The following is a 144,179-nucleotide window of genomic DNA, read 5'->3' as shown; positions in this document are numbered from 1 at the left end:
CAGAACGGTACGATGGCCAGAACGGTACGATGGCCAGAACGGTACGATGGCCAGAACGGTACGATGGCCAGAACGGTACTACTAAGACTCTACGATAAACAGACCCATTCTCAATTCTCAGTTACGAATAAAAAATAAATAAACGTAAGAATCTTTAAAACTTGTGACCTAATCTTATAATATACTGTACATAGTAAGATGATAAGACATTACTAACACTAAACACACTATTACTCGTCTCTAACCTAACCTAACCTAAGCACAGTACTATCTCTCGTCTCTAACCTAACCTAACCAAACCTAAGCACAGTACTATCTCATGTCTCTCACCTAACCTAACCTAAGCACAGTACTATCTCTCGTATCTGCCATAATCTATTCAGTATAACAAAAGTAGAGTTTGTTTACTTACACTACTCCTAGGGGCCAAACATTATACTCGAGGAATATAACCGTGGTATGTTTACTCTCTTCAAGGTATACTGTTTTCGTGGTAATATATTCAATATACCTGAGGGTTATACTTAATCTAGGTGGAAGTATACTCCTTATGTTTTGGTTTTCTTTTGTTTTTTTGAGACGACGAAGAGGAGAGTTGTAGGTCAAGTATTTAAACATGTATTGAACTCTCTCTCTCTCTCTCTCTCTCTCTCTCTCTCTCTCTCTCTCATATACCCTTGTTCTACTCATACTATACCCAACAAGTCTTCTATTTCTCTCATAATTTATTCAATATATCCAGTAGAAGATATAACCAGGGCCGTGTTCCCTCTAGTTGGTGTACCATACGAGGCCCGAGGGCGTGATATATAATTTATAAGAGGTGTGTGTGTGTGTGTGTGTGTGTGTGTGTGTGTGTGTGTGTGTGTTCCAGCCTCTCTCCCTGCAACTGTACTGGCTCTTGTGTTGTTCTATTGTGTTTGTGTGTGTGTCTTCTGTTGGACATACATACATACATACATACATACATACATACATACATACAATCTACACCCACGCACTACACTATTAATACACACTCACAAATATATACATTACCAATACATCCAACATACATCATTCATTATAAATAAAGACAAAATGAGAGCACCAGATGTTTCCTATATACATCCTCCACTACCGTCCTGGGAAAAATAATTGGTATCTAGTTTCACAGAGCAGAGAATATGTCTTGAATATTGTGAAGACCTTGTGAGCTTGATATTTTTCTCCCCAGGACGAACAAGGGAGACCATATTTTCCATTAGTGGGGGAAATATATATATATAAAAAACTATATATAATAGTTCCCTCCAAATAAAACATATATATATATATATATATATATATATATGTATATATATATATATATATATATATATATATATATATATATATATATATATATATATATATATATATATATATATATATATATATATATATATACCTGTATTTTATCATCTATCTTTGTGTGTTTGTTTGTTTGTATTTGTTTATCTCTCTCTCTCTCTCCCTCTGTGTGTGTGTGTGTGTGTGTGTGTGTGCGTGTGTGCGTGTGTGCGTGTGTGTGTGTGTGTGAGGCAGTAGGAAGGTCGTTCTTGACATTTTCAACAAAGGTGACTCGATAGTCCCAGGGGCCGTCCGTCTGTCTCTCGCTGTACCATGAATGTCACTGTTGGCTGGTGTTTACTAGACAGGAGACAGACAGACAGACAGAGAGACGAGCGGGAGAAAGACAGAAAGACGAGCGGGAGAAAGACAGATAGACAGATTGAGAGACAGATCGACAGATTGAGAGACAGACAGACAGACTGACAGACAGAGAGAAAGATAGAGAGAGTTTAAATTTATGTGCACTATACCCGTTTCTTCTCCACTTATTTCCCAACTTTCTTTAAACACTTTCTTCCCATTTCTCTACACTTCTTTCCCGCCCTACACCCCACGACCTCTACCACTCCCTACCTCCCTTGCACACCACCCTCTCCATACCTTCTACCACTCCCTACACCCTACCACCCTCTACACCCCTCTCCATACACCCCCCACACCTACACCCCACCCCCTACCAACCCTTACACCCCCTACACCTACACCCTCGACCACCCCTACCCCCCCTTAGGCTATTCAGGTAAAGACTCCAACTTTCCCTTACGACCAACGAAGCTTAAACATAAAAGCTCTTTTTTTTTCTCTACCTTAGTCTAATCCTTAGTTATTAACGGCGGTGTTCATCCTATAATCTGTACTTCACCCCCGGAGTTCAAACCCTGGCCTGCTATTGGTCGGTCAAGTACCCTCATCTACTCTGCTATTGGTGGATCAAGTACACTCATCTACTCTGGTATTGGTCGATCAATTACTCTCTTCTGCTCTGGTATTGGTCAGTCAAGCGTTCTCAACTGGTCTTCTATTGGTCGATCAAGTACTCTTATCTATACAGCTACTGGTAGACCAAAATATACTCTCTCTCTCTCTCTCTCTCTCTCTCTCTCTCTCTCTCTCTCTCTCTCTCTCTCTCCTTCCTTCCCTCTCTCTCTCCTTCCATCCTTCCCTCTCTCTCTCCTTCGCTCTCCCTCTCTCTCACTATCTCCTTCCCTCTCCCTCTCCCTTTCTCTCACTCTCTCACCTAACCAGTAGCTCCAAATTCTACCAAAACAAGCTAAAAAAAAAATCTCCCTCATTTGCATATTGAAGTTTAAAATCCACGAGAAAAAGACAATAAAAGAAAAAGTGTGAATCATAAATAATTTTTTTGGGGAGGGACGAGAGTTAAGGTGTATTTTTTCCTCCCCACACACAATATTTTCCCTCATATACATGTACCATTTTTTCTTCCCTCGGGACACATTTTCTTCCCTACCCACAATATTGTTCTCCCTCAACATAATATTTACCTCCTTACCCACAATATTTTCTTCCCTACCCACAATATTGTTCTCCCTCAACATAATATTTACCTCCTTACCCACAATATTTTCTTCCCTACCCACAATATTGTTCTCCCTCAACATAATATTTACCTCCTTACCCACAATATTTTCTTCCTTGCCCACAATATTTTCCTCCCTATCCACTATATTTTCCTCGCAACACACAATATTTTTCCTCCCACATAGTATGTAAAGAGGCCGGTCTATTATGAGTAAACTTTGGCATAGTGGCCAAGTTTTTCATTTTTTACATATTAAAGTAAGTACCTTCCCTCCCTCCTTCTACCTTCCCTCCCTCCTTCTACCTTCCCTCCCTCCCTTCTTCCCTCTCCTTCATCCCTCCCTCTCTCCCCCCATCCCTCTGCCCAACGTCTCACACTCTCACTTTCCCTACCTCCAACTTTTACTTCCTTATTCTCTCCCTGCCTCACTCTCCCTCACTCCCCCTACCTCTCACTCTCTCTCTCACCCCCTCACACTCTCCCTCACTCCCCTAACCTCTCACTCTCCCTCACTGGTCTGACCTCAAAATAAACTCGGATCGTACTAAGATGGCGGGAACAACCAACATGTTTTAAGTCATTCTGGTCTTTAACCTTGAAAAATCACCGCACCAATTTTCCCTGAACTAAAAATGTCTGAATGTCTGTAACTAACTCACTCAAGCGACCATACCAAGATGAATTAAAGATTTGTACAGTTTGTGGACGAAATTCTCTGGACATTTTGTAATTCCGTCATGTGATAAAAAACAGTAGTACTGATGTGAGATATTGTGAGTGTTCAGGGAATTTTGTCCATAACTGTTCATTAGTATTTCTTTCCCTTCGTATGTTGAAAAGTGTCTAACTAACGCTCTCGTAATTAACAAATCAAAGATAGTTTTTCAGATTCGTAATTATAAATTCTCCCCCTAAATTGTATTATGATTATTATTATTATTATTATTATTATTATTATTATTATTAGTAGTAGTAGTAGTAGTAGTAGTAGTAGTAGTTGTAGTAGTAGTTGTAGTAGTAGTAGTAGTAGTAGTAGCACATTTAAAAGACTTACGATATACTCCCAATAACACAAGATACCTTACGTGACGTCAATGCTAATTCAGTTTGGACGGGAAAATGGCGGAGTTATCATAAATTGCTCGGGAGTAATTAAATATTTTTCTTCCCTAACTACTAACAACTATCCTGACTCAAACTTGTTATTTATGACCTCATTAACAACACAAAATTTTACCGTTATATAAATTGTCTTGATAATTCACCTTGATATACCAGATCCTGTAGCAAGCGATCTCTGCACTGCCATTGCCGCCCTTGCAAGAAAGCTTGCATCCTCTTGCTGCCATCACCTCCAGGCTCTGACGGCCTGCCGCCTTATTCCTCTGGAAAAGAAACCAGGATGTAGACCTATAGGCGTGGGGGAAGTGCTGAGGCGGATCATCGGAAAGTGCATAATGGAGGTGGTAAAGGACGCTGTCAGGGCAGCAGCAGGGAACCTACAAGTGTGTGCTGGCCACCAGGCTGGTGGGGAGGCGGCCATTCACGCCATGAGATTGATATTTGAGCAGCGTGATTGTGAGGCCGTTCTCCTGGTGGATGCTTCAAACGCATTCAACATACTTAACCGCAAGGCTGCACTGCACAACATCAAGATCAAGTGTCCTAGCTTTGCGATGTATGTTGAAAATTCGTATAGGAATCCATCAGACCTCTACATAGTAAACAACAAGGCTCTACGAGGTGATACCATCCTACAGTCGACCGAGGGAACAACACAGGGGGACCCCGTTGCAATGGCAATGTATGCAATAGGCCTATCAGTGCTCCAACAAGAAATAAAGTATGAAACAACTGGGGTCAAACAAGTGGCATATGCTGATGACCTCACAGGAGCAGGAAAAGTGGAGGACATCAAAAAGTGGTGGGACCTGGTAACATCGCGAGGTCCACAAATAGGGTACCACCCAAACGCCAGCAAATCCTTCCTCATCGTGAAGCCAGATCATTATGATCGGGCTGTGGAGGTTTTCGGCGAAAGTGAGGTCAAAATAACTAAGGACGGCCAAAGACATCTAGGCGCAGTAATTGGCACTACGGACTTCAAGACCCAGTACGTAGCGGGAAAGGTGAATGAGTGGGTTAGCGAAATCCATGCTCTATCGGAGATTGCTAACACAGAGCCACATGCGGCCTTTGCAGCATTCACCCATGGAGTCAAGCATCGTTGGAACTACCTGATGCATACCATCCCTGAGATCGGACCCCTCCTCCACCCTCTGGAAGAAGCTATCAGTGTCAAGTTCATTCCCAAACTAGTGAAACACCCTGACTTAACCCCAGCAGAAAGAGCACTTCTTGTACTTCCACCAAGACTGGGAGGGATGGGACTAACTAATCCAGAGGAGATTGTTGCCACTGAACATCAAAATTCACTTAAGTTCACGGCAGCCCTCACGGACCACATAATAGCCCAGAATGCAACAGGGGAAGTGGATACCAGCAAAGTAAATAAGATTCGTAGGTCCATTACGACAGATCGACAGCACTACCAAAATGAAAAGTTGCAGCAACGATTGCTGCAGGTTCCAGAAAATTTGAAGAAAAAAAGTAGCTATAGCGCAGGAGGTGGGCGCCTCGAACTGGTTAACTACGTTACCGATAAGGGCAAATGGTTTCAGTCTTAATAAACAAGAATTTACATATGCCATTGCTCTAAGGTACGGTTGGCCAGTAGAAGGTTTGCCCTCCCAATGCCTGTGTGGCTCTTCCTATGATGGCGATTACGCCATGGTCTGCAAGAAGGGGGGCTTCATATGCATGAGGCATGACGAGGTAAGGGATCTCACAGCAAATATGTTGAAGGAAATCTGCCGGGACGTCATGGTAGAACCGACCCTCCTTCCATTGGATGGCGAGATCTTCCAACACAGGACTTCAAACACATCTAACGAAGCCCGTGTGGACGTCAGTGCTCGAGGATTCTGGATGCGGGGACAGCGAGCTTTCTCGACATCAGGATTTTTGATCCCATGGCCACTTGTCACCGTAACCTAGCTCTCGATGCTGCACATAGGAGGAACGAGAACGACAAGAGAAGGGCATATGGGGAGAGAATTAAAAACGTTGATCAAGGCAGCTTCACTCCTCTAGTGTTCACAACCTCTGGTGGGATGGGCCCAAGTGCAAGATGTTTCTACGCCAGACTCGCGGAGTTGATCTCCGAACAGAAGCAGCAGCCCAGAAGTTATGTTACAGCCTGGATGAGATGTCGACTGTCTTTCTCTCTCCTTCGGTCGGCTTTGCTTTGCCTCAGGGAACGAGAGCTTCTGCCCCTACTCCGACAACTGCTGCAGATATTGACTATGAGGCTACAGTCACTGAATGCCGCATAGATCTGCGGCTCAACTAATTTAACACAGATAGGATAGCTTCTTATGTATTAGGATATTTAATATTAAGGTAAATAAATGGTGGCGAAGGTGTGGCTATTGGGGGAGGCTGGAGGCCACGTTAAAAAAAAAAAGTAGTAGTAGTAGTAGTAGTAGTAGTAGTAGTAGTAGTAATAATAATAATAATAATAATAATAATAATAATAATAATAATAATAATAATAATAATAATAATAATAATAATAATAATAAACAAGAACACTAACAATAACAACAATATTAACAAGAAAAATACATTCACCACGTCTTATATTAGATAAAAAAATACACCAAAATAAGTACAGATACAGTCACAGTTACAGAGACGTCACGATAATACAGTACACAACCACTGCTCAGGATCAAGGAAGATTTAAGACGTCACATCACCCTGTACACAAGGTCAGTGACGCCACGTGTTTGTTTCCCTCGCATTAAAATGATTTATCATGTATCTGGTATAAGTGATTGTATTATCCCTCGCTAGTTCCTTATATTTTATTATGTTTTAATGTTAGGTATGAAATGTTTTGTTTTGATTTTATTCGAGGGAAAAAAGTTACTTTCTTTGACCAGAGGATAAGTAAGCCTAAACTAAAACTCTCTCCTTCTCTCTATTTATCCCTCTCTCTCGCTCTTCATTTACCTTCTCACTCTCTCTCTCTCTTATTCACTCATCACCTCACCACCAACCTACTGAACCAATTTCATAAAGCTAATATACAGAATTTCACGCCAGTAATAATTTACCCTTCCTCGCCCTACAGACCTCACTCACTCACTCTGAAATTGGTCCAGTCAACAACATTCCTTCAAGTTCATTCGATTTCAAGCAGGAGGAGGAGGGGGGAAGGAGGTGGTGGTGGAGGAGGAGGTGGTGGTGGTGGTGGAGGAGGAGGTGGCGGTGGAGGAGGAGGTGGTAGAGGTGGAGTGAGGAGGACGATAGAGAGGGAAGAGAAGGGAGATGGAGGATAAGATGGAAGAGGAGGAGAAGAAGAAGAAGACGGTGGTGGTAGAGTAAGTGGAGGAGCAAGAGGGGGAGGAGAACAAGGAGGAGGAGGAGGAGGAGGAGGAGTAGGATAAACCCTCTTAAAACTGGTTTAATTTCTCATCTGGAGAGGCGGAAGACCGAAAAATTCCGAGGCCATGGCCGGGGTCTCAGCCTGGCCTCTTTATACAATATTGGAATTCCTTCGCTGGCCGACCCCAACGTCCAGCTTCTCTAAACCTTCCATCTCTCCCCAGCTGCTGCTGTGGTGGTGGTGGTGATGGTCCAGTGTTAATTCCACCACTATTACCACCAGCAATACCACTACCACCACCTCTACCACCAATAGCACTACCACCACCACACCACCACCACTACCATCACCATCAACCACCACCACCACCATCAACCACCACCATACCACCACCACCACCACTACCACCACCATCACCACCACCATCACCTACCATCCACCACCACCATCACCACCACTACCATCACCAATACCACCACCACCACCACTACCACCACCACCACTCACCACACCACCACCACCACCACCACCACCACCACCACCACCATCACCACCACTACCATCACCACCACCACCACTACCACCACTACCACCACCATCACCACCATCACATCACCACCTACCACCACCATCACCACCACTACCATCACCATCACCATCACCACCACCACCACCACTAGGACGGCTGAGAACATATTAAGTTTTCAGTGACAGCGCCACTGCACTTACCACCACCACCCCCACTACTCCCACCACCCACCAATTCCCCCACACCCACCTCACGCCACTACCCCAAACTCTCCTTTTCATGCTCTTATTTCTACTATTCTCATTCTCTTATTTTCCATTTCCTTTTCTTATTTTTATTTTATTTATATCTTTCCAGCGTTTTACAGTGTTTATATTCAGGCAATAATTTCTACTTCAGATACTGTTATTGGATATTCTCCTTTGTGTCTCTTTTATCACGTTGTTTGCCTCTTCCTTTCTTTGGGTTCTCTTATTTCCTCGTTCCTATTTTCTGACTTAGTTTTCGTTATTTCCTTTTTTTCTTATTATTTGATTTTGCGGTGTTTATTTTATATTCTCCTTTGTCGTTCTTTTTACATCTTTAAATCATTTTCTTCCTTTATTTTCCATACTATGATATTTTGAACACTTACTTTCTGTATCCTAAGCTAAATTAACCTAAATTATCCCAACAAGACCTAACCTAACCCAACTTAATTTAACAAAACCTTATTTAGCCTTAACCTAACCCAACCTAACCAAACCAAACCAGAACTAGTGTTAATTTAGCTCAGAGTAAAAGTGTTTTGCTGGAATCTTGTAAAAAAAAGTAAAATATTGGGTGAAATTTTTTCCAATATTTTTTTGTGGAGAGAATTTTGACGAACATTTTATTCTATATCTTCGATGGTATTTTGTCCCGTGTGAGAAAAGAATACGGGGGATTTTGTTTTCGGGGCTTTTCTACAACAAAAGATATCCTATTATTATTTCCGTGCCAGTGGTAATTTTTACTCGGATGGGTTTCTGTCCAGTTGAATTCTGCCCGTACAACACTTTCCTATTTCTGTCTCACCTCCATATAGGGGATGGTGAGGCCTACAAATTCTCCTTCAGCTATTCCGAGGAGATCTCAGAAGCCGTTTGTGGTTCCCCGAGAAATTTATGACCCACTGGTGTAGGGAGAAATATTGGAGCTGAAATGATCTGTAACTATTTTGCGAGGCTCCGTGTATCGATTCCTCTCAACTCACCTCCTCTTGTTGAACCTCTATTTATGGCCCAGATCCTCATTTCTATTATCATTAAACTTAGTGTCAATATGGCGTTTTTTGCTTTGTTACCATATAGAAGCCTAATTAATATGATAACAAATACAACAACGACGAAATGCTTTACTCACTGACGCTTCATTCATTCATTCATTATTTAACGATATTTATTGAAGGTTTAAGAAATTATAGACGACGTAAACTGGAGAGACTATCAACTAACACTTCACGCCAGCTATTGAGAAGTGAAGAAAGTAAATAACACGCACTTATTTTTTTAAATTAAAATTATTGGATTTTGAAGAGCTGCCAATGTCAATATGTATAACCCGACTTTTAATGCATATTCTCAAATTAATGTTAAAGACAAGTATATACACATGATCATACATACTATCTATACATATCTGAATACAATTTACATACCCCCTGTACATACATACATACACACATATACAAGCAGTGGGAAGGATTTACACGAATCATAAACTATATGTAAAGGTTTGTGAAAAGATTATAAGCTATTAGTGATATTTAACAAGAATTAAGCTCACAAACAGCATCATAAACAGGGGATAAAAGGCTTAAATACGTATCACAGTTGGCGAGGGAATGTCCTGTGTGTTGTTGATGGTGAACCTCAGCCTTGATGCCACAAAACAGGAGTGATGAGAGATAGATGGACAGATAGAGAGTAAATGTAAGACAGATAGATAGATCGATAGATATTCAGTCAAATCATCACAAAAGTTCACACTGACTCAGTATGCACTATACTGTATATAGACAATGCAGGTATACAAACAATGTATCAAGATTGCAGGTATACAAATAATATACACAGACACTTTAGGTAAACATATATGGAATAATTTTGTTCATTTAATTTTGTTTTAAAAAGCATCGTTTGCTTGATAGTAATGTAATTGGTTGAGTCAAGTAGTACAGGAAGGTTAAACACTGAAACCTTTGACTGTACTGTACTGAGGTAAGGATAGCAAGGGAGGCGAAGACAAACCCCAAAGGATTCTACCAAATGTATCAAACTAAAACACGAGAAAAGATTGGACCAATACTGTCAGACACCGGCGAGCTCACTGATAACGACAGAGAAATGAGCAATAATTTGAATCAATATTTTTCAACAGTTTTCACCACCGAAAATTTAAACATGATACCCGAGGCACCGACTCTATTCAGAGATAGTGAAGAAAACAAATTAAGTGAGATAGTAGTGACTAGTAACGATGTTAGTAAGCAAATGGACAAACTAAAGCCTAATAAGTCACCTGGTCCCGATGAGATATTTGCCAGAGTATTAAAGGAATGTAAGGAAGAGCTTAGTATGCCCTTAGCAAAGTTGTTTAACATGTCCTTAAAAACAGGTGTAGTACCAGAATCCTGGAGGATAGCGAATGTAATACCGATTTTCAAGAAGGGGGATAGATCACTATCCTCTAACTACCGCCCAATCAGTCTAACATCAATAGTAGGCAAATTACTGGAAGCAATCATCTCAAACTCTATTCGAAATCACCTGGAGAAGCACAGATTGATCAATGATTCCCAGCATGGCTTCACAAGCGGACGCTCTTGCCTAACTAATCTATTAACATTCTTTTCATCAGTTTTCGAATCGGTGGACGAGGGGCACAATTATGATGTGGTATATCTCGACTTTAGCAAAGCCTTCGACATAGTCCCCCACGAAAGACTAATTAGAAAGGTAGAAGCACATGGCATCAAAGGTGACATCCTCAAATGGATTAGGGCGTGGTTACAGGACAGGAAACAGCGAGTGAGCATTAACGGCACTAAGTCCCATTGGAGCAACGTCACAAGTGGTGTTCCCCAAGGCTCAGTACTTGGACCATTATTATTTATTATATACATAAACGACATAGATATCGGCATAGACAGCAACATAACTAAATTTGCTGATGACACTAAAATAGGACGTGTTATTAAATCTGACGAGGACTCGGCAAAACTACAGGAAGATCTAAACAAATTTTTCGAATGGTCTGAAAAATGGCAGATGAAATTCAACGTCGACAAATGTAAAGTTCTCAGTATAGGAGATGTAAACAGGGAAACCAGATACCAGATGAACAACGATGCCATTGAGAAATCCGACTGCGAGAGAGATTTAGGAGTAATGATAAGTAGGAACCTTAAACCAAGTAAACAATGTGTTTTTGCTCGTAACAAGGCTAATAAAGTACTTGGGTTCATTATAATCTGTGTGGCATACCATCCGCCTCGATCACCCACCAGAGACACTCTTATCAATCATCTCATCACCACCTCAGACCACCTCAGAGTTAGGTACCCATGTGCCAAGTTAGTATTATGTGGGGATTTAAATGAAATTGACACCACTGATATCCAGGACCAGCTATCACTATCACAAGTTGTGACCTTCCCCACACACGGTCAAAACACCCTTGACCTTATCTTAACTGACTTAGCGGACCAGTACCAACCTCCTCAACCACTGCCTCCTATCGGGTGTAGCACACACTTATCAGTGCTCTGGTCCCCTGCTGCCACTCCCACTCAAGTACAGAGACCCTACATCAAGACCTACAGGCCGATTACTGACTCTGCAGTGCGCCTCTTTGGGCAGTGGATAGTTCACTATCCCTGGACTGAAGTACTTAGCGTGGATGACGTGGAAACCAAATGGATAAATTATACCAACACCACCACGGAAGCTCACCACCACTTCTTCCCCGAGAAGTCCGTCAGATCTCACCCAGCTGACTTGTCCTGGATCACACCTCGGATCAAAAGACAATGCAACAGAGAGACAGAGCCTTTCATCTCAATGACCACATCCGCTACAGGTCACTTCGCAACAGAGTCATCCGCGAAATACGCACTGCAAAGAAGTCCCACTACCCAACCAAATTACAACACCTGAAGCAGACCAACATCAGTCAATGGTATGGTAAGCTTAAAGAACTCTGTGGACTAAACAATATGACACACCCCCTCCCCTTCCTTAGCCACCTCACTAATGTTGACGCAGCTGAGCAAACAAATAACCATTTCGCTACTATATGCCAGACGCTCCCACGGCTTGACACAACCACTCTCCCTGCTTACCTACCAGCCCCCCTTCCCACTGACTTAGTAGAGGAATTTGACGTAGCAAAACGCCTGGACAAACTAAAATTAAAACGCTCTACCACCCCCATTGACTTACCAATGAAACTATTCAAGGAGTTCTCCCCGGAGCTTGCTAAACCCCTCTGCTCCATCATCAATGCTTCTCTCAGTCAAGCCAGATGCCCAGCTGACTGGAAGACCTCTTATGTATCACCAGTGCCCAAGTCAACCAGCCCACAATCCTTAAATCAGCTACGACCTATTGCAATCACCCCAATACCCAGCCTAATCTGTGAAAGTTTTGTGTTTGACTGGGCTTATGCTGATATTGCAGGAGTCGTAGACCCTCAGCAATTTGGCAACATGAAAACTTCCTCCACCACTCACTGTCTTGTCAGCTTTCTCGATTACATATACCGCCATCTCGAGAAACGAAAAACGTCTGTAGCTGTCGCCTTCATTGATTTCACTAAAGCGTTCGACCTAGTCGACCACAATATAATCATAAACAAAGCTATTGACCTCGGGCTTCGGAGAAGTCTCATACCATGGCTTACAGACTTCCTCAGTGACCGACGCCAAGCTGTACGCTTCCGAGGGGCTGTCTCCACCTTTCAGTCACTCACCTGTGGCGTCCCCCAAGGCACCAAGATGGGACCACTCTGCTTCCTTATGCTCATCAATGATGCCCTAAGAGAAACCCCTGCTCGCTGGAAATATGTCGACGACTCCACCATTGGGATCAGCGTCAACAATTCTGCTCCCAACTATACCGCCCTTCAGGATTTATTGAACAGTCTCCAAAACTGGGCCACCAACAACCATGTCACCATCAACCATACCAAGACCATGGTTATGCACATCAACCTCTCCTCCGACATTGTCCCACCTCCTTCCATTACCCTAGGTCCGAACACACTCCAGGTTGTAGATTCCACGAAGCTCCTCGGCGTCACCATAGACAACAAACTAAATTGGAAACCACACGTCAGTGAAGTTGTCAAATCCTCCAGTTTCCGTCTCCACCTCCTCCGCCGACTCAAGTCCCTCGGAGTTCCTGCACACGAGCTCCTCAGTGTATACACAACATTCATACTTCCCAAGCTCACCCATGCCTCCCCCACCTGGTCTTCCTCCCTAAATGCCACACAACGTAAACACCTAGAAAAAGTGCAAAAGAGGGCATGCAAGATTATTCTCTCCCCTTCCTACTCCACATATCAAGAAGCGCTCAACACACTGACCCTTTCGACTCTCACTGACCATCACCACGGCCTCATCTGCAAATTTGGTAAGAAGCTTCTACACCATCCCCGACACCGGCCCCTACTACCACCTGAGATCCCCTGTCCGAGAATTGCTGTTCGACACCACAACCGCATCCAGCCCATACGTGCACGAACTGATCGCTATAAGAACAGCCCAGTCCCAACCATTGTAAAATTATCAATAACATGTAATAAATCAGTGTATTCACTCCCAGTAAACACTGCTCCCTACACTGTCACTATGTTGAAATGAACTGTAGTTTGAGCTGATCCCCATCTAAGTTATTATATGTCTTATTTGTGTCACTTATGTCACTTGTATACTATTTGTAATTCGTAACCCATTCCCCAAATATGTAACTGTATATTTTCAGCCTTCTGGCTGCCAAGCTCTTTCAATAAACCGTTAATTATTATTATTATTATTATTATTATTAGTTACAAGACTAGCGAGGTTGTAGTGGACGTCTCCTCTACAAACTAACTGCGTAGCTGCACACCACCTGCTATCACATTCCAATGTGCCGCCTTCCCTAGCAACCAACCAGATGTTACCGTATCTTAGCAACGAAACTATTCACCGGCTACTTCTCGGGTTTTCCCACCATGACTCATGGCGGCTGCTGCGGGGTATATAAGCTCTGTCTCTCCCTTGAGATTCAGTCTGAACAATCTTCTTGAACAAGCAACACCTCCTCCTCTGCCGCTGCCTGGCGACCCTCGCCTCTCCTCCGCCTGCCTGGCGGTCCTCGCTCCCGCCAGCGAGCATGCCCTTCTCTGAGCTTCCTCACCAACCAACTCTCATTCTGCCCATTTTCCTGAACAAGCAACATCTCCTCCAGCAAGCTCCACGCTGTTAACATTTCATTCAACCAGGAGGCCAGCAACAGACAACATTAATATCTCGATACCCCTACAATGGTGACTCCCGGAGATTAGCACTCACACAGGATGGAGGAGACACTGATCACGCTCCCAGTCTTCAAGCAGACACCGGCTCCTCTTCCTGCCCCACGCACCACATTCTGACGACCCCAGCACACCCGTCCTGCCTCAGACGCCGACCCCGGCCCAGCAGTACCTGCCGTGAGGGAAGCACACAACATCCATCGCCTCCACACCCCCTCTTTTCTCCCTCAGGTACTCCCTGCTAATGTCCTGCACCCTGCTGCTGTCGTGGACCCAGCTGCTGTCACGAGCCCTAATCCGCTTCTGCTGACCCAGCCCCTGCTCCTGATCCAGGCCCACACACACCCCAGCAGGCACATCTGACGACCCTGTACCTGTCGTGAGGGAAGCACAACATCCATCGCCTCCACACACCCTTTTTCTCCCTTCTCCCACAGATAGTGTGTATCTAGACAGTTGTATTTCAGCGATCGGCTCATCACGCCATCGCCGTTGTCTCACATGAGGCATGCACCGCCCGGTCTTCCTCACATGTGCTAAGCAACTCTACAATCAACAAGTCTCCTACACCGCCTGGAGGGGAGGGGGAGTATTGTAGTGGACGTCTCCTCTACAAACTAACTGCGTAGCTGCACACCACCTGCTATCACATTCCAATGTGCCGCCTTCCCTAGCAACCAACCAGATGTTACCGTATCTTAGCAACGAAACTATTCACCGGCTACTTCTCGGGTTTTCCCACCATGACTCATGGCGGCTGCTGCGGGGTATATAAGCTCTGTCTCTCCCTTGAGATTCAGTCTGACCAATCTTCTTGAACAAGCAACACCTCCTCCTCTGCCGCTGCCTGGCGACCCTCGCCTCTCCTCCGCCTGCCTGGCGGTCCTCGCTCCCGCCAGCGAGCATGTCCTTCTCTGAGCTTCCTCACCAACCAACTCTCATTCTGCCCATTTTCCTGAACAAGCAACATCTCCTCCAGCAAGCTCCACGCTGTTAACATTTCATTCAACCAGGAGGCCAGCAACAGGCAACACCTTCTCTAACGAAGCTCCTGCACATCTACCTCCTTCAACACGATACTCCCGAACGTCTTCTACTGAGCTGCTCCCCACCACACGGCATCTCCAGCACCAGACTGTCTATCATATAACTTATATATATATTATATAAGTAAACCACATTAGAGTTTCCTTCCATCCTGAGTGCTAGACAACTTTAATATCTCGATACCCCTACAATGGAGGTGCTGTGTGGTGAGGGGCTGCTTGGTAGAGACGTGCGGTGAGTAGCTTGTTGAAGGAGGTAGATGTGCAGGAGCTTCGTTAGAGAAGGTGTTGCCTGTTGCTGGCCATTGTAGTGGACGTCTCCTCTACAAGGTCATCCTAAAACTGTATCTTACTCTTGTGAGACCACACCTGGATTACGCAGTTCAGTTCTGGTCACCGTATTACAGAATGGATATAGAATCCTTGGAAAGAATTCAGAGGAGAATGACAAGACTAATCCCGGGCATTAGGAACCTTGAGTATAGAGACAGGTTAAAGCATCTTAATTTGCACTCCCTCGAGAGACGTAGAGCGAGGGGCGACCTGATAGAGGTGTATAAGTGGAAGGCAGGGCTAAACAAAGGGGACATTACAAAGGTACTCAAACTATCCAACCAGGAGCGAACTCGAAACAATGGTTTTAAATTAGATAAATTTAGATTTAGGCGTGAAATCGGTAAACACTGGTTTGGAAACAGAGTCGTGGATGAATGGAACAAGTTACCAAATATCATCATTAACTCGAATACGCTGAATAGCTTCAAACATAGGTTGGATGCTTATATGAGCAATAGGGGTTGGGTGTAAACGGGACTGCCCAGTATGGGCCAATAGGCCCGCTGCAGTTTCCTCCATTCTTATGTTCTTATGTTCTTATGTACTGTACTGCCTGCTGGTTAACACTCTAGAGAACACGACCGAAATTAATGCACACTCGCCAGGGTTTAAGTAGTCATCCTCTTACACTCTAAGCTCTTCATATTTTCTATTTATTTTTTATATATATATTAAGCCCTTTATGGTTCTACGTGCCCATATAGCCTCCGTACATTAGTTGTAAAACCCGTACGATATCCCCCCCCCCAAGTTCTGAGTTGCTGATTTTGATAATTAACGAAATGCAACGAAAAGTTTTAATTTCTAATATAAATAAAGATTAGTCAATAAATGATTTAGGAAATTAAAACAATCTAAATATTTATTGTATTCTAAATGTTTTTCTGTGTTTTATTTGCTTCCTAGGGCTTAAAAAAATATATATAAAAAGTTAAAAATAACTAAATAAATAAATCAATAAATGTTAAAATGTCAAAATATCGTTACAAAAATAGAGAGGAAAGTTGGAAAGGTTTCAATAAGCCGAACAATTCCGAAAGTCACACTGGCTTGCCACCAATTAGTACGACTTAGAGAGGTTCAACTGCATCACTCTCTTACAAGCCTTTCCCGCCCGCTGTAATGATGGGTGATGACAGCAACCTCAGCACCCACAACCATCTCTCGGTCTCTCTCTCTCTCTCTGACAGTAGTACCACAGCTGGTCCCTTAACCATTGGAAAATACTAATTGTTATGCATTTTGTAGGGGTTTAAATCAGGGTAATGGCTTAATTTTGAAATTTCCACCGCCTATGACCAGTACATCATCCCTCTTATTTGTTTTTCATTTCACCACTTATCAGCCGTTCGGGCGGTTGGTCCCTCTATCGTCTATCCAGTGTTAGTACAGGAGACGGGAGACCACGAAACCTGTGATGTTTGGTAGTGAGGGTCACACAGGTTAACACCCTTCTCACATATGTCCGGTGCTCAGCGGGACTCCAACCCTTGACATAATTATGACACACTCGTTACCACACATTAAAAAAATATATTTACCAGAATTCCAATTTCCTGGTGCGAAAACAAAAGCTAAACATTGTCAGTTTAAAAGGAATTTAAGATAATAAATAAATAAATAAATAAATATATATATATATATATATATATATATATATATATATATATATATATATATATATATATATATATATATATATATATATATATATATATATATATATATATATATATATATATATATATATATTGGTGAATTCCATGTCATGCTAGTATAAAAAATAGATGTGTTTAACTGGGTTTGGTCTAATTGTAATCTAACAACGGAACGGTAAAAAAAATATTCCAAAACTTACGTAAAGCGAGTAATTGTCAGGTGTAAACGAGTGAACTTAATTAAAGGGTCATTAACGAGACTAATTAATTACCTGAATTGACTGCATGTTCGAGAGAGAGAGAGAGAGAGAGAGAGAGAGAGAGAGAGAGAGAGAGAGAGAGAGAGAGAGAGAGAGAAGTGGTATTGTACAAGTATTTTCACACTAGGACATATTATGGTGAACGGCTAAAGAACAACAACCAACTTGTTAACCTGGATTTTGGCAAGACTGGTGAATCAGAAATATCTATACGGCATTGTCAATTCATTACTCTGTTCACCTTATCCACCTAATGTTCTCAATTCCATAGTTTGAGCTGGTAAACTGTTCACAAAGATCTACCACCCTCTGTCTGAATAAGTATATCTTTATATTCGCTCTACTTGATAACTTGGCGAGCTTGAAGTTACAGTAATGTCCACTCGTGTTGGTAGTGTGTAACATCACGAAAAATGGCCCGATTCATGTCTTCTATTTTCAGAATCAGGAATACAGGGTTATTTCACCAATATGCTTAGTAATTGAAATATTTACTAAAGTGTCAATGTAAATTAAACAAAAAAAGTAAGCATTCAATGTATTATATTCAATTACCTACAGTTGATCATGTGAACTTGGTATAAACAAGTATATAAATCTGTCTGCGATCTTTTCCAAACAGATAATATATACCAGATTATTGTTGGTATTATTTCTGGATGTAGAATACACAGCGTACGTATAAAAATTACTATAATGGTAGGGTTTTAACATTTCTTTAACCTCCCAAAGGCTGGGTTTACGTTTTCTCTAACGGATATTAATTTGTTCGAACTTCTTTGAAGATAAAATATACGATTTTTTAAATTAAATTTGTTTGATTTAATCTTAAAATAAACATTAAAATAATTATTATTCTTTTATATGTGTATTTAAACTTTAATAACAATGTTTAACTTGCGTGATAAATGTAATGGAATGAAAGCAGCTGAACAACATTGAGGGACTCGGACGCGGGAGGTCGTAGTGGTGCCGGGGTGACTGTTTACAAGCGACCCACGATGGCAACAGAACGATACAGTTTCTCTCTCACCACTTTTAGGTAAATATCACTCACTATTATATTAAAATGTTAGTGATGTATCCATATATAAATACTGAAGTACCTCAAGAAAAGGGACATTGTATTTTAAGCTGGTTAATGGCTAGACGGCAGTAGTTAGCCGGGGTTGTCATTCCTTCATTCATGACTGGCATGTTTTGAGGGAGTCAGGAGGTATTCGATATAAAGTATTAATTTACCGTGTTTCTTATAGGCTTGTGAATTTGAGTGAATAAGGCTTGGAAACCGTAGGAAATTTCGAAGTGATTTATATAGTTATTTTGGTTAGGTTGCTTCATCATAGAGTACTCTGGCTCGAGGGTCTGGGTGAACTAACTACAGAAAATTATTTTATAGAAGAACAACTTTTTCATTTAATATCCTCCATTAATGACGAATAGTTGCAATTTTCATATTGTTTTGGTGAATTTACAATATCTTTGTTTTAATACTTAAAAAAAAAGTAGTATGTGCTGTAAAAAAAAAAAATTCTTTGAAAACCTCTTATATCAACCAAAACCATAATGAGAACTAAACATATATACATGTATAAGCTTAACCTGTCCACAACTACCCTGAGATTGTCATGGCATGGTGAGGTTAAGTTCAGTTTAGGTTTGGTTCTGTTAAATTGGGTTTGGTTAGGACAGGTTAGGCTTGGTCAGGTCTGATACTCTTTAACACTATTACCAGATTTACAATTTGAGTAATGGGTAATTATTTACAACTTCACAGCTGCTGATTTTTCATAAAAACCGAATTTAAAAAAATGAGATCTCACTGTTTTATAGTGGACACTGTCATAGTTATGGAAAATGTGTTCAAAATTGGTTATTTTTAAATTAAATCTAAACTAACCTTAGTCGAGAAGAAAAACAAGTGGCAGAAGCATTATTGGAAGACCACCAACCTAATCAAAGAAACCTACTAACTTCCGAGCTGTGAGGCTCAACCCTCCGGACCCCCCAGCATATTAAACAGAAAGAACTTACTATTATATGGTGTAATTTTACGTTTTTTGTGTATGTGAGAACAGCCACCTGACCCGTGTGTCTCATGAACATACACTGGCGATTGACTGTGTACTGCCGCATCATACCAAGAAAGACAAAATAGTGCTCACTTTGTTGCCTAATTCTTTACCAGACGAAGCAATTTCCATAAAAATGCTTATTATATCAGAACTCACTGATGAAAATATAGTAAGAATATAAACATCAAAACAAATAACGCGTCAGTTGTGAAGTCCCTCAGTTTAGCCGAGTACAGTAATGTTATTTTAGCAAATTTTTCCTCCTGAACATAAATCCACGTTAATGCACTATAACGCCACATTTTCTGTTTACATGACAAGTGTTCCCAACAACTGCTACATTATTATTGTGTAGTACTTTGTTTATAATATAAAATTATTTTTGATTGTTCATAAATACAGGTACAGTATATATTATGCAGGATTAAGCAGTTACTTTTTCTTTTCAGCCCTTCTGGGAAATTGGTGCAGATAGAATATGCACTTGCAGCAGTGGCTGCTGGTGCTCCAGCAGTGGGCATCAAAGCAAAGGATGGTGTCGTATTGGCCACAGAGAAGAAGCACAAGTCTATCTTGGTAGAGGAACACTCCATCATCAAGGTGGAGATGATCACCGACCACATAGGCATGGTGTACAGTGGTGCGTAATATTCCACTGAATATCTCAAGCCTTGTGACATCCATGTTTACCCAATACGTTACACATGACCCATACAACCTTGCCTTCCAGTCATTAAGGATTCACTCCCACAGTTTTTCCTGGTTCATGCTCCTCTAGCCTGTAACTAATTCATGGTCAACTTTTCTTCAGTCATGCTTATACTGGTCATTTTTCCCCCTATAAATATTTTAAAGCAAATGGTCCATAACTAATCATATGTTTAGTTATGTACAATTTAGTGGCTCTGAACCCAACTACTTTACACCAGATTCCCTCTTTTTAATCACATGCAGTTTCATGTGGCTTTTAATCCATCTATCTCATGTGTTCCTTCTTGATTCATACAGTTGTTTAATTGACCTTTAATTTGTAGGAATGGGTCCCGATTATCGCCTTCTGGTTCGTCAAGCCCGAAAAGTTGCACAGCAGTATTTCCGTACGTACCTGGAACCTATCCCAACCACTCAGTTGGTTCAGCGTCTAGCAGCTATCATGCAAGAATATACACAGTCTGGGTAGGTAAAAACTTTGCCCTCTTTATTATCTAACGCTCATCTTTCGTAGAAATTGGCACAAGGCCTCGTTACATATCTCAATTGCTGCACAGTTAAATTTTTAGGTATCGATTAGGCTTCACACTTTCTTTACCTTGTTGTGGTTTACTTCTTGTACTTTCCTCATATGTTTTTGCTTTGTTCACTGATATATATACTTCTTTTCACACATTTTTAAATGTTTAACATTTAAAATAAAACCAAAACCATGCTTTAGGGCTTTTAAGTACAGGTTTCCTTCCCTTTACAGAAGCCATAATATAGTATAACTAAAGATGAGTTGCTGCAGGGAAAAAACTTGATCCCCAAGACATGATAAAACCATCATTCTGAAGTACAGTACACCAGATATTCCCATCAAATGTTACTTATTTTGTATTGTAGGAAATTAAAATGTAAGAAATTACTACAGTACTAAATAATCATTAGTTTTCTTTCTCTCTTTGATGTAGCTTATAACATTTGGTGTGCCTCATACACTTGGGACCAATGTGTATTTAATAAGGAACTATCATTCTTGCAGAGGAGTGCGACCATTTGGGGTGAGTCTGCTTATCTGTGGGTGGGACACCGACAGACCATACCTCTTCCAGTGTGATCCATCAGGTGCTTATTTCCCTTGGAAAGCTACTGCCATGGGCAAGAACTTCATAAATGGAAAAACTTTCCTTGAAAAGAGGTAAGAACTTTTGCTTTGTTATTGAAAAAAATATCAAGACTTAGATTTAATGACATCAGACGGATGTCTAGAAAAGATTTTATTATTTTTTATAAAATGGAAAACCACAAAAGTGAAATTGAAATCAAGAATGAATTGTATGGTTAGAAGTTGGCTGTGCTGGACTAACAGAAAAGAAGTATATACAGTATGAAAATTAAATACAAGATGTGAGAGATAAAAGGAGAAGTACTGTACTGTGATATTGTAAAGACAGTACAAAAATTTTTAAGGATTGCTAAATACGAGTGGAATAAAGATTGAGAGAAGGGTTTTAACAAAGCTTTAAAAAATTAAAATTTGTCTAGGAAGTGTACATAATCAGAGGGAGAACAAATGGAAATATTAATTAAGAATAAAAAGGTTGAGAAATAAGGGAGGATATTTTGAGAACAGTAATTGCTAAATGTAACAGGTGAGAGGAATGCTGTTATCTTATATAGGATGCCAAGGAATGAAGAGAGGAACATATTGATAACTAAGGAAAAGGTGAGACAGGTTTTAAGAAACCTTAGGAATATGGAGGAATGGATGGAACCCCTGTGGAAGTGTTAAGGATGGGAGGTGAAAAAAAAAGATAGAATGAATGAATGACAAGAACACCTATCACCCTTTCCTAAAGTCTAACCAAAACTGCATCAGTGAAGCAATGACTTTTCCAAATATTGCTTCAAGTTTAAGTGCCTTAAATGTTTAAAATTTCAGTCTTTGAAAGCAACCTTTTTTATCTTCACTATAAGTTTAGGGTCCACATTTATCTCAGTTGGCTGTATCACAGCAGTTGTTAGGACACATGTCTGTGATATAGGAAGGGCTTATTGTGATTCCCTCACCCCATCCTCCTGCTCCCTCTTGATCTTCTCTTCTTCCTACATTCTTTTATGGACTTTGATTTCCCATTCTCTCGGTATGTTTGTCTGACTCTGGTCAGCACCTTATTCCTCACTTCTTACATCCCTCATCTCTCTGACATCCATATTTCTTGTTCTTTGCACCCTATGCACACCACATATTGCTATCATATCATATCTGTTTAATTTGTTTCTTCCTCTTGCATCCAGAAACCTCACTCCATTCCTATATACACACAGTAATGAGAGGGCATCAGTTCCCCTATATAGTTGTGATTGAAAGACTTCTTTCTCCACCTCATTTACTCAGAATATGGATTCATTAAGTTTAATTTGATTTGAGTCTCTGAGTGCTGGTCGGCTTTATCATCACTTAACTGCTATTCTTTAGGTACAATGAAGATCTTGAACTGGATGATGCTGTACACACTGCCATTTTGACCCTGAAGGAGAGCTTTGAAGGTCAAATGAGCAGTGACAATATCGAGATCGGCATTTGCAACTCCAGGGGATTCCGTAGACTGACTCCGGCAGAGGTGCAAGATTATTTAGCAAATATTGCTTAAATGTAGTGTACATCAGTAACATCATCCTGGAACTTTGCTGAATTTATATTGCAGAGTTAATGCCATGGTACTTGTTGACACACACAAGGCTGGTATGCTATAAATTTTATAACATGTTAGTTGAAAAAAGGGCACATTTTTGTGTTGTATGTGGTGGCATTTGTGCAAAGATCATAATTTTTGCAAACCTCTCATTGTGGTACGCAGTTGTGGCCAGTCTTTCTCATGTAATATTTGTTGACATGGTTGTAACGGTTTATCACAGAAATGTTTGTGTAATTTATGAAGGACAGCAGATTCGTTTCTCATAGACTTATGGTCATTAATATTGTTTTACTAAGGAATTTTCATAATGAATAAATACATTGTGTAATACAAATGAATGCTTGTGATTTCTTCCTAATTGATTCTTGTAATATTTGGTTAGTATTACATTACAGTACAACATTCAAGTGGCCTTTGTTCACATCCAAAATATTCTATAAGTGACCAGATCCTCTGTTCACTACAGTAAACCCTCACTTTACGCGGTTAATGTAACCCGGAGGGTCCCACGTAAAGTGAGAAACGCGTAAAGTGAATAACATAACATATGGGATTAATTGAAATGGAGTCCGGGCCGATCCCCAAACTCCACTTTTTGACGACACACAACTATGTTGTAGTAAAAATTTTATCTTAACTTTATGATGGTATGAAAAAACAAGTAATATAGAAGAGGTTAGGTTAGGAAAGATAAAGGTTAGGTTAGAAAACTAAAAATTAGGTGTAACACTTACGGTAGTAGAAGAGATGGGTCGGCATACGGGGATGGAGGCTGGTTCCGAGGCAGAGGGCAGATTACTGGCCCTCAGGTGAATCACCATCACTGTCACTTACAGTTGTCAGGGCTTCCCTGACAAATCCCTCAAAGTCATCTTCACTGTCACTATCACTGGCTTGGGCTGGCTGTGGTGGGTTGCGGGCGAAGAAATCTGTTATGCTTTGCTGACGGCTGGCGTTGATGTCGTGATACACCTTGATGTACGGCTCTATAGCCTGCACCAGCCGGGTATGGAAGACTTCATAGCGGTCATCGTCATTGTCGCGGGAAAGGAAGGACTTCATCTTCTCTGCACACTCCATGGCACCCTTAATATCACTATGACTTAAATTGTGTTCTTCGGAGAATGACGCACCTTCTTCCTCCTCTTCACTGACGTGTTCTTCTTCCAACATCTCGTCGACAGTCACTTCAGGATCTCTGATCACCTCCAGGATGTCGTCGTTGGTGGTCTCGGAGAAGCCTGGAACTGTAACAGTCTGCGCAGCTTCTCTGGCAAGGTCCACTGCTAATGCAACATTCTGAACCTCACCAGTCACAGATTGACTCCTCCTCTCAACTGGTATTCCATGCAACACATGTCTCCATGCGTGACGAATTGTAGCAATAGACAGCTGATCCCATGACTCCACCAAGAAGTCCACAGCTTTCTTGATGTTAAATACTCTCCAGAATTGTTTGAAGAGTATTTTTTGCTGTTCCAACTGTTGATCCTCATCTTCTTCGCTCTTGCTATCGGTGGTGGTGTCACTCAGGTTACGCAACTCTTCCCTGGTGTTGGTGTAGTCGTTCAGGAGCTGGAATTTTTTGGTTGAGAATGCAGCTTTCACATTGCAAATCAACTCCTGGTCCATGGGCTGGATTAATGACGTAGTGTTGGGAGGAAGGAAGACCACTTTTACATTGGGGTGACGATCTAACAGTAGGGGCGAGTGTCCTGGTGCGTTGTCCAGCAGCAACAAAATATTGAATGGCACATTCTGTCGCTCACAGAATTTTTTTACATCGGGAACAAAACAGTCATCAAACCAGGAGAGGGACAGTGTAGAGAACATCCACGCCTTACGTGCGGTCAGCCAGTGGACATTTAGCTTGGTCATGTCCATGGTTTTGTAGGCGTGCGGCTTGCGTGCTGTGTGGATCACCGATAACTTGAGCTTACAGGTACCGGAGGCATTGGTGGTAAACAGGACGGTGATGCGTTCCTTCTGCATTTTCCGGCCCCGAATCCTGCTGGCATTCTTCACAACGAAGGACTTGGAAGGTAGCTTTTTCCAGAAAAGACCAGATTCGTCCATGTTAAACACCTGGTCGTCACTGTACTGTCCTTCCTCCATAATCTCACGTAAAAACGGAGGAAATTCCCGAGCCGCAGCACGATCAGCACTCGCTTCTTCACCACCAATGTTTATATTGGTGATCTTGTTCCGGATCTTAAACCTCTGTAACCACCCAGAGGAAGCATTAAAGGGTTTGGGCTCTGAAGTTCCCATCTTTCGTGCCACTGCCATGTACAGTTCACGTGCGTAGTCCTTAACAGAGCGCGTGTCGACCGCCATGTTCCGTCGCGCCTGACGCACCAAGTACCTCACAAGTAATTTTTCTGTCTTGAGAAGCACCTGGTTGTGAAAATACTTGATCATAGAAGCACCTGTAGACTTTGTGATCTTCATGTGCTCCTTTATCTTGGCTGAATCCTTCTTTATAGTCCGGATCGTAGATTCGTTCACACCATGCTGGCGCGCCAAATCAACCTGCCTTGTTCCTTTCTCCAACTCTTGGATGATGGTATACTTCACCTCGTAGCTTAAGGAACGTCGTGTCTTCTTTGGTTTAGTGCCGCTGGGTCCAGGTAAGGAAAGGTTTCTCTCTGGGGGTGGTGGTCCGGCGGAAGCCATTTTACGGAACAATGGATGCGCGTTTACACGGAGTGGCCTTGAGGGATGAAACTGCCGCGGCTAGGTCAAGCGTCGTCTTTCCTCCCTCCCTCCCTCCCCCGGGTGGACACGTCATAATACTTTAAGCCAATTACAGCTAGCAGCAGAGGGGGGTAGGGATGCATGGCCAATCACAGGTCTGATACGTCATATGACGTCAGTGATAACGCAACAAAGACACACACTGCGCAACCTTACTGCGCCGCTTGCCCAAGCGGAGGGAGGAGGAGGGAGAGGCAGGCGGGCGGGTGGCGGGTGGGGCGAATCTAAAAATAGCGTCGCGCCGGACACTCTCCGCGTAATGGGGTTCACGTACTGCGTAATGTGAGCACGTGAGGTTCTGGCAAGGCACCGCGTAAACGTGGAAACGCGGAATGCGGGACCGCGTAAAGTGAGGGTTAACTGTATATACCTGTGTCATGGACCTAACAGAGGACACACTGCTACAGGTGCACCAAGTAAGATTTATTAAACAGCCACACAGAGATTTTGGGTATGATAATTCAGAATCTAATGTTAAAAGACAAGAAAAGTTTTGTAATTTCCTTAATTTAATAAAATGAAATGATTAGAATTTATTTGGGGGATAAACTGGAAGTAGGAATGGCTTGTAAACTTCAATTTAAGTTTTCCAAGTACTGATTATCAGGTGAATTTCATTATTTTATTTGAAATTTGATGTTGTCTGGAGTGTAACAGAGGTCACTTTAGTTGAAACCATATTTGACACCTCCAGGAAAATGATGACAAATTACTGTAGAGTCAGTAAGTGAAGAATACATAAGACTAGCTGGTTCCTTTACTGATAGATAAACAGACAACAGTATTGCACTACCAGACACCCTGTATTGATTAAATGCGAGCAAAGGACGAGTTCACATACTGAAATGAAGCAGTACGACATGCAAGATACATCTCCTTTACTGATAACAAAGTTCAGGACACTTTTGAGCCCATATCACTGATAACACCTAATCATATTCATGCTCCCAAGTTACAAGATCACTTTAAATACAAATGTGGACCTAACATTTTGTGCTCTTAACAAAATTTTAGGGTATAAAGGTACAGTCATCCTCAAATTCATTACAGGTACTTAATGTTTGGTAAAGTCTGACAACTTGTTTAGATCCTATGTAGACTGATATATTACTTTAAAAACAGTTACTTAGTGATTGATGTTTGTACATGTTGAGGATTGGCTTAAACAGATACAGTATTCCATTGCAATATGGTGATTCAGGTAAGTACAAGTTGGTGATGGTGTTTAATGTTAATGTATGGGTGAGTAGTAATAAGAATGTCTGATTGATCTTCATAGCTAGCTTGTGTGTGACAATAAGAGTACTGTACTATACCGGTAATTTATTTTTAATTGAAAACTCACAAAGGACAACTCACTCATTAGAAGACAAGGTTAAGTTCAACTTATGCAACAAAATAATTTCATTAAGACCCCAGTAAAGTATGGGTACCAGAATTACAGTACAATACTATCTGTTACCAGGTAGGTCCTTGACAGTAGAACAGTTAAGGCGGTAGTATTGAAAGTACTGTACTGTATTATATGTGGGGGTGTTACAAAGGTTGCAGGGAGAGTACAATAACTTCTTTGAAGTAAGGGTTGTGAACTCTTGGGATAATCTGCCAGAGAATGTTATGATGGCCCAACAGAAAATTTTCACCAACTTAACTTAACCCAAACCTAACTGTAAATTATTGTGTCAATTGTGTTTTTTTGTAAGGCTAAGCTAAGCTAACCTCCCAACCCTAACTTAAACATCAATCTCTGTGTTAGGTGTCTATTCTTTAATGTAAATCATAACCTAACCTAATCTAACAATCGATGGCTGTGGCAGACATATGCTTGGTATTGTTGGTGGGGTGGGTCAACACTTCTAATGGCAGTATACCCACATGCAGACTTTGAAATTTATGAATTAAATAAAAATGTTACTCAGCCAGAAAATCACACATCTGTAAACTGAGCAAATGCCATATACTGTACTATACTGACCACCTGAGTGCAATATGTACACAACAACATAGGTGCATGATAATTAGCCCTAACAAGTACAGTACACTAGGGGCAGGGAAAAAACACTTTTATTTGAGTTGCAGGCTGCACTTTTCAGGCATCGTTTGTATGGCTGTAACAAACACCTGTGCAAAATTTCATGCCATTTCATGCATACTTATCCTGCCGCATCGCGAACGACTTTTTGTCAACTTGTGTATACCAAAAATTAGGTGTCATTTAATGTTTTCCAGGATAATGATAAATTTTACATGGGTGACATCGATTTAATTCACATGTTATTTTACAGGTACACCGTATAGAAAATCATTACAAGTTCATATTGAAATTCTTTTTTGTGCGGAACCTTGGCATCATTTTCCTAGACAATAATCTTTGCCTAATATATCCATCTCTCGATTCGTATCCCGTCACTTCAGTGCAAGCTTCAGTCATCACTTTTATGCCTCTCTCGACCGCCTGAGTGCTGTTTGGCCACTTGGGCACCACTAATGGTGTCTCAAGAATGTCATTAACCTGTAGATTTGACAGAGAAGCAATGTAAGGAGGCTCAGTCTTGAGTTCATTCCTCCAGTTAATCATGGAATGATAGTTTTTTGCTTGCCACTTTAGTTTCGGAGTCACCACCTTTCTCATGTTGACTACAGGAGGCACATCCTCATTCCCATCTCCATCTTTACCCTCCTCATCAGTATAGTTTAACAAATTCTCGTCAACAGCAGCATCTGAATCTTCCTCCTCCTCTTCAGATCTGCCAGTGCATTCTTCCTTTTGCTGATTCTCCTCTCTAATTTTTCTTATCATTGAGACAGCTTTTTCTCTAACAGTCATGTCCTCATCTGCACACATACCAAGAAGAAGTTGATCTGTGTGGGCGAAGTATGCATTTCTCTGGACAGCCTTCTTCACTATCGTCTCCTCCTCACTATTCAGGTGTTTCATATATAGCAGGGACTGGAATACGTTCCTTGAGCCGTGTGTTACGTAAGGGTGTATCTTGATGTAAAACCACATTGGAGCACTGAACTTTATTATTGTAATGACAATTCTTTTCAACTCATGGCTGGGTCTTGATGTTGCTACATACAGCCTGAGGATTCTACTCCATAAGGTGTTCCACCTTGACACACAGGGAGGACCTGGCTCAATAGCAGCCAAGTCATCTTCAACAACACCTGTGATAACTCCTTTACAAATCCTATACAGGTATTTCTGATCCCAGGACAGATCTTTCTCCACTTCATCATTAAACACAGGGAAATCAGGGAAACTGACTGGCTGGAAGGCGACAACTGGAAGCTCAGACAAAGACTCCTTGATCTGCTTTCCAATGGGACCACGCCAATGCTCAGGACCACTTGGTTTACCATCATAGTGATAAAAAATTGCGCGGAAAGGCAGCTCATTTCCGTGAAGCTGACATATGAAATAATGGAGCGGGTGACCAAGTAACATTTCAAGATGATGAATGACTCCATTTTCTGATCCTACATTTACATTGGTTCCATCACAACCAATACACACAATGGGCTGCTGGGTTAGATTTTTCTCCACCAGAAACTCGTGAATAGTTTTGGCAATCTGCTTTCCGTGTCCAGTCTTGGGAGTCACATGTGTGAGATATTCATTGCCAGGCTCAACCATGATGACATAATGATCTTTCACCATCATCCTCGAACTCCATTTCTCGGTCTTTCTCATTCTTTATCATCACACGAGTGGCGGTCTTCTTACCATCAAAATAGAGTGACGTCAAATTATCTAAACTAGCCATCTCAATTTCTTGCCTCTTAAATCGGTATTTTTGTCTCGCATCCCGCAGCTTATGTGGTCCAATAACCTGACTCTTGTCTGCTTAACGGTAACTATTTCAATAATTTCAAGTGCGCCAACTTACCCAGGTCTCCCCTACATTACAGTACAGTAACACAACATTGAGAAATGAAATGAGAAAAGGCTGATAATCAATATAGACATAGCTCCATACTCATCTGCAACAAGACAACTTAAATGAAATAAGAGATATGAAAAAAAAGTTGATAAACACTGAACAGAATATTGCACCGCCACAGCGGCTGTTTGGCTAGTACTGTAGGTAAATTTAAAAATTTCAGTAGAAAATGCGGCAGACTAAACCTCGACATATCAGCTTCAAATTTGGCATGGAGTCTTAGATATGTATAAGGAACAATGCCTGAAGAGTGCAGCTTTGAGCAAAATTTCACTTCCCCCTACAGTACACTATCACAAAAAGGTATCTGCCAGGATGAGTCTGCTGACTTCCATAATGCTACATGCAACTTGTGATATCCCGGGAGAGTTGGTATGCATGGCTGTGTGGCATTTGATCCTACTACATTTGGTAACCGAACTTCACATTAATTATGTCGAAATAAATGCACATTGCATTACTTACGTGAAACTCTACAGGGCAGGAAAGTGTATATCCCAATGTCTATTATCCTTGGTCTCATAATGTTTCACACACAATTATATCATAGACTCCCAATCGATTGGGAATTACAGAACTCTGCTGTGTACAGTACTGTACATACTGTATGGTACTTTCACACTTACAGTACAGTATAGTATACATAACTGCACTGACTTTACATCTTAACACCGCTTTAATGGTATTCTTGGCCGATTATATGCTGGTACAGTAATATACAGTACTGCACAACACGGATCACATACGAAAACAGCGGTGAGCGAGCGAACAAGCTTGTACAGTGGCAAAGGACAATGAACTAAGAGTGTCATGATGCAAGAGTTTGAGGAGATATACTGCATGATGCATCAGCCAATCATAGGCATCCCATGCAGTCACATGGCAGTTGTGGCCAATTGTAGCTCATGAGCACTCTGAGCTTACCCACTCATGCATCCGGCATGCATCCCCACGTAGGAAACATGATGCAAAATTCGGAAATTCGCTCCCATGCCCAGAATGAAGAGATTTATCCCAAAATGCTAAAACAAAAAATTCTGGCTATTGGCGAGTTTCGGGGATCAAGGATTTCAGCTAAAGGAGAAATTACTACCTTTATAGCCAATTTTTGTTTCAGAATGATGCTCAAGGACACCAGATTAAGAAGGGTGTCCATCTGTGGTGGAAGAGTGTTGCTGATGATGATGATGATGATGGGTGGTGGACGGGCCCAACTGGTGGTGGAACCTAACTCCCCTTACTGCACCCAGCGCCCAACCTTCCTAACCTGCGACTTCAAAGGAGCACAGAAGGTGTGGTCAGGATGATCCATTAATTTTCAGCATTCTTTGAGGTACAGTGTTAAATCCTTAGCAAAGTCAAGGTACAGTATACAATAGTTGTGTCCTATTATCATGAGTTAGGCAGGTTTGTGAACCAATTTCATGTTTCTGGGGTCTGGCATTTTTTTTTGTCATTGGGGAACCGAACCCTATTTTTCCCGTATGTTCTGTTTTTCGAGATACATAAATTCACTTAATGATTGCTTTTTTAATGAACCTAACCCATTCACATAATGAGGGATATCTGTACAGTAATCTGTTTTGTCACTCAATTACCCCCAGGTAGTAATACTTGAAGAGATGGCTGGAAGACTACCCGACAGGGTGTTTGTGCACAATGTCCAGGACCTTGTGGTGGAGAGAAATATATGTGTTCATTTAGCCATCTACAATGCAGCCAACATCTCCTTCAGCAGCACCAGCACCTGCAGCCACCAGGACTATCTCTCCCTTAAACTTGTGGACTCCACAACCAATCTAGTGCCCAGCTACATCACCCATCTTGACATGAAGGGGTCATCAGCCCAGGAGGTTGTATGTCACAATGATCTGCAGTTCTTCACTGTCATTAACTCAGATTTAGGATTACTAGATATTCTTCAACCTGTGAGGAACATTACTGTTAAGCTTGAGGATTCAAAGATTGATGTTTTAGCAAAATTGATATTGGAAAGTAAATCACAGTTATTCATAGTCAATGTAACTATAAATACTTTGGGTCAGAACAGTGTGCATGTACTTGAAGCTTCTGTAAATATATGGGCGAGTAATATTAAATCCTCACGTAACCAAGCAATAACACTTGGTCCAAAATCCACTTTATCCATAAGAGACGTGGACGGTAAAGTAACATTTGCTGGACCACCACAGGATGTCGATGACAAAGGAACACTCAACACACCAGAGAATATGGACGATAAAGAAAGATTAGATGCATTACAAGATGAATCTGGCATCTCCACTTCCCCTAAGTTTGACCACAAGTCTCAGAATCCAAGAAGGTCCCCAAAACACCCATCAAACAGTTACACACCAGCTCACCGCTGCATCAACTCTTCCCCTTTGATTTGGCTTCTGCCCACACTGTTGGCCACAGTAGAGGCTTTTATCATCATTGCAAATTGTACAAACTGGTTCCCAGCTCTTAAGAGTAGACAAATTCGACGTGGCGTAGAGGAAGGAGGTCGTAGCATTGGTAATAGTCAGGATGGAGGGGCAAGCCATGCCGACCCTACTTGGTACTACAGCAGAGAAACCTTAGTTCCCTCACACACAAATATGAGGCAAAGGGTAAACAACAAAGATGCTTAAGGTCAGCATGAATGGTCTTGTGTTTATTAACCCAATGTTTTGATTGATACTTTGACAAAACTATTGGACATCACCATGAACAGCACATATACAATATTTAAGTACCCTGTATACAGTACAGTACATGATTTTATATAATGTTCAGTAATATTTTGAAGAGAAATAAACCTTTGAAATATTGAAACTAATATGGCGTAAATCCATTCCAAAATAGTAAATATTTTGAAGCTGGAGGTCCCTTCACTCTATCCTTAGTAATGTAGTTAGTGTTCCTTTTCAGTCCATATCCTTAGGTAAACATTTGTTTAAATTTAATTTTATTAACCTTTGTTAATCTGATATCAATGTTTTCTCACTGATTTATCCTTTAGTAACTTGTTACCTTTTTCATAACTCATAATTCCTCATTAACTAATGTTATGTTTTGTAATGTTAACTTTGGGGAGATAGGATACAAAAACAAAATCAAATTTTGAATCAGCACTTATAATTGTATTGTATATACTGTACATAATTTACAATGTCTTTTTAGTTACTAAAGATAAATATTAAATACAGTAATTAGTTTACCTGAGCATATCTGAGCAATTTCACATGTGGAAAACACAACATAGTGGCAGGTTACAAACATACAGCATGTCCCCCGACTGTGGAGTGGTCTACCATGCCATATACAGGTTTACTGACCAGAATCCCTATTCAAGTTTACATAATAATAAAAAACTGGATAGTATCTCTGTCTTTCATGATTATGTTGCATTTTCTCTTTGCCATTATGTGGAAATGCTCTGGTCCTATGAGTAACAGTGCTAAGAGGAAACACAATTCTTTTTCCATAAAAAAAAAAGAAATTTGTTAAAAAACTTGAAGACTACATTATGAGGTCAGTGCCTTCCATAATCTATGATTTGTCTTAAAGGAACAGAAAGAACATGTAATGAAATTCTCTCTTGACAAGAGATGTCCAAAAAGAAATGTTTACTGGTAAATGTAAGACATTACATAACTGTCAGAGTGATGATACTGACAGAGTATTGGTGGAATGTGAAGTACAGCAACCAACAATCTTCCACGAACAAATGAAAATCATTGTTGACTGTGATTACTCTTCTGGCTGGCTGTACTGTATAAACTAATGAGAGAGACACGGTACCAGTATTAAGTTTCTGTATAGAGTACACAGTAATATGTTTGTCTATAGGGTATTTGGAAGCAGAAAGGTCTAGAGGTGTAACAGATTATGAGTCCCCAAATCTGTAAAATCCCCAGATCTGGTTTGGTTTCAGTCCCAAAGTTTCCAGATTCTGGGCATGAACCTGTATACTGCTCTTAAAAATGCTAATGTCTTAATCAGTTCCTCAACCACATTATGTGGAAATGACACTTTCCTTCAATTTTACTGGAGAGAAGACCAAGACCTCCTCACTACACTGGAGGATGCAGTTATCCTAAAAAAAAAAAAAGGGGGGGGCTAACAAGTCACTGATGCACTCAAGCCATTTACAAACTACTCTATAGATAAAACCATAAATTCACATGAATGCTGGACACACTGTACATTGCTGCCATCCTAGTGTCTGTACAAGTCCTCCAGTACCTTGATGACACACACACATAACCTCTCTTGTCTTCTTGTAATGTTAGATTTGCATTATTTTGCTTTGTTGTACAGAAAGGTCCGACATGAGATAATCACTGATTGGACATGGACATCTTAGCACCAACAAATTATAAAGATGAATAAAGGTCTCTTTTGAATGGACATAAGAAACATTCATCTGGACCTGCAACTCCTTGTTACCAAAATGATCAGAGATATCCACATACCAGCTGAAGACACTATGCAAGATTCCAACAGTGACCTTCTTGACAAACCAGAGCACACAGTTCTGTCCATGAAATTACAGCCATTTTAAAGTGAATTACAAACAAAAATTTTGTCTGTGTACTGACGTTGGGACTCAAAAATACATAATTTGACAAAATTTGGGTACGACTGAGGCAGGTCGTAAGTGCGGGTAGTCAAAAGTCAGGGAGGAGCTGTACTGTATATCATAATGTAGTATACTTTAGCCTGTGACTTGACTATCCAACTTACTCAAGTATCCATCACTGCCAGCATAAACAACAACATCCAACTGTAGTAAGATGTGGAGATCATATATTTACCGAGAACTCAAACTGAGTGAGAACGAACTGGTAGAAGAGCCTCCAGGTCACTAAATCAATATACAGTACTACGGGTAAATTATTTTACTATATTTTCTTTGCCTTCTCTATCCCACTAGTCTTCTTCCCATTTTTCTTTTAATGTATTGGTCCACCTTTCATCCCACTATGTAATTAGTCTCCCTCTACACAAAGCACTTGCTATAGTGTCTCTGTACACCCTCTTTGCCCTCTCTTCTGAAACTCTTCATATGTTCATACTATCTCAGTTAACCAACAGTAACTTCATCCATTCCATCCCCCACAATTTACACTCTTGACCTACAGTACTATTCCTAACACCAATAATTTCTACCATGTATATTCCATTAACTCAAGTTGTAACTTTCAGGTAACTCGTCTCTGCAGCAAGAATTTTTTTAGCAATCTACTATATTCTGAGCCCATGTTCCATTGCTATTAGTGCAGGAACGAAATATTACACAGTCTCTCAATTCCTTTTTCACCTCCAAGCTAACATTCAATCCTCTGTTGCTACTTAAATGTTCCCCAATCAGCTGCTCATATATCATTCCCCCTGCCCTCAGCTGCCTTACTTGGTCATTATTAACACCTCTCAGACATAGAGAGAGGATACCTATTCAAAATATGAATTTAAAGTTCAGTTTTCTGTTTTAAATTAATAAATAATAAAAGGAACAAGTGTAAATAAAAAATAAAAAAATAACTGGCAACTAGTGTGTATAGGTAGTTCTGCTATAACGCGATAATTGTGTTCTTGTAAAATATCGTTATAGAAAATCGCGTAATAGAAATAACAGGGCTTATGGAGAAAATAGGGTTAGGTGCAGATTACTCGAAATCGAAAAAATTTAGTAGTTCGCCAAACACAAAGGATAGCACAGTCTAAATAAATGTTACATTCATATCTAATAATGAAATCATACAGTAAATGTAATACTTTACCTTGAAAAAATATGAATGTAACTTGATGGGGGAGAAGGGTGATTTGAGGTTGATAACATCGAGCTTCTCTTCAAGTGTTATATCCTTTCTTTTACGATCATCACCGGGAATTCTATCACCAGAACGCTTCTTGGAGATATTCTTCTTTACCATATTCACAGTTAATACCACAAAATTGGAGAAATAGTAAGCAAAAATCGCGTTATAGCAAACAAGCGTTCGCGTTATACAAATATCGTTCCTAATTCATAAATAGCGTTAGAACAAATTCGCGTTATCAAAACACGCGTTATAGCAGAACTCACTGTAGTGTGTAGTTTATCAATCAAGATATTAAATTTAAATGAAATTTGTTAGACAAATTTTCACGCCTAACACTCTATGGTCGTTAATCCAAATTCTCGTTTCACTGGACCTTAATTACTCCTGCTCTGTACCCAATATCTAAATGTGTTGCTTACCTCACAGCATCACTGTGAATTAAAGAAAAAATAAACAAATTAGAAGTCTGAAACGCGGCCCTTGCGCTCCCAGTCTCCATAGCGTGTTGGTTCAGGCCCTTTAGGTCCCCCAACTTCACCAGTAGCAGGGTTAACATTGTCTGGAAATGGTTGTAGAGGCTCCTTCTCCTGGTATGGGTGATGTCCCTCCTCTATCTCTTGACCGTCTAGTTTACCTGTGTACATGAAAAAGAAAAAAATTGTATAAAGGTAACATTATATAATATTTTTTTATTACAATTATATTATACACAATTTCTGCTATATACAGTACTGGCTATGTCTGTGTCCTCTCTAAAGAACCACCACATAACCCCCTCCTCCTATTTAGTATTATTACCTATATTTATACACTGATGGGTTTTATAAAGGGAATCTTAACTACTATGTTCAATTTATGAAAAATTTATTTACAAAAGGTTTTCCAGAAATAGAACCCTTTTCAAAATTGGGGTCTGCCAGTAGTTATCATTAAATTTAATGTTTTTCTTTACAGAAAACATCAAATCAAATTTTTTGCCTAATTTTTATCACTTGCCTTGAAGACTGCAGAATGTACTGTTGACCAAGACATAAATTAGTGAATGGTAAACTTATTAAAACTCCAAAAATCATTGTACAGTACAGTACTGTTTTAAAACTCACCAATGGGTGTCTTAGCTTTCTTGGGTTCATTTCCACCTGAGGCATCACCGCCACTAGATGGTGTGGATGAGGACATTCTAAGAGACCCTGGAGCCAACACACCTAAGAATAAATGGAAAGATGAATCCTCTATACTGTATAAATCTTAAGGTAAACTATTTTCATATACTTCAATGGAGAAATATTTTCCCCTTGCAATATTTAGTATAAACACTATAAACAGAACAAAATTATGGGGGTTGATATGGGTTATTCTTGAAGGAGAGAACAACTTTTTCAGTTCTCGATAATTGCTAGTTTATATATGCAAGAATGGTTAAGTATTGCTGTACATTTCACTAAAGATGTAAAAATCTGAAATAACTACACAAGGTAAATTTTCAAAGACGAGAGTTACCGGTAGGTCTTTTCTTTCATTGGACATGATTTGGTATCATTCTGTGAGAGGAGACCGGGCTAACCACCTACCTAATGAAAAATTCCTAAAGAGGACAACTTACTGCACTTCTTATCTCAAAAATAACCAAAGTGAGGCTGAGGAATTAAATTTTTCAAAAAAAAAAAAAATTTCCCATAAATAAAAACGTTCTAAGCTACCTGAAGATGCCATCTTTGCATTTCAACTGTCTATGTTAAATGGAATGTTTCATAAATGATCTGGTAAGTAGGTTAGTTTTCTTCATTCTATTAACAACACTTTTAGATACAGTAGCAATGGGAAAGTAAATTTAGCAGGCAGAAGCAGCTGCTCCTCTGATGGAAAAAACATTAAAAATCATAAAGTGAAATAAAGCAAAACTTTTACCTTCAATAGAGAAATTTTGTCAAGCTACTGCTAAGGCCAGACCACTCTCGTCAAGTATTACATTCAGAAGTATTTATGGTGAATTTATAGTTTTACACCGGTCTTTCTTTCACTGTTATTAATATATATTTCATAGTGTTTTGACAATTCTTAGACATTTTTCTTCGATTATATTTCCACCAGAAATTAAGGATAACCGAGATATTAATTTTTCAATATTATTAGATTTGGTCAGTCACAAGTGTCACCATGATTTAATTACATCTCGCGGAAAAGGACTGACCCCCCTCACGCAGTGTTCCTTACCTCCATCTTCGCTTTTTAAGCGTCTACAGCGCATGTGCGGGGGGTGGTGTAGGAGTTTTCATTGACTATAGATATAGGAGATTTATTATTGGGTAAAAGCTTTTTGTCTTAGCCAATGAACAATGCGTTGGTGCGTCAGGAACGGAGATTTTAATTTTCGGTGCTAGATAAGGCTGAACAGGTGGAAGAGATGTGCCGACATTGTGATAGAGATTATTTTATGCGTCAATTGCTGAGTTTCATCAGAAATATAGTGAAGCGTATTTTTTATTTTATTTTTTTTTAAACACGATGTGTTTGTCCAAAGTGTAATAATCGGTGTACACTGCATGAAGAACACCACATTTAATGGTATCACCAGTTTTCTTCTGCCGCACAGTAAGAAACGGAAGAGGCGCAACCCCAGTTAGGTTAGGTTTTGTTGGTTAGTTGGTTGGGGGGGGGGGTCTCAAAAACGTTATTTCCGGTGGAAATGAATATCAAATTCGTTCGAAACTCATCAAAATACATGGAAAAAGCCTTCTTTAATATCAAAATAAAGACCGGTGTGATACTATAAATTGAGCGTATTTCCGAGGTAAGGTATGGAAAGGTCACTGGTAAATGTTCAGTCACTTAGCATTTGGTTGGTTGCTGGGAAGAGGGTTTTGTCAGGTGATGGAATACATTTACTGAACTCAATACAAAACTTGGAAAATTGCCAGAACAAAATTTATGAACACGAATTCCTCCACCTGGTTTTGGATATTTTTTAGCTAAGAAACAAGGGAACCAAAACAAGTTTCTTAATCATAATTTTTGGTAATAATGCTAGTTTCTGGGGTTTCCTACCGTTAGAGTATTACACATTATTTTCTAAGATTTATACTCTATTTTTCACTTGTCACCCCTAATAAATTAGTAGTATTCTGTAAATTATATCGGCGAACCTTAAAAAATTCCACCAAAATTACTTTGAGACTAGGAGTGTCCACCTCCTTAGGTTTTCTTCAACGACTACCTGTAAGTAACATAAAGCTTATACAATAATACAGTGTTATGAAAGACATCATCTTACCATTGATACACCTGAAAACAGATGCTCTCGGCAACATTTTGATAAAGTTTTTGTATATTTATTCTTTACACAATCAAGGACGGCAAGTCTTTCTATTAATATACTGAGCTGTATGCAGTTTCTTATTCCTCCAGCAGGTTTGTGATCTTAGTAACAACTATGACGAGACACAACAACACAACAGTTCTCGGTCTTATATTATTTCTTTCACAGAAAACGGATATTTTTATTTCATCGGTAATTATTGTAATTATGCGGTTTTTACTGAGGGTGCCCCGTAGGCCGTGAAGCTGGCGGTCTAGGTACTGTAATGCTATTTTTACCCGCCTGCAGCGATAAAATTCCCTTCCACCCAAAACACAATGCAAGGGCATTTTAGATAAAAAGTGCGTCATTCTTTTTCCAGTTGGCAATTCTAAATACAAATTTTATAAATGAGGCCAGGAATACAGGGGGAGCGAATACAGTAATTTTGCAATGGGGTTTACTGCAACCGTTGTTAAAGCTCAAAAGCAGCAATGATAATTACAGAACCTCGAGGTGCCCAACTGCAATTATGTCTGTACTGTCCAGTACAGTATATGACAAGATAGACAATGAAGGTGGACAGGGTATTTCGTGGATATAGATGGAATTTGAAGTGCTTTAAATAATCTAAACTAAACTAAGACAGTTCAGTTTGCCTGTGTACCAGACACATTTGGTCGCCAAGGGCCACACATACGGTACAATAAGTGTCGACTTAACAACCCCCTGGGACCACTGTGTACGTTGTGCCTCCGACATTCGTGGCTCATCAAAATATGAAATTAAATTTTCATTTATTTTTGTTCTTTATAAGTTGATTATATGATGTAGTTTTTGTATTTGACAATGAAATTGCTTGATAAATTAAAATAAGACCAAAAATTAATATTTATGTGTAAAATCTGGATTTTTTCTCATAAAAATATAGATTTTCAAGCATTTAAACATCAAATGCTCAATTGTTTAATATATAATTGTAATGAAAACATATATTTATTATATGCACATTAGATATACTTACATGCACATTATATGATACTATATGATTACATGCATATTATATATTATGATATATGATTACATGCATATTATATGATATATGCAAATTAGATAACTCTCTATCACATTTACTTCTCTCTACTTTGTATATATTGTTCAGCTAGGAGTGCCAAGAAAGTTACAACAAAAATAATTTATGTTGCAATTTGTTCCAACTCAAACCACAGATTGACTAGTCTAATACCCATATACAGGATGTCTCAGAAAAATGTACACACACACACTATTTTACAGATTGTCGTGGAGAGCTTGTGAATACTTGTATTACAACTGAAAACATTACCCTCTTTTGTTGATGTGTGAGATTTCCCACAAGCATTCATAAGATCTCCGTGAAAATCTGTAAAGCGTTTTGTATAATTTTTTTCTGAGACAGCCTGTATGTCCCACCCACAAATCTGCAAGTGGTCACCTCTCCGTACCTCACGGCCACACCTGGCAAGTGTTACCTGATCATTTCACAATATTTGGGTAAGGAAGCACCTGTGTCGGCTGGGGGGTTGTGTGAAAAGGAGTAATAGTAGGGGAAGGGGCAGTAATGGGACAGAGGGCAGTAGTGGGACAGGGGGCAGTAATGGGACAGAGGGCAGTAGTGGGACAGGGGGCAGTAATGGGACAGAGGGCAGTGATGGGACAGAGGGCAGTAGTGGGACAGGGGCGAGTAGTGGGACAGGGGCAGTAGTGGGACAGGGGGCAGTAGTGGGACGGGGGGCAGTAGTGGGACAGGGGCAGTAATGGGACAGGGGGCAGTAATGGGACAGAGGGCAGTAGTGGGACAGGGGGCAGTAGTGGGACAGGGGGCAGTAGTGGGACAGAGGGCAGTGGTGGGACAGAGGGCAGTAGTGGGACAGAGGGCAGTAGTGGGACAGGGGGCAGTAGTGGGACAGGGCAGTAGTGGGACAGGGGGCAGGAGGAAGATGGAGTAGTGGGGGATCGACAATGGGGAAGGGTAGTAGAGGGAAAAGGTTAATGTTGGAGATGTGTTGAAGCAATGTCGGAGATATGTTGGAGGGCTTTGGGGGTGCTTTGAAGAGGAGCTAAACTATATTGTATATTTCTTTATTTATTAACGTAACTTTGTTTAGAATTTACTACTATTTCTTGACAGGGATACATTTCCAAACAGTTATTACACACCAACGCCAATTCACTTCTAAATTTCCATACGACAGGTGTTTTGGGGAGGTATGCGAACACAAAAACATCGAGGATGACCCTGAAACGCACCTGTTATTACAGCTGCTGATGAAGGAACACTTGTGGAGTGTGGTCAGATCGGTTAGTACAGGTGGCGAGAGCTTTATAGCGTTGGGGGGTAGTGATGCCATATTAATCGGATAATACTATTATATAACACGAAATAACCACATTACAGGACAATATCGTACAGGCAGTCACTAAATTGCTCACAAAAATCAGAAAACCAAAGAGAATAAAAATACAATCTGTGAAGTTGTTTGGTAAAAAATAAGACAAATATTACAATACCCTGTACCTATATGCTGTTACAAGTGAAACATGTTTGGGGGTGGTGTGGTGGCCTGTGATACGGTGAAGACAGAGGACGAGCACCAAACAATACTGTATGTGTCACGCGAGGTTTGTTGTTAAGTGACGTTCGCAGCACACCGGGGGTCGGCAACACACCATTCTTATCCTTGAGAATAAACGATGGAATTCCTCTTCAACTAAGACATGAATTAAGCGAGAAATTCTCATAAACTCGTCAGTTTTCCTCCAACTTTACATGAAATTGTTCCCTAAACTCAAGAAGGATGTCAATCTGTTTTGGTTACGTCCAGTGTCTCTTGCAGTGAAAAGTAGATTAACTCTGGCCAATAATCTAGCAAGACGATATCGAGAAGAGGAAAATGGTGATTAACACAACCTTATGGTAAGTTTATGCCTTCCAGTTTCTGTAGTTCAGAATATTCTTACAAATACCAAAGGTTAAAACAAATTAAGTGGTAGAAAAGGAGTTATACTGGGATGCCATCAACAAGTCTCGCAACACCTGGGACCCTTCGTGATGCTTGACGTCAGTGTGTCAATATAATTCTAAACCATTTAACACATGAATATAAAAATGTATGAAGTTTATGTGAGGGAAAAATAAATGGCGGAAGAAAGGCGTATTATCTGTATCAGACAAGTATATAAATGTGTTACTTGGGAGAGGCAGAAACAAGACGGGGGATGGAAAAAGTGAACCCGGGCAATTTTTTCGGGATGTCACGAGTCATCAACATGGGGTGACATTACTGCAAGATCACAAAAATATCATGCAGGACGAATAATAATTGTAAAAAATACTTCTTCATATTGAGCGCAATAGATCTATAGTTCAGTCTATCAGCCCAACCTGTGGAATCGAGAACCGCATTGGGCTTCAAAATATCCCTAGATAAGGCTTATCAAGAACAATGAAGGGATCCTACACATGCCTATGATCCCCTTCCCTCGGCATGGCCACCTCTAGTTGGGTGGCCATTAGTTAGATATATACGATAAGGTTTAACAGCATTTAAACTTAAGAATAAAGAGCTGTATGACAGTATAAACGTTGAGAACCACTCGACTATAATAAACCCATACCCACCCCCGACCAGTTAAATTTCATACAAGACCAAAATAACTTACCTCCGAACAAAGTTGGAAGTTGCTGAACTTTTATCTGCAACCTTCTTCGTCGTCTTATTACAGTTCACATAAATGACTCTTGTTGCAGTTCACACAAATGACTCTTGTTGCAGTTCACACAAATGACTCTTGTTGCAGTTCACACAAATGACTTGTTGAAGTTCACACAAATGACTCTTGTTGCAGTTCACACAAACGACTTGTTGAAGTTCACACAAATGACTCTTGTTGAAGTTCACACAAATGACTCTTGTTGAAGTTCACACAAATGACTCTTGTTGAAGTTCACACAAATGACTCTTGTTGCAGTTCACACAAATGATTTTGAAGTTCACACAAATGACTCTTGTTGAAGTTCACACAAATGACTCTTGTTGCAGTTCACACAAATGACTCTTGTTGAAGTTCACAAATGACTCTTGTTGAAGTTCACACAAATGACTCTTGTTGCAGTTCACACAAATGACTTTTGTTATCCGAAGAAGTTTCTATTTGTTTTAAAAGCAAATCGAATTATATGTGATAGAGACAATGTTTTATGTAAGTAGAACAACTATAAAAATTAAGAGGTGGGGGGATGGCAAACAAGAGTCTCCCGCTTCCGAAAACACACACACCGCTCAGGTTTTGTTTCTTGTGTATATTTGGTACCGTACGTTACAGACTTACCTTACCTCCCAGCAGGCAGATCAGTGAAGAAAATAAATGACAGACATGCACTGGAGTACCATTGGGTGGGACCCTGGTAACTGACTGTTAAGAAACTCACGTGTTCGCACACGATGTAGAAAATAAGACTGATTTCATGTTAATAGTAATTGCTCATTTATTATTTCACAGGTCACGACTGCAAGTGGGGAACAAATATACATTAAATAACTGAAGGAAATTGAACCTAATCTGCGCAGAAGAAAAACATCAGGATATTCACCATAAAATAAAGCCAGCGATAACAACAACAAAAGTTTAGGATCATATGAAGATCTTCCCCCCCAAAGTATCCAACTGAAGATCCTCCCCCCAGGCTAGATCATATGAAGATCCCCCCCCCCAAGTAGGTTTGGGGGAGGTTAAATTAGGTTAGGGGTGGATCAGATGAGCTGTACGACTGGGCGATCATATAGATCCTCCCCAGGCTAGATCATATGAAAATCCTCCCCCCCAAGTAGGTTTGGGGGGGAGGATCTTCATATGATCCAAAAGTTACCCTTATCAGTACTTGTATGTGTACCGTATGGCCCCATACCATGTTTACCTATCAGTCCCTGGCCACCTCTTGTTCTCTTTTACTTATTATTGACGGAGAACGGAGGATACTTGATGAGTCAGTGTCATGGTGATGCTTGGCTTGGCTCAGTGATGTAATACCGTCATGCAGCAACAGCCAAGTCAACAGAGAACTTTGGCCGGTGGCCGTGTTGAATCGGCTGGTGTGCTGCTGGCCTGTATTACACACTAAACTGTGACCCAAAAAGTCTACAACCGTACCTGTGTGTGTGTGTGTGTACTCCTCCTTGTCCAGCTAACTCATAAATGTATCTTTCATATTCATCAACAACTACTCCCATGCAAAAGAAAGTCCATCTTTGACAACACTATCGCCAACATCAACTAGTAAAAACAATACATAAATAAATATAGTGTGCCCAGAGGTTGTGTGACCCATTTTAAAACAATAATAAACCCCAAAGTATTATAAATGTAACTCGCCGGATTTATTATACAAGACAAACAACTCGTGTTATCTTGTCATTGCAAAACTCACATGTGCACCTTGTTCTAGCTATAATATTTTATGAGGCTAAGTTTGAGAAAGGTTAAGACAATTCATGGACCTAGTGTTAATATTCTCTTGTCATGAATACGCACTTCGTGTTTTTTTTCTATTTACAGCGGCAATCACAGCTGCAGTTCAAAAACCAATCAGTTACAACCAACCACCCAGCCAGTCATCCTAGAAATACCAGTGTTTTATCAATCCAACACTGACGGAGTTAATCAACATAGGCAGGCGGGAAATAATCGAACTACAGAAGAGAAACATCACACGTTATGCCTACAGATTCCTAGTAAATCATACCAATATTTAGCCCTTCTAACACACAATATGTATTGGTCTTAGTTAATATTTAACATTACATCTCTTTCTCTCTGTATATAACACTTACCACAACACGTACCCTCTGATATTTGCTCTGCATTATGTATACATTCTTCACGAGTTTTAAAAGACCCATCTTGAAATATTTCCAGAAAAATGTACGAGTTGTTTTGGCACAATAATCATTTGACACATCTTTGCAGTAAAAACAATATCCAACGAACCAGAGTTGCCCCAATAACTACGCATAGGGGAAATTTAGAAGTAGGGAATGTGACAAGATAACGACTCTGAAAGTAAGAAGAAACGGCGTCTACTTGTATAATTTTGTTGTCTCGCAAGTGACGAAAACGTTAACTATATAATTCACCTTCACGCAACTAAATGGCGCGTATGCGGAGATCAAGTTAACACAACAGGTAATGGTGACAGTTATCGCCGACCCAAATTAAACGAACGTGTAATGTAAAGTCGATGCCAATGACAAAAAATAAAATAAAAATTAAAACATCACTTTGAACTTCCCCATTAGTAGTTTACGTCTCACGGATGAACACTAATCTCTAACACTGAAGGAATCATCAAGGAGAATAGGTGGATTTGAGTTATATGTATTCCTTATTCGCTTTTCAGCCATAAAATAGAATTCCACAAGCTTATTTAATTCATCAAGGTTAGTATCAGATATAACCTGTCAGACCCAAGCCAGCTGGTAAATACAGTACATTAACTTCATCTGAAAAAATAAATATATATGGGTTGCATTGAAAAAAAAATTTGCATGGCCCTTACCTTCATCTGAAATAAATTTTACATTTAGATTACACAGAAAAAAATGGGTACCGAATGTACATTACCATCACCTGAATGACATGGCTCCTTTACCAGGTTATAGGAAATGGTATTATAAGGAATTCTTTTACACTGCATATGGTATATTAATCATTCATACGGTATGATAAGGGTATACCTGCACTTAAGTACCCATCCCAAAATATAGGTTAGGTCAGGTATTTATTACTGGTCATCTGCCTTTAAAAATTGTACATCATTATAAGAACATAAAATTCTCTATTCACTTCCTTTTTATACTAATAATTATTAAAAGTGTATATATGGCAAGGTGGCAAAGGCTTTATAAAAGATCTGTCAGTTTTGGGTCAAGTACTTTTCAACTTGTGCTGTATCGTGCGTAAGGTTAACAAACAACTAACTAGGCTACACAGTCATTGTATACAAGAATGAAATTATACGGTTATACCATATCTTATCGTCTTACCTTGTGTTGTAGGAAATTGGCTAATTGCAGTGTTGGGATTGAACCTTCTTTATTCTTACTAGATGTATTGGTTGACCGAGTAGTTCACATTTAAAGTTTAAATCAGAAGCACTATACATAAGTTCAAAAAACACTACACTCGTACACATTATTGCCCAGTTAAGATTAATGAAATCTTGTCAACTGAGGTCAAACACGTTTTCTTTTCACCTCCTCATTCTTGGAAAACACTGCACGATCACTTACAATCCCACTCTAAACTATACAATCAGTTATTATGAAAATAAAAGAAACAATTTTAATGAACACTTTTTGCGTCAACTCTGATTTTCTGACGTTGCCCCACCAGTTGTCTTTCCAAGAGTGTTATTTACACCAGACGGACACGCTAGTTTCCATGTCAAGTCAAGATCAGTAGTAGGTGATGAGAATAGTTACATAAAATAAAATTTCAATGCAGGTAAAGCGGCTACTTTTAATTTCTTAATCATTACCTATTATTTTCTTAATAAATGCTTGAGAATCCATTTTTTATTGGTGTTAATATTCCAAAATACATATGATGTTTTCACTTGAAGAACGCGGAATCACTGGGGCGTTGGTTCTTTATGCGTGACAAGGCGCGCTCAGAAAAACATTTCTGAGAAAAATTTATGCAAAAAAGTTACGCTACAAATACTTGTATGAAGTCCGACAGCGAGTTCGTAGCCTTTAATCCGCCAGCCAATAATGAACGTCCATGTAAGCTTCTCTCAGCAGCTATGTGGCGTAATATTTGCATCTCGTGTGTTAACCTCTACTCTCCTCTATTGCATTTTGTGCTTAATATTCGTGAATAATGAGTTCCTCAGGTAATAATAATCAACCAATGGTGTCTTGGTATTCGCTGAAGCGTAGGATGAATGTGAAGAGCTGATTTGGTGTAACAGTATAGAGTAAAAGGAACAGGTGAAGTGTGCCGTACAGTATAGTTGCAGAACTAAACAACCTATTGCCCGTGTTGTGGTCTGCGTGTGCTTGTGGCTGCTTCAGTAATGTAAGCATGGACAAGATTAAGGTTATTCCCGACAAGATTTGTGCCGTAGGAGACTTCAACCCGCAAAATGCCTGTTTGTCGACTGTGAGGCAAGATTGGCGGGATCAACTCAAGAACTGGGAGGAAAGAAGAGCCGCTTTTCTGGTAAGTACAGTGTACTCACTGTCCTAATTCCTTAATATAATTGCAATTGATTTATCATCGAATATATTTACACTATCAAGAGCCAACGAGTTGTGTGTAAATCTTTGTTGCTCCTATTCGCTGTATATCTCAGTCATCATAAGATGGTTTAAGAAAATACCTTAAGGGCCCCCTATGGCCCTTGTATATATATATATATATATATATATATATATATATATATATATATATATATATATATATATATATATATGATAACAAAGGAAAGAAGAAAACACAGAAGTTCCCAAGCGCTTTCGTGTAATTCACATCTTCAGGGGTGAGTACAGTCTAAGGAGGAGTACAAAACAAGGTGTATATCAGCATATACCTGGATCACGAGCACCCACAGTGATTTACTTGTATATATATATATATATATATATATATATATATATATATATATATATATATATATATATATATATATATATATATATATATATATATATATATATATATATTATATATATATATATATATATATATATATATATATATATATATATATATATATATTTCATGATATTTCTGAAGTAACCAGGAAGATGAAAGCAGTAAGGAGGAAGAGACCTTACTGCTTACTGCCGCGGATGGGCATAAAACGTACGGGAAACTCAAGACGTGCTTGTGTGTGGTATATAAAAGGTGAGGAGACACTTACAATGCCCTACTATGTCATCTAGCGTCAATATAATGGTCCCTCACACACCATCATTAGCTTAATCACCAAGCCACCTCCCTCCCTCTCCACGTCCATCACTATCAACACACTAGCTTATACCTTTAAATGTTGTACAATATATATCACTCAGCGGTAACAAAGGGGACAAGGTGATGGTGGTAGTGAGAGGGAACTGACGACGCTTGTTATTGACTGGTACCACGCGCTAACAACTACTTCTGTAAGTTCACTCAAGGTCGACTTCATTTTGCAATGCATCCAGAGTAGACTATTAGGATCATGAATCCTCCCCCAAACCTGGGGAGATCTCATTAACTAGCGGGAGGATCTTCATATGATCTAGCCTGGGAGGATCATGATCTAGCCTGGGAGGATCTTCATATGATCTAGCCTGGGAGGATCTTCATATGATCAGCCTGGGGAGGATCTTCATATGATCAAGCCCAGTCGCCTCATCTATCCACCTAACTAACCTAACCTAACCAACCAAACCAACTAGCAAACCTAACCCAACCAAACCTAACCAACCTAGCCAAACCTAACCTAACCAAACCTAACCTAGCAAACCTCCCCCAAACTGCGGGGAGGATCATATGATCTAGCCTGGGGAGGATCTTCATGATCTAGCCTGGGAGGATCTTCATATGATCTAGCCTGGGGGGGAGGATCTTCAGTTGGATACTTTGGGGGGGAAGATCTTCATATGATCCGACTATTATCCTTGCAACACATTCAGGGTAATTAATATCTAGTGCACAATCACCTGTTCATATTACCTGTTCCTATGGCACAAATTAAATAACTATTTTCTTTTAGAATTTTTCAAGAAGAATGGTATCTAGAAAGGCATAGATAAAAACAAATAAAGCAGATTGATAGACGAATTGGGTCATTTTATGCACTAATACATACGAAAACTTTCTCAGTCTCGGAATGTTGCGCTATTTGAGTCGCCAGGAAAAAATGGCCAAGTGTTTTTTATCATTTCGGATATTATTTTTAGAAGTGATACCTGGAAAGCTTGTAGATCTAAAAGTAATTATTCCTCACGGTATTAACACGAACGATATACCACCTACGACATGGCTCTTAATGAAAAGTTAATTTGAAGAGGAAACCAAACATTACACAGGCGGCGAGGGTGTCAACATGGTGTCTGGAGCCACAATAACAATCGACCGTATATGTGTAGTACATCCGTCCACCACCACTCAATCTCCAGAGCCACCATGATGTAGTAGATGAAGGGAAAACAACGAAAAGGCTAAAGACGATTATGGTGGTTTGCCTGATTGGTGTTGTGTCCCAAGCTATCAAGAAACTATCGAACCCCTGTTGTTTATGAAACATTCCTAAAATATATAAAAGGTTAATGAAGGTAAGGTTCAAGTCACTAGGTGTTGACGGAACGGTATCTCACACACACACAATCCTCATCAGTCTTGAAGTGGCATCATAGCGGAGTAGACTACAACGGTTGCGAACTTGCGGTGGGTTCAGTTGCCGCCGGCCACTCGACGTGCGTGTTGGCCTGCAGGAGGTATACTGTACAGTACACTGGTGGTGGAGGAAGTGATAATCCTCTGAGTGTGAGGTGGTGGAGACGTCTAGAGGTGAGGCCCCGCTGAGTTTATAGTACGCATCCATGAATAATATCACTGTTTAGTTGAAATAAATGACATAACATTATTTAGACCAACTGGAAGTACTGTACTGTACCCAATCACATAAAACTTTACCAGTACGATTTAGTTAGAGCTATGTCTACAACAAGCAATTAATTTCAGTTACTAATAAAAAAAACTCGACTTGCACTGGGAATATGGAAGGGCCTAGACTTGCAATCAGGATATAGTTGGTAACTAGTGTGGCTATGATAGCATTCGATCTTAAGTAAACACAAAAAACGTTAACCGGTAACAGATCTCCCCCAAATACATCACTAAATACAAATACTCTAATAGTTACATACCTGTATTTATGACTACTTGGGCTGTGTTCATCCTTTCTTTTGTATCTCGTTATAAATTAGAAGTAATTTTTTAAGATATGACAAAAAAAGGTCGCGATTAGAGCTATTTAGAGTATTGTTTTCTGCGTATTGTTACTCATTGTTGTGGTGTTATATACATGTAACCTAACTTGACCTTGCAGAAGAGCCCCTGTTTAAGCGAGAATGTCACCACAATAATACACTATAAGCGAAGCCACTATTACATAAACCAACGACTGTATAAAACGCCATAAAATTTATGTGTCGTCAAAACGTCAACTTATTCACTATTAGTTATTTTGTATATCATGAAACGTGATTGTGACTATCATCCTACAACAGAAGTTGGGTAGAGACCGTCAGCTGTACACTGGCAAGGATGATCGGGTAGTACAGTATTTGGTTCAGTGGCAGTGTATGGGGAAGGGGGGATGGTTCACTTATATACTTAACTCTGTATTAATTGTGTTTGCGTAGACAAGTAATAAGATCAAGAAATTTTTTACATATAACAAAAAATACTGGATTATAATACCAGTGATATATCTCATCTTGGCTCTACGATAGAACACTGGTTGAGGCAACGTCTGTCCGGCCTTTACCTAAATGAGCCTTGTCTAGTTCGTTAGTAAATATTGATTATCGTGTCTTCCTCTTCATCTAACCAAACATTTTCCTTTTTCTTCTATGATCAGTTAAAAACATAATTGACGTAAAACTTTCAATTAATCAGGAATCGGATGGATTTTTTCCCTGGCCTAAAGGGTATATTGTTTAGGCTATGCAGTACGTAATTGTAGTCTAGACTCTAGACCAGTGGTTCTCAACCAGGGGGGAATTCTCCCCAGGGGGGGAATTCAGGTTTTCAGGGGGGGGGGAACTGATTCGGGAGCAAGAGATATGTTCGATGAGAAATCAATCACAGAATTTTGGCCCTTGATGTGCGATTCCTACCCAAAAGTGGCAGAAAGAGCTATCCGTGCATTGCTTCCGTTTGTGTCGATATATCTTTGTGAGTCAGGCTTTTCAACTCTGTTGCAAATTAAAACGAAACAACGTAGTAGATTAGAGGTAGAAAATGACCTGCGTTGTGCCCTTTCAAGCACTCCTCCGCGTATCCCAGAATTGGCGAAGAAAAAACAATCACAGGTTTCTCATTGACTATAATCTTCATCTGAATAAAATTAATTACAAATTTACAATATCCTGGTATTCTATTGAACTTTTTGTTTATTGCATTATGCTTCAGTTTGGTCTGTTAAGTAATTCATTATAAAAAAAAAAAAACTATTTTACTTTTATTCAAGTTTTATAAATCCATCAACATTTTCAATTGGCATTTAATTTGTAAAACTCCACTATAAAAATAATCCATGTAAATGTATATGTACTAATATGGAAAAAATAAAGGTTTTTCAGTATTATATGCATATTATTTGGAATGCACTTTTTGAGGCAGACAATCTTGGAAAGGAGGGGGGAATGACATTCTGACAAATGGTGAAAGGGGTGCATGGGGCAAACAAGGTTGAGAACCACTGCTCTAGACGAAGGTTTTACGTATGCGAAGATCTTCATCCGTAGAAATTGAGATATAAGACCGCCCTCACGGCTAATAAATTGATAGGTGGTGAAATATTGAACTTAATAAGGTACAATTAATACTAAAACTTACGCCAATTGATTAAACGATGTTGATCTAAAAGTAAATTTTTATTTTACTCTTCACAGTTGATTTCCCGCTATTTATCCTTGACGACGTCTGCATGGTATAGTATATTACCACGGATTTATCGCCGAGAACACACATACAGGGTGGTTGCTACGCGTACTCATGCCAGTGTTTGTTTTTTTTTTGTTTTTACCATCGAGTAATCGTTACAGAATTACTGGCTAGCTTGCTATTGTCGATAATTTAACCCAATGATTTTAAATATAGGTGTGTAGGTGCGTGGTGAGGCAATGAACCATTGTTGTCTAACACTACTACATCTGTTATATTAACGATCATTGCTGGTGAGACGTGGTAATATTTGAAGTTGTTAATATAAAAAGTACAGGTGAGTGGAGCAGACTGTGGTCACTTAAAGTTAGACGACCTATATCTGTTATCGTTAAAAATTAAAGAAAAAAAGAGTAATGTGTTAATATCAGTAACGCAGTCAAGCAATGTTCGGCTGAATCTGATTTTTATCTCTGAAACTGGGGATTACATTGGTTTAGGTCTCTGTGGGTGAAGGGCAGGTGCTTCTGACCGGAAAGACCGCGGAGGAACATTTAAATTGTACAAAATATCGACTTAATTTCACACATTCAGCATATCGTGATACAAATGGTGTTGGTTTTATAGAAACATCGCTTTACTCCCTTTAAACCAGAATATATATTAACAACTGTGATACTGAAGAAAAAAATCTTGCTCATTTCGGCTCAAATGTATTTTTTCCTCGCAGGTGAAGAACTTCCACAACGCTGATCCGGAAGAGCCGAACATGTGTCCTGTGTATTATCATTTATCTGGTTGACATTCTCAGTTGTCGTCATGACGCTGCCTAACGCAACCAATAACACTGCTGGTCCTACAGTAGTTATTATAAATACCAATAACATACATCGCACAACATTGTCATCATTAAATGCCGACATTATAATTGATTTACTAAAAAATTTTTTTAATTCACAGTATAGCGCAATAGTCCGGCGCCCGAGTGAAAAATCGTTGGACTTGTTTTACAATTCAAAAGTTAGTCAGTGAAAAGCCAAAGTCTTATGATAATAATTTTATCCAATCCTTCATCTTTATTACAGCCTGGCATCCATTTATCTACAAAGAACTAGAGACTGTTACTCAATCAATAACACATTTATTTTCCTCTTGTAAGGCGTGACTATGAATAAACGAATAGTCTCTGTAATATATAGCTCACTGACTTAAAGATATACATCACACGACTCGTGTTACCGTGACTGAAGAAGAGTGAAGTAAAGGGACGGGCTATTTTAATGAAAGCTTAAAGGAGAAAGGTTTGATAACCATGAACACGAGTTACCAGTAAATATGAAGAACACAAATTATCAATAAACATGAAGAACACAATGCTTGTCTGAACATATATGTAATTTTGAATTAGAAAAATAAATATTTGATAAGGAAGAAATGAGAACTAGTAAAGGAAAGGAGTGAGGTTACATGTTCATAAGTTTCTCTTGTAAATTATATGAACACATGGGGAGGGAAGGTGACCTGAGGTAGACAAGTGTTGATGGTATAAATTATTACTTGTACTACCCATTAAACTAAGGTGTAACTGCTTCACGACTGGATGCTATTTTTAATATTTTATTTGGCAAGACGATTTTACTCACCTCCAGTATTTTATGTTAGTAAATGCCAGGCTGGTTATCAATAATTAGTAGAGAGATACAGCGAGGCTACAGGGGTACCTAGTGACAGCACTAGGATCCCGCTTCCTCTATCAAGGAATAAACAATTGAAATTGAAATTGAATTGATACAGCGAGGAAGATTGATCATTGCCGTAGTGTATTCCAGTTTTTATTATACTACACCATTGTGCTTTAAAATACAGCTGGCGTTTTTACCATTATGTTGAAGCTACACTTTGTCTTGACATATGGGAAGGAGTTTTACCAAGAAAGTACAGTACGTATATCTCTGAACCTTTCGTTGTGGTTTTCTGTTCACACAGCCATTACTGATGTACAGTCTCGTTCAAGATTCTTCGAACACTGCTGGAGACAGCTGGCAACGCAAGGCCGTTTGTTTACTATAGTACGTAGTAAAAATTATAAATGAATGTAAAAGGTTATCGGTGATTGGTTACTTAGTTCCTTGTTGCTTAATTAATGGTTGGGTTTTGTTGTTTCGTATTATATTATACTTCGTACTATAGTAAACAAATGGCCTTGAGTTGCCAGCTGTCTCCAGCAGTGTTCGAAGAATCTTGAACGAGACTGTACATGCTAGTCAATGTTGTCTTACTCAGAACATGAAGGTAAAATAAATTGAAATTTTTAGAAACATGCTTGTGTGGTCTGAACAACTGCGATTGTAACAAGTACGGCAGTACACACTTCCCAGAAACCGTAGGTGGGTATTGAATGTCTAATGGGAAGGATGTACTGAGCTGCGACTGTCGGACACGTTAAATCAGTGAGTACTTTAACCTGGTCAGTTTGTTGTGTTCATTCAGAGCCTCAGTGAGTCCTCGTGAACCTCTTACGAGTTTGGAACTTTGGTGACGTTGTGCGAGAGAAATGTCGGCCAAAATAACCAACCTCAGAGTGTAGGCGATCTCTCAGGAAGGACGTAGGTATAGGGGGGCTGCTCTTGTATAACACTATATTGATTTAGATATAATATTACCATATGTGTTCCTCGCACTTATGGGAGTTTTTTTGGTTGTAAATTGTTATGATTGATGAAATAGATGATAAACGGGACTTTTTTCACACCATTTTGCCGCTCCCCCTCCCTCCTCTACACACACACACACACACACACACCAAATATTTCTGACTCTGCTACGAATCAGTCCACCAAACGAAGTCAAATATATACCACTATTTACATAACTTCATGAGTAACTCACTAAAAGCACTTATCACTTTACATAACCTCAACACTGACTCACTAATATAAACACATTCAAAAGAGTGTCATTATTGAAGTGCTGATGCTCGTTTCTTTGTGCTGTCAGAAATTAAAGCGCACGTTCTAATTTGTCTCAAGTTTATGGTGTAATAACATTTACAATATCCCTCGTATCATTACTGTTAACATTGAAATTCATTATGCCGGTAAGTGTTGACAATCACTGCTGTGTGGCGCTTATAGTGTCAGTAGCCTGGAGATACAACGATATGTTTTGTTAATACTGTTATAACGATTGACTAAATTTGGCCTATGCTGAGTACTGCTGTTGAAGGCCGATAATGTGAGATGTACAGTGAGCGAGTGAAGTATCTTCCCAGCTTAAGCCGAAGTATAATGAAACCTGAACACCCAACACAGCTAATGGTGTCAGTGGCTACCCCTTTCCGAGGCTCGAATGGCTCAACCGTTCTGAGAAGTACAGTGTATTCGTCACAATCCCGAGAAGATAGTTACTTTATTCGCTTACTGTAAACTCTTTAACTTTATTTTTGATGGTACTGTGGTGACGAGCGTATCCCTAATCACTGTGTAGCGTATCGCGCAAGTATATGACGTCAAAGGTAAACAAGGGATCTCGAACCGGATATACTACCGATTTTCATTAATAATAATCGATATACTGTAAGCAAAGTAGCTTTTCCATTCGTTATCTTTATACACCTGCCAATATGCCAGTGTAATCTACGGAATATGTTTTAATACGATCTTTCTTAACCTTATTTTTACAAGAAAATCTTTAGTTTATAGACATTATTGAGTGTAAATTCGTGGACGCATAAACAATAACAGTTAGAAATTTCCTTTCCATTTCATCATATGTAATATTTCGGGACACTTACTGTTACATTGTTCCATTTCTGATTACATTACACTAAATTAAACAACACTAGAGTTAAGATATTTTAAGGCCAACAAGTCATTAAGAGTCGGGGCCTAACTCTCTAAATATAACCGAATAACAATTAAATATTTAAATCATTCTTGCATATCAACGCGCTGGTAATTACAGGTTCATCTATACCCACATATTGCCTTCATCTGTCACTGAATCCGGAAATCACTGCAGCCACAAAACATCGACGATGTGTAAGATTATCGTACATCAATCATTATTTATTCTCATTATCGTACAGCTATTACCGTTTATTGCCTCATTGTCGTACATCTGTTACCGTTATTTTCTCATTATCGTATATCTATTACCGTTTATTGTCTAATTATCTATCGTACATTTGTTACCGTTTATTATCTCATTATCGTACATCGGTTACTGTTTATTGTCTCATTATCATACATCTGTTACCGTTTATTGGTTCATTATCATACATCGGTTACTGTTTATTGGTTCATTATCATACATCTGTTACCATTTATTGTCTCATTATCATACATCTGTTACCGTTTTTTGGTTCATTATCATACATCTGTTACCGTTTATTAGTTCATGATCATACATATGTTACCGTTTATTGGTTCATTATCATACATTTGTTACCGTTTATTGGTTCATTATCATACATCTGTTACCGTTTATTGGTTCATTATCATACATCTGTTACCGTTTATTGGTTCATTATTATACATCGGTTACCGTTTATTGTCTCATTATCATACATCTGTTACCGTTTCTTGTATCATCATACATGTTACCGTTTATTGGTTCATTATCATACATCTGTTACCGTTTATTGGTTCATTATCATACATCTGTTACCGTTTATTGGTTCATTATCATACATCTGTTACCATTTATTGTCTTATTGTCGTGATTTCCAAGAAGCTTTCAGTTAGCGTCATTCTGGTCACACTGATAGTATCCGAGTGGAGTAAGAGTTCGGATGTACTCGTTGTGGCTTATATTGATCTACATGTATATCCACACACAGACACACATTATTCTGAAATCATTACCGCCATTAAGTAATTTTTCGGTGTGGTGGGCAGGTGTAAGGAGTGATACCTTGATAGATGAACGACGCGCGGGAATTATTCAAGACGAAGCCACAAGGGGAGAGGGGGGACCGGTGAAGTGGAGGGTGTTATGTGGGCAGGAATAGATTGGTGACTGATAATAATGGACATCAAGTGGAGGAAATTCTAGGAACAACATGGAAACATTGCGGAGCGGGTGATGATGCCGTGAACCGACAAACAAAAATAATCCGCACTACTTTATTCAATTCTCTAACGTGGCTTATTACAAGATGCTCTCAGGGTTAAGTAACAAATGTAGCATGACTTTACAGCTTGAGTAACAAAACAACCCCTTGAGTACCTAAATTCAGTATCAACATTAGTTAATTATTATCAACATATTGTAGCGAGTCACTGAAATACAAATTAATTTAGTGACGTAGTGTAGCTGTGACTTACCGTTACTAGACAACAAGTCTTGACACATTAATAAAACAATTGAACCGGCGTGCTGCCTGGGTCGATGTAGACGGTGTATGGGAACCTAACACGCTGTACACCTTGTTTCATTAATTTAAGAACACTGCCATCACTTTGGGGGGTAGTATGTGTCATCACCTTTAGTCTGTCTTGGTGTCTTTGAGAATAGATCTTAACTTACTTAATTCCTTCAGTTCTCCATACTCAGCAGGCCGGAAGGGGGAATCACCAAGTTTGAGCCATAGTGTGTTGTTTAAGTCTGTGTAAACTCGGTGGCTGTAACGTCTCTGTCTGTCGATTTTATTATTATTATTTTTCAGGAGAATTATTTATTTAAAATGTTATTTGTTTCCAGGAAAATCACTGAAGGAAAATCATAAATACAGGAGATCTTCGCCGCCGTCAGGATGAAGAGTATTCCCTGCTGGGTTGTTTACCTGGGTGTGACGTCACTAATGCCAGGGATGAGCCAGTCAGCCCAGGTCACCTCCAACATGGAGCTGACCTCTCAAGACCTTCAGAACCTGGGAGAGTTCATCGCTGACTTGACCAGGACTCTGCATGTCAGCGTGGTGTCTGTGTGTTTCAATCGGCTCCAAGGTCAGTAGTTTTAAATGGTGCCACTATTATTGTTATTCCTATTTACAGTACAGCACTTTCTTGTTGTTGTCTTATTTTTTATTTTTTTATTTTTTCACGGGCATTAGCCCACCAGGGCACAGGTCACTGACCCACATCAGGGCCTGGGGGGCGAAAATATAATAATAATAATTACTAAAAATTATAATAAAAATAAAATAATAATAATAATAACCATAAATAAATACGAAAGTTAAAAAGAAATCAAGAGTGAGAAACGATATACAGTACAGTATGTTTGTTGTGTTGTCAAAATAAGAGAAACAATTGAAACCTGCAATTGTGTGTAAATGAGACAGAAAGTCAGATCAGCAACCTGGGACTTGGTCACAATTTTTGTGATGCCATATAGCAGCAGGGTCCACCATTACACAACACATTATGCTTCCAATATCTTCCCAGGCGGTAGTACCTCCCTGTTTGGTAGCTGCCTACTACCTATGTGTGATAAAAGATGATTACAGGTGTGGAGGTGGAGCGACGGGTGGTATCAGCTCTGGCCCGCAGATTTGTGTTCGTCTCCCGGTGTCACGCCCACGTCCCCGCCACTTCCCCTCGCTACTGCTCCGCCCAGTCTCTCCACCCGCCCACAACTTCACCAGGAGCGAAACCCAATCCCACCCCTCCAGATAGCTCCTGCTGGACCCGCCAACACGCAGAAGTTTACCTCACCTCCCCTGACGACTTGGCCCAGACGGTGCAGCAGGTGGTGCAGAGGTACAAGTCGACAGGTGGTAGTGTGAGCCAGGTGGTGTTGGGGCGGAACCTGAGCTTCACTGACAAGGTGGAGCCCGGTGTGGCCTCCTGGATCCTCGCCTCCTACACTCAGGTGATCCCCTGCCTTCCTCATTATCGTCATGAATAAGTATAATGTTGATGACAGTATCACTAACACCGCCTCAAACACAAAAAATTATTCAGCCACACTAATCTGCCGACCATTGACATTTTTACACCTGATGTTTTCTTCTTAAAACTTAATGGCCGTGCTCCTCATTGTGACCTTTGTGATGCAGGCGACGCAGCAGGCGGTGATTCAAGAAGTGTTTACCTTCAGGAGCTCTAGTGAGAGTGTGGTGCAGCTCCTGGGTACCTGGCGCCCCACCACCCGCCTCCACCTGGTCCACGCGCCCGGCCAAGGACCCCTCAATTTCAACGGCCAAACCATCTATCTCGCCTCCTTCCCTGTATGTTCATGCTGGGCTGTAGTTTCCTCCATTCTTATGTAGACAGTCGACACAGTTCCCCTCTGAGTAGAGTCACAAATACCCGTGTTCCTCTCATGAGCCAAAAACATCTTGACTAAGCTATAACATAACGCATCTAGTGTACAGTTGGCTTAAATGTTCTCAATATGATTAAACCAATTTCCTACTGGTGTGTGGCCGTAGTACCCGCCGTACACCATGGAGGGGGAGGAGTGCCCACAGTCTCGCCTCTTCTGGGAGAGAGACCAACGCTACCGCTTCGACCCCCACTGCTACCCCCGCCCACCCCCGTGAGTCTCCTTGTACTATGACCTTAGGTCATGTGAGTAAATTACAATTCTTAAACACAGAACTCAATGTATTTGTCTGGCTGCCAGGGCTCATAACCAACTGTGAAAAACATACGAATATAGAAAACTCAGAAATATATTATATAAAAGAGTTGACTTGTGTTTAAATTAGTGATTGCATGTGTGACGTCAGCAGGCTTACAAGACTCGTGTCACTGATATGAAGGTGACAATATTTTTATTTCATCTGTTGAAGTATTTATTTATTCAATATTATCACGTCGTTATCTTATTTGCTATATATGTATCTTCTTTATTTTAATTTTCTACTGGGTGTTGTTGGGTCCCAGTACACACCGAGAGTTACCAACAGTTCTGGTCAAATGCTGGGTCATAAAAACTCGACCCAATGACCCCGCCTCTAACCGACAGTCAACCATCCTTGTGAGGGGGCGGTGTTATATGTATTTTATTATTATCATTATTTTACTCAAATTTCAGCACATAGTCGTCCTAATCAATATTATTTTGAAATTAATATTAGTTCGTTGCCTTAGAGTTCCTTGGATCAATGATATCTTGGGTAAGGTTGGTGGCCACTATTTCCCTTCCATGTTTGTCTTCGCCATTTTATTTATTTTTTATTCGTCTTTGAGATTTTGGTAATGATAGGTGTGGTTAGTTTGGTTAGGTCGGGTCATTATCAACACCTTTGTCATATCATCATCAACACCCTCCTCAGGTCATCATCAAAATCATCGTCAGGTCATCACTCATCAACATCTTCGTCAGGTCATCATTAGAGGCAGGCCTTAATCAATACAGTACCTGGCACACCTTCCCTCCAACCACCAATTATAAACGTCAATTATACCTTTGTTATAAGACAGCTTATACTGCGTATAACATCACCTGCGTCTAACATCACCTGCGTCTAACATCACCTGCGTCTAACATCACCTGCGTCTAACATCACCTGCGCCAAACATCACCTGCGTCTAACATCACCTACGTCTAACATCACCTGCATCTAACATCACCTGCGTCTAACATCACCTGCGTCTAACATCACCTGCGTCTAACATCACCTGCATCTAACATCACCTGCGTCTAACATCACCTGCGTCTAACATCACCTGCGTCTAACATCACCTGCGCCAAACATCACCTGCGCCAAACATCACCTGCGTCTAACATCACCTGCGTCTAACATCACCTGCGTCTAACATCACCTGCGTCTAACATCACCTGCGTCTAACATCACACTGCTCTACGTTCAACATCACCTGCATCTAACATCACCCGCGTCTAAACATCACTTTGCCCAACATCACCTGCATCTAACATCACCTGCGTCTAACATCACCTGCGTCTAACATCACCTGGGTGCCCAACATCACCTGATCTAACACGTCAATTTCAACATCACCACAGCCTGCATAACATCACCCAAGGCCCAACATCACCTGCGTCTAACATCACCTGCGTCTAACATCACCTGCATCTAACATCACCTGCGTCTAGCATCACCTGCGTCTAACATCACCTGTGTCTAACATCACCTGCATCTAACATCACCTGCGTCTAACATCACCTGCGTCTAACATCACCTGTGTCTAACATCACCTGCACTAACAACTGCTCTCCTAACACCCACCTTTTACCTGCAGGTGGCAACTGAACGAGGTGGTGTATGTGGGTTACCTCGTGGATATCTTCAACGCCCTCGCCTTCAAACTCAATTTTACGTAAGTGATGAATTTAAGAGGTAAGAGGAGATTGAACTATCTGTGAGCTGCTTTTACTGATAGACGAAGAGAGAGAGAGATGGCGCCTTTTTCTCCATTGGAAATTAAGAAAGAAAAAAATCAACAGCTTTAAATAATCTCTCTCTCTCCATTCTTCATTAATCAGTGAACTTCTTCACTGTTTTTCGTATAAGTTAGAATTTACATTTTGATAGTTTAGTCAGGAAGCCGTTTTCCCTTACACGATTATCTAGCTTCGGTGCTCTAGTAAATAGTTCACAGATGACGTCTTGTGTGTTTCCTGTGTTGGTCACAAACTCATATGGTAGACTCGGTACAGTACTTGTCGCTCGTTACCACCTGACGAAAACACATTGAGGTGTGACGTCCGTTCGGCAGGTACAAGATAGTGCTCCCCAAGGACGAAGAACAGCACACCTTCGGGATGGGCAGCGCTGACAACTACTCTGGCTTGGTCGGCATGGTCGTCAGGGGGGTGAGTAGCTGCCCTAAGTTTTATACTCACCGTGTGAAGTTTTCCCTCAATAGGAGGTTACCCCAACAAGTAGTACGCCTGTAAGCTCCCTGTGAGGTCCATAATGAAGAGATGAACAAACAATTCCCAGCAACAAGACCTCATAAAACATTATAACTAAAGTGTCCATAATCTATTTCGTGTTGATGTTAATCGGTTAGTAGCTGTCCGATCTGCGGACGCGGCATTATGGGTCTAGTCTATTTTCAACAAGTTCTTATACATATCAAGTTTGTTTACGAAAGAAGGTGGCTGAATTGAGGAGTTAATTATCTAGAAGTAAATATTATATTTGGCTGTTCCCTACAAGGATTTTTCACCTTCAGGAGGCAGACGTCGTCCTCGCCAGCCTCTCTATCTCAAAGGGACGATTCAGAGACATCGACTTCTCATCTTATGTCGAACTCTTCGCCTGGCAGATCTACATTCGCTACAGCGCCATTCAGTTTGACATTGGGTAAGGGAAGAGGTGGAGATGACTCATGAACTTTGTTTGATAGAGCTAATGAGAATGTTAATAACTTGAGTTATATAAAGTAGGAAAAACTGTCTTAGTGTGAAATAATAAGAGACAACCTCAAGTGAGAGATATGTAGGGAAAACTCTTATGAAGTAATTATTATGAGGAGATGTAATGAGAAAGAGAACCAAAGGAAACTGACGACCTAAGATTAGAAACATGTGATAGGAGGAGGCTGATTGATAACAAGGTATGGAAGTTGGATAAAGAGAGGGAGTGTGTATGGCGGCAGTGATGTGGGTGAGAGTTGGAAAATTACAAAAGAATGACGCTGACTGGATTAAATACTTTGATTAATTCACTCATCAATCAACTTTATCTAAATATTTATTACTTTAAAAATATCAAACCTCATCACCGAAATTTTATCAATATGCCCGCGGTCAATCGAAAACACTTTCTTCTTTACTGCTATAAAAGACTGGAACAAGTTACCAGGCCACACAAAAGCCAGTTGTGGTTATAAACAATTCACAGCTAAAACAAAGTTACAGCAAGAGAAGAGAGTGAATTTCTGTATCATTAAACCATAGTTATGCACTGCAGTACCTTAGTTACCCCCCACAAAAAAAAGTTACCCAGAGTGATAAGAACGTCTGAAACTGCTTAGCTTATTCTACAGACGGGCAAGGGATAACCTAATTGAAGTTTATAAATATCTCAAAGGGCACTACAGTACTAAGTCGAGTGACCCACAAGGGCTCACAGCTCAAAGTTCATGAATCCACAAGTCCCGAAATATTTTAGAGCAAACTTTTTCGGAGTGAGAATTGTAAACTCTTGGAACAGGGAGTGTTGTGACGGCACCGAGTGTGAGCTCTTTCAAGACCAGACTTGACCAACGCTGTAGCAGGTTCAGATACATTCAGGAGCCAGTACATGCCCAGTACTTGCCAACAGTGCGTAATAGAGACGTGACCGACCGCCCAAGCGGCTAACGGGTCGATCAGTGGTGGAGAGGATAGAAGAAGAAGTATCCCTGAACATTTTTATCCTAGGAACAATATTTTACCCCTTAGTGATGTAAACGCCGAGCTACAATATTCTCTTTTCTGTCCATAATGTCATATCACAAAAGTGTCCGCTATGTGACTTACCATCGACAGTGTGAGTCTGTTATTATGTATGGTGGGTGAGGGTTGTGTCACATTGGGGAATCGATGAAGGTGGCGCCAAAATTACTGTGAACTCGTTGTTAAAGGGTTATGTTGTGTATGTTATTATGTTGCTGTGGTTATTGTGATTTTTATGTTTGATTTTAAAGTACTATAGTACTGTGGTTGTTAAGGGACTATGTTGTTATTGTTATTTAAATGACTATGTTGTTGTGGTAGGTGGGGGACGTACGTGTTGTCATTCGACGTATCAATATGGGTGGGGACGGTGGGTCTGTTGGCGGTCACCACACTGGCGCTGTGGCTCATCCATCGCAGCAAGCGTCATGTACCCTGGGACATGGTCTCTCTCCCCGACATCTTCTTCATGCTGTTCTCCTGCATCGTACAACAAGGTATGGTCCACTATAACACGCTTAGGACAGTTTGTCAGTCAACTTGAAATGAGATGATGAAGGGTAAAACCAATTGTTTGTACATGGTTAGTTTGAGTATATGGTCATATCAACCACAAGTCTCTGTTTATTATTTTTTTTACTATTAAGTCTTATCTTACTCTAACAAGTTCATTAAGTTTTCCATTATTATCACAACTTTTATCTTCTGGGTCTTCCAGTGTTTTATTCGTGTCTTACAGGAAGCCACAAAAAAGACCAATTAATTTGTTGCTAAAATTCATTAAATAACAAAAAAAAAACAATCCTACATTTAATAACATTTAATTTTTCTGTCATTGCATAATGGGTTTATAACTAATATATATTAAAGACCAGTTATATTACCTTCAATCACTCCTCCATTTGAATCTTTGTACTGTAGTAAACTGAAATGTAATTCTCTCTTTATTCTCTGTCTACAACATATTATTACAAGCAACATTAGGATATTTAATACAATATTTCTATCAGCTCTACCTCTTGACCAGAAGTATTCTTACCTCAGTAGGCTACTTTGATGATATGTTTTTGTATTGCACTCTCACTGATCACCTGTTGCACTGACCCCCAAAAGTTCCCACTACCTGTGCGCTGACCCCCATCAGTGCCACCACCCACTGACCCTCACTAACCCCAGGAGTGCCCAGTATGCCAGCCACCTACCTAGGTCGTGTGGTGTTCTGGTTGTTCTGCTTCTCGTGTGTGATTCTCTACACCTCGTACACGGCTCTCCTCACCTCCTACCTCACCGTATCCACCAAGACGCCTCCCTTCACCACCTTTAACGCCGCCGTCGCCAGCCACCCCACCTGGCAGATAGGCATCATGAGAGGAACCCCGCTGCTACAGTTTCTTATGGTACTGTAATATAACTGCGTCAGGAAGCACCTCCAGTAAATCTGTTTGTTGGCCAGTCAGAAACAAGTTGTAAGTTAACAGTTTAGCATGAATATAAACACTGTAGACATACAGTGCATGTAGAGTTGTAGACTGTAGGTGTATACAGTTTCTCATCTGGATATCAATGCTTCATAGCTCTACTGTACTTGTAGGCATCCCAAATTCGCCTCCGAAAGTGAATATTTGTGCATCAGTAATTCTATTCCCTAATTAAATACTGTGAAACAACAGGTGCATAAGTCTTGAAATAAAGTCGTTTGCAGGAAGCCAAAGGAGGTGACTACGCAGTGTTGTCAACGCGTCTTAAGGACCATCCGCACCTAACTGTAAGCACAGAGGAAGAGGGCGTGGCCAGGCTCCTCACTGAAAACTACGCCTTCCTCACTACCAACCAGCTGATGACTTATATGTACAGGAAAAACTGCTCCGTAAAGCAGATCGACATCAACCTCTTCCCCAGCTACGGCCACATGGGTTACGCTAAGAACCTTCCCTTCGCCGGAATACTCGACATGGAGTACGCCCGCTCACCCTTTATTAAACACTGTTTTTCCTGACTATTAAGCGGTTCTTACTTGATGCTTAGCCGCCGGAACTTCTAGATTTTTACCGGTATAAGATAACATATTCTTATCTAACTTACCTAAATCAAGTTTAATCCTGAGCTAACCTGCCCGAGTGAAACCTGACCTGACCTAACCTAACCAAGCTAAAACCTGACCTAACCTAACCACGCTAAAACCCGACCTAACCTAACCAAGCTAAAACCTGACCTAACCTAACCACTAAAGCCTGACAACGTAACCTAAAGAAGTTAAACCTTGACTTTCCGTAACTTGACCAAACCAAGTTAAAACCGGACCTAACATAAACTAAACAAGTTTAAACCCAATCTAACCTAAGCTACTATGTTTTGCAATTCACTTTTTCTATTAAAGTCAAAAATTTTGTAAATGACAGTGGACAAATTATAATGAGATAAATGAGTGAATAAATAGAGATAAAATCAGATAAATACATGAATCAAAATTGCACTCACGAGTCCTGAAACGTAACTTGATAAAAAGATGTTGTCTCGCTCACAAATCACTGGAATAAATTTCAATAATAGAAAATTCGTCCTTTGAGGGAAAAATATTAATTGTTAAATAAGGCTGTCCAAAATGTCTTCAGTAACACTCTAATATACAGTATCAGTGTTGTATGAACGTGTTAGCAAGCCTTCAGTTACCATAGTGTGGCTTGTGTATGGTAGTGTACATACAGTGAGTGTCAGGGATGATGAGTCAGAGATGGTGAGTCAGCTAACTTCAGTCTGGCAGGAAATCCCCGCCAACTTAACTCGTCTCTCACTTGTTCCTGACCGAGAAAATGGTTGATAATACGACTGAATACAGTAATGAATATCGTATTGAATAATGAGACAATCACTATAGACTAGGTAAAATAATTCCCTCTCGTCAGATAATATGATTCTCACATACAATATAATTCCCACGTTCAATAATCTTATTTACGTCTATATATATTTTATATCACTTTTGAATAATAATTCAAATTTATTAAGTAGCCTTCAATTGTGGTTTCATAATTTGGATAATCTCATCTAGAAATTAATACTTACGAGTATGTCACATTGTTGATTGACTCCAGCGACCCTTAATATTCTGAGTTTAATTCATCTCGTAATCTTTTTATTTTAAGTCTTTGTCCTCTGTACTGTAGTATACTGTACGGTTTAGTCAATATTTGTATAACATGCTGAAATATTTGATACCTTTTATAGACTTTGTGTCTCATAATCTTTTTCATGGTAAAAATGTCTTTGTTTGATTGTGAGGAAGGTGTTGTGTCTCCCGCGGCAGGATATCCCGCCTAACTGATGGAGGAGTGCTGGACCGTCTGGAGCGGCGTTGGTGGGGTCGGAAGATCCCCTGCGAGGATCCGGAACCCTTCACTCATCTAGACTTTACTCACACAGTCACTGCTTTCCTCATCCTCCTGATCGGGTTTATTCTTGCTAGCTTCTTTTTAATTATTGAAAAGGTTTACAAGAAGTGTTTACGAAATAGAAAGAAGTTTTTCGTTACTCCAGAGCAGCCAAAGGCACCTCATTCGAAGAAGCAACAATATGGTGCCACCCAGTCCGCAAATACTATACCATCATCAGCTCGCTCAAGGATTCTTACCCCCTTGGACCCGTTACCCCACTTCTCTGAGAATGAGGTTGAGAACTACTGTAAACCTCCACACATTAGAAAATGAAGAAATAAATATTGCAAAGAGCTAAACAATTTGGAGAAATGGCTCCATTTCTTTACAATTCGGCGTCAAATAAATTCTATACCAAAACAATATGGGCAGAGTACGGTCTTCTAAACCTGAATACTATACAGTACTGTACTGTATACTTGTACATAAATTCAAAGGCATTTTTGTGGATGATTCAGTAATACTAGCTTTATAAGAACGTATTAGCACTTATGTACAGTATGTACTTTGTCATCTAAAATGTTTTTAGTCAAAATTGAGCACAATAAGGAAGTTTTAAAATGTGGATGCGACATAGATTATATCGGTCTGTTAACAACATAATAATATGATACTCAACACTGATTTATTTAAATACTGCCCGATACCGTGTTTTATTTTCCATGAATGCATAAGTACTCCATCGGATTAAATCCATTACAGCATCTCAAAAAAAAAATCAAGCACTTATTCAGTTTAGATAGAAAGTTTAACAGCTACGCAATGGATAGTTTGACACAGCCAAAGCAACGGGGTGGTATGAGATATACTTATCACACGTAACTTAACATGGATCGTGTCTCCTGATGGTAAAAAGCGACTAAAAAATGGTTGCCCCTCGTTTGCGAGGATGGCTGGCTCTAGGGTCACCTAGGCGTGAATTGTTTAAGGAGTAGAAACTGTTACCAACACCCTGCATGACCCAGTGTCAAAGGATAGTCCTCGAAGATTGGACAAGTCGCCAACTGCACTGGTTAACCATTACCCTGGAACACGATCCGCAAATCGATTAACATCCAGGTTCCCAATTACTGCTGGGTAGACAGGCAAATGGCATAAAGAAACCTGCCGATAGTTTCATCCTGCCCGGATATTGAACCCGGGTCCACTCACTTGCTAACCATTATTATACCAAAGGTCGCTAAGTATCTTAGGCGTTATAATATACTCTCCAGTACTTTAGTCTTGGCGCTAACCGAGTTCGACATCATTTTAAAGCAGGTCTAAGTCAACGCTCCTTTGGAGAGGTGTTGCTACAGGGCGGAGCTCCCCTTCCCCACCCCCCCTCTTTTCATCAGAAAATCCCAGTACTTTTTCTAGAATGCAGTATTGTACTCGGGCATTTTTGTAAAATAAAAAGTAATTACCATTGACTTCAGAATATCTCCTGATAAGTGCACAAAATGTGCTCATCAGGCTCCCCCATCCGCAACGTCTTTGGCCCCCCCCCTCCATTTTTTTTTATTCCTGGATCCGCTCCTGTGATAGAATCCGTCGTCACATCTTTCCACGAGACTATCAGAGACTGTTCAAGCAAAGTTATTTGTCAACACTGCAAACTATGCTAAAAGAGGATGTTCACGGCGCCCAAACAGATTTGATGCTGCTCCATCTTTTTCTTTGAACACGCCTTCTCGGAAACGAGGAACAACCACCACATGGGTATATTGATATACCTAGAGACAAAAAATAGGAACATGATTAAACAATAAGTTCTGTTTATGCAATTCCTTTGAAACCAAATTCATCCAGAGTAACACCCTAATTCACCTATCATTTCTACCAATTATCACCTTATTAGTTGTTCGAGTAATTGATCTGTTTTGTTACGACCTTGTTTGTCCAGTGTTAGTAAATGAGGAAGCTGAAGTTCCCTGAGAAAGCCTGCCATGTTTGGTAGGGCAACACCGGATAAGACCCTTCTCACATCTGATACAGGACCCCGGCCAGGGATTAACCCGGGAAGTTATCATTTTTTCTTTTCTTTTATCCTCTTCGCCACTGATCGGCTTGATAGCCGCTTGGGACGCGAGAGAAACACGCATTACCGTAATGTAGTTCCTCCAATCCTAGTTTAATTGATTTTTTGTGTGTGCAAATTGTACTATATTTATCTCTCATCTGCCCATTTAGGGTCTGAAATTGGATTCTCTGTTTTCCATTAAGATAGGCATATCACCGAGTTTCTGCATATTACTGAAGGTTTGATTCAAATGAACTCTGAAAAATGAGTAAACAAAGACACTGATATTATGATAATAATACACTGAATGTAAATAATTATATCACGTTTGTTATGTCACTGCTCGATTAATATTTCACCAGTGGTTGAAAAATTGTACGAAGTTGCGCGTCATACAAAAATGTTCCTTAGTGCAAAGGTACGCTTTCCAGTGTATCATATATCCACTACAGTGTTATATATGTATAAATTATTTCCAATTACATATAGATATAAATAATACAAGTGGGAAAAAAGTGTTGGCGTATTATAATTTTTACATGGTTGATTGAGGAAGGAACTGGAGGAACGAACCAGAGGAGAAAACAGCTGTCTAGAGGAACCAAACAGTAACACTGTGTTGGTGGCTCTTGTGTTTCTCGCTTTACGGTACGTTACTTTTGCCTTTATTTGCTTCACTTTATCGCTTTGATAATTTTTGAAAACAGCAAGATTGGTGTGTGGTGATTATAGTGCAGCACTGTGAAGAATCGGTACTGAAATAAAATAAGGGAAAGATGCTGATGAGTATTTTGACAGTTAAGTCTGGAAAACATTACCCAATATCTTAATTGTGTTTGTAAAATTCACCAAACTTTTATGTCGCAGGTAACAAATTATGTTCTCTTATTTTATGTATTAGTTTCTGAAGGTGAGGTTATACTTAACGTTAACAGAGTATATATTACACGTTAGTTTGTAAGTTAAATGAGCACTACATTTGACTATCATAATATTTAGTAGTTTAAGTGAAATGGGTCGGGGGACCATTTCTATTATCATGAACATCTTTGATAACAGGCAAAGTGAACTGCCCAATTTCTCCCACCCATTAAGAACCACACGAACTAATTATTATACTGGTAGTACTTCGTATTTTCCTCGGTAAATGTTTAGGCAGTAAATATTTAGAAGTTTCCAACAGCTACCTATATGGTTAATATTAACGACTGATCCACGGACGAGTTATTTTATTTACTGTTTACTTTTTTACTTTACTTTCATCAGTGAGTACTGATATGATAATTACTTCTTGTGCAAATGCGTTGTTTGGTTGATAATTAGGAGCCTAGGCACACAATACTTTGTCTTCTCGGCGGTGACATCTCATCCTAGGATGTAAATGGCCAATCATATTGGCGTACTTCAATACACTCCGCCGCCTGGACACCGATGCTTTGTGTCTGCTTCAGAACCATTCGGTAATTATTCGTTTTAGCACACCCTCAAATTTTTTCACGTGATGTTTGATTTCTGATGCATTTTGTTCAGGTCTGACCTTCGTTTCCATGAGAAATGCATCGTTTTGAAAAAAAAATCCAAGTCATCCTTGATCCAAAACGGCTATTTTCCATCAAAAACGAAGGTGAGATCTGAACAAAATACATCCAAATAGAACAGAAACCAAACATCTAGACCTCTAAATTTCACTAAATTAACCTACCTTAACGTAACCTAACCTTACCTAACCACTGCGGGGTTATTCCGTAACTCTAGAGAGTATTTGTGAGGCAGTGTATCACGCCTCACGGCTCCAGACAGCTCACGGTAGGATAAGAAATGGCGGGTGGTGATTTATTTATCTAATTTATTAGGCGTTCCTCACTTGTGTGATTTTTCTGAAAAAAAACAAGTTTCCAAGAGGCTTCAAGGGTTGAAGAATGTATATATGAGGTAGAAATTGCCTAAAAGTAAGTGCTTCTATGTGTTTTGAAGATGTGCTAAGCCGAATAATAACCTAAGTTTTTTCTGTTTAATATACAGCTACTCCTCGACTTACGACTGCCCCATTCATACAAAAAAATTTTCAAATTACATATTTTCGAGTCCCGACATCAGTGATTGCGCTGTGTACCGACAAAATTTTTGTTTGTAATTCCCTTTAAAATGGCTGGCATGCTTAAAAGTGAGAGTTTTGTGGTGCTGAGAAGAAAAAGAGACACCCATTTTAGATTTTCTATGTATTATCTTTGCATTTTCGACTTACGACCAATTCGACTTACGACCTGGATTTGGGTCCCTAACCCCATCGTAAGTCGAGGATTGGCTGTACTGGGGGGCAGCTAGGAAGTTAGTTAAGGTGAGGTGGGTATGTTTGGTTAGGTTGGTGAGGTCTTCTAACAATGCTTCTGCTGCTGGTTTTCACATCAACTTAGGTTAGGTTATGTTTAATTTAGAAATAACCACTTTTTAACACATTTTCACAAACCACGACAGTGTCCACTGTAAAACACAGTGAAATTGTGGCGTTTTTATAATCATCTTCTATGAAAAATCGACTGCAGGTCAGTCATTAATAATTACCACTTATATATTGAGTCTTATATATGGAGAAAGAAAAAATAAACTAAAAAATAAAATAAAATTTCTATAACATTTTGTCAGAAATTTATATTTTTCAAGTACAGTGCAGTATTTTAACATGAAATTACCAACAATATTACCAATTACAAGTGGGCAGGACTTTGAAGTAGAGGGGAAATGTAGGGTAAAATACTTAAAAAAAACACTAAGCAAATTTTGAAAACTTGACAAAACCTTTAAAAATTGTAAAACTAAAAAAAAGTTTACCTTCCTTGTGTTTTCGGTGCTTAGTACTATGTTATGGTGTTGTTTTCGGTGTTCAGTTGAGGAGGGATCCATAAACTCAAAAGTGATTTCATAACATTTTTACAAATTATGAAAGGTTTGGTTAGGTTTTAAATTTTTCTTTTTTTCTCTTTTTACCCGACATTCCCGCTATTTCAAAGCCCTGCCCGCATTGAACAACTAATATTTGGGTAATTTTATCTGTTAAAATACTAAAAAAAATTAAATTCTGGGTGAAAACGTTATAGAATAAGTTACTTTTATTTTTTTTCTCTTTTCTCCCTATACCCTGTATAACAATCAGTTATATAAGTACTGTAGGTGTTGGCAACTTCTAAATATTAACCTTCTATTTACATTTACTGTATAAATACTTACAATACCAAAGAAATACAATATAAACACAGTATTGGGGTGATCAGTGTCACCGTGTTCCAGTGACTGATCTTGGCTCCAAACACTGAAGTCACCCATATTATTCATCACCTTATCCTAGCAACACTTAATGGAGTTACACTGAGCAAAGTCTTTTAATTTTCTTTGATATAGAAGCAGCAATGTCTCTGCTGGCTGATTAACACTCATGTTTGCAGGCATTTGCTAAGGTTTAACAGGCAAAATGTCACAGAATTTAGATAATTTGATTACGTGTATGTATATTGTACTGCATTTTCTTTTAGTTTATAATTTTTATTTTTTGTGCTAAATAATGCACAATATGGCAATTGGTGATGTAGCTATTGAGATCAATGAATTATCACTACATATGTTGTTTCAGTGAAAGGTGAGCCCCATGTTTGAGGCACACCAGGGGCCATGGCTCACTCACCACAAGTGATGTAAGCTCATTGTTAATTATGTTTTTCTTGTACATTAGTTTCCTTTTTTGTTATTAATTTATTGTATATATTACCTAACTTATACACTAACTTGGATCTTTGGTATGTGTGGTTTATACAGTAGTATATGTGTGTGTTACTTAATATGACAATTCTCCTGTATTATTACTAGTTACTGTAGCTACCGGTAATCTTTTTTTATCTGTACAGGCTGACTCCAATTTTTCAGTGGGTTGTTCCTGAAAACTTTAAGCAAATATTTTAATGAAACATTTTTTCCCATTGACTCCCATTGTACAGTATTTATAAATTGAAGGCTTCTGAGGAGTCATTTCCCCTCCTTGCTGAAATGGTTCCTTAGTTTGTGGATATGTTTGAAATACTCTTTTGGTCATTTGATTCAATTAACAGTTTATTAAGATAACATGGCAGCCAGAAGGCTGAAAATATATAATAAACAGAGATGGTAAGGTACATATGGTGAAATTAGGAAGTGGGTCACTTGATTGACAAAAGTTTTCAGTAAAAAAAAATACAGTTAACCCTCACTTTACGCGGTCCCACATTCCGCGTTTCCACGTTTACGCGGTGCCCTGCCGGAACCCAGGATGCTCACATTCCGCGGTGCGTGTACCCCTTTACGCGGAGAGCGGCTGGCGAGCCGCGCCATTTTTGGATCCAAACCTCCCGCCATCCGCCATAATGTGTAAGCGGTGCGCACAAGGTCGCCCAGTCATCAAAACATTACCAGTTCTTCACCCGCCACCCCCACAGCCGGCCCAAGTCAGTGATAGTGATAATTATGGTGAGGATATGGACTTATATGGACTTTGGGGAGTTTGACAAAGAGGCCCTGCAAGCCTCTGTGGTAGATAGTGATACAATTGATTCAAGTGACACAGGTGAGGGCCAATAATCTGCCCTCTGCCTCGGAACCAACCGCCCATCCCCGTGTGCCCAGCCATTTTTTCTACTAATGTAAGTTGTAAAAAACCTAATATTATTGATATTTCTCTTAATTATTAATTGTGTGTGCATACCATCATAAAGTTAAGATAATATTTTTACTACAACATAGTTGTGTGTCGTCAAAAAGTGGAGTTTGGGGATCGGCCCGGACTCCATTTCAATTAATCCCATATGTTATGTTATTCACTTTACGCGTTTCTCACTTTACGCGGGACCCTCCGGGTTACATTAACCGCGTAAAGTGAGGGTTAACTGTATAAGAAACATAGTCAACATATAGATTAACTATATATCTGGTAGTGTGAGAGTTGGTCTTGTAAACAGTCTTGTGACTTGATATTAGTGCCAACAAAGTCCTTTGTGTGATTGGCTTCCCTTCTGGTTGTCTGTTTGAGTTGTTTAATTTTTCATAACATGTTTGTAAAGAGTTAGTATAGTATTGATCTCAGTAGACACCTATTGTGAGCCTGTTTTTGTTTTTTGGTGTTGAAATGTCAAATAGATTTTTACTTGTAGTATTTTGAACACTACTAATTTCCTTTATTAGAGGGGAAACAGAGCATGATTTGGGGGATTACAGTATTTTTACCTGGGCCTCTCAAGTGACCTAGTACAGTAGTGTGATCTGAGAAGATTATCACCACATGGGGCTCAAGGTAGATACTATGGGGTACAGTAATCATAATGTGCAATTGTAATAGATGACACTTGTGCAAGTAATTGTTATCAATTACTGTACTTTCTTCTATTTTGCATCATAATTGAATGTGCTTAAAATGTAATTATAATCATGATTACAGTACTACTGTTATTACATTTGTCTATTCCAAGGGAAGTCACTGGATGCTTATGAACCCCACTCCCTCCCTCACACCGCTTACAAGGCCCGTGACCTCATTTTAGGCGCTGTATGTGGAGTTTCCCTGGGATGTAGGTGGGGTAAGATAAGAGACCAAACATGTGTCCCCAGTCAACCTCATCCACTGTGTCTGATCGGGTTAGGGAATTCATGTTTTCTCTCTTCACTCTAATTATTTTCTGTTGATTGGCTCCCCAGCAGGTCCAACTAAGTGTACCTTCAAATGTGGTTATGCAAGTAAATGCTGAAGCATACATATATTTTAACTGCTTATACATTTTTTATAAAATTTTAACACATTCTACATAGTATTTATTTATAATACTGTAAATGTATGTAGATGGTGCAGTACGTACCAAGTTTGTTCATCATATCAGTTTTGCAATAGTGTCTGGTCCTTTGTCCATGCATTCATGAACTGTTATTTAGACTAGGAAACTTTGCTGTGGACTGTGTGGCATTGGGAAGCTTGTAAGGTTAGTATCCTTGTCTTTTACTGTGAATGATTAGAAGTAGAATCCCTCTACGGTGCACCATCACAATGGCACTTGGATTTGGTATTGCCATCTCTACCAATTTCATGCTGGTTTCAGGTACTTGAGCTGCCTTGTGAAAAGTTGTTGGCTGTAAATGAAAAATTGTTTCTGAAATTCTTTTTTATAGCATAGTGTGGAGCTAGGTGGGTCAGAGCCCTGTGTCCCTCTTGTGGGGCAGTGTAAAAATCTGATGGGAATGAATGGGCATTGAAGTCGAAAGATCTCTAAAGATGATACAGGGAGAGGCAACATGTGCATTTGCTTTTGTGAGGTCATTGTTCACCTGACCTCGTCCCCTACTGTCTGTATGAGAAAAGTCTTTGTGTCCAGGTACAGTCAGTACCCTTTTTAAGGGTATAATTTGGGGGAGACTTAGTAACACCCCGGTAATTTAGATTAATTCTAACTACCGTGATGATTTCAAGGTCTTTTGGGTTTCAAAATCAGTTTTCTATTTTGGTTAAGATTGTCTACAGCAGAACTCCAACTGGCAGGTTTTTTGTTTTTTTTGAAAGCTGTGGAACAGGTAATGAGTCCAGTAAAGCCTTTTTTCTTCAAATGTATTTTAGGAATTTGTGCAGGGTGCATCTGCCTTCTGCTGGAATAACCTTGTGGTGTGGTGCTGCTTCTGTTTGTCTACCTCTTATCTCAATCATTATCCATTTCCAAATTTATTAACATTTTTATTCATCATATTGAATAACTTAAGTTTTTGTGCATTTTAAATTATTTTTTGTTTTGTTTTTATTAATGTTTGTTGTCATTTGTTGTAGGTTGTGGGAAGATGATATGGCCTTTCAGATGATTCCGCCAAGGTTATCATCATCCCCGCCCCCCCTGGACTCGCTTCCTACTGTGACTTGCCCAGGAGAAGAGGATGATGATGAAGAATTTGGGAACTTCTCAACTCACAATGCTTCATTTGATATCACAGGTTGGTGGATGCTCATAAATTTCATACCTTTATTATGATATGGCTGGCTTCTGAGTCCTGCCTTCGTATGTATCATATCAGTGCTGAACCTCACTACCTGCACATATTTATGTGAACTTTTTATGTAGAGTATGTAATCAGAAACAAATTTATTAAAGATAGTGACAGTCTAGCCTCAAGTCCGTGCTTTACTAATAAGGAAATAATCACGGACTTGAGGGTAGACTTACACTTCTAATAAATTTGTTTCTGATTAATTGTTAGAGTATTTTCCAATTATTATTTATTTGTATGTGACTTGTGTGTGTGTGTTTCTACACACACACACACACACACACACACACATACATATATACAATACAGGTAAAAGAAATAATTTTCCTAAAGGCAAACACAAAAAAGTTATATACAATACATCTCTTTGTACACAAGTTAAAAAGTGTAACACACACACACACACACACAAGCGCAAATATTATTCCCGGATTTGGCGATTTGCGGCCATTTTGAGAACCTAACTCCCGCAAATTTTGGGGGCCCCCTGTACTGTACAGGTACTGTATATCATTTTCTATTTATTCATAATGCAAATTCTGTGGTTACTTGCATATAACACTTTACAATACGAAACATTCATATCAGTGAAAACAGTTGTCAACAACTAGGCTTTGTTTGATTTTCAATGCAGAGAGTTCTGTCTCATATTTTTTGTTGTTGTTGATGTAATAGTGTTTTAGTAACCTTCTTATGCATTTAAAGACCTTGGTTATTGAAGTGCATTAATAACATTATAACAACAACTGGACTGGGGTCTGCCCCAGTTAGTCTGGTGTTTCAAGATACTGTACTACTATATTAAGTTGGATGAAAATAAGCAAATATATTTAAAGAGGGAAGGCAGGCCAGGGGGTAGGCCAAAAATGACATGGGGAGAGATTGTAAGAAATGATATCAGAGTTGGGAACCTGACAAGAGAGACTGCAAGAGACCGTACAGCATGGAGAGCTGCCATCAGGTAGCCATGGCGAACCCACTCAAGTGTGGAAGTTGGCCTTAAAATGATGATGACGAGGGAAGACAGATGACCTGGGTCTGGTAGATGACAACAAATTACCGTTCTAGGAATATATACTGCATTGGACTGTACACAATGAGGGGAACAGTACAAGCTACAGGTACTCATAAACCTGATCCAATGAACATTGCTGGCATGCTGGGCTGGAAACTCCTGCAGTGGCCAAAGAAACCCGAGGAGACATATTACTGTACAGTATACTGTACTGTGGTTGGTAAAACGATGTACAGTATAAAATATAAAGTGGAGAATAATCTAAACCATATTTGGTAAACCCATAATTGGCAAATGATTGCTGTATAAACTGACATTATAAAACATTGTGCTTGCATTGGTGAATTAGCATGTTTTTTGTAGTACAGTATTGTGAATGGCTTATTAATAATGAATAAAGATATTTTACACTGACCATGTAAACAGAGAATTTTGGTCTCATTTTGTTTTATGAATGAATAATTGATTACTGTATAGGTTGAACTAAATTTTTTTCTTCCCTTCCAGGATTATCCGATAAGCTACCTCCTACTCCTGACACCAGTCCTTCTAAATTTCCTGCATTAGGACATGTAACCGGGAAAATTTTACCAGCAGTCCTAGAGGGAATTAGGGATGACACAATTAGCCAAGATTCTGGAGTAGGAAGTTCAAATCATCCAAATGAATTTTCTCCACAACCCCAAGCAGATGACCATTCATTTGGTGATTTCTCAACTTGTGTTACTGCCGTTTTTAAAGTGAATAATGAGCGAACAGATGGTGTAGGTGTTGTTAAAAATGATGGTGATGATGGCTTAAATAACTTTCAAGCATTCACCTCTGCTGGTGATGAACCTCCAAGAATCCAGGAACCAGAATGCTCAACTTATTCATCAGATCCAAATATAGATCAAGGTAATGATAACTTCTCTAGTCAAGTGTTCCCTACAGTGTCCGAGACTCCTGAGGGCAGTGGCAAAAGATCACCAAGGAACAGTTTCTCCATGATAGGCACTCCTCCACCTCTTGATTATGTAGCAAACAGTGTGACTGTTGATGATGAATTCTCCCGGTTTTCTCCAAATCATAGAGCAGCAGCTGATGATGATGATGATGAGTTTGGGGATTTTACATCTAATGAGATATCAGAAATCATCAATGGAAAGTACTCTTACTCTGAGAGTGTTGTATGTGAAAAAATTTCAATTGTACCAAATAATGAGGAGGTCACCTTACAACAATCAGTTAAGGTTATGGAATGTTCCTCATTAAAAAGGCAAGAAAATCTGTCAATTAGTTTAAATATTGACGATGATGTTACTAATACAAGTAAAGAAAATAATGCCGATAAAAACGTTGATCATCCATCTCAAGATGCTTCGCACTCAAACAGTTCTAGTGAGAAAGTGAGTGCCAGTCCTAAAAGTGTTCCTTTATCTACCAGCATTTGTAGTGAAAATAGTTCACAAATATCCAGAACTCCCCAAGATAAAGTATTGAATTTTGGAGATAGAACACCAAGTATCTCTTTACAAAGTGAAAATATTGTAACTAAGTCTACAGACAAAAAAGATGATGTATCTGCAAGTGTTTCTGAAAAAACTAAGAATGATTTTATCGATGTTAGTAAGTCGAATATTGTTCAAGAAGTTATGTGTTCCTCTGAAAAGGTTGATAGTCAAAGCAAAGAAGCAGAAGAACAGGTAGAAACACACAAAACAGGTGAGAGTGAGTGGACAGATCATGAACATAACAGTTTTAAAAGCAAAAGTGAATCTGAAAATTATACAGATTCCAAGTCCCATGTAAGTGCCTATCATTATGATGGTGATGTTAGTAGTGAAGTGAGAATAGAAGGAAGAACAGGAAAGGAAAATCACAGTGAGTTTAATTGTGATGCATTACAAAGAGGGGCAGGAAATGACCCCTTGGTTTCAAAAGACTTGTGCGTAGATGATTTTGGTGATTTTGATAAAGTTGATAGTCAGGGTGAATCAGATTTCGGGGATTTCAGTAAAGCAAATGAAGACGATGACCTTGATTTTGCCGATCTTAGGGAACAAGTAGAGAATGGCACTTACGGAGCTGAGGAAACTCTACAGCCAGGTATTATAGGTGATGATGAATATTGTGAAGATGTGGATGATGAGTTTGGTGACTTTAATGCTCCTGTAGCAGTTACTGACAGCGAATTTGGTGACCTTGATAGTGCTAATGTAGATGATGATGACGACGACGACGATGAGTTTGGTGATTTTGCTGTACATGACAAAGTGGGTGCTTCATCAAATCTGACCTGTGCACAAGCCCATGATTTAGAGGAGGATTTTGGTGCATTCAGTGGGCAAGGTGACACTAGAAACTTTGGTGACTTCAGCATGGCTGGTGAAGAGACAGGGAAGGGAAACTTTGCTACTTCATGGAAGGAGGCCAGCTTTGAAAATTCATGCAAAAGTCCTGTTTTAAAGAAGGTATGAAAATTCTTGTTGACTTTTTGGTAAATGTGTAGTAGCTGTGCAGCTAGGTACTGTATTTTTGTTCAATTAACTTGGACTGAAAAGTCCTGGGTGATGTAGCTAATTAGCAAAAAGGTTTTTTTTTATAACATATTCTTGCACTTGTTGTTCCTTTATTGTCACTCCTTATCATGGATGGGAAGGTAGGAATGCATGTGTGTGTGTGTGCCTCATTATCCTGGAAAGGGGAAATAGAGGATGCAATTTTTCTACTTGTGCATTTGTTCATATTTTTGTGTGTGCATCTTATATCCAACAGTTGTGAACATGATCATGATAGTCAAATTCTGGTAAATCAAGATAGATTTAACCAATCATTGTACAGTACAGTACACTACAGTATATTATAGTACAGTCACCCATTAAAGTCCTGTCCCCTCTCCTCCTGAACCACGATCATAATCATGAACACGAAGCATTTAAAGACAAAATAATGCATCAGTTTCTACTGCTTCAGATTCATGAGTCTTAATCTCGGGGTCCGTGGTTCAGGAGGAGAGGGGACAGGACTTTTATGGGTGACTGTACCTATCACAATAAGATCTCAGACGAGTTTATAACTTCAATAATCTCTTCTGTTGTCACTCTCCAGAATTATGGTTTTGTTACAACCTTGTTTTCTCTATTCATATGGCAGTTATGTTCATGGTGTGTTGTGTTTTTCCATAATATCTGATAAGGATATCTGCATCTAACACCTTAATTTGTATAACCTTTGTCATTATTGAGGAACTGTATTAAGCAGCAGCTGTAGTGGTTGACACCTTAGGCCTCAGGGCCCTATCATGTGACCAGGATCTAATAAATGGATAATTTGATAGAGTGAGTGTGTGAGGTGGGTACACAAGAGATGCAGTGGAATAGTTGTCAGATTGCAAGATGTTGCTTTCTTTAAGTGTCTTGTATGCTCAGGTAATCTTGTGGCCCTAGCAATGCTTCGAGAAACACAACTTTGATATATATCACTGGACTGTGCTAATAAGTTCTGCGAGCTGGATGACATGATCAGTGCTGAAAGAAGCGAAGTTGTTTGAGTTAGAAGTGGCTGGGGGAAGTTTAGGGTGTTACTAACTTTGTCAGCAAGAGGACCTTCCCTTTGTGTGAAAAGAAAGAAGTATGCAACCAGTAAGAAAAGTGTGATGCAATATGGCAGTGAAACATTGGCGGTTAAAGTTGACCTAAGCAGGCCTGAGTGAGCTGAAACGAGGATGGTGAAGTGGATGTGCAATGTGTCACTTAAAGATAGGAAACCTTACTCAAAACTAATAGGGTGGCTGTTTATTGAGAGTATGGGCAAAGTTTTGCATAGAGATAGGCCGAGATGATTTGGGTATGTGGAGAGAATGGAGACCAGTTGGGTCCAGAGATGCAGGAGTTCTAAATGTATTGGGGAAGAGAGCCAGGGATAGGCCAAGATTGACATGGGAGAGGGTGTAAGAAATTACATGCCGGCAAGTGATAAGAACTTGGCAAGAAAGGCTGTAAGAGACAGTGAAGCATGGAGACCTGCCATCAGGTAATTGCTTCTTACCCCACAAGTGTGGAAAATATTGGTGATGATGATGTTGGTCACGTAATGGGCCCAATAAATTATGTAGTTTGAATAGAAGAATTGATTTTATACATGTGTGTGTGTGTTTGTGTTTGTCTTCTTGATGGGTAAGATTGTGTGTATGGTTTAGGGTCTAGGAAGAGAGTCCAAGCAGTATTAATACTATTTTGTGTGAGTATATCCTTAAATGCAGTTAATGCTCCCTCTCTTGTTTTTAGTTGGAGAGCTTAGTGCTAAAGTGGATCCCAAGAGACCCGGCATCGATAAAATTACAAGAAGAACAACCAGTCGCAACACTACACGAGGCTGTTGAAAGTGACGCGTTTGTGTGGCGCCAGCTTGAGAACTTGGAGTCGAGTGCAGCTCTCACACTGTCCTGGGGCAACACTCGAGCTCACAATCTCTTCCTTTCCTCAGTCAACGTTGACGCTCGCAACATTGTGAGTAAGGAGGCACTGATCACGGTAAACATCCTCATGGCACCCCACTGTATATTTGTGTGTAATAGCAGCAGGTTAGATAAAAAATAAATATAAAAAGCTTCTTTTGCTTTTGTTTCACTGCAGTCATCATTATCCAGTTGTCATAGTTTGTTTTTGTTGATACCTAAATATTTAATTTACAGTAATTTGAAAAAAGTGTTTACAAGAATATGAAACATGATTTGTGTGTTGTGTGTGTGTATGTTGTGTTTGTTTTATGTGTAGGTTTTTGTGTGTGTGTGTCATGGGTATTTGTCCACACCTCCATAACATAATCAAAGGAGATACCCAGCAGATATATTAAGCCTCCAAAAGAAGTGGTACATTTATTCTTCCTTACCTCCAGTTTACTGAAGCCACATGGTGACAATATTTATAATCAAGAGTACATGACACTGCAGGCCTTGAGGAGGATGGGAGACTATCAGCTGGTAATCACTTGGTAGTATTTCCCTACATTTGCCATCAAATTTTATTTCTTGCTTCTATATTTATGCATTGATTTTGACTTTGAACAGCTTAAAATGACGACAATATTTAATGGGTATGTCTGGTTCATTTTTTAGTGTAGTTCTGATCAGTCTTAAGGCAAAGGTTTTCCCCATAAGAACATATCACCAGTTATATGATGGCTGTCGATGGTTATATACAGTGTACAGCAGTTTATCCACACTGTACTTAATTTGAAGATACGTACAACTTTCCAGGGACACGTTTGTTAGATAAGGAGAGAAACCTGTGTAGCTGAAGTAAGGTGTCCATAAACACTCGTTTTAATTAATTAGAAGAGGACACCAGGGAATAAGTGAATTTAGTTTTTGAAGTAAGGAAAAAAAAGAATGGTTTGGGATTTAGTTATAACTGAGGCTTAAATAGATGAGCATAGTTTGAGAAGAAGCTTATTAGTGTAAATTTACTCTTGTAATTTTATTTTGCCTTTAAGTGCTTGATGTCTGTGACTGCCATTTGTAATTACAGAACAGGTATATGGATAAAATTTTCTTAAGGATATATTATATAATATCGTATCTGCTGCTATGAATGCACATTCATACAACTTTATGTTATTTTACTTTCTGAGAATTCTTGCTCTGTATTGTACAGTACTGTATTCTTATTGGTATGTTTTTGATGTTGTTTGTTAAATTTCTCCTTAGAAGCTTTGTGTCTCATATTATCAGTAGGCTTTATTAACCCTTATTGAATGTACTGTATTTGTTTCCTGTTCCTTGAATCTCTTTTAAACTCTTTGGTCTCTTCACTTTCAAACTTACATTAATTTTTATAAATGATGTAGTGGATTGGACATCTCATCTGCTGCATCAACGAGCTTGTTGGCTGATGCTCCAGGGTTGTCAGGACCCCCTTCATTTGTGTGGCTGGGCTTTGTTATAGAAATCTAGAGATAGGGTCTCTTCCTGCTCGACTACAACCCCAGAAACTGAGGGCAGCACTGATGAGTTAGTTGCAACAGGCCAAGAGTGTGTTGCTGCTGTGCTTCTGTGTATAAACTTCATGCTCCACACAGACTGTAAAACAGGCATCCCCTTAGTTTTTAGTTAAACCTATTGACCAGACATATTATAGTCATTTCTGTGCTTTCAGCTGCTACGTGCCTTATTATTATTTTATTTCAGAATACTTACTGTATATGAAGATAGAATGGTTGCTTGCAGGTTGAGGCATTTATATGCCAATGAGTATATTTATTGTGCTGCAAGAGTTTTAATTTAATTAAACAACTGAAGTGGTTATTAACTTGTGGGCAGACAGTCAAGCATCTTCACTTCCCAGTGGTGCATAGTCTACAACATGTAAATCGACTTTCCTTATCCCAGATTTGAGATCTGGCCTAAGGTTCCTATGGGGATTTACAAGTTACCATAGGGAGTTTAAAGGAGTGCAGTGGCCGAGTGGACACTGTGCAGCACCCTCCTCCTGTTCCAGGGGTTGGTGATTCGATCTCAGGCACTTCAAGTTAACCCAGCTGTACTTAATATTTCCTGACGGGGGCTATATTGCTGTACTTCTTCTTGTTTGATTACATCATATACCAGTAGGATTTCTTCAGAGGATTTTACAGCTTTTTAGCTACATCCTGATAGTTTAATGGGAGCAGTTGGCTTTTGTTAACAGTGGTTATTGTCACTGTTACATGACCTGACCAATCCACTGTATCAATTATAAATAGTAATTGATCTTGATATTGGATTTTTTTATTGAGCATGGTATGGTTTACTCACATCCCTCCTTCCCTCCACCCCAAGGGGTGATGGGGTAATTTGGAAACAGAGGGGCATTTGAACCTGAGTTTAGTACAGTATTGTATCCTGTGTAAATTGTGGACTAAACTTTCAACAGTGAAAATTGTTTGGCACATGACCTCTGTCAATTTTATCAGTGCTACAGTATCACTTGGAATTACTGGACAATTATAGATTCAGAATGTTGTAAGACTGGACTAGGGATCCTCTGGTAAATTATGCTGACAAAAGTAACTCTGGAATAATCACAAAGTAAAGTCAGGTCTGTGGTGAGACCCTACAAATACAGCACATGTCTAGGATGAACAAAATAGCTGGACTACAAACTGTTGTATAGATTTCTGTTTTAGTGTGTTTTATTATATTTTCTTGTGAGTTTTATTTAACAGAATTAGTCAGCAAACATTACACGAGCTCAGTGATGAAGCTTTACACATGTACAGTATAGACAAAGCTCTTTATAGAATGCTGCTTCTTGGAATACAGTTTCATTATTATGTTCATTGTTCAGGTGAAATTTTTACTATAAAAGAAAAACAAATTAAAATATAAAAGTGTTCAAAAGTTCAGAGCAAGATATGCAACACACAGTGCATTCTTTTCTCTAAGCTGCTCACCCAAATAATGAAAGTGGTTTACACTGGAAAGTGTTCAACTAAGCATCACCTGTCTCTATCAGGTTGAACACTTCTGTAAGACTATGGTCTGTTTTTAACATAATTTTATATATATTGTCTTGAAAAGGGCCTGCAAGTAACCTTGGTGGTTATGTGGCCAAGCAGTCAAGGAGAAGCATCAGCATGGATGTAAAAACATGGGTCATAAGGGTCATGGAGGGAGGTGAGTGTCAGGTTGATGTTGATGAAAGTTTGGGTTTGGCTGTGTCAACCATTGGAACCACTCTCAATAATACAGACAAGATAAGGGCTTTTGCCTGATGCACCACTTCATTAGCAACAACTGAGACAACTTTATCAAGGATCATTTTACTGGAGACGATGGAGAGCCAGTTGGGCTCTGTGTAGGAGTAGGGTTGTGTTAGGAGCAGCAGCAGACGGTGGTCAACCTTACACAAGTTCCAACTGAAGCCACTGGTGAGTATGGAATTTAATTTATTTTTTATGTTCATTATAATGAGAAATTATTAATCTTGTTTAAGATTTTTATAATACATTGATGTGTACAGTATCATTATTAGGGCTGTTGCTGATACCCTGTGGAGTCCTCATAGGTTGGTCATGGGCTGCCTCCATTGGAACCATGTTATACTGACCTCATATAGAGCTGTTTATTATAGGACTCCATCATCCAGGAACACATCTAGAGTGTTTATTAGAGTTATGCCTGTACATCAGGTTACTAATTGCTGAATAGATTTGGTTTATATTTGAATACAGTAACTTAATGTGTTCCATGGTGGTTTTGTATTGAACAAATATTTTAACTTACACTTTCTCTTATAATTTTTTTTTAATACAGGTGTGTTGGAGGGGAGAGTAGCATATTTATTTGCATGTTTACATGTATTTTTTTAGTCCAGTATATTTGTGTTGAACATAAATAATACAATGGTGTGTAAAGGTTATTTTACACTGGACAATGAAGGACAAAATCATCAAGCACATGGGGATTAAAACAAGCCACCTGCTTCCTTACCCCCATCAAAGTGTAAATTAAATGTACCAATACAGACCCTTGAATACAGATCTCAGAAAATTGGATACTTGAAAACCAGACTTTTCTTCCCTTGGTCAAGTTGAAGTCTTCTTTCAAGGGTCATTCATGTGTTACCATAGGCCTATCAGTAGGGTGTGTCAAATTCTGCTTCCAGTCACACAAACTCGGTTGAACATTTGTCTTACTTCAGAAACAAAAATAACAAAATATAAGAACATTGTTTTATGCATACTTTAGATAAAGTGAAAAGAAATTTATGAACTGTACCTTCAGATTTTTCAAACGTAAATCAAAGAAGGGACAATAATTTTTTTCATAACTTCAGATTTTTTTAAACTGAATCTTAGTAAATCAGGGACTGCCTGCTTATATTAGTCTCCAGTGGCACGGTCTTCTTCTGACTACTGTACTGATCTCATAATATCACCACTAAATAAGAGAGCAGTACAGTATATCTGGGAAAAGTTTCTCTAAAGTGAAACAGGTCAGAAAAGTGCCAAAAGAGAATGGAAAGCCAAAACATTGGATGTGAATTTAGATGTGATAAAGCATTTTGAAGTGGGAGAAAACCTGATGCAAATACTGTACTGTAGCCAGGCAGTAAACCTTATCCACCTCCTGTGGCATCTACTGTACAGTACAGTATACTGTATTGTTTAAACTGGTATTTTGGTTCAATACCAATCAACCAAAAATGACTAGAAGGTATTAAGTAATCTGACTATGTGTCTGGTACCTGTACTGTATGTTCAATCATTCACCACTGAGCTTATGTCATGTTCTCTTGGTATTACTGTATACTTCTTTCTCCACATTTGGATTAAAAAGTATTGATATACCTGTTACTGTATTGTGTACATTATTTTTTCTATGCCATTAAAAATATTCATTATAAAGTAAGCATAAATAAAAGTACCAGTTTGAGAATAATTCAGCTACCAAATGTATCAAGCACAGTTGAACCTATTCTGATAGGCCCAGTTTTTGCATGTATGCTCTCTGCTCTTACGTGTATGATCTTATGTAAAAAAAAAGTGAGTTTGGGGAAATATATTGTTCATAACACATCTGCGAATGAAAATCTTGGACACATTCTTGTTGTTAAGGAGGGGAGTGTTGTTGGGAAGAGCATCAAGACCATGTGCACGCTGTTGGGGGACTGCTCCAGGAAACTTTTTTTTTTTTTTTCTGATACCAGAACAGTGCACTGTAAATATTTTTATACAGAGCAATAAAAAATTTTTAAGTTTATCATACACTCTTGAGTTGTACACTGTAGGACTTTAAGTGTGTTTCTGGGGATCACTTCCTCAAGCCCCTTACATAACTACTGCAATTGGTGAGGGAATACTATAGTAACCCACTAGGTATTAAAGTATTTTTATATAAAATTATGCTCTGTTTGGAAGGTAGAGACACGTGTATTGTACAACTTATTATTTTCAATATAACCCCTCCCCCCAGATACTGTATTAAATTTTAATATGAACATACACCATACTAGTTGAGTTACCCAGCTTCATCCAGGTGGAGGGACAGGGTACAGTACGTGGCCAATCGCACCTCCCTGCTAAATTTGAGCTTTGTCTTCAAAACTGTGCAAATGCATAAGGAACACACACAATGTATTTTATGTATACAGTACTGTATAGATTTACCATCACAACCATTTTGTTCATCCTAGACATGCATGTAGTACTGTACTGGTACAGTATAGCCCACACAGTCAACCTGGGACAAAGTACAGGATTGGAAATACATTAGCAAATTTCCTTTTGAGTTGTAAATAAAGAATTTAGTAGTATACAGAATGGCATTTCATTCACTGATGACTGTACTTGACATAAAATTGTCCAGAGTGCAATATCTTGTACATTTTATATGTGTGTATGTATGTCCAGTATGTGGGCAATAGGGGGTTTGAAGGGGGCTAGTTTGCATTCCCATGTTTTCTATTGGATGTACAGTCTACAGTAGTTCACAAATGCTGAATCTGCTAATTTCATAATTCCTCAGCAATGCTTATATATACAGTACGTACTGTATATTTTATATACAATAAAACCTCCATAATTTGGAATAATGGGCATTCTATCTTTGCTGAAGTAAAGCAAGGAGTATAAGTGGTATGGAATGGTCAGAAGAATATACAGTATAACTGTATAATTGTGATATGTTCGCTGGTTGTTGAAGATGACACCTTGCGTTGTGTAACAAAAAAGGATTTATAGAATTATGGAAGTTTGGAGGTCTCTGATGATTAACCGTATATGGTAACTGAAGGTATTCTTTAGGTTGAGAAATGAATCCGTCCTCTACAATATTTCTAAATAAGCCATTCAAAGTTCTTCCTCTACCATATGTACTAATCCACTGAACTCTGCATAAATCACTTTCTCTGCATGATATATGTACTGCTTATATTAGGTGTGCAGTTTTCCTATTTTGCTATTTGTGAATATTACTCTTCCCAGCTTAAACACTGTCTGGTTTAATTTTGCTTCATTTTCTTACATTCTCTTCACCTTTTTAGTTTATATCTTAGTTATCATTATCAGATGTCATGTCATATTGTTGAACTCCACTCCTTTCTGTTTGGAAAACACCTCTTCACCCTGTCTCACCCGGTATGCCTTGTGCAGTAGTTTGATTTTGGCCATTTTCATAATTTCTATTTTTAGGTATGTGATCCACTGTGCCAAACTGTTATACCTGCAGAAGGATTTTTTAAGTACCTACTTTTTCATCACAGTTCTCTTCCTACAGCTGTTTGGGCAGAAATGGAGTTCATCTGTTCCACTATTTGCCCAAACACTCAGCTTCTCCCCACTCACTCCTGCAAAGCCAACAGAAGGCACTGGAGGACCTTCAGTAGGTTATAATGGGTGTAGTAGAGAACCAACAACTCCCCCTGCCACTGCCTCTGTAATTCCTCCAAAGTTGAAAGAAGAAGTGCCAGTTGCAGTCTCAGCTGTGAAAGACGGCAGCTCAGAGGTTTGTGGCAATTTTACAATTATGAGAGTTTTCGGTGTTAAGATCAATTAACATGTACGGGTCAGCATCCTGCAGTACTCAAGACTATTCAGGGGACTTGAGCCTTGCAGGGAGATGGGGAGAAATATAAGGGGCATAAGCTGGTTGTATAGAAGTTGTGGATGTAGACCAGGTAATATCTTCCATCAGTCTCGCCTCACTCAGAGTGTCTGTGCCACTCTTATGAAACTTTCCTTCTCCAGCTTTCTCTAAGTCCTCTGAGTACCGGTAGGCCCAATTCACTCTCAATATAGGACACAACTTCACATTCAGAGTACAATCTTGAATTCAAGTGGAGCACTACACCCTTAAAGAACACAAGATTTAAGTAAGCAACTTCCCTGTTGGACACAAATTTCACTATACATTTTCACTCCATAAATCAAACCAAAAACTTAGTGGGAGGAAAAAAAAAATCTTGACAAACATTAGCAGGCATAGCAAACATAAGAAATTTAATTCTTCCATAATAACCAAATGAAAACCCAAATACACTCTTGCCCGACTTACAACCTACTCGACTTACGACCGCCAGCACTTACGACCTGCCTCAGTCGTACCAAAATTTTGTCAAATTACGTATTTCGAGTCCCAACGTCAGTACACAGACAAAATTTTCGTTTGTAATTCACTTTAAAATGGCTGGCAAGCTTAAAAGTGAAAGTTTTGTGGTGCTGAGAAGAAAGAGAGACACCCATTTTAGATTTTCTATGTATTATTTAAACATTTTCGACTTACGACCTGGATTTGGGTCCCTAACCCCGTCGTAAGTCGGGGAGGAGCTGTACAGTGTACAACAAAATGGATAAACACTGTAGACAACCTAATTCTCAAAAAAGAAGAAGAAAAAAAACGGTATGAACCTTCGGAAAACCACCATTAGCACACATGCATCCTAAAACAATCCTCCTCACACATGAACCAACATTAGGTGGAGGTGGCTCCATCATAAACAACACACAACAAGCATATGAAACAATGGACCACAAGTATTAACCTCAAAATCAGGATCTTTAGGACCAAGATTGGATCAGTTGTGAGCATTTTCCAGTTTTGCTTCCTGACATTCTTAGAAAATCCATTGAATTTTTGTTTTATTAAATAACAAAATAAAGAAAATATCAATTTATATGAACTGTACTTAAAATTTAAAATTAAATACTTGTACAGTACAGTATAGTCTTTTTAGAAGTACAAATTTCCTTAAAATTGAGTTAAATGGACATGTTTACCCAATACTTTAATTGTCTTTATTTATATTTATTTGTACGGTATTGATGAAATATTATTATTGTGTTTCTATATCTGATGAAGTTAATATTGGTCAAGTTAAACCAAAGAATTGAGGTAGTGGCTGATTGTTAACACACAGGATCCTATGATATGATGGTGCACTGCTGGTTGATGGTCCTGCCACAGGATCTTGAAGGCTTGATGGTTCACTTTCAGTAACATTAATGGTTTTAGCTGCTTTCTTGAAAAGAATAATGTATGGGGTAGTAAATGATTTGTGAAATAGATGGTGTAGGTACATTATTATTTATTATCTAAATACTGTACAGTACTTTTATAATTGATTTGTTTTGCTATTTATTTCACATAACATTTGCTACCTCATATACATTTTTTTTTCTTCAAGAAAGTAGCTCTTTAAACTTCATCCAGCCACTTCTGACTGGTCACTGCACTAGCTTCAGCACCCTCTCCTGCAGTGATTAAGTCACCCAGGTAGCAGAACTCAGTGACACATCCAGGGATATATCTAGTGTTGGGTTTCTCAAGTCTTAATGAGGTCATATAATTACTGGCACATATCAAGTCCTGCAGTATGCCATCTACACCACAGCACCTCTTGTGTACCCACCTTCCACGCCCACTGCAAATTATGGATTTTCTGCTATCCCCTTTCTTACAGACAACACATGACCATTATCCACTTTCCACCATGGGTCCTTCACCCACATAACTAATTTGACTATTCCAGGAAGGACCAGTCCTAAAATCCTGTGATAGTATCTCCAGTGCCATGATAAATAGAAGGAGCTCAAGGCCATTATTGAACCCTGCTATCTCAAATTCCTCACTTTTCCCATCTTTCACTTTCCTCAACCCTTGATGTCTAACTCATTGCCCACTTCATTATCTACTATCTACTGTACAGTCTTTTGTTGATTATAATACCCCCTTCCCATTCTGTCCTCGTGTGCCTCGAGGATACGAGCTCTGAAAGGAGGGGTGCTCGCTGGGTGCTCTGTTTACTTGTTTGCTTCCTTTTCTGTTGCCTTGCTTGTCAAGGCAATATCTCGGGAACATTTTGAACTAGGAATCTGAAACTTGGACACAATTGTCAAGTGTTTATAATTATTATTAGTTATTATTATTATTTTTATAAGTATTCTCATAACTGTATTATTATTATTACTGTATTATTATTATTATTATCATTACTACTACTACTACTACTGTACAGTACTACTTTTATTATTATTATTGTTATTATTATTATTATTATTATTATTATTATTATTACTCCTACTACTACTACTATTATTATTATTATTGTTATTATTATTATTATTATTATTATTATTATTATTATTATTATTATTATTACTCCTACTACTACTACTATTATTATTATTATTATTATTATTATTATTATTATTATTATTATTATTATTACTCCTACTACTACTATTATTATTATTATTATTATTATTATGTTCATGGCATGACATGGGGGTATACATTGAACATACCACAAGGCTACTTGTTATTGCTCCTTCTGGTGGATCTCAGATATCTGAAAACAGCCATCAGTAGCTTTCAGAGGCCTACTATGAAAGTTACATTGAAGGATTGTTTGTAATGGTTAAAGGTCAAGAATATAGTGAGTAGATGAGCTGTGGTGTGTGGGAAAGTGTTGTAAGGAAGGCAGTATGTGACTGGAAAAAAAAGGTGATGTTCAGAATGTTATCTGGCAAACTGTGCAGTAATCCCTCGTCAGCTGTGGATTTAACTGTAGTGTTTTATATTTCCTTCACTGTTATACCAACCACGGTATTTAGTTTTAAGTATCCGCAGGTTTCCACGGCCACAAAGGAGATTTCTAGCCCAGAGCAGCAGGAAAGTTCGCTGGATCAGGTCTATCAAGTGGTTCGTATTGTTCACTTCAGCTTGTTTGTGTTGCTATCATCTACCACGCCCAGGTCCTCTTCCTACTCTAACCACTTTAAATCACCTTTATCACTTTGCTTTTTCATCCTTCATGTCACAGTGCAGCACTGTATATACTATGTTGCTGTCCTGGCTATAGTCATCACTAACACTCAGGTTCAGAGGGCTGGGGCGGCACCCACCTCCCTTATAGTCGAGCTGTAGCCACCCACCCCGCTCACCGAGTCACTATGGCTCAAAACTCTATATAATATTAATTATAAAATAATATATAAACAACATTTTCCCAAAATAAAGGAAATTATGGTAAGTCACCTAGAATATTATATACTGTACAAGCAGACCCTTATTTATGGGGATTTGATATCTACTAAAAATTCATTTACAAAAAAAAGGCAATTTTTTTCAATTTGAGTGAATATAGTGAAGTTACAAGGGGGAAAATGTCCACTGTCCAAATTTTTTCATAAACAATAGTGAAAATATGCTAAAATAATCAGGGTTGGCTGGTTTAAATCAATTTGATTTAAAACTTGTTTTTTTTTATCATGGCTTTAAATCATGTTCCAATTACACAAGATTAGGATGAGTTCATTCAGGACCAGACTTGATCAACACTGGTGTAGGTACAGATACGTTCAATAACCCGTACTTGCCAATAGTATAACAGAGACGTGACCGACTGACCAAGTCGAGATAATTTTATTTTATTGTGCCCCCGTATCCAAAATCACTGGTAAATGTAATTTAAATTATTTTGGTGCCGGTGCTAAACCTAAAAAAAAAAAAAAATATATATATATATACAGTACATTGCTTTGATTTACAAAAAAAATTTATTTATGTAAGGTTTTCAGGAAGAGAACCCTTTTGTAAATCCAGGTCTGTTTGTACATATTTCTTTTCTGTAAAATAAATATTTATTTGAGAAATTGTGATGTATAACATTTTGAATATTTTATTTATTACTGTGCCATCAAAATTTTTCTTTATAATATAAGTTTAAATAAAGTGTGAGGATAAATCAGTTCATTAAAGCAAAATAAAATAGGTAAAATAGTATAAATAAACACACACATTACATCCACACATCGTAAGTGCTCATACTTTAGGGTAACTGAGAAGGGCAGCTGCCGGACATGTGAAGCAGACATATACCTACTCTGATAAGCCCTGCTCTTACAGGTATGGTCTCTGCCCTTACACTTATGATCTCTTCATAAAGCAAACATGTTTGGAAATATATTGTTCTTACACATATTTGTGTAGGAAGTCCTTATAGGGAATAAAATCTTTCATACACATGTTTGTGTTGCTAGGGAGAGCATCAGGGCCAGGTATTTGGCATCGGGGTACTGCTCCATTATATTGTTTTATTATAAGTTTTCTGAACAAGTGTACAGTACTGTATAGTATGTACAGTATTTTTATACAATACATACAGTAAACTTTTTTTAGATACAGCATACACCCTGTACATATTTTTAACCCTGAGCCATACATTATACAACGTTGTGTATGTCTCTCAGGGGTCACTTCCCAAACCCAGTATCTTAATTACTTGGCTCAGTCTTTGCCAACCCTGGGAAACTCCTGAATGTAACTTGTGTACTTGGTGGGGATTATCTGTGTTCTCAGACATTTGTCATAAATTGGATTATTGATTTTCAGGAACAGATCCCTCCCGCCAAGTTTGACTGGACGTCTAGTGGTCTGACCAATCCTCTGGAAGTACCAGGTGAGAACATTCTTCTTGACTTAAATTTGTTTTTCTTTGCACAGTTCATGTAAGGGATAGTGCCATGACATTTTAAAAAGTCATACACATACTATATTGTCTAAATATGGCTTGTGAACCGGATATTTGTTAAGATGGAAATTTGAAATACGGTATATGGAAATTGATTCGATTGTATGGCCATGTACAGTACAGCATTTATATATATGGTGAAGTGAGCCTGCCTACTAGATAACATAATTTACATTTAGCATACCCAAGTAGCTAAGTGCAACAAATCTTATACAAGTACTGTTTATAAAGCCAGTACTGTACAAGTATAGTAGATGAAGTTTATACTTACATAGCAAAAGTTGGATTTTATGTAAAGTACAGTCAGTACTGTACAGCAGAATTCCTTTTTTTCTGTTTTATTTGTCTTTTGACAACAAATATTAAATTGTTAAAATATTAAATAAAAATAAGTTATGAAGCCTGTTACAGTACCTACTGTACAATACTCCATACTTTTATTAGTGTGATGTGGAAGCCAGACCTGGGGTAAAAGTAATGATTATTACAGGGCTTTTAAAGCAATAGTAATACTGTATCAAAAATTTTTGGCTGTAATATTAATAGTAATCAGAAGGCAAAATAATAGATAATAGTTTATTACTTTTCTATTACAGAGATGTTTCTTTAACTCTTAGGTTGTCCAAAATTTTCTCATAATTACTGAATTGCTGGTGTTATTCAAGAGTTTACTTTAACAAGGAATGACAAAACCCAACCATAACATGCTAGTTTGTAACACATTACAAATCCCTGCAGGCTCCAAGTGTGGTGACTGGCTGTGTATTGTTCGTGACCAAAAGTGGTATTAATAGATGACCAAGTAATAGTTATAGATGATAACTAGAGTAATATTAATATAATAAAGCAAAATTAAAAGGTATAGTCTGGATTTACGCGGTTTTTGTTTACGCGTTTGGTCATTTACGTGGTGCCTTGCCAGAATGAAATGTTTTAATTACGCGGTAAATTTCATCATTTACGCGGGAAGCGGCTCGGGCAGGGTGCGCACAAGGACGCCCAGTCATCAAAACATTACCAAGTTCTTCACCTGCCACCCACCACAGCCGGCCCAAGTCAGTGATAGTGAGGATATGGACTTTGAGGGGTTTGACAAAGAGGCCCTGCAAGCCTCTGTGGTGGATAGTGATACAAGTGATACAGGTGAAGGCCAATAATCTGCCCTCTGCCTCGGAACCAACCCCCCATCCCCGTGTGCCCAGCCATCTTTTCTACTGACGTAAGTGTTAAAAAACCTAATATTATTGATATTTCTCTTAAATATTAATTGTGTGTGTATACCATCATAAAATTAAGATGTTATTTTGACTACAAGGTACGTATTGTGTCGGAAAAAGTGGAGTTTGGGAGTCGGCCCAGTCTCTATTTCAATAAATCCCATATGTTCTGTTATTTTGTTTACACGTTTCTCGTTTTACGCGGACCTCCACGGGCTCAATTGACCGCGTAAATGCAGACTATACTGTAATAGTAATAGAAACCCAGTAATAGACCCCATATCTGGTGGAAGCTTCCTTTGCAGCCTAACATTTCTCACATTGCCGTCACTGATGAAATATAGTGTTTTGCCAGTCTTTTTTAATTGTCTTCTGTGAACAATACTTTGTCTTCATGACAACAAAACCCAAAAATCCTGTTTCTCACCAGTATGATATCACAAGTGGGATACCTGTACTCCCTTTTCTGGATCATTTGGCTCTTGTAACAAACCATCATTATGAGATGTTTCTGTTTAAACGTTGTCAACCCAAAGTTTTTTGAGACTTGTCCTCAAAGTAAAATAACTGCTTCTATAAACAGTTCAGTCATTTACTAATACTGTAGTTTGGTTTGAGTGATATATTGTACAGGCCATAAGTCTCTGGGTTTTCAATGAGTGACCTACACTAGAATGTCCCATGCCAGTGTCTACTTCGGTCAGGAGGCTTGACAATTCTAATAGCAAGTTACACCATTGTGTGAATATGCTGCAAATCAATTCCTTACCTAGTGAACCAGTTTTGAAAAAATAATATGAATGTCTAGTCCAATGGGTACTTGAAGAGCAGGCTCAATGAAGCTTCAGATTTGCAGGATTGAAAGTGAAAAATCCATAGGCGGCGAATAATTAGCGTTAGAAATGTAATTAAAATTTTTGAGATGTCATATGGACAAGTTATTATAAAGATATCAAATTGCAGACAGCAGATCCTTAATTAGCAGGTTCAGGAGTACATAGTATATTGAGTTTAAAACAAAATCAGTGAGATCAAGACTATGGCTTACCATTTTGGCCATAATTATGATCTTGACAATTTTCTTAAAAATCTCAATACTGTATTATATGCACTCCTGAACATGCTGATGTAAGGTCATAAATAAAGATTGATCCTGAAATGTCATCTTATAACTGACTCGTGGTCGAACAAATCAGTATTCATCCCTCTTCGTTTTGGGATACTTAGGCGAGCTGCATCTATTGTTGTTTTTTATGAAGTTATAGCTGATGGTACCAAACATATGAAAGGATGGGAGCAACTGATTTGTTTGGAAGAAAATTCTCACCTCTTCTCCCTTTTTACAATACTTTACTGTACTTTCTTACCAAAGGATGATCTTATTTTCAAATTGATTTTACCTTTAGATCCCAGTCACAAGTCAGTAGCTTGAGATTTCAACAGACATTGGATGTTTGGAATTGCTCAATGTAGACTTGGTTGAAAAATAAAATTTTAGGGTCAATCCTCCATTTTTAGTAATCACTGTTGATGCTTTATGAGGAGATCTATTCCCACTGGGTTAAGATTCACAATACGTTACTTGTGGGGAACAGCTGTTAAACTGGAGAAGAGGAACACGATCGCTCTTTCATTTCCTCAACCCAATACCCTGAGAAACTTGAAACTGGTCTGTGTTGCCAAAGAATGTATAAGTAATGAAGATTAATGGTGAACAGTTGACCCTGGTGTGCATATTGACCTTTGCCTTAGTTTGTTCTCTGCTGTATGTGCTTCCTATTTGGGGTGCTATTGATATTTTCACCTGATAAACATCATCTTGGCTGTTCTTTGTTGGTTTGGAATCTTTTGAGACACTCATTGACTACCTGTATGCTAGGAATAGAGAACTGGAACATGAAATCTCATTTTATAGCTGAGTGAAGGTGAAAGACCTAATGTTCCTCCTTTCTTGGATGGGTTTTAAGGGTGCAGGAACTGTGGAGGTCAAAGCATGCATCCTGTGTTGATGGCCAAGTGGTTTGAGACCAGGGCAAATTTATTCTAAGGTTGCAGCCCAGTGAACCGGAAACCTCGATGACTTTTGAAGTAGAGACCAAGCCAGTCCAATGTATTGCTTCAGTCTTACTTCACTGGGTATGGAGCTGATCAATAGGACCGTGTTACCAGCTGTTAACATGTGAAACACCTTGTCCATGGCATGCATTGACAGAAGGGTGGGGGTGGCTGATGATGTTGTAGTGAAGGTACAGTTTCTTGAGATCACTCTGCATATCCTCGGTTATAAAATGAGATTTCACACATCAATCTTCCATTGTGGAACAGTAAAACAGATTAGGTAATACCTGTACAAACAATAAGATAATGTTCAGTGCAGTAAATTTAGCTTGATATAATTAATCACTTTTGAATGAATGATATTTTAGTCCAAGAAAGAAAACAAGTACAGTACAGTACATTACAGTACATGTTAAAGAAGAAAGTAACTTTAAACCATTATTCATAACTCAATGACTTGGATAATAGAATATCATGTAATCTTTCTGTGATCAGCAGAATACCATAGGCAGTGTTTGATGCTTGTGTTTAAGGGATGTACTGTATAGAATCAAATTTTACTCGCTATCACTTGTACTTTAAGCTTAATCACTGCCTTTGTTTATTACAGCTTAATATAATATTTATAAATTACAATTATATAATGCTGACCTGTAATGTTACTCCCAAGTTATGAGAATACCTGGTACTGTACTTACTCACATCGTAATATTGTATCAGCTTGACCATATTTTGTCTGCTGTTAACTCCTGAATCATTTTTGGTACAAGGATATTCATTGTACAGTACCAGTTAATCACTAAATATAAGCTTTGGCCTGACCTACATGTTACATACATATGGCTCATTCTTATATATATATATATATATATATATATTATACTAGAATTAGCATGAAATTTTAAAATATTTGTCAAGCTTTCCAGACAGTGTTAAAAATCACAATATATATACAGTATATATATATATATATATATATATATATATATATATATATATATATATATATATATATATATATATATATATATATATATATATATATATATATATATATATATATATATATATATATATATATATATATATATATATATATATATATATATATATATATATATTCTTGCACTTGTTGCCACTCCTCTCACATCTAGTATTGTAACGGGCGACTCATCTTTGGTGCACTGTGAATGCTTCTACCTTGGTTTTATTGCTTTAAGGTTATGGGAAGTGTTAAGCAGTCATATCCACTAATGTTCTAATGAATGTGGGTGTTTGTAATACAGTAGTTGTGTAAATGAAATAATGAAAGGGAGCAGTTTATGATATCTTGAATAACTACATCTTACTGGTGTAATTCTTTTTGGATATTTCAGCATATAATTCATCATTATTTGGCTTGGACCTTCTCTTAACGAACACTAGTATTGGTAAAGGAGCAACTAACGCGTTGCTCGCAAGTGAGTAATTCTGTACCTGAGACCCCAAGATGTCACTGCATGATGTGCACATTTTAATTTTATAGATGGCTTGCTGATTACCATATTTTTCCAGTGTTATATCTTGAGTTATTATTTTTTGCATGGTATGAATAATTTTAAGCTTTGTGATTTATTCTGCACATGTTGATTCTCACACATTTATGTAAAAAGTATAGTTGTTGCATTGCACATGTACATCCCTTGCTTTGTGTGTCCAAGACCTGAATATTACCATATGATATTTCCAAAGTTGGAAACTGTTTGTGATAATATTCTAGTTATAATGCAGTAACTTCTTAATTCTATTTTCAGGGACTATTTTAACGGGATAGATAATTATCTATTAGAATATTGTCTGAATTTATTTGTTTATTCATGGTACAGGTTAGGGTCTTGAAGGTTTGTTTCAATTTATTTACACCTGTATATAACATGTATATACTGTACAGTATATGAATGCCATTTATCTGTATATGAGGTATGCAGAGACTGTACAAGCTCTCAACATCATCTTTATATTTGTCCTCTTGAGCTATGTTATGTATAATTTAGATTGTTTTAATACTGTAATAATAAATGATAGTTAGGAATTGTAGAAACGGATAAGTTTGTGTGAGACAACTGGGGGTATGACTAATGTACTTTCAGAATTCCTCAGTTTTGTTTAAGTGTACAGTATATTTAAGGGCTGCTAGAATATTGCCAACATAAGTCCTTTGTTTTCTCTTGTTTTACAGTGGCAAGTGATGGCTGTATTGATCTTTTTTTTTATTATTTGATAATTTCACCTCATTCACATCATACTTGTATTACAAGCAGGATGGTACATAGAGACTCATAATAGATGCTGTATATATATTGTTTAACTAATGTTATAAACATTCAAGTGATGGAGTGCTGCCATCAGGTAACCAAGCAAGTGTGGAAAGTGGTGGTAAAAAATAATGATTAAAGTAATGATGTCATCTGCGTACAGGATGAGGATTGAGGATTCTTTATAAAAAAAACTTGAGGTCAGAGGTCAATTTCATTTTGATTTTCAGATATTTTTGGTTTTTGGATGTAGTCTATCTTGCATTACAAGAGCCAAAGCCTGGGCTACCTTGTACAGGTTCACATCCAGACCTCAAATCTGTCTGATGTGGTTTTTATACCTACACTTGCACTTTCTGCCTCTTGTAAAGATGTTTTTACAGTAGAGTAAATATGATTTACTTCGGTATTTTTCAGTGCGTTAGGTTTTGGTAATGTTTGGTACTGTACATTCTGAGTAAACAAGATTTATCAGTAGAATGAAGTGGTGATGACAGATACCACTGTTAACAAATAAGTGATTCCATCACCTGAAGATTATCACTTTCTCTGGCTACACTTTATGCTCAGCAAGGAAAGGAAATTCATATTTAACCGGCATGAGAAGTGTGATACAGTATGGCAGTGAAACATGGACACTTAAAGAGGATAACCCATGTGTAGGCTTAAGCGAGTTGAAATGACAGTAGTGAGTAGTGTGTATCATGATGTTGAGAGATAAGAAACGATTCAGAGCTAAGAGGGTGGCTAGTTATTTAGAACTTTAGGGAGGATTTGTTAAGTTGAGTGATCTCGGCCATGTAGAGAGAATGGAGGAGACCAGTTGGGTCAGGAGATACATGAGGCTGAATGTGGAGGGAGAGAGAGCCAGGGTTAAGCCAAGAATGACATAGGGAGAGGTTGTAAGAAATTACATCAGATATGAATCTGATAAGAGACCGTGCAGCTGGGAGAGCCGTCATTAAATATTCATGGCTAATCCACAAGCTTGGAAAATGGCTGTAAATGGTGATGATGAATTGATCATGTGAGGCCTATAACATTATTTGTTTTGAGTAAAAATTGCTTTAATGGAAGTGGTTACACTGTTTTCTTCTTGAAGGAAAAAGAATTTGAAATACAATACTGTACTGTAATGTATTAATCTTTTCAATGCTAAAGTTTTAGTTTTTCACTCTGCCTTTTAGTGTACATTTGATGTTCTATAAGGGCTGTAATATAGTAAATGGTGGTCTCAGTGGAACTCATAATTTAACTCTTATTTGACCTTTATTAAATGTATTTGTAACGATGATACTTCCTGATATTACTGTATCATATAAATCCTGAATGTTGAATAAAGATTGTCCCCAAATACTTTACTCATCAGGGCATGTTAGTAGCAGGTATTTGACAACAGAAGTTAAAACATTTTCAGTTTTCATGCTGGTTTAGCTATGAAACATAAAACCTTTGCTTTACATCTTGACATACAGTAATATTGATGATGTATTAATTTTCATACATTATTGAAATAAACTAACGTACAAGTAATTTAAAAACAATAGTTTATATTTGTGTGTTTTATAGTAAACCTGTTTAAGCTAATTATTTAATGGACAGTGTAATACAGGGGGTCCTTGCTTAACGTCGGGGTTATGTTCCTAAAAATGTGACGTTATACAAAACAACGTTAAGCGGATCAATTTTCCCCATAAGAAGTGGATAAAATATGAGTGTTACAATCCTGAGCCTCCCTTTGCCCCATGAAATACATTACACATACAGAAAATCATTGCCATATCTATCGAAAATAGTGCATACATATACAACTACTAAGTTTGTATTGGTACTCACCGATGGGCGGAGGTGGTAGAGCGAGTGTGTGGTGGGTAGAAGCAGAGGAGGGGGTAGTGTGGCAGGAGCAGAGGAGGAGGAGGAGGGTGGTGAGTCACCGAGACCGTGCCAAGCCGAGAGAGCATAGCACAGCCAGACAAGAGAGGGTGATGCACTGTAAAATGTAGTCTGGCGACGCAAAACGACGTAGTATCAGATCACCGGGACGTTAAGCGAGTTTTTGGTCTCTAAAGTTTAGCGACATAGAACCAAAACAACGTTAAGCAGGACGACGCTATACGAGTACTTACTGTATTACAGTACTTTAAAAACTTGTGATCCAGGCAATATCTACTTAAAAGAAAATACATGTTACCAGTTTACTTAAAGTTTATCACATTAGTGATAAAACAGTACAAAGTGGCATCATTCAACCAGCTAAGAAAAAACTCATTTTGCAAAATTCACAAATATTGGTGGAAATTCCAATGTTTATTTTGTTTTTGCTTCTTGTTTATGCTTCAGTACTAATTCCAATATACTAAATGATTATCAAAACAAATACACCTACACTACAGACATAACTTACTGTAGTTGCAATTTGTCCAGGTTAGGTTACGTGCTCTTTGTGGCAAATGACAGGTCAAGGTAACTTAATGAAGACCCCATAGCTTCCTCCTAAAGCTGGTTAGGGGCTATATCAGGCTCCTTAAAGAAAACCCTCTCTTGGTTGTCCTTTCTGTGTTTTTTTTTTCCTTTGTTGTTGTTTAACTTTGAAACATAGTCTTTTCCTATTTTATTCCATCCACTATTTTCTTGCCTACTTATATATTGCTTTCTTTTGCTTTCTTCTTTCCTGCCTGTGCATGCTCTGCTTCTTTCCTGCTTGTGTATGCTCTGCTTCTTTCCTGCTTGTGTCTGCTCTGCTTCTTTCCTGCTTGTGTCTGCTCTGCTTCTTTCTTCTTTCCTGCTTATGTATGCTCTGCTTCTTTCTTCTTTCCTGCTTGTGTATGCTCTGCTTCTTTCTTCTTTCCTGCTTGTGTATGCTTGACTTTTCTTTTTGACTGTTGGTACTACTATGCTTCCATCTTTTTTCTTGCTTGTGTGTGTCTTGTTTCTTCTTTCACATCTCTTGTGTATACAGTACTGTACTTCCATTGCCTTCTTGCGTATGCTCCTGTTTCCTACCATCCTTTCTGTTTATGCTCCTCTTGATTGTGTGTTCTCTATGCTTCTTTATCTCTAGGCTGTGTTTGTTTCTTCCTGCCTCTCTCTGTATGCTCCAGTTCCTTCATTTCCACATATGTATGCTCCAGTTCCCCTTTTTCCACATATGTATGCTCCAGTTCTTTCTTTTCCACCTAAGTATGCTCCAGTTCCTTCTTTTCCACCTATGTATGCTCCAGTTCCTTCTTTTCCACCTATGTATGCTCCAGTTCTTTCTTTTCCACCTAAGCATGCTCCAGTTCCTTATTTTCCACCTAATTATGCTCCAGTTCTTTCTTTTCCACCTAAGTATGCTCCAGTTCCTTCTTTTCCACCTAAGTATGTTCCAGTTTCTTCTTTTCCACCTAAGTATGCTCCAGTTCCTTCTTTTCCACATATGTATGCTTTTGTTTGTCCTGTTTCATGGTAAGAAAACAATTGCTTTATCTTTAGTTTTCTCCGTACAGGCAGTTGTTAATTTATTTCGAGAATTAAATCAGCAATTAGTTTCCTTCAGGTGTGGAGGTCATCATTGACTCAAATATTGGACTAAGCTCCATCGTGACCACCCACTTGTACGAGGTCTGTCCAAAAAGAAACCGAACTTTTTAAAAAACAAATTTATTGCTTTACTTACAACTTAATCAGACTTGTCTCTTTTAAAGTACTCCCCTCCACTGTTGATACACCGCTCCCAACGTTTTTTTCCAGTTCTGGAACGGGTTTTGAGGGATGGTGTGCAGGTCCCGTAGCGAATTTTCTTCTATCGTTTGGAATCGGCGACCTTTCAGGGTGGATTTCAACTTTTGGAAAAAAAAAGTCCGCAGGGGACAAATCCGGAGAGTAGGGCGGCTGGGGGACGATTGTCGTCTCGTGCTTCGCCAAAAAGTCCACGCCTCAGGCCTCTTCCTTCGCACTGCCTCCCTCAAACGCTTCAGGACCTCCAAGTAAAACTCTTTATTGACTATCTGACCACGTGGAACAAACTCATGGTGAACGACGCCCTTCCAATCAAAAAAGACAATCAACATCGCCTCTACATTTGAGCGACTCTGATGTCCAGATTTGGGATCGTCTTCGGTGGATGTTCTTACCATTTCGAAACGCTGGTACCACACGTGCCATTGCGTACAGCTCAAACAATCCTCCCCATAAGCCTGTTGCAACATTGAAAAGTCTCCTTAAAAGTTTTTCACAATTTGAAACAATTTCACGCAAACACGTTGCTCTTCAAGATCCTTCATTGTTCAACTTGCAACAAATCGCCAAGTGCACTAAACACATGTTCACTCTAGCACGTGTAGCTCGATGACTAATTGACATAGTGTAATGCAGCTAGTGTTAGACTAAAGGTCAAGGTCACTGCTACATAGCTGGCTCGTTGGCGCGCTATTTAAAAAGTTTGGTTTCTTTTTGGACAGACCTCGTATCTGAGAGGGAGCAAGGCATAAAAGTGATTGGTAAAAGGAAGAACGTGTATATAATGTGTGTGAATGTGTGAGAGATGTGCTGTCTTTAATGTTTTGTATACTGTACTATACATCACGTAAACCTTTATATTGATTGTTTTATGTAACCCCTTATGTCATTTTCTTGACCACATAGATTTGATGTTGAGTGATTCTAGTCCTGGCTGTTAAGGCTTATCAAAGAGACAAAGAGTTTTCTGCCATTATTATAGTGATATGCATCAGTTATCTGTAAGGCTAGCCATAAACTAGGAGACTGGAAGAAGATTGGATCTTGCAGAAAAAACATTAGTATTACTAATGGTTGATGTGTATTAATTTATTTTATTGTTCTTAAGCTTTGTAAATAATTTAGTCCAAGGTTCAGTGTGTTTGGAAGGACACAGTCAATTGGATCTGAAGATGAGAACATGCATCTTTATTTAACAAGAATTGTGCTTCATGAAACTTAAAAAACTTTATTTTGAATCAACAGGTCTAGAGCGAGAGTTTCTCAGTGAGAGCGGGGAGAAGAATGCTAGTACCCGAATCAAGAGCCCCCCCACGCCATCCCCTCTAGTACAGCAGATTTTAGGGAGTGGATTGACCAAAGGACCTCTGACAAACACACCTCTTCATTCGCTAGTTCCAGAGGTACGGCAGGTGGTTGAGCACTTGCCTGACTTAGGCTTCATGCGTAGTAGAGTACTTATGTTTCCAATAAGAGGAGAGCAGTGATATGTAGAGTAGGAGATGTAAATAAATTTTATCAAGCAGGAACTACTTCATATGTAATGATAACCATCACACTTTTAAATTGTACCAGTTTTGTGCAAATAGGTAATGAAGTGCTCTTTTTAAGTCTGACTAATATCTACCCCCATGACTCAGTCTTGTATCAGTAAGTTCATTCATTAGCATTTTTAAATCAGCTGTTAAGTGCTATGAAATATATAGTGAAAAACTTAAATAAAAATTCAGTTATGTAATGTAAAGAATAACTTTTTTCTGCATAATAATACAGTACAGTATACTGTACTGTATTGAAGTCTTGTGGATATATCCCTCCATCAGTCTATACTGTAGTATAAATGTAGTTATCACCTGACATTTGAAACTTGGATTTTGCTTCACAAGATTACTATTAAATAACTTATCTATTTATGAAAGTTTGTTCATTAAATTTTGCTAGGTTGATGATTTTTATGCTACTTGTTGAAATAAATTAAACTCACATTTGACTTTGTCTTTACAGTTTGGAAAAATAAGCAGACATGGTCAGACTCCTTTAATAACTTATAGTGTTAATTAATTTTGCAATTTTTTTAGGTTGAAGTGGTATATATACTTGGAGGATTAATCCTGAAAACCCATTTCTATACTCAAGCCTATTGCTCGGTGGCTCATGTGATAGGTGTACCGGACCTGCAGATCAGGGGCCAAGGACACTTTTTTGGGGGGAGGGGGGGCTACATCGGGGCCTGGAGGTGAAAAACAACTGAACCATAAGTAAAATGCAGAATTGGAAAAAATAAAACAGGTGAAGAGTGAGAAATGGTATATATGATGTGTTGTCAAAGAAGAGAAACAATTGAGACTGAAATTGTGTGTAAATTAGTCAGAAAGTCAGACCAGCAACCTGGGACTTGGTCACAATTTTGTGATGCCATATGGCAGCAGGGTCTACCATTAGGCAACACATTATGCTGCCAATATCTTCCCAGGCAGTAGTACGTCCCTGATTGATAACTACCTACTACTGCATACTGTAGACTATAGTAGCTGGAAGCCAATCTAATAATTTTCCAACCCTCTCCATAGCAACCTTAATTGGTGGTTAACGATTCTCTACTCCCCTCCCCTTCCCCCCCTTATACAGAAAAAAATGGAACACAAGAAACAAGAAACTTCCACAGATGGTGGTTGCCACCCTAACAGTAACTACTTCTGTAATGACTTCAAATGCCATTGAGACAGATCCTACTAGGGGACTTAACCCACCTATGAAAATATAAATAAGGGTAAATCCTATATAATCATTCCCTTCCCCTCTACAATTTGTGTAATTTAGAAGAACAAATCCCCCCCATCTATTAAAAAAAAATCACTTATGTTTTGACATTTAAGAATCATAATGAGCAAGAAGGTAGTCTGATGTCAACATTCAGTGATAGTTTTAAATTTAATACTGACAGTGAGGTCAGCTAGGTTCTACTTTGTGTGTCAGCAACACTTGTCAGCTTAAGTCATTATCAATCCTCTTTTCTGAGATGTAACAGCTAGTGATGTCGGGGCCAACCGCTTCCAATCACAAGGGTTGACACAATAATATTGTTAATGTTGGGATCATGGGTCAGCCTGTCAGGTCATAAATAATAGGGCAGTCCCAGCTCATCACTTCAGGTTTAGGAGGCGCATCATAGTGTGAACTTGTGGATTTACTTCACTGAAAGATTTCAAATTATAAGGTAAGAAGCAGTCAAACTAATTCTGTAAACACCATTATGCTTTCTAAAATGATGTAAAGGATGTATTTTTTTTATGATTATGTTCAAAGGCACATTTCAACAAGTCTCGAAAGTCATTGCCCCTTCAATCACAACAAATCTGTGCCAGTGATTAGGCTGCATTTACACCAAACGAGTTGAGTCAAGACTCGTCTCGACTCACCATTGCAGTTCACATTAATTTATATGCATTTTTCCAGAAACCGTTCATACCGAAAGAGTAGAGTCGAGTCGAGTCGAGTTATGTCATGTAATATATACGTATGGCTGGACCCATTTTTTCGTCAGTCACCACATGTCCATTGTGGTGTGAGCAACATCATGCAAGTGGATGATTTGATAAATTTAGTTTGGGAGTGCCCTGCTCTCTCTGATCATGTCATGTCCACCAACTTCTTCAAGTTTTCAGTTGTCATCCTAAAGAAATTGTACTGTAGAATTTGTCAGGATGGTTCACCAAGTCTGGGAATAAATGACTAAAGGCACCAAAATCTGGTCTTTTGGGGTTGATTTCATGTATCCACAATCGGGTTCTCCTCCTCCTATGGCGCCAAACCCACAATAGAGCATATAGTTCAGCGAGAGAATATGTGTCCGAACTGGTTGGCAAACCTGACTCGTTTTGACTCTTTCTGTGTGAATGGGAATGAGTTAAATGACTCTAATAAATCGACTCAACTCGTTTGGTGTAAATGCAGCCTTAGACCTGCTTTGAATGCCAGCTGCTGGTTCTAATCTCCCTCCCTATGGTTGCAGTAGGGAGGGATGGAATAGTCCTCAGATAAGTTCTCAGTCATTACCGTTTTGGGTTTCCAGCCTGCAGGTCAAGTGAGAGCATTACACGAGCCACCTAGCAGAGTGCATTAGGTTTAAAATGTATTTATGTAATGTTACACAAATATACTTGGTTATGGGACTAGTCAGTTTAGATGTGTACTGATTATATTCTTATGTTCAGATTTTATTAAGTCTAGCAGACACACAAGTGCTCAAAATTGGAAGTTGACTAACCCTCCTGTGAAATAGTCTGTATTTGGCTTCAATGGAAAGTTTAAAAGTACAGTACCTGTAATTTGTCCTAGTTTCCAAAATGTCTCACTGAAACCGATTTAGTTTGTACCCCCTAACTGTTCATGTACAGTTATTAAATATTATCTAGGCATAAAAAGGGAATCCCATTATGTGCCATTAATGTTAGTGCTCTATGGAGTGTCTTAAGTTATGCATTATACAAGGACAGTATATGCCCCCAAAATGCCACAATAATTACTGTACGTTTACTTATGGTATTTTTCCAGGTTTTAAATTTACAGTATTCTGCTTTTCATATAGACAATTTAGTAATGCTAAATAATATGTGAATAATATTTTCCAACTGAATTATTTATCATTAATCAGCTGTAAACTTTCAAAGATATTGCATGTTAGTCATTCCTAATTTATGTGCTACAGTACTTAAAGAATGCTTGTGTGCATGAGCACCTTATGGGTGGAAAATGTAGCCTTGCAGCTACATATAATTGTAATAAGACTTAACAGTGCTCAAGGTGCATCGGGTTGGTCCACTCAACAATGTACAGTACAGGCATATCATGGCTTGATAGTTTTTTCTCCCTCCCTGCATGATTTCTTTGAGCATCTTCGGTTAGTTGAAATATGTGAAATTTACTTATTAATTTTTTTTTTCAGCAGCTCAAATCTTGCATCATGGATTTTATGTGCCTTAGGTTCATGAAAATGCATTGTGAACAATTTTACAGGGAATATTTTTTACCCATTTTCAAGTGTTTTTATACAACTGGATCCCCGGTTTTGCAGGTCAAGTTATTTTTATTTTCTCTTCCATTGAGCAAATATAAAATACCACTGTGTGGGCGGGCATATAATGTACTCCAGGTATGACAACTTGCACATTGATATTACCATTACTAACCTATATCAGAATTTTTATTATTCAAAGCTTCCTGTGTTTAAGGTAAAAATTAAACAGTGCTATATAGTGGAGATATTAGCTCTATATCAAACAGTACTTTTGAAAACGGTATCAATTCGACTGAATATATGAATTGTGTATTGCACATTAGAAGCGTAGGATATTTGATAGAGTTTCTATTGGGAATATTACCTTCTTGGTGTGAATAAGGTAGAATTTGTGAATAAGTATAGGCATAAAAATCATAAGTTTTAACTGTTTCAGTGGTCTGTTGATAAAAGGAGAATTTAGCAAAAAAAAAAAAAAAAATTATAAGCTTTCTAGAAATCTCAAACACTTCTGTGACATTGGGTCACTGAGATCTTAAAACGGACACCCATCTAGATGATAGATATTAAAGAAAATTGGAGAACTGTACTCTTGTAAAATGGGTGCACACTGACCTTTAATTTTCTTAGGCCTGTCATCTTAAATAATTTCCCTCCACGTACATTGATCAGTTAGCCATTATTTAGTGGTATTTGTGGATGTCTAATGGAATTATATGTATTTTAAATTTATAACATTATGTGCATTATGGTTGTACACACTATTTTGTACAAAGCTCTTGAAAATACTACTGTACTGGTTTATTGAAATGTCTTGCACAGTGAGCGACAAAACTATCTTCCCAGTTTTGGATGAATGTATCGTGGGAAGCATTGGAACAGTTGGCAAATAGGCAAAAGCCAGTTAGTTGGCAGTTCTGATAAAATTTCCACTGTGACAGTAACTTGCTGGGGGATTGGATCACTAGACTACTAAGTGAGGGGTTTTGTAGGTACTGTAACCAGATTTATGTGAGGTCTTTCTTTATTTGCTTGTGCTGTTCCCAGTTTATAAACCAGGTACAAGAAGTGATAATACAGTAAATGAAAATCATGTACAGTGCATGGAGACAGTCACTAGTCCTTTACCATACTGAGTGCATGTCACGTAGACATTCCAGTGCTACTTTCTGAAATAAGTATTTGTGAAAATACCGCTTGTGTATATAGTGTTGTGTCTGTCTGTAAATATCAAAATTAGTGTAACCAGTGCAACAACCTAAATAAATTAAAAAAAAAAATTTGTAAATAAAAAATTAATTTGCAAGAGGTTGGCAGCAGTACCCAGGTGACAGCCATATTACCAAGGGCATAGAACTGTTAAACACAGAGTGGGACTTTTCTTTTTCCACATAATTTCCTAAGACTTTAAGAAAATGCAGAAACCAACTTTTATAATTGATGCAGTAGATTGGTTGAAAGACCTTGATGAATCCTTCGGCTGTTAGGTAATATTGCATGTAAGATATATATATATGTTGGGCTCAGAAACCGAAAAGCGACCACAATGCGTTGTGGTTGTTTTCAAAATAACCAGGAAGCGAAATTTTGTGTCTTGGATTTCACCCTAACCTAACCTAACCCAATCCGATCCAAACTAACCTTTAGCAAAATCTTGCTTCTGGTTATTTTTCAAGCAACCACAACGCGTTGTGGTCTCTTCGGTTTCTGAGCCCATCATATATACCAGCATCATGATGTACACTTGCTACAAAAAGTATCTGCAAAATTTTTGGCTAGACAGTATGACAACGGATGAAGGATTTTGACAACCCTACCGAGACAAGAGGCGTCACGGTGTTCATTTTGAAACTCGTCGAACCCCACCTTACAGATACTTTCTGTAGCGAGTGTACAAGTTGGCCACACAGGAAGGGAAATAATTTGTGGCCACAAATTGTCTCACTTTCTATGTGGCCAACTGTACATGCTAGTAGTTTTGCATCATCTTGGTTAAACCATTTTTTTTACAACCCTCAATGAGTTGGATATCTCTTTCATCTTTTATGATCATATAAAGTTGATGAATATATGGTCAGTCATATATCTGGACCATCCTTAAGTAACTGTAATGTCAGTACAGTACTACAATATTTGAGTCTTGTAAACAGTCAAGTTCCTGAAATATCTGGGAAATAAAACAACCCCAACATTAATCAAGAATTTACAAAGAATACTTGTTGTGCTGATTAGTTACATATATGTAATGTATAGAAGGAATAAGAATTGTGTTCATGTCTGAGGACTTCTTTCACGTAATGTATACTGTGTATGTTAAATACTGTATGTTGTACCTTAATTTCAAAATAAGATGGCAAAAACATAAACATAGTTGTCATATATATCTAAAAACACACAAAAGAAACACTAAAATTTGCCTAAAAAAACAGTGCTAATTTAAATGACTGTGTGGAGAAGTGGGAATTCTGTTAACAAATCAGGTAACAAAATTATACTGTACAGTATTAGGTAAGAGTATGGAAGTGAAGAGAGTGTCTGGAAAGTATTCTGAAGTTGGCAGCATTCCTGAAAGACCACCTAATGATTTTGCAGTGTGAATACATGTTTGGCCCAAAATAGGAACATCACTGAATGGGTGTACCTCGAATAAAAGCAAACATCACAGGTGGAGGAGTTAAGTGTATATACTGTATGCTTAGCTTATAAAATACCTTCATGTTATCTGGGTTTGTACTGTTTTAAGATGTCTTAGTTTGTATTTTGTTGCAAAAATAAATCTCTTCTTTAATGGTTAGGCAATTGAGCTTGTAATATTTTATGTAGTGAACTGCATTTTGCAGTGTATTCTTATATCTTTACATTTTTAGAAGTGTAAATACTTTTTTTACACTTACAAAGCCTAATAGGAGCATTCTGTAGACCTCCTTTATAGAGCAGTAGGTAAAATAGGATGTTAGGTTTTCTTTCAGAATGCACTGTTCATATCTTTATTTATTGAATATTCAGAAGCTTTGAATGACTATCACAGGAAAATATGTACTTCAGTTATTTAACCAAAGACTTCATGTATGTGATTTTAATATTAAAGTTCAATAGGATGATTTGTAAAATGTAGGATTGTAGGGGAAACATATTTGTTGAACTTTTGCATAACATTCCACATCATCCTTTCTATGAAATGACACCTCTTGCTTTTAGTCTGTTGGACATTATTGGTTGTGTATTACGGTACCCTAAATAATAATATATAAATATATATATATATATAATATTGCTATACAGATGCTGGATATTGTTTCAAAAAATCAAAGTTACATATCCATATCTTTTTATTTACCCCACAAGTACATAAACCCCTTTACATTTTCTCTTTCAAGTAATTGGTAAAATGAACAATCCAAGCCAAATTTAAACCCTCTAATGCCAACTGGAGAATTTGGTGGATGGAAGTCCAATGTGTAATTGGCCATTTCCGGTTAGGAACGGCAACCAGCTGTTAAACTTCCTTAAAATTTTCCTGATGACAATTAGGACACCAGTGTTTGTCTTGTTCCTGGTGCACTGTCTTTCCAGAGAGTAGTGGGTGAGCATTTTACAGGATGGCACTTCCACTTGCTAGTACAGCATGCCCTTACAATTAGTAGCCTTTGATTATTTTAAAGTTGACAGCCTCTTCACAGCCGGGATGGGAAGCGCTCGAGTTTTGTGGTGTCCCGCAAGGTGTGTCTGTTGTCCCAGGTGGCTGGGCCACACACTTCAGTTGGGGATAAACCCTTGTCTGCCTTGTGCGTGTGCTACTCTGCTCTCTTAACAACTGTGCTCCTCGTGCTTGTGATGGCTCCCAAACGCCCTCAATCATTTTCATCCAGTCACAGGAAGGTGCCCAAACAAGCGAAGATAGAAAATAAGGTCATTACCCTCATGGAGAAGATATAACTGCTGGACAAACTTAGGAGTGGCCAGTGTTTTGCTGTGAGTATGGCATTAATGAGTCAACTGTCTGCTACATCAAGAATAGAGGGAGGTTCGTAATGCCATTGCCCTAAGTGCCCCTCTTCTGCCAAAGTAGCTGCTAATGTTAGGGATACAACTATGGTGAAGATGGAGACAGCCTTTAACATCTGGATTGAGGACTTTAACCAGTGCCACATCCCTCTCGGCCAAAGTTTATCCATGACAAAGACAAGGCCCTGCATGACCAATTCCATGGTGGTGAAGGTGCTGGCAATACCACAAAGAAAGGATTTAATGCCAGTAAGGTGGTTTGAGAACTTCATGAAGCACTACAACCTACACAACTTGAGGATCACTGGTGAGTCGGCCTCGACAGACAATGTAACAGGAAGGGAGTATCTTGCAACATTTGCAGAGATTATCAGGGAGAAGGGTTCCAAGCCGGAGCATGTTTTCAACACTGATGAGGAGCACTTGTAACTCCCCTGTCTTTATCAGTGGCAGGGAAGAGAGGAACAGGCTCTACACAAACAGCAGCATGGAATGGTGAGTGTTACTAAAAAAAAATTATGTACTTAAAATAATGATTATTATTATTATTTTTTATGTAACCCCCCCCCCCAAATGATATTTGGGGTCATTTTGAGGACCAAACCCCCACGAATTTTCAGGGCATGCTGTACTGTAAAAATGTCTGAACTCAGGGAGCACCAAAAGAGGCTGCTCCCTCAAGTGCATACTGTGGTCAGCTTTAGTGCCATATCACTTGTGGAAGGGTTTCCCTGTGGTGGGTCACCTCAACACCACAGGACTGCTTTAGCCAAGGCATCAGGTCTGCTAGTGTGTCAGTATGGTTGTGTGGTGATGAGCAGTAAGGAACATCTGGCTCTGGTGAGTACCACCTTTCTCCAATTATTTAAGTTGCTATATATGTGTGATTCTAAATTCTAAGTAAACCTGTTACATATGAATTATCACACACTGTTTATAATAAATGTGAAGTGGAGCAACCTCACACATTTGGGTTTAGAGTTGGAAGTTTAAATATTTGTACGGTATAGTATATTATGCAAGCAAAATTAAGTGAGGTCCTCAAAAGACTGAGCTGTAGAGAGGTGAATGCCTGTCGTGTACAAGACTCTTTATGAAGAATAAGGCAAGGTTGATTACTGGGAGTGAAGTGATTCTGAGACAAGTGGTGTAGGGATCCCAATTGCTGAGAAACAGGTGGAGAAAAAGCTGATGGTGAAAAAGAGTTAATCCAAGAATTCTGGTTTGGTGCTCTTAGTAGGTAAAAATCTGAACAATACATATGCACCACAGGTTAGGCTTTATGAGGAAGTTGTTGATGTAGTAGTGGAGTTTGGTGGAAGGGAAATTGTAATTTTGAGAGGTAATCTAATCAGCCATGTTGGGGTGTATAGGTCTAAACAGTGGGAAAGGCAAAAAAAATGGCTGCTGATTGTTTAGAGAACATGGTAAGTGTGCCATGTGATAAACTCGAGGGGAATTGCAAAAGTATGAGCAAGCATCCTTGACTTAGAAGAGCACTGGCTTAGTGATACCATGACTGCAGCTGGGGAAGCGTGTTGGCATGACGGTTGGTTTAAAATGTTTCCAGTCTGGCATTTCTTGTTGAAAAAAATATATATTCAATACAAAGGAAAGCATCAGTAATTTAGGTAGAAAAAAATAGGAGGTGATAGCTGGGGTAGATTGTATGTGATATGTTGCTGGAAAGGAAGGAGTGGGTGGAAATTGAAAGAAAATGTAAAATAAGCATTTTATCCTGAGTTGAGAAGAGTGGAAAGGCTAATGTAGCAGTTAATTGGGCCCCTTTAATACTAGGTGTCTGTGAGTTGTCCCTCTTTCCTGAGTAAAAAGAGAAAGATGTCAATGAGGTGAAGGCATGGCTCTGCTAGTCTACATGTTAACTTAGGAGAAGTGTCAGAAATGTGATTAATCAGTAAATATTTAAGGATGCCTAAGTAAGGATTTATGGACCAAATCGAAAAGTTGTGTTCAATAGTCAGGCATCATGGTGTAAATAAGACTTAGACTGTTCCAAATAACTAAGGCAAAGACAAGCCTCTTAACTTGCACCATATGGGTGATTCTTCATAACCTGAGATATGGGTGAGTAGTCTTGTTTGTAGGCAACTTCCTCTATGTAGTTTCTGTTGGACTGGCAGCTCTCCTTACAAGAATATATCAACACAGTGCCCCAGTCAATACTCTTGCCAGAATTATCTACTTTTAAGTGTACCAACAGCTGGGGCATCACCTGTTAAAACACACAAACTGAAATTAGATGCACTGAAGTATTTCTTTAAGTTGAACGAATTTTACTCTGACAATTTTCTAAACTTCCAATTGATTCTCAAACTATCTATCAATAGCTACTCTAAAACACGAATTTCACATCTCACTTGAAATATTTGAAACGGTCATCTTGCATAAACAAAGAATCTCATTTAATAATTTAATTTATATCAATTAACATTCCCACCTGGAATTCAAACTGTCGGGGTTGTCCACAGGATGGACAAGGTGGGACATCAACTGGTTTGTTGCTAGATGATACCCAGAGAGGTTCACGACCACGGTCATAACGCACCACCTTAAAGTACAATGCAGTTAAAATTTAGACAAAACCAAACTTCATGAATACTGTACTTAGTAAAGATGAGTAATTTCTATTGGACAATAACAGATATAATTTAAATAGGTGCAATAAAGACAAACATAAAAATTACAACAGAATACAGTAGTACACCAATAAACATCACATTTAGTGTAAATGAATTTACCTAAAATTATGACAACAATGATAAGTGAGATGCAATATTGATGATAATAATATTGGCTAACTGTCTAAAATCTTCTTAGTATATTATGGTTGTGTTTAATGACATTAAAGGTTCCCTAAAATATGTTTCGATATACAGGTCCGGAACCTTTTATCTGGAATCCCAGTATCCGGAATGCTCCTTTTTAGTGTGTAAACTCATGCAGGAAAGCATTGTGGCCCGAAGCAGTGAATGTCTTCACAGAATTTCCGACCATAGAGCCAAACCTGATTCAGATCGTGAAAATTGCTAAGGAAGTGGGTGGTGAGGGTTTCTCTGATCTGACAGCAGAGGAGGTGGTGGAAGAACTTTTAGGGCATTCTGGAGAGGCATTCAATGACGATGAACTTGAAGAACTCATCCAGATGCAAGAGGCTGGGGTACAGGAGGAGGAAGATGAAGAGCCTAAGGTCCTGACTAGCCCATTTGGATGATGAAGACACTCCACCATGTCGTTGAAATTGACCCCGCACTTGAAAGATCTCTAAAAGTCAAGAGGAATATTGAGGTGGCAATGCAACCCTATGTCGAGATCCAGACTGCCATGAGAAAAAGAACACACACCAAAATCACTAGATCATTAGAAACACCTTAGGGCCATACAAGTGATTGCAAATAGGTTATAATATTGAATATTACATGGTAAGTGAAAATCCGGAAAGAGTATTCGCGGTTTTATTCTTTCATGATAATATCAGGAACATAATCCCCGCAAAACAAATGCGGGACCACTGTACCGTATTATATGGGTTTAAAAATGTGTTTGTTCCATCACTCATGACTTACTTGATCAGGATAATCTTTGAGACGCATTCTAAACTTCTGGAATTGCTTATCTGTTTCTTTTGTTGCCATATCAATAAGGTCATTTTCTGTGTCTGAATCTGGAAAACAAAAAGGAGCGTTGTAAAATGAATATGTATCAGAAAGAATGATATGTTGCAAGAGAAGCTCCTGGGGTTAAGTAAGATGTGTAAGATTGTCTAGGTCATGAAGGGTGTACAAGTTTGATGAAGGGGTGCACACAGTAGATGAGCCAGTTGCTACATGTATTGGCAGATTCATTATGTAGATGATATTTTGCACAAACTGCCTCCTGTCTGAGTAAGAAATAATCTTCATACTCTCATGGGCAATGCTAAGTTGGCCTTTCTTTTTTGTCCACTCGTCCCCTTACTTTCATTTCAATATCTCAATACCAGTTTCTGTAACTAAACTCTCCTTAAATTTTGAACCATATTGTCTAAGAACAACCCATAAGAACTTGTTTAAATTTTCTATACTACTGTATAGTACATCAAAGTTTGTTGGGACACTTATGTAAATACTAAAATACATCCTTTCCTGTACTTCTTACAAACTTTTAGATTCAATTATTAATTACATTCCTGCCAGGTACTGAATTCACTAAATCCTATACAGTATCTTTTTCATGTTTCAAATGTTACATTTTCTTTGTCCAATTCCAAAGAGCTATTCATATCCTCCTTTTGCTTCCTGTTTCTTATCTTAAACTGAATTGTGGGAATTAATCTTAACAGTACTGCTCCACATACTGTATGTCTATAAGATTTTTTTTTTAATACTGTAGTCCTAAGAATGTTTTCATAACAAAAGATAATCTTCAAGGAATGTTAAATTAGTGTTTTATACAGTATATCCATGATGAATGCCAAGCATCAATTAACTTTTAATATGAAAACCTCACCATCATCATTTTGATGAGTCACTCGACCAGATCGAAGCAATTCCTCATATTCCTTCATCACTTCTCCTTCTGTCTTTTCTTTTGCAGTGTCTAATTCTTCTGGCTCCAATTCAATTTCAAATTCAGGGAAAAGAAATTTTGCATTTCCCTTGCAGGAAACTTTGCTTATGGTATCTGTTGTTGAAAAAAAAGAAGACAAAGGTGAAATACTGTACAACAAAAGGTTCAAAGAATTATTTCAGACCTCCTGATAGATAGTTTGTACCTATACAATACAACTTTTAAGTTCCACTGCTTAACCAGAGCTTAATTTTAAGATGTACAAGTAACCATCTTCATAAATCAAATTAAATAGTAGAACCTCTATACACTGGACCACCCCTCTTTTCACAAGAAATATTTTTAAAAAGTCCGGTTGAACGTTTGTTAACTAATCCCCTCGGTACGATGTCTTCTTATCTATTTTATTCTAGCAACCGCCAGACGATGTATCAAGTGTACCAAGATACTACAGTTGAGTCTGGATTTACGTGGTTTTGGTTTACGCGTTTGGTCATTTACGCGGTGCTTTGCCAGAATTGAAATGCTTGATTTACGCGGGAAGCGGTGCGGGCAGGGTGCGCACAAGGTCGCCCAGTCACCAAAACATTACCAAGTTCTTCACCTGCCACCCACCACAGCCGGCCCAAGTCAGTGATAGTGAGGATATGGACTTTGAGGGGTTTGACAAAGAGGCCCTGCAAGCCTATGTGGTGGATAGTGATACAGGTGAGGGCCAATAATTTGCCCTCTGCCTCGGAACCAACCTCCCATCCCCGTGTGCCCAGCCATCTTTTCTACTAACGTAAATGTTAAAAAACCTAATATTATTAATATTTCTCTTAATTATTAATTGTGTGTGCATACCACCATAAAATTAAGATGTTATTTTGACTACAAGGTACGTATTGTCGGAAAAAGTGGAGTTTGGGGGTCGACCCAGTCTCTATTTCAATTAATCCCATATGTTCTGTTATTTCATTTACGTGTTTCTCGTTTTACGGGGTACTCAGCGGGTTCAATTGACCGCGTAAATGAAGACCCAACTGTACTGTACTTGAATGTCACACTACTGTATTTACCACATACTGTAATTTCAAATTCCTGCAACTACAAATACTTGACAAATTAGAATCCGCTAATATGATGCTAATAAATACACCATATTCTTCACATAATAATAATGAGGTTTTATAAACTAAGAACAAAATACAATCTTATGGAAACTTTTTATTTACCTGGATTTTTACACTCCTCCTTATGTCCAGCTTTCCAGTCAAGAGCTTGGTGATCTTTGGAGCAGTACCGTGCAACTTTGCATCCCCCACATGTCTTTAAAAAAAATAATAATAATAAACTAAAAAAATTAATCCATTTTCTGGCCAAGGGAAGGAGACAAGTTTTATAACTTCACCCCACCACAACATTGCCTGACAAAGTCTACTTTGTCCAGGAGGCAAGAGCATCTTCATTCTAGCAGCAGGTACTGTAGCCTAACAGATCATTGTGTATAAATGACACCTAGCTCCCTCAAATCCAGTCATGAAACAAATTCCAAACCTGATCCAGCTGTTTCCAGAAACTAGGGAGTCAACAAATACAAGTTGAACCTCAGTCGTTCGGGATCCGATAGTTCGGCAGCTTTTAAAGTTCAGCACAACTTGTATCTGGCGGCTTTTGTTTTAGTTTGTGAAACTGCCACTTGACCAGTTTGCCAAACCAGTAAGCCATAAACTTAGGTCTTGAACTTTCCTCCTCAGTTTCTGCTGACAAGGAATTTCATCAAGGGAAGAGGAAGCAATTCCAGGTTATATTTGTCTCCATATTTGTATCCTTTGTTTTATTTCAATAAAAAGGGAGAAGGCTTAAGAGTTTTGCTGTTGAATGTAACCCTTGATGATATCTTTGTAAAGAAGGTTGGGCAACAGCCTAGTTAACAAAGAGAGTTTTATCTCAATTTTTATTTGTTGATGTAATAGAGTACAGTATTACTAACCTTGTTATGTGCTTAAAGACCTTAATTGTTGAAGTGAGTAATAACATTATAACAACAACAACCTGGTTCGCTTTCCCAGTAGTAGCTGCTGACTCTCACCTCCCACCGTTGCCAGGAAGGAGAAGGTGCACAACAAGCTCCCCAAAAATTAACTGGTGAGTGTCATTACCGTAATTTTTATTTAATTTATTACTGATATTAACAAAGTCTTCATTTGAATTGAACAAAATTAACCATTGTCACCTATACTGATCGCATGTAGCTGTTTTAATTGTTTTATTATTGTTACGCTGGAGCTGTTTGCTTGCGACTTTACTTCTCTTATGAAGACGGCAGTGGAAAATCATATTTCTAAGTAACCAACTGGTTTTTTTTTAATGTTTAAGAATTATTTTAGTGCAATTAATCATTATTTAGTCATTCTGTAAGAAAATTGTAGTGTTTAAAAGCAATTACTTACATATTTATTATTTCAACTGATTTTGTTGTTAAGCAAGAGCCCATCTCCACAAGCATCATGTTATAATGACCCCCTTCTACCAGATTTTTCACTAAGTGGACCAGCTTCAAGAACATATCTTGTCTGCTAAAAGAGGGATGATAGCATCTACTTGAAATATATCAAACATTCAATTTACACAACAAAGAAACCACACTAAGTTTTTCCAGCAGCAAAGAGCCAAAGATGCAGTTCTTACCTTCGGTCCAAGTGCTCCACAAATACGGCATAAATTGTTGAAATCACCAGCTTCTGGGCTTTCAGAACCGGGTTCAACATCCTGGAAATTAAAGGCCTGTTAAAGTATTCATTAACCTAATTAGCCAAGACATTATACACACTTGCAACAGTTGATGGATGAAATAACTACAGAATTACAAAGGCAGTAAACAAGTAAAGTGGTTTTAGGTAGTGAGAAAGCAGCTAACAACCTAAAAGGAAGGAAGGGAAAAAGATCCCTTGAGAGAGTGGGAAGCAGGGACCAAGTTTGGGAATCATCCTACACAGAGTAGTCTAAGGACTTTCTTGTCATAATCACACCTTCACGAGAAATCTCTGGAGAGAAAAATAGTGTAAGCAACAAAGGTAAATAAACCAGAATTTCTCATAAGACTTTACCTTGGACGGTTCAGGGGGATAGAATTCATTCTCTCGAGGCAACTGTGAGCGGAACACTCGAATGTTTGATGCATCATTTTCTTGACAGCAGTCTGGGTCACGGCATACAAACACAAACACTGTTCTGAAATAATAATATGTGTATTGTAGAAGTATGAAATATGCCAAAAACATCTTTCAGGATAACACCCAAAAGCCAGCCAGATCTTGTAATACACAGCTGCATACTGGGGGGGTTTATGTACTCAAGACAACCCTCGATTCTATAACATTAGCTAGTTTTGACTTGTTAATCCCTCTGAATATACTAATCAACATCAGTTGGTTGTTATTGCTCATTTTCTATTCCACCAACCTTGGGGTGGTCGATACTTATTTTACTAACTGTACATCCAAGTAAAATAAAATTTAAAAACACATACCTGTGAAAGCAGTTTTCTTTGTCGTGGAATGGGGCATAAAGTTGGCAGAGGAATACAAGAGCTTTACTACATCTACGACATGATAGCTCTTCGTTTGTGGGTAGATCTTTTAGTGCTAACCATGCTGGGTAACCACCAACCTGGAATAAAAATGAAGATTTCATCCTGAAATTCCCTTGTAGAACTACCTGGACTGGGTGACCCAGACACCTGTATTACCAGTTAAAGTCTACAAGTTGATAATCCAGGTCCCCTCAACCTTGGTGGCAGGGTTGGAGCTATCATCACATCACTGTTTTACAGCCATTTTCCATACTGAAGCGGATTAGCCGATGACAGCTCTCCAAGGTGTACTGTACTGTACAGTCTTTTGCATCTTCCCATCAGGTTTTTTATCTTCAAGGTTATTTTCTATAACTTATCCACATATCATTCTTGGTCTACCCTTGGCTCTCCTCCCTTTCAAATTGAAAATTACCTATATCTTGATCCAACCAGTCTCCTCCATTCTCTCCACATGCCCAAACCATCTCGGTTTACTTCTGACCAATACCCAGCTGCCCTCTTAGCTCTGAATAAGGTTTTCCATCCCCCAATGTCACATTACACATACGTCACACCAAATGTTCTCATTTCAACTTTCTGTAGTTTACATGTCAGCCTCTTTAACCCCTTCACTATGGGGATGCCACTTTTAATATTTTATTAGTCATGCTCAAATCTTTCACAAATTATATTATTTAATAAAGCAGATTTGTAATTGACAGATTCTTTACAGTCCAGGTATCCCTAGTTATCTAAATGTTCACTTTCCAAAATTAATTTATCTGATAATTTTATTCTTACACCTCCAGTATTTTCACATTCCCAAAGTGATCCTTGCTTATCTGAAAGATGGTCCCTGACCACCCTTTGATAAGGTAATGTATCAGCTGTACAGTGGATTTGATTTAATTTAGTAATTATCATACAGTAGTTAGGTACTAAATTACTGTACAGTACAGTGGTCCCTCAGTTAACGAACGGTTCGATTAACGAATTACCTCCCATAAGGATCTTCAATTCGGTTAATGAACAAAGCTTCGATTAATGAAATCCTTACGACAAACACGTTTCGTTGTGAGCATCAGCTGATGGGCTAGTCTGCCAATTCAGTAATATGTTGTTCTATGTTTACATTCGTTTCCAGTGGAGTAAATATCAAGAAAGTTGTGCTCTTTAATATTTTTGCATTTTTTTTATTAAAATTATTAGTCATTTTAAAATTTAGTTAATATATTGATAATATATGCAGTACAGGGAACTAGTTTTTGTGATCCCATCAGCCGCTTGACTCACCCACCTAGTGAACTTAAAATTTTGTTGGTGAAATTACTGCATCAAACATGGGTCCCCTGAAAGGTGATTTCTCCTCCATCCCCACTTCCTTCTCTTTTCCCTTCTCCATCACCCCCACTTCTAATTCCCATCATCATCATCATCAACCAGAAACCTTCTACATACACACCTCAAAGTAAGTGTACTTTGCTGCATTTTTTTTTTTACTTTGTATGTACTTTTCTGTGAGCTGGAACCAATTACCCAATATCCCATTGAAACAATGGATTTGGTTAACAAAATTTTTGGTTAACGAACGACTGTGGAACGAATTGTGTTCGTTAACCGAGGGACCACTGTAGTTAGGTAGGGTTTCTTTGGTTGTTCATGAATTAATTACCCGTATAATACAGTATTGTACAGTAAAAATTCTATTTAACTAACTACATACTGTACAGTATAATGATAAAAAAATCTGTTCTATCAAGGGCCCATTAGATGCAAAATCTCCATCAAAAGAAATACATACTGTATATAGATATAAAAGTCTGTTATATTGAGGGTCCATAAGATGTGAAGTGGCTGAATTATATGGAGAGAGAAGTCTGTTATAAGGAGGTTTCATTGTATCGGGTGTCCTTGTTGTTGGGAAGCTAAACCATATTTTTCCCATTTGCTGTTGTTTACTATCCAAATGATTTTCAAGGAACATAACTCATATGAATAATGAGGAATAAATATAATAGCCTTGCTATTTTGCATACTGCAATCCACCTCGATGTACAGTACTCTACATAATACAGTACAGGCAGTCTGATTTAGAATGGTTTGGTTTACAAAAATTCAAAGTTAAAAAAAAAAATACCCATGTTTTGATTTCTGTATAAAAATCCACTTTTTAATATTTTTTTTCATATTTTTTTTACAGCAATGGACGATACAGAGGTAATGACACAGTGTAGTATCTCAGGACTTCCCATACTGGACCTGGTCAGTTTATAAACAATGTATCTTATGAGCTTTGTACACAAAGAAATTATTTATTTACCGTAAATATTCCTCAAAAAAATCTGCCGAGTCAGCGTGTGTTGTCATCTGCTCAGTTTGTTTACAACTAACCCGCTCAGTTCGACCGTACTCTCACGTCCACAAAAAAACAAAATTACACCATGACGCTTTCACCAAAGTTGCTTTCATTGGTACAAGACATCAAAATAAGTACTTTTCGTTTAATATGGTGGGGGTCCGCCCCATGGCTAGGAAGTTAGATAAGGTTAGGTAGGTTTCTTTAGTTGGTTAGGCAAGGTTCTATTTGATTCTAGTAAATTTCACGTCCTGGTAGTAGCGGTGTTCTCATACATTACCACAAAAACAGCAATTCCTCCACCATATATATGGTTTATAGAAGCATGAAAGAAGTTTTCAATACCATATTAGGCAATACTTCACTTGCTGGCCGCAGCTGCAAAATACAAGAGTCTATGAGCTACAAATCAGAGTGCACCAGCGGCCCAAATCCGGTTGTGTAATAGGGCTTTGAAGTAGAGGGAAAATGTGGGGCAAAATACAAAAAAAATACCGTACACCAAAACAATCCTTTGAAAACCTTACCTAACCTATAAAAAGGTTAAAAATCGCTTTCGAGTTCATGGATCCCCCCTCATCTGAACACTAAAAATTACACCGAAAAAAAAGGTAAATGCTTTATAGATTTATGATTTTTATAGGTTAGGCAAGGATTTTAAAGGTTTGTTTGGTATTCTATTTAGTATTTTACCCCACTTTTTCCCTCTACTTCAGAGCCCTATTTCCCAATATTACTGCACAACTGAAGCTACAAGTATCTTAAAATGAGTTTTACCTATGAGTCTTATGGTATATAGTATGTTATCACAGAACTTAATGAATGTCCCTAATCAGTGTACACAGACCCCGAAAATACGAGGTATACTGTAAAGGCATTCACAACATAACGCTATTATTTAAGCAAAACTTATTAATAACATTGAGAGAAAGACCGGTGTTTTACCAGGTTTAGCCAGGTATGACTAATATATATCTCCCTGTTGAGGTCCAGTGAGCCTCATGGGACGTGTTAGTCTATAGTGACAAGTCGTCTCACATCCATCCCAAACTGTCCTAGTCCTACCTTAGCCGGAAAGAATTTGGATCGTAATTTCCATGCTGGAGCCTTCTCGATGAAACCCAACTCCACCACCACGTTACTAAGTTGGTCAGACATGGTTGCGGGATGCTGGTGTGTCTCACTCACCCCAAGTTGACCAGAGCGCTCCGCTATTTTTGTTATTGTTGGTACAGTACACCTGCACGACCATCATACAGGACGGGAGATTGTCGTGTCAAGACACCCGACACCCTTACAGTATCAACTTACTAATCCTCTTAGCCAGTGGTTAGCTCAGTAGGTCATTATAATGATATTACTATATTTTATTACATTATGTTTTTACTCTCATTTCTCTATTTTTGAGTGTCATGATCTAATCTGCTCAGTGGAAGCTACATGTGCTGTGAGCACGCAGCAGACATTAGTGGCTATCTAAACCCAAGGGTATTATATTATTGCAATACCTGTTATATGAAACTTTTTATAAATATCTAAATAAAAAAGGAACATTGATAATAACATGTATCAGCTAGTATGTTAACTTCGCAATTCTCGTATATAATTGATAATTATCGTACGTTACAGTTCATGTGAAATTGTTCCTTGCCAACTTCTGACGAAGTTTCTTCTTTTTTATTTCACTGAAATTAACGAGAACATTCGTGAACTTTCTCACTGCAAAAGTTATCTTGCAGAGTACACAAAATACAAAAATTTATGCAATGACAAATCCAAATATGTTTTGCATTACATTCTGTAAAATCCATTTGTCATAATTATTATGTAGCCTGGGGCACGTATAATTATCCAAACAATATTGTAAGAGGCAATCAAACAATGAGGCAGAGAGCCAGTGGGGAGTGGGCTGTGGAGGTATGAGATATTGGTTCACACTCAGGATGGGATGGAGAAAGGAAACTCACAATGTGCTCACTGTATACATATTGTATTGGATGTACAATGCAGCTTGTTGCTGGGTAGGTAGCATGGTAATAAGCGTTGAGTAGATAGAGCTGGGTGGTGAGGGTGCCCAGAGGAGGGACACGCGGCTTGAGGGACGCCAAGGTCGCTGGCGGGAACGGCAGCCGCCAGGCTGGCGCGGAGATGGCGTTGCTTGAAGGTGGCACTGGGTAGAAAAGAGGGTGGTCACAGCGGTGTCAGGTCTTATAAGGCGGGTGTAGGCATGGGTAGAAAGTTGACCCCTGCTCTGTGGGCGGCGCTGGAGGCGTAGGCTGGGGAATTCGAGAAGGTTCGGTGCTTGTAGGGGAGGAATCCACTACAGGGCCACTGTCCCACCAGAGGTAGTGGTAGATGCACCAGGGAGGGGTGGTGGAGAGGCTGAGAGGGACTTCCTCATCCTATCAAACACCAATTACGCCATTTATCTTAATTATATACTTTTACCTTATCCTCTTCACCACTGATCGGCTCCTTAGCTGCTTGGGCGATTGGTTACGTCTCTGTTACGCACAATTGTATTCTAATTTATCACATTTTATGACTGGCTGATCTATGTGTGACTACCGACTTATGGATCTCATGAAGATAAAAAACTCCCCCGTGCTTCGCCTGAGTCTTAAACACCCTATCGTTATATTGGTGTGGGTAGGTTATGTTTGGTAAGCATTATGGTGTTAAACCATTCAAAGGAAATATGATTGCTTATTAATGTTGTCATGCTTTTATAATGGTAATGAAAGGAATCATAGAGATGCAATTCAGGAACGGTACCACGTGGCTCACTGAGAAAAGTAATAAGAGTCTGACGCGTTTCCCCGAGGAGATCACCTTCGAATCGGAATCTAATTTACCTGATAATAACCGCTTCTTCATGGACTGTCCCCAGGGTGAGTCTCACTCCTAGCTGCCGGCGTGGAAGGATCCATAGTTCGAACAGTTGCTAAATTCACTTTAAGGGGTTGTTTGGATCATATGAAGATCTTCCCCCCCAAAGTATCCAACTGAAGATCCTCCCCCCCCCAGGCTAGATCATATGAAGATCCTCCCCCCCAAGTAGGTTTGGGGGGGAGGTTAGGTTAGGTTAGGTTTGGTTAGGTTAGGTTAGGTTAGGTTAGGTTAGGGGGGGTGGATCTTCAGATGAGCGCGACTGGGCTTGATCATATGAAGATCCTTCCCCCAAGTAGGTTTGGGGGGGAGGATCTTCATATGATCCGGTTGTTTTTTCTTGGTGAAATAATTTCTTTAGGAAGTTAAACACATATTATAAACTAACGGGTTTCTATGATTATGCCTAGACCAAAGAATGGTGGGCGGGTCTTCCTTTTATTTTCAGAAAAAAACCCTGGTAATATAGACTTGTTTCTCCAAAGCTGTAGATGTACACATTTTATAGCCTCTTAACAAGATTTTCCAGAAATATTGTAAATAACACTTCCTTGAATTTTGTTTAAACGAGGATATTCATATGCTTTCCATTTGCTGTTATCATAATGTTATTTCCGCAGTTCAACAACGAAGGTCTTGAAGCGCGTAAAGCCATATATAAATTAAATTGTTGGTACCAATTGTCAATATATATTTCAGTAAAAGAGTGATCAACGTCGAATTTCCTGAAAACGTGTTTTACTTGTCATGTTGAACATGAGAAATACACCAATAATTTCAAATCGAACACAAATCATATTATATATACACTGTTAACAGGAGACTGACTATAATAACCATTACTCTCACGTGTAGAAACTCCCTACTGGGTTATGCAGAACGATCTTAATGAGGAAAAGTTGTTGATGGGAGAGAAGAAGGTGGTGGTCAGTATCATGCCCACTTCTGCCACCAAAATTTACCTGAAGGTGGGTGAAACGGAAGACCTGGTGTTTTGCTGGTCAGCCAGTACCGGCACAGCCATCATTCAACTGGCCAAAACCAAGTCCGAAAGCTGCGAGCCTCTGCCTGAGTATACAGTTCACTGGCTCGAACTGATGTACCACAAATCTAATTTCTTGGTGAGTCATCACACCATAACACTTACACACATACATAGTACTCACAAATATAAAGATACACTCCCACATTCCTCCACACTCAAACATGAACACACACACACGGTATTACAGTACAAGGCGTTTGCTTTAGATCTAAGTACGTACAGTATGTTTGGTCTTCGATCCATCCTTCGTGATCGCTCACACTAGGCATATACATATAGATAGATAGATAGATAGATAGATAGATATTCAGTATAATCACCATATGCAATGATTCAGCATGTATATCGAAATGCTATATAAGGAGATTCTTCCCAACGTCAACCAGATATGAATGTGTCGATGTGTTTGTGTGTGTTTATCTGTCTGCCTCTTAATAAATCTTGTCAGCCCGGAAAGTTTTAAGTTCAGTTTTGGTGGAATTTTGCTAAGGATGGTGTTCTGAGACTAGACTATTGCACTTGTTAATCTTACAACATGATTCCTATTATATCTGCTGTTCCTCTACACTCTTGTCGGTAAACCTATGGCTGCCATATATAATTTCTTTTTATCTCTTTTATATTCACCTGAACTTTCCCAAGTAATTCTTAACTTTTAATGCCAATTTTAGCTTTTCCTTATCACTCGTACAGCATATAGTAACCTCCCTGGTATACGTGCAGATCAGAGAGCCTAGCACTGATGAACTACTTACATAGGAGCTCGACATTCCAAACAGGCATCATCACCTTCAGGAACTCAGGGATAAGCGGCATAACCTACGGGATATACCACATCCAGGGCTACCCGGGCACGATTTCCGACTCAGTGACTGAAAGAGGTGGTAAGTTCCTTATTGTATTGAATTACAGTCCCGTATAAGTTCTCTCCACGTCTAGTAATATTCGTGAGAGGTTTGTGTGTTTGTCATCAATTTACAGGACAGAGACAACGATAATGCGCGCACAGAAATTTTTTGTGGATTTAGAAAAAGATCTACTCAGATTACATTGCAGCACTTCGTGAATTCCTTTTGCAAACTCTAGATGACATTCTAACGCTAGAATTTGTCGTTGTTCTAGATGTTCCATTATGCACGAAAACGATTACTTATATTCAGTGTTCATTAATGCTCTTTCAATATACAGTATATATATTTTTTTTCCATTTGAAGCATGCCATTCTGGAGGATAATATTGCATCAGCTGCGGTGCTTTGCGATGACACTGACATTATTGTAATTGCTACAGCGACTTTCTGTCACCTGCATAAAGAGGGACGTCAACAACTGTGGGTTACACACGGTTTTAGGTCCATGTAAATCCAAAGGGTTTACCATCGTCCATGCAGCCACTGGGTTTGACAGTGTGCCTGTTATCAGAGGTAGAGGGAGGAAATCGTGCTGGCAAACTTGGTATACATTTCCTGAAACAACAGAGGTTTTTTTCAGCTGTCTGCACCAACGGCGTCGCTTGATGAAATTCTCTTTCATCTTATTTTAAAGTTTTTCATTTTGCTCTATGACAAATCAAGTGACACCAACAATATAAATATTTTAGGATTTTTTTTACACAAATACAAAAAACTGGAATTTTATGCAATTTCCCCAACAAGAGAAGTCCACGCAGAACGCACTTTGGGCCAGCCTACAGTACATCCTAAATCCAAAGAAATAGGGAGGCAAGAAAATGATGGAGCATGATAAATATTGTGGACAAAAACTCCCACAGCTGGTGGATCAGTGCAAAGAACTAAACAAGTGTGCTTGCAAGAAACCTTGTGCTCTAGGTAGATTCATTTGCAAGAAAATGCACAAGTTCGTGCAATTGCTCTTGTTCATAACAGTGCAACATTTCGCTATTATTGCCGTGAAGAATAAAGTTTGTGTACTGTACCTTAATGTTATAGGTTTGTATCTGATTTTCTTGTGATTATAATGATATGGTTTCTGTCCGAAGAGTTGGTTATACTTCTCTTTCAATAATCAGGGCACATGTAGTTGTTCATTTACCCTTCTCTGTTCTATAGTGTAGTATGAAAAGCTGCATATGTATAACGCATTATCAGATGGCCCGTGATTAATCTTGAAAAAAGTATCTCTGTCAAATTTCATGCTTGTATCCAGATCTGAACTATTGTCTGCTAACCCAATGCTAACCTAACCTAACGTAACCTGACCTAATCTTAACCTAACCGAACTTAACCTAACCCAATGCTAACCTAACTTAACCTGACCTAATCCTAACCCACTTCGGAAGCGTTATGAAGTGGAACAAAAATGTTCATGTGATCCCAATTTTATATAACTATTAACTAGATGAAATGATTCATATTATTACATATATTTTTTATTTTATAAGTACTAAGAGAGGGAACACCGTGACTAGGGATCAAAGCCGCATCTCAGTGGTGAGACGCAAGATAAAAATATTAGTCATTTAGTCATTATGTGTAATAGGCGAGAATATTGATGTATGATATAAATATTGATGTATGATATATTCTATGTATTATTAAAGTAACAGGAAATCAATGTTGAGTGAAAACTGGCCATGTGAACCAAATAAAACAACTTGGGTTTACAATGAAAATTTACAGTACGATGATACTTGGATATGTACGCTGTTGTTTTGAATTCTTACTTGACATATTGCTGGTAATTTGTTATTAAGAAGTTATAAATTTGTGGTGTTTTGTGTGTACAGTAAACAAGCAATGAGTATTTTCGAAAATATTTTCCATGGGACTTACACCGTTAAAATATTTGTGAAAAATTTAAGCATTATATTGTATTCGGATTGCATTTTGTGTCTAAGGATTGATAAAAAAACGGAGTTGTTAGAAATTCAACATTTACGTGAAACTGTAAAATCTTAAAATGAATTTGCTTTTCTCAGAGTCCGCCTGCTGGGCCCGGATACTCACAACAGTTCGCAAATTACATACTCAGCGATGTTGTAACCTACTTCTGGTATTCAAACTTACGAACTGCTAGCATTATTGTTAAGTCCTCATACTTAAAACTATTGTAACTCAAATGTAAACACCGAGATTGAGTCTACCTGCGGGTCAGTCGGCCATCACATACCGACCACTCACAACTAAGGATATCAGTTGGCCGAGGGCGAGAGATTTATATATTGGACAATATTACAACACCAAAATGAAAAAAAATGAATAACGCTTGAGATTAAGCTTAAGGCCAGGGTTACTTGGTTGATTTAATAGGAAATGCCAAACAGCTCAAACTAGAAGTCCAAATCATAACACGATACAATAATACCAATATACTGTATATACTTTTATTTATTTTACACTTTACTAGAATAATTTGAAATTATCTAATAATTATAATACATTTTGGGAATTACTCTGGCGTATTAAAAAGATCACACTCACTGCTGTCAAGTTAAGATCTATAGTGCTCGATAATGGGGATATTTATATAAAATAAATATAGAGCCATTAAAATGACTTAAGTTAATTAAAACAAATTTAGTATCGCATTTTTTATAATATTTTTAAGTGTAAATATTTTTTTATTGATTTGTAAATACATTTGCTATGTCTGTTTACATTGAACCTTTGTGGACAGTGGACACCATATCTGGACGTACTCGGTGAGACGCTATTAAAAGATATCACTCGTTTTCAAAGCAAAAAACTATAAGGATGGGTGTAACAGACTTAATTAATGTGAAGAAGGCAGTGATATATGAACAGCATTTTAGTAGTTAACAGAAAGTAAGAAATAGAAAAATTACCGGATCTGAAACCAGGGCTCACGGATTTTCAGTACTGTAATACAGGTTGGTATAGCTTAGTACTGTATTAGATAACTTTTGCTACAAAAAGTTCAAGTTTTGGTTGCAACCTTGGGTTAATTAAGTAATCCTGATGCATTTTTTTTTTTTTTTTAATGATTTTTTTGGTAGAAATATAAAGATCATGTTCTTTACTTTAACGTATTCATATACATTCTAACCTAACCTAACCTAACCTAACCTAACCTAACCTAACCTAACCTAACCTAACCTAACCTAACATTACCAAATCTAGCTAATCAAACACACTTTCCCTGGGTGTCAGTTTACATCATTAAAGTACCATACTAAATAACAAGATTATAATGCTTTGAATGTGAAAAAGCTGATTCATAGAAAATGTACAGGTATTTGAGTACTGGCGCTCAAACATGCTATGCTCCTGAAGACAAGTATGCGTGCTCTCTCCAACACAGTACTGTATAATGTTTATTCAGAAGTAAGTAGTAGTGAAGTAATTAAAGTGAATGGTAAAGTCAATTAAACCTCCAGTTAACTCAGCCTCGGTTAACTCACCCCCTTCCACCTCAACAATGTAGGGGGCCACATTGGGAATGTGGGTTTTTTTTGGGGGTGGGGGTGGGGGGATGAAAAAGAGTGATTTTCACTCAAAATAAATGTCAGAATCATCTAAAACGCCAAGAAAACTAGCGATTTATTTTTTCATGGGAAAAAAGGTTAAAACTAAACTAAGTCTACGTAATAACCTAACCTTACATGACCTAACAGGCCACGTCCTAACCTAACCTAACCTGACCGAACAGTATGTTCTTTCGTTTCTCGAAGAGTTCTATTAAATGGTAAGAGAAAAAAAATCGTAAAAAGGAGGTGGGTGGTTAACGAAAAATGACCGTCAACTCAACCCCTGGTCAACTCAACCCCTGGTCAACTCAACCCCTGGTCAACTCAACCTCTGGTCAACTCAACCCTTAGTCAACTCAACCCCTGGTCAACTCAACCCCTGGTCAACTCAACCCCTGGTCAACTCAACCCCTAGTTTCAGGCTACGGGTTCTGTGTAGTGTTTTCATTTTACTCCAGGCATAGTCATAAAAAGATCTTAGATCTTAGTATTTTTTGCTGGTTTCATCTCGAAGTGCCGTTTGGGTGATTTAATTTTCTGATTGGTCTTATATAGGGCTCTCTTGTATACTATATAATTTGCTTGATGATGATGAGATGGAGGGAAGAGAGTCGTTTGCTTTGAAGATGAAGGACGGTGTAGGAGGAAGGTAAATTTAGGAAGTGGGAAATAAAGTCGGAGATTGGATAGCAGGTGGGCTATCCGCCCTGAGCTCCGGTATTTCCTCCACATCTTGTATTTTCTTTGGCAAGCTTTTTTAGATTTGTGATTCATTCACGCCAGTTGTTGATGTGTGTTGGCTGCGCTTTGGTATTACTGGCTACAGTAAATGTATATCAGGCGAAAGAGAAAAAGATACAAGTTTGAGAAAACTTCAATATGAAACAGTTAGCCACAAATACAGTTCGTTTTCTTACATTAAAGTGAATAAGAAAACTAAAATTTTGTCAGGGAACTAAACTAAAATATTTCCCCCCCTTATTTTTATTACCTTTAATTTACCATGGAGGCGGAAGGAAGCCGGTGATTGTTTTTTCGTCGGTTACTTGTGTTGGTAGAAATTAAATAGTTTATGAGGAAAAAAAGGAAGACTCGAACACCGCCTTTGTTTTCTGAAGACAAACTTGTTGCCCTTTGTACTGTGAATTTCCACATGAAATTTTCAAGAAAAATTGATTTTCATGTATTTAACCAGAGTTCAGTGTGGAAACCTGTTTTTTTTACCCTTATTCCCTAACTTTTGATAATGTATTGTACTTGGTGGTAGAGAAGAGCATGAAGTGTATCGGGGAAAGTGAGTCAGGTTTTATTCCTACTGATTTATAGGTTCCTCTTTATTGCACGTCCTAAAATAATGTAATCACTTAAGGCTCTAATAAAATAATGACCTTGTATAATTTGCCGCAACGGATGTATATACTGTATACTGCTTGTACTACCTTAAGTATTAAAGTAACTATATTAAGAACAGTGAAAAATATCAAGAGGTAATTATGCTTTCATACGCATCTCCAAAAAAAATTAGAATGGGTTTTATATATGTGTTGTGTAGTTGTGTGGTAGTGTGGTAGGGAGGTGTGTGACCGTGTTGTGGCGCTCGGTACCGCACCAGTTCCGACCCTTCGTAAATTAATGGAACCGGAGTCTTATCTGTATAGCTCATTATCTGTCTTCCTCCAGTTAATAATTTTGTCCTTCCATTCCCTCCCCTCCCCTTCATTTTCTCCCCCCCCCCCCCCACCCCGTCGTGTTTGGTGATGGCGTGGCGAGAGGACACACACACACACACACACACACACACACGCGTATTTCATCGTCCACTACACGAACACTGAATAGGATTTTGATAAGAACTCAATTTGAGATATGTCTAGAGGAAACTAATGTGGAATTGCAAATATCCCTTGCATGAATACTGCCGCCTGACACATGCCTCGAGTTATCACACCAACACGCGGCTCCACAAAGTACAGTGTTTATAAATAATGCATCTTACGTGGTGATGTACTCTTTGCTTATTACGAGAAACTTTTCAGTCAACAAATTATACTTTTCACTTACCACAGTAAATCATAAACTTAAGTGATATTCTAACAACAGATTATCCTGAAAGTTGTACACAGCGAACGGTTACAGTACTGCACGTTAGGAAATTGGTTAAGCATACACAATAATTATCAACACTGTGTATAATTTTGTATTTTGTGATTAATATACAGCAAAGGTGACGTGATATACCAGAGTATTTTATTATTGTGTGTGGTGATATACTGTATGGTGGTATAGTATGTTGTAATAAATGGAATATGGACTCTTTCTTACCAGGTATATATGTGAGTCTTCCTGCTATCCTGTGAGACTCCCTCCTATCCCGGTAGACACCTTCCTGTCCCGTGAGACTCCTTCCTGTCTCGTTAGATTTCCTCCTATCCCGTGAGACTCCCTCCTATCCCGTGAGACTCCTTCCTGTCCCGTTAGACTTCCTCCTATCCCGTGAGACTCCCTCCTATCCCGTGAGACTTCCTCCTATCCCGTGAGACTTCCTCCTATCCCGTGAGACTCCCTCCTATCCCGTGAGACTCCTTCCTGTCCCGTTAGACTTCCTCCTATCCCGTGAGACTCCCTCCTATCCCGTGAGACTCCTTCCTGTCCCGTGAGACTCTTCTATCCCGTGAGAATCCCTCCTATCCCATGAGACTCCCTCCTATCCCAACAGCCATCATCATCCCGTCGTTCCCTCACCAAAAATCTCATGCTCCTGGCATGAATTTTCGGTATCGGTAACGCTGAGTCACACGAAATATTTCTCAGCGTATTGGGGAGTATCGGTGGGGGTCGGGGGGTGTTAGCGAGATCTCCCAGCAGCAAGTTAGAGAAACACCCCTTTAGGTAAACACGACACTGCTTGCCTTCATAAAACACGAAGCTACAATATAATGGAGTACACACCTGGGACGTATCGAAGACTTGTACAGGAAACCACAAGTAACTCAGGTATTCGAAGCCTCTCTCACCCACACACCAGGAAGGAGACATAACTTACTGTTAGTTATAAAGGTACCTTAAGGAGCTATAATATACTCTTAAGACACCCCGAGGAGCAGTACTTTACCCACCTACACACTCCCATCACTCATGCCTCGGCTGGTAGCATCTCTCTGTATACGACACACTGGTTCACTCCACAGAACAGAGGCTTCGACCCGCTGTTACCGCGTGGCTGGTGGGACGGAGATTACTGTCAAGACGGCTGGCGGGCGACAACCTGAGCCCCTACACACACTCACAACCTTTCTCAGGATGAAAACATGTCACCCACCAGCACACTGATACACGCATCATTATGAATACCTTTACAACAATTTAAAATAGTGTGGTCAGTACGTGAAGAGATAAACTAATGGTGAGGAAGTGATGGAGACGCCTGTGTGAGTGTTCGTTTGGTCAGGGAGTCTTACATCCAATTTTCAGAGTTTTAACGTTAGTGATATTTATATTGGTGTGGATATTTGGCGAGATTTGTATATAACGGTGTGTGTGTGTGTGTGTGTGTGTGTGTGTGTGTGTGTGTGTCACCCTTCCATCACCAATAATATCTGAGAAAAAGTCAGATCTTACGTACAGAGATACAGATAGAGGAGAAAAATTAACACTACATATATACCTCTTCCACATAATATAATGGGGTATAAAGACCTGGAATATTTAATAAAATATAAAATAAAATAATATAAGATAACATTACCTGACGATTGTTTAATTTTCATATGTGTTCTACGCCCACCATTTATCATTGTCTATCAGTAGGTGTCCCTGTGTCTATATGAGCAGCGCGGGCGTGTATGGTGGAGTACAGTGCTGCTCTCTCTCTCTCTCTCTCTCTCTCTCTCTCTCTCTCTCTCTCATTTTACATGCTTTTTTAAGATAGTTTGCCACGTTTATTTCAGCTTCTTAAAACACTATGTATATACAGTATGTATGTATGTATGTATGTATGTATGTATGTATGTATGTATGTATGTATGTATGTATGTGTGTGTTAGTGTGTATATGTGTACGTATATATATATGTATGTATGTATGTATGTATGTACAATATGTATGTATGTATGTGTGTGTGTGTGTATGTGTGTATTGATAATAATAAATAATAATAATTAACGGTTTATTGAAAGAGCATGGCAGCCGGAAGGCTGAAAACATACAGTTACATAATTGGGGAATGGGTCTCTTGATTTACAAATAATATACAAGTAACATAAGTGACACAAATATGATATATAATAACTAGGTGGGGAGAAGCTCAAACTACAGGGCATTTCAACATAGTGACGGTGCAAAAAGTAAGATTTACTGGGAGTGAATACACTGGTTGATTTAAAGTTATTGATAATTTTTACAATGGTTGGGACTGGGCTGTTCTTATAGTGATCAGTACATGCTCGTATGGGCTGGATGCGGTTGTAGTGTCGAACAGCAATTCTCGGACGAGGGATCTCGGGTGGTAGTAGGAGCCGGCGTCGAGGTTGGAGCAGAAGTGTGTCTGTGTGTGTGAGCGGTGTGTTTGTGTGTGGGCTTCAGGCTGAAAGAACGCGAGGAGACTCATCTGCCACCCGCCCTCAGGCCACAGGTAAACACACACACTTGATTTGGGAGGCGAGACAAATATTGCCTCTTCTGCGTCGCTCTGGATACTCCACACACACACACAAGAAGTTCTGTCTTTTTGTCTGTTTGTCTGTATCTGTCTGTATCTGTCTGTGTCTGTCTGTCTATCCGTCCGCCTGTCTGTCTTTCACTGCGGCACACCAGGCAGGCAGTCCCCATGATCTCTTCATCAGCTTACAGTCTCTCAGTATTGCATAGATCCATCTAACTTTTCATATTAACTTAAATAATCATATAATGGAAATTCCCTTCAATCCAATTGGGCAATGGTAGCTATCTATAATGCTAGTCTGGTATAATTCTTTCTCTCATCCCTATAATTATATCTGTGGAGTTATTGTCCAGTGCAGTGGTTTAGTGTACCGGTAATACTGGGTCATCCACATTGAGGTATTATGGGAGAATGGGATTATAATTTGGGAAGTTTGGGACGTCATCTGTCTGTTTTGGGGTTGTGTTAGGAGGGAGGGGGAGGAGGAGGGGATCGTCAGGAGAGAGGAGGGTGTAGGAGGTATATCTGCGAGGGTCAACCCGTTAGCCTCGTCAGTATAGGGCTTGAGATGACTTAACAGGTAATTAAACACAAGTCTCAGATGATCACTTTCCTGATTAGTTGTTGTACAGGTGAGGGAGATTGGGTCATCCCCCCCCCCTCCCCCCAGTCGTCACTTCCCTCCCCCTGACCGTCACTTCCCTCCTGACCGTCATACCCCCCCTGACCGTCACTACCTCCCTGACCCCTCCCTAGCCGTCACTACCCTCCCCTGACCGTCACTACCCTCCCCCCCTGACCATCACTACCCTCCCCTGGTCGTCACTACCCTCCCCCTGACCGTCACTACCCTCCCCTGACTGTCACTACCCTCCCCCTGGCCGTCACTACCCTCCCCTACCCTCCCTACCTCCCTGATCCGTCTACCCTCCCCTGACCGTCACTACCCTCCCCCTGACCATCACTTACCCTCCCCAGCCACTACCCTCCCCTGACCATCACTACCCTCCCCTGACTGTCACTACCCTCCCTCTGACCATCACTACCCTCCCCTGTCTGTCACTACCCTCCCCCTGACCTCACATCTGCCCTCCCCTACCATCACTACCTCTCCCTGACCAGCACTACCCTCCCCCCTGACCGTACCCTCCCCTGACCGTCACTACCCTCCCCTGACCGTCACTACCTCCCCTGACCGTCCCCCTGACCGTCACTACCCTCCCCTGACCGTCACCCTCTCTGACCGTCACCCCCTCCCCCTGACCGTCACTACCCCTCCCCTCCCTCTACCCTACCCTCCCCTCTGACCGTCACTGCCTCCCCTCCCCACTACCCTCCCCCGGCTCCTGCCCTCCCCTGACCATACCTCCCCCTGACCGTCCTACCCTCCCCCACCGTCACTACCCTCCCCTGACCCCAAGTCACCTACCGTCTCCCTCTGACCATCACTACCTCCCACCTCCTCCTGCTCACTACCCTCCCCTGACCGTACTACCCTCCCCTGGTCGTCACAGCTTCGGCACGTGTCTTCCTCCTGGTGAACGAGGCTACACATTTCAATATCTTTTGTGTTTCCGCTGTGCTGTCGAGAATGTGGCAGGGATCAAAGTGAGACGCCCAGCTGTACTCTCCCTATGGCCCCTCTATGGTCCTCCTATGGCTCCCTCCTATGGCCCCCTCCTATGGTCCTCTGGCCTCCTATGGTCCCCTCTGTGGTTCCCTCCTATGGCCCTCCCTATGGCCCCCTCCTATGGTCCCCTCCTATGGCCCTCTATGGCCTCTCCTATGGCTCCCTCATGGCTCCCTCCTATGGCCCCTCCATGGTCCCCTCCCTCTGGCCTCCTCCTGCCCTCCTATGGCTCCCTCCTATGGCTCCCTCCTATGGCCCCTCCTATGCCTCTGGCCCCTCCTATGGCCCCTCCCTATGGCTCCCTCCTATGGCCCCCTCTATGGTCCCCTCTACTGGCCCCTCCTGGTCCCCTCCTATGGCTCCCTCCTATGGCTCCCTCCTATGGCCCCTCCTTTTGCCCATAATAATACTGTTTTATTTATTTACGTTTTTATGTTTCTTCAATTAAAATCTTTAAACACACACACACACACACACACACACACACACACACACACACACACATACATACATACACATACATACATACATACATACATACATACATATTCATAACTACTACAATTTTGCTGTCACACACACACATTCTTGTGTGTGTGTGTGAAAGAGAGGTGGAAGACTCTATGGGGCAGTAAGAGGGGGAGGTTAAAGGAGAATAAGAGGGAGGAGAGCGAAATACCGACAGGGTGACGCGACGTAGGGAGGAGAGAGGGGAAGATGTGGAAGAAGAGTAGACGGAATAAATGATTAGTGAGAGGGAGGTGAGGAAGCAGGAGGAGGGGAGAGGGAGGAAGAGTGGAAGGATGTTAAAGATAAAAAGGAGGTAGTAAGGACAGGAAAAGTAGATGAAGAAATGTTGATAGAGAAGTGGGAGATGAGAGATTGGATAGAGAAGGATAGGACATGAAGGAATAAAGATAGAGAAAGATGAAGGTTAGGTTTGGTTTGGTTAGGTTAGGTTAGGTTCCTCAGAGTCCGATCCTTTTCTTTTAGCATTTTCGTCTCATCTACGATTAGTGACAGGTGACAGGTGAGGATGGGTCGATATGAGGGTGAGAGGTCTACTGAGAGGGATGAAGGGGTCGATGAGGGGTGAGGAAGGGTCTACTGAAATTGGATGAAGACGTCGGTGAGAAGGGTGAAGGTCTACTGAGAGGGATGAAGGGTCGGTGACAGGGGTGAGAGGTCTACTGAGAGGGATAGAAGGGGGTCGATGAGGGGGTGAGAGGGATGAAGGGGTCGGTGAGGGGTGAGAGTGTCTACTGAGAGAGGGATGAAGGGGTCGATGAGGTGGGGGTGCTGAGATTGGATGAAGACGTCGGTGAGAGGGGTGAAGGTCTGAGGAGGGATGAAGAGGACCGGTGAGGGGTGAGAGGGTCTACTGAGGAGGGGATGAAGGGGTCGGTGAGGGGTGAGAAGGTCTACTGAGAGGGATGAAGGGGTCGGTGAGGGGTGAGAGGGTTTACTGAGAGGGATGAAGGGGTCGGTGAGGGGGGAACATGTGACCCACCGCCGACCTCACCATACTGGGGACTTAGCACAGAGACCCTCCCGGGGTGTTACCTAAAGCTCCCCTGAGGTTAGTAAACATTATTTACAGCTCCCGTCCACTAGTCTCTAGTTTGCCGCCCGCCCTTGCCAAGCGTCTCACATATACCCTTATCCCTACGGGTATAGAGGATGGGGCCTCTCTCTCTCTCTCTGGAAGTACACCCGGGTCAAGTGTGTATGGGTGTACCGGTTAAGTGTTGGTGGGTTAGCCATGGGTGTAGTGATGTACTCGAATCTCTAGCATTATCACCAGCACCACCAAAATTCTCCCTAGTAGTGGTGGTGTCAGCAGTGAGTCACGTCTCGTAATGGCCATTAATGGCAGCAAGGAGGAAGCGTCGCCGCGCTCCTAACAACTATGGTTGCGGTGGCGTTTGTGGTGTCACAGTTACCCTCGTTATGGCTCCGCTCCTGCCTGGATCATCTCTCGGCTTTGTCCTCTCCTTTACTAATGTTTAATGTTAAGTTGTTGCTTGTTGGTGATGTTCTGTGTGGTGTGTGTGTGTGTGTGTGTGTGTGTGTGTGTGTGTGTGTGTGTGTGTGTGTGTGTGTGTGTGTGTGTGTGTGTGTGTGTGTGTGTGTGTGTGTGTGTGTGTGTGTGTGTGTGTGTGTGTGTGTGTGTGTGTGTGTGTGTGTGTGTGTGTGTGTGTGTGTGTGTGTGTGTGTGTGTGTGTGTGTGTGTGTGTGTGTGTGTGTGTGTGTGTGTGTGTGTGTGTGTGTGTGTGTGTGTGTGTGTGTGTGTGTGTGTGTGTGTGTGTGTGTGTGTGTGTGTGTGTGTGTGTGTGTGTGTGTGTGTGTGTGTGTGTGTGTGTGTGTGTGTGTGTGTGTGTGTGTGTGTGTGTGTGTGTGTGTGTGTGTGTGTGTGTGTGTGTGTGTGTGTGTGTGTGTGTGTGTGTGTGTGTGTGTGTGTGTGTGTGTGTGTGTGTGTGTGTGTGTGTGTGTGTGTGTGTGTGTGTGTGTGTGTGTGTGTGTGTGTGTGTGTGTGTGTGTGTGTGTGTGTGTGTGTGTGTGTGTGTGTGTGTGTGTGTGTGTGTGTGTGTGTGTGTGTGTGTGTGTGTGTGTGTGTGTGTGTGTGTGTGTGTGTGTGTGTGTGTGTGTGTGTGTGTGTGTGTGTGTGTGTGTGTGTGTGTGTGTGTGTGTGTGTGTGTGTGTGTGTGTGTGTGTGTGTGTGTGTGTGTGTGTGTGTGTGTGTGTGTGTGTGTGTGTGTGTGTGTGTGTGTGTGTGTGTGTGTGTGTGTGTGTGTGTGTGTGTGTGTGTGTGTGTGTGTGTGTGTGTGTGTGTGTGTGTGTGTGTGTGTGTGTGTGTGTGTGTGTGTGTGTGTGTGTGTGTGTGTGTGTGTGTGTGTGTGTGTGTGTGTGTGTGTGTGTGTGTGTGTGTGTGTGTGTGTGTGTGTGTGTGTGTGTGTGTGTGTGTGTGTGTGTGTGTGTGTGTGTGTGTGTGTGTGTGTGTGTGTGTGTGTGTGTGTGTGTGTGTGTGTGTGTGTGTGTGTGTGTGTGTGTGTGTGTGTGTGTGTGTGTGTGTGTGTGTGTGTGTGTGTGTGTGTGTTGGACAGTTCAGTAATAAACTTATCAAAGGCTCAGCTGGTAGCCCTACACCCCATAATGACACTCTGCAGTCAAGCAATCAGTTTTTTTTAATGAATTGCTCATACACAGTCACAGGCTGAACAGACACATAGTTTCTTTCCTTTAAGGACGATGGTTTTAACCCACAGGGACGATGGTTGTAACCTTTGAGGACGATGGTTTGACCCACGAGGACGATGGTTTTAACCCTTTGAGGACGATGGTTTGAACCCGCCTAGGACGATGGTTTAACCCTTTGAGGACGATGGTTTTAACCGAGGACGATGGTTGTAACCATGAGGACGATGGTTTTAACACCTGGGACGATGGTTTAAACCCTTTGGGACGATGGTTTTAACCCGCTGAGGACGATGGTTTTAACCCTTGGGACGATGGTTTTAACCCTTTGAGGACGATGGTTGTAACCCCTGAGGACGATGGTTTTAACCCTTTGAGGACGATGGTTTGAACCTTGGGACGATGGTTTAACCCTTTGAGGACGATGGTTTTAACCCTTTGAGGACGATGGTTTGAACCCTTTAAGGACGATGGTTTTAGCCTTTGAGGACGATGGTCTTAACCCTTTGAGGGCGATGGTCTTAACCCTACTTGTGGACGATGGTTTTAACCCCTTTGAGGAAGTGGTTTTAACCCTTTGAGGACGATGGTTTAACCCTTTGAGGACGATGGTTTGAACCCTTTAGGACGATGGTCTTAACCCCTTTGAGGGCGATGGTTTAGCCTCCTCGTCCCCAATTGGTTTCGCGTCTGGAGTCTCTACTTGTTACCTCCAACCTTTTACTGGTCCTTGTATCGGAGTTCTTATAAATGCTAAACAGCCCTTCTCTCATCATTCGGTTCTTGTAATAATTTCCACTTCCTAATCTATATAACAGTAACGTTTATCTCCGTCTGATTATATACTGATTCGGTAGCTTCATTACATACATTCAGGTTGATTAGAATTGCAAGTCTTGTACGTACAGTAACTCTGCTTTAAATAGGTGGAAGAATGTTGCCTTCACACTGCTTAACACAGGTTAGAGTCAGTGCAGAGAGCACCACACACAGTCAATAATGGCTGTTCTGACTGCTGTTGAAAAGAAAAGACCTATGGCCGGTGTACAGAATGGTGATAATAGTTGTGAGGGCTAGAGGATTTATGTACAGTACCCCCACCCTACCCACCACCATCGAGGACGAGTCAGGCAGATGAAGTTCAAGGGGCTTTACTGTGTTGGTGGTGCAGTGGTAATGTGTCTCACTGCAGGCGGGTTCGAGTCCCAGAGTCGGATGTGAGAGGGATGTTGTCCTCTGTGTGTAATAATAATAATAATAATAATAATAATAATTAACGGTTTATTGAAAAGTAAGCAGCCAGAAGGCTGAAAATATACAGTTACATATTTGGGGAATGGGTTTCGAATTACAAATAATATACAAGTAACATAAGTGATACAAATAAGATATATAATAACTAGATGGGAAAAGCTCAAACTACAGTGCATTTCAACATAGTGATAATGAAAAGTAGTATTTGCTGGGAGTGAATACACTGGTTTACTACAAGTTATTGATAATTTTTACAATGGTTAGAACTGGGCTGTTCTTATAGCGATCAGTTCGTGCACGTATGGGCTGGATGCGGTTGTGGTGTCGACAGCAATTCTCAGGCTAGGGATCTCAGGTGGTAGTAGGAGCCGGTGTGGAGGATGGTGTAGAAGCTTCTTACCAAATTTGCAGATGGTCGTGGTGATGGTCAGTGAGAGTCAGAAAGGGTCCAGTGTGTTGAGCACTTCTTGATATGTGGAGTAGGAAGGGGAGAGAGAATAATCTTGCATGCCCTCTTTTGCACTTTCTAGGTGTTTACGTTGTGTGGCATTTGGGGAGAAGACCAGGTAACATAAAGAAACAAAAGAACATAAGAATGGAGGAAACTGCAGCGGGCCTATTAGCCCATGCTAGGCAGTCCGTTTACACCCAACCCTTATTGCTCATATAAGCATCAACCTATGTTTGAAGCAATTCAGCGTATTCGAGTTAATGATGATATTTGGTAACTTGATCCCATTCATCCACTACTCTGTTTCCAAACCAGTGTTTACCTATATCACGCCTAAATCTAAATTTGTCTAATTTAAAACCATTGTTGCAGAGTTCGCTCCTGGTTGGATAGTTTAAATTACCTTTGTAATGTCCCCTTTGTTTTAGCCCTGCCTTCCACACACCTCTATCAGGTCGCCCCTCCTCTACGGCTCTCAAGGGAGTGCAAATTAAGATGCTTTAACCTGTCTCTATACTCAAGGTTCCTAATGCCGGGATTAGTCTTGTCATTCTCCTCTGAATTCTTTCCAAGGTTCTACTATCCATTCTGTAATACAGTGACAGAACTGAACTGCGTAATCAGGTGTGTGGTCTCACAAGAGCAAGATACAGTTTTAGGATGACCTCACTTTAGTCTTGTAACTAAACTCCTTTATGAACCAAAATACTTTATTAGCATTGTACGAGAAAAAACACATTGTTTATGACAGGTTTCTACTTATCATTACTCTAAATCTCTCTCTCGCAGTCGGATTCTCTATGGCATCGTTGTTCATCTGGTATCTGGTTTCCCTGTTTATCTCCTATACTGAGTACTTTACATTTGTCGACGTTGAATTTCATCTGCCATTTTCAGACCATTCGAAAAATTTGTTTAGGTAGGGGCATAGGTGAGCTTGGAAGTATGAATGTTATATAAACACTGAGGAGCTCAGGTGCAGGAACTCCAAGGACTTGAGTCGGCGGAGGAGGTGGAGACGAAACTGGAGGATTTGACAACTTCACTGACGTGTGGTTTCCAATTTAGTTTGTTGTCTATGGTGACGCCGAGGAGCTTCGTGGAATCTACAACCTGGGTGTGTTCGGACTAAAGTAATGGAGGTGGGACAATGTCGGGGAGAGGTTGATGTGCATAACCATGGTCTTGGTATGGTTGATGGTGACATAGTTGTTGGTGGCCAGTTTGGAGACTGTTCCATAAATCCTGAAGGGCGAGGTATAGTCGGGGCAAGAATTGTTGACGCTGATCCCAATGGTGGAGTCGTCGACATATTTCCAGCGAGCATAAGGAAGCAGAGTGGTCCCATCTTGGTGCCTTGGGGGACGCCACAGGTGAGTGACTGAAAGGTGGAGACAGCCCCTCGGAAGCGTACAGCTTGGCGTCGGTCACTGAGGAAGTCTGTAAGCCATGGTATAAGACTTCTCCGAAGCCCGAGGTCAATAGCTTTGTTGATGATTATATTGTGGTCGACTAGGTCGAATGCTTTAGTGAAATCAATGAAGGCGACAGCTACAGACGTTTTTCGTTTCTCGAGATGGCGGTATATGTAATCGAGAAAGCTGACAAGACAGTGAGTGGCGGAGGAAGTTTTCATATTGCCAAATTGCTGAGGGTCTACGACTCCTGCAATATCAGCATAAGCCCAGTCGAACACAAAACTTTCACAGATTAGGCTGGGTATTAGGGTGATTGCAATAGGTCGTAGCTGATTTAAGGATTGTGGGCTGGTTGACTTGGGCACTGGTGATACATAAGAGGTCTTCCAGTCAGCTGGGCATCTGGCTTGACTGAGAGAAGCATTGATGATGGAGCATAGAGGTTTAGCAAGCTCCGGGGAGAACTCCTTGAAGAGTTTCATTGGTAAGTCAATGGGGATGGCCCAATTCAGCGCCGCCAATTCAGCGCCGCCGTTTCAGCGCCAGCCCATTTCAGCGCCAGACTATTCAGCGCCGAGACCTTTCAGCGCCTGTGCGTTCCGTTCAACTCAGAAGCTATCTGTCTTTCATTAACGTGGTATAACACTGTATACTACACTTGATTTATATTATGTTGTATTCAACTTATTAATATTAGGTTAGGTTAGGTTAGGTTAGGTTAAATCAACCAATCCAATAAATATGTATGATTCTTTGAAGAAATTATTGATTTGGTGGCGCTGAAACGGTGGCGCTGAATAGTCTGGCGCTGAAATGGGCTGGCGTTGAAACGGCGGCGCTGAAACGGCAGCGCTGAGCATACTGCAAGTCAATGGGGGTGGTAGAGCGTTTTAATTTTAGTGTGTGTGTGTACACGATGACTTACTGTACGTCCTCTTACTCACAGGAAATAACTATGATATCAAGAGGGTCAAGACATCGTATATGTACTCACCAGATTTATCCATTGTACTCGAAAGATTACACCATCGTACTCTGGAGGTTGTCATCGTGTTCAAGGCGGGGAACTGATACTCTGGAGCTGTACGTCTCACCTGCGTCCTGTACAAGTCATTACCACAAATTATACACATATACAGTAGATAATGGTTGTCAATGTGTTGTCTTCAAGTGAGTGTTTGGTGGCCGTGCTGATCTTCCTTGGTCCTGTGACACCTGACCTTATTGACCTCTTGACCTCGACCCTGCATGTAGGTAAAAGGAAAAGGAGGTATCACACACACACACACACACACACACACAGCCTTGTCAGTCTCTCGCACATCTTTAAACACGCAAGCTGATCATTACTGGTGAGAAAGGGCAAAGGTGAGTTGGTTAGGTTTGGTTTGGTTAA

At 39.4% G+C, this 144,179-nt stretch overlaps 6 protein-coding genes and 1 long non-coding RNA gene across 15 annotated transcripts; 5 read left to right on the top strand and 2 right to left on the bottom strand.

The window, feature by feature from the left end:
* The first annotated feature begins 18,691 nt into the window (after positions 1 to 18,691).
* LOC121874147 (proteasome subunit alpha type-2-like) lies at positions 18,692 to 23,546 on the top strand. The gene is made up of 5 exons (XM_042378117.1): positions 18,692 to 18,784; positions 20,267 to 20,457; positions 20,852 to 20,993; positions 21,556 to 21,711; positions 22,993 to 23,546. Exons 1-5 carry the CDS (start codon positions 18,744 to 18,746, stop codon positions 23,165 to 23,167), a joined length of 705 nt encoding a protein of 234 aa, XP_042234051.1. The 5' UTR covers positions 18,692 to 18,743; the 3' UTR covers positions 23,168 to 23,546.
* A 3,327-nt stretch (positions 23,547 to 26,873) lies between these two features.
* Positions 26,874 to 34,018, top strand: LOC121874145. 4 transcript variants are annotated; one of them, XM_042378115.1, is made up of 3 exons: positions 26,874 to 26,992; positions 31,034 to 31,208; positions 31,525 to 34,018. In XM_042378115.1, the coding sequence occupies exon 3, from the start codon at positions 31,539 to 31,541 to the stop codon at positions 32,547 to 32,549; it is 1,011 nt and encodes a 336-aa protein (XP_042234049.1). In that variant the 5' UTR covers positions 26,874 to 26,992; positions 31,034 to 31,208; positions 31,525 to 31,538; the 3' UTR covers positions 32,550 to 34,018. The 4 variants fall into 4 exon arrangements, with proteins under 4 accessions (XP_042234049.1, XP_042234048.1, XP_042234047.1 ...); XM_042378114.1 differs by having other exon boundaries at positions 31,034 to 31,249; positions 31,521 to 34,018; XM_042378113.1 differs by having other exon boundaries at positions 26,874 to 27,019; positions 31,521 to 34,018.
* Positions 33,017 to 39,201, bottom strand: LOC121874146 (succinate dehydrogenase assembly factor 4, mitochondrial-like). The gene is made up of 4 exons (XM_042378116.1): positions 38,998 to 39,201; positions 36,830 to 36,931; positions 36,146 to 36,360; positions 33,017 to 33,997 (listed from the first exon to the last, which is right to left on the bottom strand). Exons 1-3 carry the CDS (start codon positions 39,032 to 39,034, stop codon positions 36,185 to 36,187), a joined length of 315 nt encoding a protein of 104 aa, XP_042234050.1. The 5' UTR covers positions 39,035 to 39,201; the 3' UTR covers positions 33,017 to 33,997; positions 36,146 to 36,184.
* Positions 39,202 to 60,772: 21,571 nt separating this feature from the next.
* Positions 60,773 to 61,950, top strand: LOC121874143. The gene is made up of 3 exons (XR_006090371.1): positions 60,773 to 60,956; positions 61,356 to 61,452; positions 61,818 to 61,950. It is a non-coding gene; the product is annotated as an uncharacterized LOC121874143 (long non-coding RNA).
* Positions 61,951 to 63,364: 1,414 nt separating this feature from the next.
* Positions 63,365 to 67,091, top strand: LOC121874142 (glutamate receptor ionotropic, kainate 2-like). Its single transcript, XM_042378109.1, has 3 exons — positions 63,365 to 64,421; positions 64,727 to 64,980; positions 66,329 to 67,091. The coding sequence occupies exons 1-3, from the start codon at positions 64,212 to 64,214 to the stop codon at positions 66,726 to 66,728; spliced, it is 864 nt and encodes a 287-aa protein (XP_042234043.1). The 5' UTR covers positions 63,365 to 64,211; the 3' UTR covers positions 66,729 to 67,091.
* A 1,782-nt stretch (positions 67,092 to 68,873) lies between these two features.
* LOC121874138 (aftiphilin-like) lies at positions 68,874 to 110,627 on the top strand. 6 transcript variants are annotated; one of them, XM_042378101.1, is made up of 10 exons: positions 68,875 to 69,105; positions 72,083 to 72,143; positions 75,281 to 75,441; positions 77,018 to 78,963; positions 80,779 to 81,000; positions 87,750 to 87,977; positions 91,101 to 91,172; positions 92,865 to 92,931; positions 97,655 to 97,738; positions 103,538 to 110,627. In XM_042378101.1, the coding sequence occupies exons 2-10, from the start codon at positions 72,121 to 72,123 to the stop codon at positions 103,777 to 103,779; spliced, it is 3,045 nt and encodes a 1,014-aa protein (XP_042234035.1). In that variant the 5' UTR covers positions 68,875 to 69,105; positions 72,083 to 72,120; the 3' UTR covers positions 103,780 to 110,627. The 6 variants fall into 6 exon arrangements, with proteins under 6 accessions (XP_042234038.1, XP_042234035.1, XP_042234034.1 ...); XM_042378100.1 differs by having other exon boundaries at positions 80,779 to 81,024; XM_042378104.1 differs by lacking the exon at positions 91,101 to 91,172 and having other exon boundaries at positions 68,874 to 69,105; positions 80,779 to 81,024.
* Positions 110,621 to 123,031, bottom strand: LOC121874139 (programmed cell death protein 2-like). The gene is made up of 9 exons (XM_042378107.1): positions 122,861 to 123,031; positions 119,395 to 119,534; positions 118,973 to 119,096; positions 118,554 to 118,634; positions 117,098 to 117,191; positions 115,821 to 115,994; positions 114,899 to 114,996; positions 113,773 to 113,883; positions 110,621 to 113,547 (listed from the first exon to the last, which is right to left on the bottom strand). The coding sequence occupies exons 1-9, from the start codon at positions 122,951 to 122,953 to the stop codon at positions 113,356 to 113,358; spliced, it is 1,107 nt and encodes a 368-aa protein (XP_042234041.1). The 5' UTR covers positions 122,954 to 123,031; the 3' UTR covers positions 110,621 to 113,355.
* Positions 123,032 to 144,179: the final 21,148 nt, after the last annotated feature.

This window comes from Homarus americanus, unplaced genomic scaffold, assembly GCF_018991925.1.
Source record: "Homarus americanus isolate GMGI-L3 unplaced genomic scaffold, GMGI_Hamer_2.0 scaffold49667, whole genome shotgun sequence".
In the NCBI taxonomy this organism is placed as follows: domain Eukaryota; kingdom Metazoa; phylum Arthropoda; class Malacostraca; order Decapoda; family Nephropidae; genus Homarus; species Homarus americanus.
This window is presented reverse-complemented; position numbering and strand designations above follow the sequence as displayed.

Excerpts from the sequence above, each read along its gene's own strand:
- LOC121874147 (XM_042378117.1), top strand. The coding sequence starts at position 18,744 with ATGGCAACAGAACGATACAGTTTCTCTCTCACCACTTTTAG. Across the intron at positions 20,458-20,851 it reads CATAGGCATGGTGTACAGTG|GAATGGGTCCCGATTATCGC; the intron begins GTGCGTAATATT and ends TTTAATTTGTAG. Across the intron at positions 20,994-21,555 it reads CAAGAATATACACAGTCTGG|AGGAGTGCGACCATTTGGGG; the intron begins GTAGGTAAAAAC and ends TCATTCTTGCAG.
- LOC121874145 (XM_042378113.1), top strand. The coding sequence starts at position 31,035 with ATGATGCTCAAGGACACCAGATTAAGAAGGGTGTCCATCTGTGGTGGA. Across the intron at positions 31,209-31,520 it reads ACTTCAAAGGAGCACAGAAG|GTAGTAATACTTGAAGAGAT; the intron begins GTGTGGTCAGGA and ends AATTACCCCCAG.
- LOC121874146 (XM_042378116.1), bottom strand. The coding sequence starts at position 39,034 with ATGTTGCCGAGAGCATCTGTTTTCAGGTGTATCAATG. Across the intron at positions 36,932-38,997 it reads TGTTTTCAGGTGTATCAATG|GTGTGTTGGCTCCAGGGTCT; the intron begins GTAAGATGATGT and ends ATTTATTCTTAG. Across the intron at positions 36,361-36,829 it reads GAAAGCTAAGACACCCATTG|GTAAACTAGACGGTCAAGAG; the intron begins GTGAGTTTTAAA and ends TCATGTACACAG.
- LOC121874142 (XM_042378109.1), top strand. The coding sequence starts at position 64,212 with ATGCCAGCCACCTACCTAGGTCGTGTGGTGTTCTGGTTGTTCTGCTTC. Across the intron at positions 64,422-64,726 it reads CGCTGCTACAGTTTCTTATG|GAAGCCAAAGGAGGTGACTA; the intron begins GTACTGTAATAT and ends AGTCGTTTGCAG. Across the intron at positions 64,981-66,328 it reads GCCGGAATACTCGACATGGA|GATATCCCGCCTAACTGATG; the intron begins GTACGCCCGCTC and ends CTCCCGCGGCAG.
- LOC121874138 (XM_042378100.1), top strand. The coding sequence starts at position 72,121 with ATGGCTCACTCACCACAAGTGAT. Across the intron at positions 91,173-92,864 it reads TGGATCAGGTCTATCAAGTG|GAACAGATCCCTCCCGCCAA; the intron begins GTTCGTATTGTT and ends ATTGATTTTCAG. Across the intron at positions 92,932-97,654 it reads CAATCCTCTGGAAGTACCAG|CATATAATTCATCATTATTT; the intron begins GTGAGAACATTC and ends TGGATATTTCAG.
- LOC121874139 (XM_042378107.1), bottom strand. The coding sequence starts at position 122,953 with ATGTCTGACCAACTTAGTAACGTGGTGGTGGAGTTGGGTTTCATCGAG. Across the intron at positions 117,192-118,553 it reads GTGGAGCACTTGGACCGAAG|ACATGTGGGGGATGCAAAGT; the intron begins GTAAGAACTGCA and ends TTTTTTTTAAAG. Across the intron at positions 115,995-117,097 it reads GGAGGAGTGTAAAAATCCAG|ATACCATAAGCAAAGTTTCC; the intron begins GTAAATAAAAAG and ends TTTCAACAACAG.